This window comes from Cervus elaphus, chromosome 21 (assembly GCF_910594005.1).
Source record: "Cervus elaphus chromosome 21, mCerEla1.1, whole genome shotgun sequence".
Lineage (NCBI taxonomy): Eukaryota > Metazoa > Chordata > Mammalia > Artiodactyla > Cervidae > Cervus > Cervus elaphus.
The window spans coordinates 57,221,854-57,366,032 of NC_057835.1; positions in this window are offsets into that span (position 1 = coordinate 57,221,854).

Genomic DNA, 144,179 nt, shown 5'->3' on the forward strand with positions numbered 1-144,179 from the left:
AAGTTTCTTGTCTCTTGGACTCTTTCCTGTTTCCTGTGACCTAAAGAATACTGACAACTCAAATCACCTCAGAAACCACAACTATTCATATTTGAATTACTAAATGTTAGCAAAATAAACCATCTGATTTAGGCCATTATATTTTGAGGTCTTTGGGTTAGAGCAACTTATCCTAATTCTATTCTGTATTCTAATTATACACAGACCAGTTCTGAGCCTCAGATCTTTCTCTCCCATTATTCTCCAGGGTCTGACTTTCCAGGCTATAGTCTCCCTCTTCCTGGATCTGATGTTCCCATCTCATTCTCTCTCACTCCTTCTCATCATGCAGTTCAATTTAACTTTTTTCTATCCCCTTCAAACATCTGTCCCTAGGCATCATTTTTTTTTTTTCCCTTCTGTATACAAGGGACCCACCAGTCACCAGGGTGTATCTTTTTGGAAAGTATAAGAGGATTATAAATCACAAATGATATTTTTCCATATTATAAATGGAAAATCCACAAACAGAGACTGGCAGGTAACAGGTGCTTCCCATTTAGGCCTTTGCCTCCTCCAGGAGTTGACAGTGGTCCTGGGACAAACTAGGACGATTTAAAGACCTACTGTGGTGTTATAACCCTGCTACAGATTAAAATTGAGCCCTGGGAAAGATTCAGATCAGTGGTAACCTAAGCCATGTTAAGACATCTTAGGAATGTTTTGGGCCAAAGAGAACCTCTGTGAATCCTAAACCTGACTGATAATCTAAAGGTTAAAAAAATGTACAGATTCCAGGGTCCTACTACTGGAAAGTCTGATTCTACAGATTTGCTTTGGGGTCAGGAAATCGGTGTTGTAAGCATTCATATCAGGTAATTTTGATGCAGCTATTTAGCTGGTGCATGGACTAAAACGTTAGATATCATGAATATAGGACTTTGCAAAAATTAAGGTAGTTGAGGAGAGGCAAATATCAGGTAATGTTCATTTCCATTAATCTTTTCCCCCTAACTCTTAGCTTCCCTGATAACACCAGAAAAGATTAAAGTAATAATTCAGCCATAGGATAAGGAATCTGAAATGTTTCCAAAGACTTCAAATGATGGGTCAGATATAACTCTCAAGTTCAGCTACATATGGCAAAGGAGTACAATGTGTTTTGAGCACATCCAAGTAAGCATCACAATTTGGCCTGATACATAACAGAAAGTGCCAATGAAAGACAAAGGGAGAATAACAGGAAATGGGAACACATCTGTTTGGAGGCCCAGCTACCTATATGCTAGCTTTGGCAAACCTCGTATACTTTGTCTTGCCAATGAAGCTGCTGACAAGGAAAATTGAAACACTGACCTCATATGGCTGGGATCAGCCCCAGTAATGCCACTATATGTATTAGGCCTTCAAAATAGTTCTGGAGGTTGAGCTGGGGCTCAGCTTGGTAGCCCTGAGTCACAGAGATCATTACCTATAATGGAAATTATGCATGTTTATTTTTGAGATGACTTATTTTGAAAATGTTCATGACCTAGAGCTCTAGCACTTGGATACAGAAAATAAATTTAACATTTAACCTAAATGCATAACTTTCAAACAGAAAAATGTGTGGTAACATTTCAGAATCTAAACATTATGCAGCAGATGCTAAAGGCCAGAAGAATGTGTTAAAGGGAAAAATGCTGGGGATCAGGGAATTGGAGGCAAGAAAGAAGCCTTTGGAAGCCCTCTTTCCCACCCTTTGCAAGGAGAGGGGAGCCCTCTGAGTTGACTCCCACTGCTGACCCTCTCCCCCACAGTGAGGATAACAGGAGGAGGGGCCTGAGGCTGCAGAGACAATGTTGAGAGGGTCTTCACCACAAGACCAGGGACATGCGACTTCTGTCTCTTTGTACATTTAGTTTAAAGGAACATCAAGAGACATCATTTATAATGTAAAAGTCCAAGATTTAATTACATTTAACCTAATAGAAGCATTTATACAACCTTCTGATGCAACTTTTGGACGTAGTTGTACTGAACTGTTATGAGAACAAGAGCTATTATTCAAAAGGTTCATCCTCTAGATTAGCACATTGGACTATGCAATTTACTGAGATGTCCAGGCATGAATAAGAAATTACTTGCTCTTATTTTAACAGAAATACATTCCAGCACTTTGGATTATCTTCAGGGCCTCAAGTGTTTGGAGAATCCCAACATCTACCAAGAGACCTGTGCCAATTCAAAAGATCCTGTTAGCCCGTTTTTTTTTTGTGACAGAGTAGGTCTCAGGTTGCGAGCAGGGGGAGGGGAAAATGTTTTTGTGTTCTACATGTCTGAGGAACATTTCTTCCGGATAACCCTATCATATAGACTTTCTCATCTTTATCCTCTTCCTCTTATTTTCCTGCTCTCCCTCACCTGATATAATATTTCTTATTCCCTAGCATGTTTCCAGTAGTAAAGGCTTATTGAACCCCTACTTTGTATCAGGTTTTATACTTGGTAAGTCACACGCATACATTTAGTTAGTACTTCAAACACCTCTAACTAAGTGGTATTATCCCCATTTTACAAATGAAGAAATTGTTACTCAGAAAGGATATTGACTTGATTAAAATAATGGAATTAGTCAATGTCAGAGCTGGAACTTGAATTTCTGTATTCTAATTGCAATCTGGGGCTTCCCTTGTAGCTCAGCTGGTAAAGAATCCGTCTGCAACGTGGGAGACCCAAGTTCAATTCCTGGGTCAAGAGGATCCCCTGTAGAAGGGATAGGCTACCCACTCCAGTATTCTTGGGCTTCCTTTATAGTTCAGCTAGTAAAGAATCCACCTGCAATGCAGAAGTCCTGGGTTTGATCCCGGGGTTGGGAAGATCCCCTGGAGAAGGGAAAGGATACCCGCTCTAGTATTCTGGCCTGGAGAATTCCATGGACTGTGAAGTCCATGGGGTTGCAAAGAATCAGACACGACTGAGTGACTTTCACTTTGGATGTCCCTGGTGGCTCAGGCAGTAAGAAGTCTGCCTACAATGCAGGAGACCTGGGTTTGATCCCTGGGTTGGGAAGAGCCCCTGGAGAAGGAAATGGCAACCAATGCCAGTATTCTTACTTGGAAAATCCCATGGATAGAGGAGCCTGGCAGGTTACAGTCCATGAGGTTGCAAAAAGTTGGACACGACTGAACAACTTTCACTTACTCACTCAATTGCAATCCAGTGGTATTTCCATTATGTTATGCTGCTCCGCCAACATTGAAAGCAGACACTTGGAATTTAACCACTTGAATTTTTGAACTAAATGAATCCCAGAACATATCTGAACTCAACTCGATAAGATGTCATTTGGTGAAAGGATTGGGATACACAGACCGTAGATTATAGTACTAAATTGAAGTCTTTTTGTTTCATATCACTTAAAGAATTTTAAAAAGCAGAGACATTACTTTGCCAACAGAAGTCTGCATAGTCAAAGCTATGGTTTTTCCAGTAGTCATGTATGGATGTGAGAGTTGAACCATAAAGAAGGCTGAACACCAAAGAATTGATGCTCTCAAACTGTGGTGTTGGAGAAGACTCTTGAGAGTCCCTTGGACTGCAAGGAGATCAAACCAGTCCATCCTAAAGGAAATCAGCCCTGAATATTCATTGAAAGGACTGATGTTGAAGCTGAAGCTCCAATACTTTGGCCACCTGATGAGAAGGTCTGACTCATTTGAAAAAACCCTGATGCTGGGAAAGATTGAAGGCAGGAGTAGAAGGTGACGACAGAGGACAAGATGGTTGGGTGGCATCACTTACTCAATGGACATGAGTTTGAGCAAGCTCTGGGAGATGGTGATGGATAGGAAAGCCTGGCATGCTGCAGTCCATGAAGTAGCAAAGAGTTGGACATGACTGAGCGACTGAACAACAAAAAAGAGGGAAAAGAACTTCATTAAACAGAGCATGCTCAATTTCCCAGGGGACAATGACATGAAATAAAAACATTATCTTTACCAACTTGTAACCATGCTAATATGGTCTTAGAAATCCATGTTATGATGTAATCTCTCAATAGTATTACCACCAGTTATAAATTCATTTTGATGGGGAAAGAAATATTTAGTTGTAAAATCTACTACTGAGTTCTTGTTCTGACTCTTTAAAGCTATGTAGTTTTGGCAAATCTCAATATCTCGAAGCCATTGCTTAGAGTTACCTATAAAATGGGCATTTATAACGCTACCCAGGCCAATCCTCCTATCCATGTTCAGTGCTAGATTATACAGTCTTTGGATTCCGCTTCCCTGATAGCTCAGTTGGTAAAGAGTCTGCCTGTAATGCAGGAGACGCCAGTTTGATTCCAGGGTTGGGAAGATCTGTTGGAGAAGGGATAGGCTACCCACTCCAGTATTCTTGGGCTTCCCTTGTGGCTCAGCTGATGAGGAATCTGCCTCCAGTGTGGGAGACTTGGGTTCAGTTCCTGGGGGCTGTGTGTCTGCATGTCTACCAGAGTACTTGGCACCATAGAGAGACCCTTCTTCATTGAATTGATGAAGTTAAAGTATGTTAATGAATATGAAAATAACTTGCAAACTATAAAGGGAGTTAAAACTTTTTTTTAGTAAGATTTTATATTAGAACAGCTTTAGATTTACTTAAATAAAAACTGTGATGATAGTACATAGAGTTCCTATATACCTCCCTCCAGTTTCTTGTGTTATTAAATCTTACACTAGTGCAGTACATTTGTTACAATTAATGAACCAAGTGATGAACCAATACATTAAAACCAACTAAAGTCTGTATTTTATTAATATTTCCTTAGTTGTTTTGTTTTGTAATGTCCTTTTTCTTGTTCCGTGTTCTAGGATCTCACCCATGATACCATATAACATTTAGCCATTATGACTCTTTAGGCTCCTTTTGGCTGAGACAGTTTTCAGACTGCTTATTTCTGATGACCTTGACAGCTTTAGTTGGGTATTTTGCAGAATGTCCCTCAATTGGGACTTCTCATTAGATTGGGGTTGTGAGTTTTGGGGAGGAAGACTGAAGAGGTAAAGTACCATCTTCATCACATCATATCAAGGGTACATACTATCAACACAACTCATCCCTGTTGGTGTTAACCTCTGTCACCTGGCTGATGTAGTGTTTGTCAGGCTTTGCCGCCGTAAAAGTTACTCTTTTCATACTGTGTTCTTTGGAAGGAAGTCACTATGAGCAGCTGATACTTAAGTAGTTGGGCATTATGTTCCATGTCCTTGAGTGTAGATTACTGACAATTTATTTGAAGTTCTTCCTCATGGGCGGAGAAGGAAATAGCAACCCATTCCAACCCATTGCCTAGAGAATCCTGTGGACAGAGGAGTCTGGTGGGCTGCTGTCCATGGGTTTGCACAGTCAGACACGACTGAAGTGACTTAGCATGCATGAATTCATTGGAGAAGGAAATGGCAACCCACCCCAGTATTCTTGCCTGGATAATCCCAGGGACAGAGAAGCCTTGGGCTGCCGTCTATATGGTCATACAGAGTTGGACATGACTGAAGTGACAGCAGCAGCAGCAGCAGCTTCTTCTTGGGAGATTTGTCTACTTGCTCCCACTTATTTCTTTATTCAATCATTTATTTAAATCAGTATAGGCTATGGACATTTATATTTTAGGCCATGATACAGTACTAATTTATTGTGCTGTTCAAATGCAATTAACTTTACTATTAATATTATTATCAAGCAAAATCCATAGCGGACTAGTATCCTGCTGAATTTTAGTAGGTTGTCAGAGCGCTGATTGTGGAGCTCAAGATTTGCGCCTATTTTGTTCACTTCTGTACCTAGTGCATAGCTTATGTTATGTGCCTTATTAATACTTTTAGAATTAAAATCTAAAATATAGTACTGAGTTACAAGTTACTGTCATCAATTATAAAGACCATGGGTAAACAGATCTGTTGTTGCAGGATTATACCCAGGATCATAGATGTTTGGTAGCCATTGAAACAATTTGCAAATTTATCACTGGATCCCTGAATGTCCTTTCCTTGCCCACGCCACAGTCTCGCATAATCACAGCTGGAGAAGAAAACGCTACTCTTTAGTGAACTCCCACTGTGGGCACCATAGAGAAGCATCACGTGTAACACTGAGAAGGCTCATGCATTCCCTGACATTCTCTGTTAACATATGACCAGCATAGTTCTCCCCAGACAGGCTCTGAAGCAGAATGCAATCACATGGTTGATATAATGAGCAGTCTGTAGAAGGAAGCAAAGTCCCACTTCTTATCTGCCTGCAAAGCTCCCTCATCTATCACTTAAAACCAGTCAGTTTGAATTTGGAGCAGGCGCCTTCATCTGTGTACCCTGCCAAGCTCTGTTAGAGAATGAATCTTGAAGTTCCAACTGGTGCCAGCTAGAACAACACAGGCATCGAGCGAAGTGGACTACATCCCCCTGGTGGTGTTCCACAATGGACATTTGTCTGCAGCCAGGGACAAGTCCAAGTGTTGGCTTTAATTTATAGCGTCTGGCAGTTTCTACTCCCAGGATCTTAGCCAAAGCCAAGCTCTCTCCCTCTGTCTGTCTTTAGCCATCTCATTTCTCAGTTAATATTTTGAAGTATTCTTCATGAATCCCTAAATGTGCCTTTTGGAACTTGACTATAATCCTCCCAGCATCTGTTACACATTATTTCTAAATCATGATTTTGCCAAATTCTGGTTCTTTCTGGAGCAGAAAAATAAGGAGCTGAGTTCTAATTATGTCATTCACGGGCCAGTCGTTGAAACTCGTGAGCCAATTTCCTTATCTTTATGGGGGGAATAAAATAATACCTATTTGAACAAGATGGTTTTGTGAGGATCAGAACTGATTATCTAAAAGTATTAGCCCATAGTAGGGGCTAAGTAAGTGGTAAACATCTGTTTATTTGAAAGTGTACAGGGAACTCTTTTTATGGTATTAATGCAATAACACACTAGTAAGAAAGCCAAATGGGAAATATATATTAGAAAATGATTCATCAGGAATTATTCATATCCCTTGTTGATAGGTGGTTGAGCAGGTCATTGTACTGATTTGGCAAGTTTATATTTATTACTTGAAGGCCATTTCTCTGATGATGGTTGGGAATTTTCCAATTAATGAATTCTTTGGGACAGAGGAAAACTGAAGAAGTTGAACAGGAATGTGACTCACCCCAGATATGGGTCAATAGTGGGGATAACAGATTGGTTTTGGATTTCACCTTAAACCCTGAAATGAATGAAAGCAGGCAGTAGAGGCATCAGTGGATCTGTGCAAGGACAGACAGTGAGACAGCAAAGCAAACCTGAACTCAGGGATCCATAAGAGAATATAGAACACAAGGGAAGGAGCAAAGGGAAGCCAAGAACCTACTCCAGTGGAGGTGAAAACTGGCCAGGTAACCAAGAGGAGAACTGAGGTCTTGTTATAAAAAGGAGTAATTAAGGATTTGCTCCCATTCTAAACAGTTTCTAAAACATTTTTAGGGGTACATTTTATCAATTTCCTTTTTCCACACCACTGCATCTGCAAATCTACTCTATTGGCCTGTTTTTCTCCTGCTCCTGAATGAAATTTTAAATTGGTTCCATAGCTTCTGTGCTAGTTCTGAAGTGTGACATGAAGAGTGTTAATTCTTAAGATAAACTGTCCAATCTAACCTGATGTTAGAATTTTAAACCTTCCTTCAATTTAAAGCTTGTATACTCTACTCCAGTCCATCTGATGGGCTCAACTCTGGCCAGTGGCCTGCAGTGAGAAGGGGGCATGGTCAGCTGCTTCTCCTCCATTTCCCAAGACTACCTGGCTGTTTTCTGCTCTCATTCATAATTCTATGTCAAAGGCTGGAAGGGAAGAGGAGGGGCTGCAGGATGGAGGAGAAAAGGAGAGGGGGTGTTTGAGGGCATAGTCTCACCCATCACTTCTGCCTTCCAGGATGTCAGCTACCTAATCATTCTTTATTGATTGGTGCTTCTGTGGGTATTTGGTGTCCTCCTCCTTGTCCTCTGGGGGTCTCCATAGCAGTTCTCTTGATGTAGGCAATTCCTCCACAGGCTGACTGCTCTGCCTTGTAGGGGGTTCAACACACCAACCCCCACCTCATCCCTGCCTCTCGGCGTTACCAGGATATTCGAGCCCAGTTTCTGTCATAGGACTGTTCACATCAGGCTTCCTGTTTAGGAGGTGTAGACAGTGCTGAGGGAAGCCCATTTTACTGCAGCCTGGATACCCCTGGCCAGCCTTCCATCTTTAGGCTTTGATTTTTCTGGATACCTGGTGGCTAAATCTTGGAGTGACTCTTTTGAAATTACCCTCACATGGCTTGAGAAGGGCAGTGGCAATGAAGTTGGACAACAATCTCACAACTCTCCTCTAAAGAAATAATCTCCACAACTCTTTAAACCAACCTCATCACACCCATTCCTTCCATAACCCCTGGATATAAACAATGGGCTCAGTATCACAAAATTGGAGCCAGAGTCTCTTGGAAGGTCAGGCATAGATGGTCAGGTGCTTATTGCTCATGGTGTCTGGATGTTGACCAACACTCAAAAACCACAGGAAAGTCACATCTAATATCTGGTTACCCAGAAAATTCTAAAGAATTTTCCTGTTATGCTGCTGTCTTAGCTGCTATTCTTGCATTTCCCTGTGGGGATTTTAAAGGGGTTTGACAGCTTCTCATACACAATCTAAACTTCTAAGAATTCATTATAGCTTCATAGTTAAAAGTACATGGCTATTTTTCATGTCCAGTTAATAAACCCTACCTTTTATTTCTTAAGTTATCTAATACAAACCATTTAGATCTTTCTGTACCACGCTTTCAATGTTTTTTTTTTTGGCTATGCCATACAGCATGCAGGATCTTAGTTCCCTAACCAGGGATCAAACCCATGCCCCCTGCAGTGGAAGCATGGTGTCTTAACCACTGGACCACCAGGGAAGTTCTGCTTTCAACATTTTCGAATGGGCATAATACCTAACTCACTGGATTTTTGTGAAGATTAAATAAAATCCAGGTTGTAAAGTACTGACCACAGGGCTTTGAAAAATTTCACTTCATGAAATAGATCAGCCTGTTTAAAAGAGGGCTATTTTTGTGAAAATCTGGGGAGAATTAAAGCAGGGTTCATTTTATGTACAGGAGGTTTTGGCTCAAGAGTTCCCTTCTTTAACAGAATAGAAGCAAAGTCATCTTGATGTATGTATGGCTTAGATACTACGCTTTGGTGAAAAATCAAAATAAATCAGAGATATTTTGACAGATCAGTCTGCTCTATAGTGTTTGTGTGTTTATATATATTTAATGGGGATCTTCCCAGGTGGCACAGTGGTTAAGAATCCACCTTGCCAATGCAGGAGAGGAGTCTGGTGGGTTACAGTCCATGGGGTTGCAGAGTCAGACATGACTGAGCATGCACATATATTCAATAAGTGTGCTGTGCTATGCTTAGTTGCTCAGTCACGTCCAACTCTTTGCCACTCCAAGGACTGTAGCCCACCAGGCTCCTCTGTCCATAGGGATTCTCCAGGCAAGAATACTGGAGTGAGTTGCCATTCCCTCCTCTAGGGGTCTTCCTGACCCAGGAATCGAACCCAGGTCTTCCACATTGCAGGAAGATTCTTTACCGTCTGAGCCACAGGGAAGCCCAGTGTGTGTGTGTGGGGGAAGCTCATATGTGTGTGTATATGTATGTACACACATACATATATTAAAGTATATAATACAATTGTATAATATATATAATACTACAACCATATATGCAGTCCATGGGGTTGCAAAGAGTCGGATACAACTGAGCGACTGAACTGAACAATCATATATATGTGATATATATACATATATGTATATATACATATGGCTTTAAATGATCAACTCTTGTCTCTCTGCAGTTGATGAAGTGTTTGAAGCAATGATAATTAAATGCCGCAAGGCAGCCCCTCTGTGAACTAGTAGGAAATTATTTTGGGAAAACAAGGCCTGTGGTTAGATGCATCAGAGCTGAGAGCCTGAGGGAAAAGCTTCAGTGTTTACATTTTGATCACAGTTGCTATACCAACTGTGAAATTTTTCTTCAAATTCAGTCTTTATCTTTAAGAATATTCTATGAGATTTTGCTAAATAGACTGAAAAGTTTCACATACAATATTTCTAAAGAGGCCTCATCAATAAACCCTGTTGCCCTAACTTTAATAGTCATGAATGTAGCTTACTAAATTCTGTTTTAGGAAGGCTACATGCCCGGTAGTCCTCTGTACCTTGTCTCTGTCACCAGCAGGTATACCTAAAATAATCTAGGGTGGAATTTGAAGTTCTTTTTTAAGAATCCAATTCTCAGCATTCATTTTTTTAATCTCTAGTTTTTGAGGTACTAGTCTAAACATATAGAAACCAGCTGCATTTAAGAATGGCCTAAAATAATATTCATTAGACCTGAATTATAGGCACCCACTTGTGATTCAGTTGAGAAATTATAGAGCTAACAGGTTAAAAGAGAGTTAATGAGTTCAAGTCAGTTCTTTGAGTGGAAACAGTAACTACTGAGTTCAATTTGGTATATTATTGTAATCAGAAAAAAGCATTAACATAGTAAAATTGGTCCAAGATATGTTTTTACAGGCATATTTTGAGTTACCATGTTCCTTCAGGTGAACAGGATTTTAATGGGCAACACCAGCACTCTAAAAGGAACCCTTAAGGATAGGGACAATTGTGGGACTCAATTTACATGTGTATGATATTCAGGATTTCAACTAAATATTGCAACACTAGCTTATCTTGTAATATGGTTGAGTTCCAATCCTTGTGAGTTATTTAAAACCAAGTAGTTAAAACACTTCTTTTTTTTTCCAATATTTTCTTTTGACACCAGTTCTATTCTATGGGAGGTCCAGAGATAGTCCTCAGAGAAGGCAATGGCACCCCACTCCAGTACTCTTGCCTGGAAAATCCCATGGACGGAGGAGCCTGGTAGGCTGCAGTCCATGGGGTCGCTAAGAGTCGGACACGACTGAGAGATTTCACTTTCAATTTTCACTTTCATGCATTGGAGAAGGAAATGGTAACCCACTCCAGTGTTCTTGGCTGGAGAATCCCAGGGCCTGGGGAGGCTGGTGGGCTGCCGTCTATGGGGTCACACAGAGTCAGACATGACTGAATTGGAAAAACAAGGAAGAAATACAAAAACATGAAAGGTGAGAGAGGAGGAAATCAGAAGAGGAATTTTCATCACCTTGTCTGTGATGTGTACGTGGAAGGATGAGTAAGAGTGGATGGATGGATAGATCTGCCTTTCTCCACATCCCGAAGTCTATCCCAACAGGTCAGGTAACATTTAGGATGTGTCTTCTTATCAAAGAGGCTGGACACAACTGTCCTAATTAATCAGAGAAACAAAAGGAGCATGACTGTCCCTGGGGAAAAAAACAAAAGACCTGTTTGAGTTTAAAATCCTAGGCTATATGGGATTTGTGTGACTGTGAGAAAATTTATCAATATCTCTGAACTTCAATTGTATCCCATGTCGAGTGGGTAATTAATATTCATACTAAACATTGTTTTGATAGAATTCAACAAGAAAATATATACTAGAAATTTACAGATTAAGAGTGAATATTTGGACCCATCACGTATTATGTTCAGCAGTTCACAGGAGGCATCTTCAATATAGAAGATACAGTGTAAGGTTCAAAGACAGGGACACCCAGGGCCAATAATCATTAAACATTTTAGAAATGTGTGCAGGCTATGTATCTTCCATGCAAATTCGGCTGTGCCAAAAAAAAGTTCATCCAGCCCTGATGGCTACTGAGTAATCAAATACATTTATTCATTCAAAAATATGTATTGGATGGACTATTCTGTGCCAGAAACTATGCTAAGTTCTGTGTGTTTAATTAATGCCCCTATTCAGCCACTTCAGTCATGCCCAGGCCAAGGTAAACTTATGCACAGGATTTATTCTGTCACAATCGTTGAAATGATACCAATTAAGACAAGTAGTTCCAGAAGTAAAGCTTTGTTTGCACTTCCAGATTAAATATGTGATGCAGCCAGGTATTAAAAAACAAGGATTGGTGGGAACTGTGGCACACCAGAGAACTCAAATCAGACCTAAAGACAGTCAAGTTCAAATTAACTAGAAAGAAACTCTGCTTCCCAGATAATAAGATGGCAGCAGACTGAAGTGGTCTGATGATTCTAAGTTTATGGTTTTCTGTTGTATGGTCAGTTATAGACTGCGTTTATGGTAGAGAAGATTTTGCAAATTCTAACATGCTACTGCATTCCAGGTTTTCTGTTTTAAAATGTTCTAGCACTGATTGATGGCAGAGATGTCTAAAGATAAGAACTTTGTGAATCACCTCTTTTCAAGTTCCACTTCAAATCAGAGAAGAGAGAAGCCAGGAACAGGTTTGTCTCTAATTGAGGTTAGCAGGTAGAATTATACCCTTTTCGATAAAACTCATCAGAAACACAGTATGATGCCTGCTCTCAGCCACAGCATTCAGGCCTCTTGGCAGTGATATAAGGAAACAAATGATAAGTCACTTTTCTGGCCTGAATAATAGCAACATAGGATGGCCACCAGCAGTTACTAAGAACCCACACACTTGTGGGCTGTGCCAGTTCTCATGAAAAGCATGTCAAGCACTTTGGTGGACAAAACATCCATTTGGAACCGTTTCCTTAGAGAAAAAACAAATAGTATTTAATTTCTTATCAGGGAATACATTCTGTGCTAGTTGATAACAGCATAGACAGAGCTAGTAAAGGCAAACATGCATATACACATCAATTCAATTCAAGGGCTAAGTGTATGTAATGATCTGACCAGAGACAATATATATTTTTTTTGTTCAAGTAAAGTTTCCCACAAGAAGCAGGATGAGAGAATGTTAATAGCACAATAATGCCTGTCATGTTACTAAGATTCCAACTTTTTTGATATACATTGTGTTCCTGTGAAGAAATATTTAGGACTTTTATGACTCCCAGTGAGTTTTGAGAATTTCCACCTGAATGTCCTGAAGATATCTCAAACTTTATATTCTGTATCTCTCTCATTTCCTATTCTAGTTAATGTCATTTTTAAGTATCTTAATCTCCCAAGCTACAAACCTTAAATTTAGTCACAGTTCTTTCTCTTTCCCACATACATCTAATTGGTCATAAACATTTACTTCATTGTTACAATTATTCATCAGAAATGTATTCTGAGTCCCAACTGTGTGATCCATCCTCTTTACCACTTTCTTAGGTCAGATTCTCATCACTTCATATTTGGAAATTTTGGAAAGCTTTTCCTTTTATTCATAAGTACATATTGACAACTGGACTTTAAATATTGTGTAAACAGTTGCGATGGAATACTATAAATCACACAAAATGTCAGGTGATAAAGGGAAAAAGCTTCTGAGCTCTGAAGCTGACCTAGCCTATTCAGTGAGGTCTTAGTGTTGCAAGTGGTTGGCCTGGAGCTCACAATGACTGTGATGTTGTTGTTTTCTGTATCTACTGATTGACATTCTGTGTAGGGAAGGGCTTTCTTTTTTCTCCCATTGATTTTTTTTAATGGTTTCTTTCTTTTCAACAGTATGGGCTCATGGATTCTTATTTTATTCAATTCAAAATTAATTTTATCCAATTTATAAGCTGTTACTCTAATGAGGTATTTTGACTCTTCAAGCTGGCACCTGTGTCCTTTGACATGTCTCCATCATTCTTTGAGCTGACTGAAACTTGGAGGACAGGAGGGAGAGAAAAACGAGTATTCTTGTTTACCTCTTCTATTTTCTCTTGGCTGCTCAGTGGTGCTGGGAGTGACTAAGATTCTCCAAAATCAGTTTCCATCAACAGCCCCTCTTCAGTGATCCCAGCTCTCAACAGAGCTCTAACACCTTTTCCTTATTTGTCCCCTCAGGCCTATGAGCCGTAAGTGCTTCCAGATAGTGCCAGTTCCCACGTGCCTCAGAATCATGTGTGGTTCCCTTCACCCTGCCACACCTCAGTTAGAAAGCCTCGCCCCAGTTCCCAGCTGGGTGCACCATCTGTTTCCTGCTGGGACCCTGGCCGATGAAACGGTAGAGGGCAGGGAGTTAGTTTCCCAAGGTGACAGAGAACATCCTTACCCGACATAGAAGAAACACCTGTGGTCTCGAGACAACTGTGGTGGGGTGTTTTGTCTGCTAGGTTTTAGTGTCAAGGCTATGGCTAATTTAATAAAATTGTCTTAAAAGGTTTCCCATGCTTTTCTGAAAACTGAGTACTGTATGATTTTTATCATGATAAGCATTTGCTCTTTGGAAAAAATCATGATAAGTATTTGCTTTCAAGTATCTGGACTGAGTGTTTTTTCGAAGCAATTTTCAAAAAGGTTTTAAATATTTGTGTTTTTGTTATAGCCTCTTCCTCAATTTTGTTTTGAATCAAATTTTGTATATGTACTTTTCTTTCATAAATGTCCATTTAAATAGAAATATTCAAATATATAAGCATGGGCAATATATAGTTCTTTTTCAACACACTTCAACACATTGATTGGCTCCTCTATTTCAAATAATGATATTATCTATATTTTTCCTCTTTTCCCCCTCTATTTTTTGGCCATATTGCATGATATGCAGGATCTTGGTTCCCCAACCATGGATCGAACCCATGCCCCATGAAGTGGAAGCACAGTGTCTTAACCACTGGACAGCCAGAGAAGTCCCTTTCCTCTTTTCATTGGCTTTCTTGAATTTGTGTATTTGAGGAAGCTTTACATCTTCTGGTTTTACATTAAGTTATTTATCTGTTTTTATATTCCTTTATTCACATTTTATCTTTAAACTTTCCATAGTCTTGCTTTCTTCACTTTTTATTCCATTTCTTAATCTTCAAAATGACCATTATTTTCACTTACTTTTGCAAAATTGCAAAACCTATTTGTTTCCAAAATCTAAAAAAGCTGTCATATAAAATAAAATAAAAATAAGGCCAAAATCACATGTAATCTCAACAATGAAACCTAACATTTTAGTATATGTCCTTTTAGTATAATTTTTCTATATGAGTGTGTCAATATACTTTGATTTTTGGTTTGTTTTTTATTTTTACAAAATTCAGAAAAGGTTGTCCATGAATAGAATATTTACAACCTGCTCTCTTTCACTAATGGTAGAGTGGGAATAGAGGTCCGTACTATTAAATATTACTTCAAAACAATTTTCATGGGTATATATTTTCACACTTAATTCAATTTCTTATCCCTTACTATTAGTTATATGATTTTAAAAACTCAGATATTAAAAATAGCATTTCAGTAACTATCACTATCATATTTCACAGTTAGTATGTATTTTACACTTATTAACAAATTGCTCCAGTCTCAAAGAAGCCCAAAAGTCCATTCGGCCCAACCTCATGAAGATGTTATCCTTTTAAACTGATATAATTTTAAACTGAACACTATTTAATCAGTGGTAAAGTTGAACTTGATTTCAAGTTTAATATTCAGTTACAGTTCTCCATTGAACTGTGTTCATGTGTTGTGCCCATTTTCTCTTTTAATGTTGGTGCTCTATGGTTAGTGGAGGGTTAACTATTTGTTATATATGTTTCAAAAATTTTTCTCAAGGTATTGTTTTCCTCTTTTATTTTGTTATGTTGCTTCTGATGAAGTTTTACATTTTTAAATTTTCTCTTACTCTTCATTTTATTTTTTGCCTATATTGTGTACATTCTGTTTGTTCTGTTTCTATGGAGGACCCTGACAAATACGTGCATTAAAAGACATGAAGATGAGTTCTCCTCTGCATTACTTTTTAATTAAAACTTATTTTTATTGGGGGGATAATTGCTTTACAATGTTGTGTTGGTTTCTTCCATATGTCAACATGAATTAGCCATAGGCATACATACGTCCCCTCCCTCTTTAATCTTCCTTTCACCTTCCACCCCATCCCACCCCTTTACAGAGCATCGTGTTTGAGCTCCCTGCTTCATACAGCAAACTCCCACTGGCTATCTATTTTATATATGGCACGGTATGTGTTTTAATGCCACTCTCAATTCATCCCATCCACTTCCTTCCCCACTGTGTCCGTAAGTCTGTTCTCTAAGTCTGTGTCTCTACTGTTGCCCTGCAAATAGGTTCATCAGTTTGAACTAGATTCTAGATTCCATATACATGCATTAATATACAATATTTGTTTCTTTCTGTCTTACTTCATTTTGTATAACAGGCTCTAGTTTCATCCACTTACTAGAACTGACTCAAATATGTTCCTTTTTAAGGCTGAGTAATATTCCATTGTGTATATGTACCACAACTTCTTTATCCATTCATCTGTCGATGGACATCTAGGTTGCTTCCATGCCCTAGCTATTGTAAATAGTGCTGTGGTGAACATTGAAATACATGTGTCTTTCTCAATTATGGTTTTCTCAGGGTATATGCCCAGTAGTGGGATTGCTGGGTCATACGGTAAAAAAAAAACTCCTAATTTTTTAAAGAATCACCATACCATCTTCCCTAGTGGATGTATCAATTTACATTCCCACCAACAGTGCAAGAGGGTTCCCTTTTCTCCATACCCTCTCTAGCATTTATTGTTTCTAGATTTTTTGATGGTGGCCATTCTGACCAGTGTGAGGTGATACCTCACTGTAGCTTTGATTTGCATTTCTCTAATAATTAGTGATGTTCCTCATGTGTTTATCAGCCCTCTGTATGTCTTCTTTGGAGAAATGTCTGTTTAAGTCTTCTTTACACTTCGTGATTGGGTTGTTTGTTTTTCTGGTATTGAGCTGCATAAGGAGCTTGTATATTTTGGAGATTAACCCTCTGTGAATTGTTTCATTTGCTATTATTTTCTCCCAATCTGAGGGCTGTCTTTTCACCTTGTTTATAGTTGTGTTTGCTGTGCAATAAAGCTTTAAGTTTAATTAGGACCCACTTGTTAATTTTTGTTTTTATTTTCATTATTATAGGAAGTGGGTCATAGAGGATCTTGCTCTGATTTATGGCAAGGAGTATTCTATGTTTTCCTTTAAGAGTTTTATAGTTTCTGGTCTTACATATAGGTCTTTAATCCATTTAGAGTTTATCTTTGTGTATGGTGTTTAGTTCAGTTCAGTTCAGTTGCTCAGGCATGTCCGACTGTTTGTGACCCCATGAATCACAGCACGCCAGGCCTCCCTGTCTGTCACCAACTCCCAGAGTTTACCCAAACTCATGTCCATCGAGTCGGTGATGCCATCCAGCCATCTCATCCTCTGTCGTCCCCTTCTCCTCCTGCCACCAATCCCTCCCAAGATCAGGGTCTTTTCCAATGAGTCAACTCTTCGCATCAGGTGGCCAAAGTATTGGAGTTTCAGCTTCAGCATCAGTCCTTCCCATGAACACCCAGGACTGATTTCCTTTAGGATGGACTGGTTGGATCTCCTTGCAGTCCAGGGGACTCTCAAGAGTCTTCGCCAACACCACAGTTCAAAAGCATCAATTCTTCGGCGCTCAGCTTTCTTCACAGTCCAACTCTCACTTCCATACGTGACCACTGGAAAAACAATAGCCTTGACTAGATGAACCTTTGTTGGCAAAGTAATGTCTCTGCTTTTTAATATGCTATCTAGGTTGGTCATAACTTTCCTTCCAAGGAGTAAGTGTCTTTTAATTTCATGGTGTTAGAAGTATTCTAATTTCATTTTTTTACATGTAGCTGTCCAGTTTTCCCAGGACCACTTATTGAAGAGACTATCTTTTCTTCATTGTATATTCTTGCCTCTTTGTCAAAGATAAGGTGCCCAGTAGGTGTGTGGGTTTTTCTCTAGGCTTTCTATCTTTTCCACTGGTCTATATTTCTGTTTTTGTTCCTCTGCATTACTTCAAAAACTTTATTGTACAATCTTTCAGATTTAGATACACAATTAGTCTAGAAATGACTATTTTGTCTTTTAAAATTTCATATTAAATTAGTAAATATTCATATGATATAACAGATGGCATCTTTGTAGTGATTTGTAGTAAGTATCTAAAATGCTTCACTATTAAAAACTGGTTTTGTCTATTTGTTTGAAAGAACCATTTAAAAAATTCTGTTAAGAGAGTATTATTGGATTTTAAAATTACTGAATTGTTTTTGAGATACTGAACTTTATTAAATGATATTTTAGCCTGTATTGAAATATCAATAATCTTATGATTTTCACTTACTTCTATAATAAATTACATTAATAAAAATTTTCAAGTTACCATTACCATTTCTTGATTTATTATTTTCATCATAATTGTTCTGCTAGATTTAATGTTAAGACTCTGATTAGCCTTTATTCTTATGTGAGATTGCTTAGGGGAATTTTTGAAATTAAGGACATATTCTATTAATCACAAAATGAGGAAAAGTAAATGACTAAGTTCTAAATTAGTTTTTTTTCTTCTTTAATAATCTATGAATATAAAACCATAGATTTTATCCTGAATATTGCTTTGGACACATCCCATACTATTTTTTTTTGGAAGTGTCCATTAGTAACATATTCTAAATGATCTATAATATACTGATCCAAGAATAATTTGAAATAGTGTTTAAAAATTTTAACTATCTTTTATTTGGGCATTTATATTTCAAGCTTTAGTGCTTTGTGATTATAGAATGTACTTTGCACACATTTTGCTTTTGCAATTGAGGTTATCTTTATGACTTACTGTTAATTATTGTACTGTCATGTTTTTTTAGGAAAAATATATAGTCTTTGTGTTTTCAAAGTTAGACATTAGGTAAGTCAGTCATTATTTATAGTGTTCAAAATTACATTATTCATTTATCAACAGTTACTTGCCTACTTGATCAGTTAAAGTCTGAGGAAAATATGTTTTAATATTTTTGGTTGTGGAGAAAAGGGAACTCTCCTACACTGTTGGTGGGACTGTATGTTGGTCCAGTCACTATGGAGAACAGTATGAACGTTTCTCAAAAAAGTAGAGTTACCATATGATCCAGCAATCCCACTCCTGAGCACATATTTGGAAAAGATGAAAACTCTAAATAAAAAAGATACATACACCTCACTCTTCACAGAAGCACCATTTACAATAGCCAAGACATGGAAGCAAGCTAAGTGTTCATCAACAGATGAATGGATAAAGAAGCTCTGGCATATATATGCAATGGAATATTACTCAGCCAACAAAAAGAATGAAACAACACCATTTGCAGCAATATGGATGGACCTAGAGTTTATTATACTAAGAGAAGTCAGAAAAAGACAAATACCATATGATATTACTTAAATGTGGAATCTAAAATATGACATAAATGAACTTGGTTATGAAGCAAAAACAGACTCTTAACCTAACTCATGCTACTAAAGAGGAAAGAGGGTGAGAGAGGGATAAATTAGGAGTTTTGGATTAGCAGATATAGACTACTACATATAAAATATTATAGATAAGCAATAAGGTCCTATGTTTAGCACTGGGAACTATATTCAATATGCTGTAGTAAGAAAAAAATAATAATGGAAAAGAATAATGAAAGAATATAAATACTAAAACAATATGAATGTGTGTGTGTGTATATATATATATATATATATATGTTTAGCTGAACCACTTTTGCGATACACCAGAAACTAACACAACTTTGTAAACCAACTACACTTCAATAAAAGAGTTATCTTTTGTTTATACTGACATTTTCTATTTAAATTCAGAACCAGTTTCTCCTTAATCTCATCAATCTTACTAACAATCTCATCTATCTCATTTTGGGGGTGCAGAAATTTATGTCCTAATAGTTATTCACTTATTTTACCCCCAAATATACACACAAAAGCTTCAGAGCAATAATAATGACACCACCCCATGAATATGGCCACCAGAAAAAGCTTATTTTTTTTCTCAGTTGTATTTGTCCTTTGCTTATATTCTGCTAGGGATATACAGTTCAGTGTGTGACTTTCAAAATCATTTGGAATGGTTCATCTCTGTGTGCTTATGCTACCAAGTGGTTAGACAATTAGTTTCACTTGTTCAATTTCCTCTTTGTTTTTAGGGAAATTTATGTAATGTTAAAAATAATTATGCATACTATCAAATGATGTCAAGCTAAAATCAACATAACCAGCTAGCATCTTTCACTGTTGATGTTATTATCTTCCTTCTACAATAAACATTAATAAAAAGATTATCAGCTTTTTTCATTTTAAAAATAAATTTTCTGTGAATAGCATGTATATATATATGTGTATAAGATATATGTATATGTGTGTATATGTGTGTGCATATTATCTCCCCATCTTTTTAAGACAAATTGTACTCCGTATGCACTCTTCCTCACTTTGCTCTTGTCATGTAACATCACTTTTTGCATTTTTACTTCTATTGTGATCTCCTGTGTATGACTGACAGTGAATTTTATAAAACTAATTTTTATTTTTCAAATTCAGGCCTTTCTTCAACTTGGGAGAATTTTCTTTTAAGAAGTATTTGTATTTTTTTCTTATGGGGTTCTATTAGGTTTTTAAAAATATCTGTACTAGTATACATAGGAGGAATTTTCATTCTCTGCCTCTATCTCTCTCTCCTCATTTTTAAATCATGATTGAAAGAATTCTTTTCCTCTTCCTGGAAAGCATGAATCCCCAAAGATAGGTCTGCTTTTCCTTAGAGATATTTATGCCCTTTCCTGGAGTAAATTCTGATACTGCTACTGAGAGAAACCAGTTGAGTGACTCCTACATATTCAGCAAATGTGGAAATACTCACATAGACACAAGAAGGAAAAACTAAGACACAGATGTATAGCAAAAAACAAATAGTTCTCTTTTCTTACTTCTGGTGACAGTATAAGTCATCATAATTATTATCCATGAAGCAAAGACAAAGAGAAAATGGAAGACAGCCCAGGAACACAAACACACAGTTGTTTCCAAGACTGAAAACTGACACCGTCTACAAAAGACAGACTTATTGAATGGACATAGATGACTCACAAGAATCTTGTCTCCTGCCCAAGACTTTACTGCATAATGAGTGGAGGCAGTGCAACTGGTATTTGAAACTTAAGATGTATAAAATGGATAGGCAACAAGATATATTGTAGAGCCATTGGTTTGTAATGACTTTAAATGGAATATGATCTGTAAAAATATTGAATCATTATGTTGTACATCTGAAATCAATATTATATCGTAAATCAACTATCAGTTCAGTTTAGTTCAGTCGCTTAGTCGTGTCCAACTCTTTTTGACCCCATGGACTGCAGCACACCAGGCCTCCCTGTCCATCACTAGCTCCTGGAGTTTACTCAAACTCATGTCCATTGAGTCAGTGATGCCATCCAACCATTTCATCCTTTGTCGTCCCCTTCTCCTCCCACCCTCAATCTTTCCCAGCATTAGGGTCTTTTCAAATGAGTCAGCTCTTTGTATCAGGTGGCCAAAGTATTGAAGTTTCAGCTTCAACATCAGTCCTTGCAATGAATATTTAGGACTGATTTCCTTTAGGATGGACTGGTTGGATCTCCTTGCAGTCCAAGGGACTCTCAAGAGTCTTCTCCAGCACCACAGTTCAAAAACATCAATTCTTTGGCGCTCAGCTTTCTTTATAGTCCAACTCTCATATCCATACATGACTACTGGAAAAACCACAGCTTTGACTAGATGGACCTTTGTTGGCAAAGTAATGTCTCTGCTTTTTAATATGCTGTCTAGGTTTGTCATAACTTTTCTTCCAAGGAGTAAGTGTCTTTTTATTTCATGGCTGCAGTCACCATCTGCAGTGATTTTGGAGCCCCCCAAAATAAAGTCTGCCACTGTTTCCACTGTTTCCCCATCTATTTGCCATGAAGTGACGGGACTGGAGGCCATGATCAACTATACTTCAATTAAAAAAAAGAAATCTAAGGAATGCTTAGTATATATTAAACTTGTCACACATTTATTATCTATTAATTATTCAGTCAGAGAAGATTAAAAACACTTCTCTTTTTTCTTTCGTAGGTGCAGGAGGAAAGAAAGAAAGCTTGTATAACTTGGTCAAGGCCATAATGAAATCCTGTGACTTGGAGAATCTGAAATAGCATTTTTCTTGAGCCTCATCTTGTGCTTTAACCACAAAGTAACACTAGATTCTTTACAAACTACAACTACTGGCAGTTCCATAGGTAATCTCAGCAATATTTTGGCAGAAATGTAATTCTTTCTTAAGGAGCTATCACTCTGAGTTTTATTTGTTCTTTTCCTTGGTGGAACATTGGATCACATGTAGATAGCTGCATTGTAGCTTACTGATTTTAGTTTTCCTTGTCTAGATGCCGTCTCTTCTTTTTCCCTTTTCTTTAACATAAAGTTTAAATGAAACTTAACATTTCCAAGCATAAATATGTACAACACTGACTTCTAAATGCTGATTTGCTAAAATAACTCCTTTCTAAATTATACAATCATTATGTAATGGAGTAGATGTGGAGATAAATAAATAGTTTATTAAAGGCATTTAAGACATGTATCTTAGAGTTTATTTCACAGGATAACCTTATATATGAAATTATTACATCAGGACGACCCATTGGAACTGCATAACTCTTGATCAGGGAGTATAATGTAATCTTGGGGCTGATGAAACTTAAGAGAACCCATAATCCCCTAAAACTGACCATAAAACTTTTGCCCGTGTGTTGTTTTCTGGAGATAAGGTTCATGGAGCTCTTGAAAATTTTAAAGGGGCTTGTGGCCTCCTCCCTAACCTCCAGATGAGAATTAATCTATAGAAGAAAACTAAACATGTCATCAAAAATTTAAAATTTGCTATGGAAAAGTTGCTGTGTAGAGTCAAATATTTTTATTTGGTTGTCATAATCTAAGATGAGTATATTATTGTGAATTTCTATTTCTTATTTGAATGGTAATTGCCATTCTTTAAATGTCTATTGCTTTAAATATTTTATCTCCAAATCCTCATAGATTTCTCCAAGGTAGATATTATTCATCTCACTTTACAATTGGGAAATTAAGTCTCTAAAAGTCTAAGGAACTTATACAGTAGGTAACTGGTAGAAGTCTATTTGACTACAAAGCCTGCATATATTTTATTTTCTTTAATTCAAAAGGCAGTGACAGTCGATCCTTGTTGGTTTTCCATTTTAAATATAGCAGTGTGTATATGTATATCTCAAACTCCCTAACTATTCCTGACCTCTATCTTCCACCTTTTTTCACCTGTCTCAACAACCATAAGTTCTTTCTCTAAGTCTGTGAGTCTGTCTCTATTTTAAAAGTGTATAAGTTCATTTGTATCATTTCTTTTTAGATTATACAGATAAGGAACTACTGTATAGCACAAGGAATTCTGCTCAATGTTATGTGGCAGCCTGGATGGGAGGGGAGTGTGGGGCAGAATGGATACATATATAAGTATCACTGAATCCCTTTGCTGTCCACCTGAAATTACTACAAGATTGTTAAATGGCTATATTTCAATACAAAATACAAACTTTTTAAGAACAGGCAGTGACATCTCTTGTTTTATTGAGCAAGAGATGTCTTACTTGCTTTACTGTATCAGATCATAAGCTAAAAGCTTTTCAGTTGTTGGCTTTTAATTTTCATAAATAAGATGACAGTCTTACTTATTTCATTTGTAAGATGATAATCACTCTTCTTAGTTAAGAGATGACTGCACTGAAACTAGTGAGTTCCCAACAACTTGAAACAGGCAGACTGTGTTCAAATGTGAAAAACCGTAAACTGTTTATTTCCTTTTACATACTCAATGACATGAAGTGAAGTGAAGTGAAAGTTGCTCAGTTGTGTTGGACTCTTTGTGACCTGTGGACTGTACAGTCCATGGAATTCTTCAGGCCAGAATACTGGAGTGGGTAGCCATCCCCTTCTCTGGGGATCTTTCCAACCTAGAGATTGAGCCCAGGTCTCCCACATTGCAGGTGGATTCTTTACCAGCTGAGCCACCAGGGAAGCCCAAGAAGACTGGAGTGGGTAGCCTATTACTTCTTCAGGGGATCTTCCAGACCCAGGAATCAAACCAGGGTCTCCTGCATTGCAGGTGGATTCTTTACCAGCTGAGCTACCAGGGAAGCCCTATATACTCAATACCATCTTCAAACTGATTGCCTGGATGAGTTAGGAGTGTATTCAGATGCAAGTAACATAAACTTCCAGAGAGTATTTAAACAAATAAGGGGCTTCTCCTCTTGTAACAGGAAGTCTGGAGGACAGCGGCTTGGCGCTGATGCAGTGGCTAGAGGATATTCATCAATGAACTAGGCTCATTCATTCTTCTCGTTTTATCATAATTACTATGCAGCTTTCATTCAGGAAAGATGGTAGCTTTACCTCCAGGCTTACATTCTTACTCAGCCCAGAAGAAGGCGGAAATACAAAGAGAAAAGTGAAAAAAGGCTTTTCCTCAAGAGAATTAATTTGGGAAGAACACCCTAGGGAACATCTTAGTAACTAGAACCTAATGGCTAGTAATAGCTAGAAGCAAGGCTGGGAGATGATGCACTGTGAGTTAGGTACACACTGTTGCCCTGTACTAAGTCTGGATCTAGTTAGTAAAGAAGAGTAATGGAATTGGAAAGGAAACCAGGGAGTGTGCTACATGACTCTTTCCTTTTTCACCTTGTTGGTGAAATTTTGGTGACCTTATTCATTTCTATAGAGAAAACACTAACTTAGAAGACGCAGGGTCTGAATGATAAAAACTGAGTAATTACTAAACCACAGGATCTATTCTGGAATATTAGGATTCATCTATAAACAAGGGATTAATAGATATGGTTCCTGATTTCATACATTTTAAGGCTTTGTGAGAAAAATATTCAGAATGTACAGAAGCATAACGAGTACTGCCAAAACAGAAATATATTGTTGAAAATAAATGAATATTATGGGAACCTAACCTATTTTAAGTGGTAAAAAGATGAGACCTAAAAGATGAATAAGATTTTGTAAGTCTAGACCTAGGGGAAGACAAAAGGGTTTCAAGCAGAAGAAACAGTGTCTAAGAAACAGTTGTAGAAGAGGACAAAAATATAATACATTGAATGCATGGAGAAAATACAATGCACCAGAGCATTAAAAAGTTGAAGGAAGGAGTCACAAGAAAAGAGACAAGAGCTAGAGAGAAAGAAGTTAGATTATGACGGGCTTCTTGTGAGATGTTTAGGTTTCAGAGACTTAAACAAAGGTCAATGAGAAGTCAAGGAAATAATTTAAATATGAGTGATACATGACTGAATCTTTATTTTCATCAATCACTCTGCCTGCCAGTAGACAGTGGAGTGGAGGGAGATGACAAGCAAGCTGTTATTCAGTAATGAGAGTATGAAAGCTTTGATTAGTGTGGCAACAGTGGCATTGAAGAAAGCGGGTGGATTCCTGTGATATTATAGGTAGTAGGATCTACCTATTGGGGTCATGGATTGGATGTAGAAGCTGAGGAATCAGGAGACTCAGGTTTGTGGCTTAAGTAACTGGATGACAACTATAAATTGGTAAGAATGACAGGTTGGTAAGCTTGGAAGGGATCATTTAGTTCAACATCAATAATTTATAGATGAAAACTTGAAGCCAGAATGTGAGGAAACTTTCATAACAACTGTTTTTCAGTGATTGAATCAGATGAATTTTTTACTAAAATGTATTGAGCACTTATGATTTTTTTTTTAGCACTTATGATTTTTTTTTTCCCCCGGGCTTCCCTGGTAGCTTAGTCGGTAAAGAATCTGCCTGAGTGCAGGAGACCCAGGTTCGATCCCTGGGTCAAGAAGATCCTCTGGAGAAGGAAATGGCAAACCACTCCAATATCCTTGCCTGGAAAATCCCACGGACAGAGGAGTCTGCAGTCCATGGAGTCTCAAAGAGTTGGGCATGACTGAGCGAATAACACAATAATTTTTCAGACGCTTTGCTTAGAACCTGAGAGTTCAGACAGAACAATGAGATTTGGTTCCTGCTCAACCTCACACAGTTCAAGCCCAGGTTAATTTCAGCCCAAAGTGTTTTCCATGCCACTGCTTCTTCCTTCCTGAGCATTTATACAGAGTTATATCTACGGTATTTTATCCATCTTTAAATTAATATCTTTTGAGAAAAATTATTTTACCACTTTAAATCTGCATAACTCTGCATAATGTAACTTAAAATCTTACCAACACTTTTCCATATTGACTATGCAAATAGTCTTTTAAAACACACACCACCTTTCACTAATATTATTTTGATCTGCTAGTTGTATAGTTCTATCTGCTCTATTATAGTTTAAGAGTTATAAGCATAATTATGTCCAACTTCATTTGTATTCTCTCAGTGTTTAAGACAGTATAAATAATGCTGGTTGAGGATTTAATTTTTTAGGATTCAGAATATCAACTCCAAAGTTGTTATTTTGATTTTTGAATGCTTTATATGAAGGAGTTTAAAATTAAAACATTAAGTTTTTAAAATGTTTCATGAATATTTTAAAAACTAGATGTTCTAAAGTGTGGATTTTATTTCATACTTTGGTGCTTATTCTGTTTATCTCTCATGCAATGTATTTCACCAGAAAATCAGGGAAAGGTTTCCTTGACAACCATAAAAATAGATAAGCACTTTTAATCTTGAGGTATGTGTTACAACCAACAGTGAGGTTTTTTTTTTTTTTTGAGTGTTATAATTGATTTTATGCCATGAAAATTTGTGTGTCTTCAACAAGGGAGTTTTCCTGGAAAATAAGTCCACAGAGCCCTTGACTGTCATATTATTTTACATTATATGCTGTATCATTACAAGGGGTTAGTTTTTAAATGGCTTCAAAAACAAATAGTGGACACTAAACCTAATTAAATGAGTTGTGGATCAATAAAGAATGTGCAATTTCCTTTACTTTCAAATATAACTCATGTTTTCTTGCATTCTACTTCAGAGTACACTTTAAAGGACTGATCTTAAATTTTATTTATAGCTTACTTTTGAACTTTTAACCAAAAATCTCCAACAGTAAGATTATACAATGATAAAATCACTTGCCTCTGGAGGTACTGAGTTCCGATCATTACATAAATTGAATGACAAGATTGAATTATTACTATATAGTAATTATTAGTACATAGTAAATGCAGTAGTGTAGAATCCTGGTAAATAGTGCTCATAAAAAGTAATAGTAAAAGTGATGATGGTGATAGTAATAGTAATAGTAGTAATATATAGATGATAATACTTATCATCATTATTATAATTACCTGAGATGGTCTACTGTAGAGGAGGTTCTATTGTAGAGAGGTTCTCTAAGATTTATATCTTTTTTTTTTTTTTAAGATTTATATCTTTAAATTACATAAATGAGTGTTAAGAACTTCTCAATGAATAGTTTCTTCTTTCTAGATTACTTGACTAGGACTTTAAATCAACGTTAATATATGAAACACTTTAAATAAAATCTTGTATTCTAAACAGAGGAATTATCTTTTAGACTAATATTAGTAAATGCTATATACAGGATTAGTGCTGCAGTCATTCTGTAAGTTATACAAAGGCTGTCCCAGAGTTCAAGGCCCTGACCTATCTGAAGGGTGATGGTACAGATTATTTCCTGGTGCTGTTTACAGTTCTAGCAACAGGACAGAATTGGCTTTGTTCACTATACTATTTGAGTATATAGTCCCAGAATGGTATATAGAGATTAGATATTATATACACAAGAGATACACTGGTTAGAGTAGGCTGAACTGTTATAATAAAGTGTCCCCCAAGTTCAATAATTCAAACAACTTATGAGCTTAGCTCTCTGTCATGCAGTCATGCTAGGGAAGGATGGGCTGATCAACAGGTAACCAAGGACCACCCAATCACTCAGGGAAGAGTTTTCTTCTGTACTGTTTTTTCACCATCGTCTAGAGTAGTCATTGTGTGCACAGTCAAAATGGAGTTGCTGTCAAAACTACAATAAGGTATCACATCACACCAGTCAGAGTGGCCATCATCAAAAGCCTGCAAATAATAAAGTCTGGAGAGGATGTGGAGAAGAGGGAGCCCTACATTGCCGGTGGGAGTGTAAACTGGTGTAGCCACTATGAAGGATAGTATAGAGGTTCCTCAAAAAACTAAACATAGAGTTACCATATGATCCAGCAATCCCACATCTGGGCAGACATCTGGAAAAGATGAAAATTTTAATACAGAAAGATACATACACCCTCACTGTTCATAGCAGCCCTATTTACAATGGCCAAGACATGGAAGCAACCTAAACGTCCATCAACAGATGAATAGATGAAGATGCGGTATATATATCCAATGAAATGTTGCTCAGTCAAAAAAAAGAATGAAATAAGGCCATTTGCCACAAAAAGAGTGGAACTAAAGATTACCATACTAAGTCAGATAAAGAAGGACAAACATCATATAATATCACTTATATGTGGAATCTAAGAAAATGATACAAATGATCTTATTTACAAAACGGACTCACAGACTTAGAGAATGAACTTATGGTCAGTGGGGGCGGAGGGAAGGAAGAGAGCAGGAGGGAGGATAGTTAGGAGGTTTGGCATTGACCTGCACACACTGCTACATTTAAAATGGATAACCAGCAAGGACCTACTGTATAGCAAAGGGAACTCTGCTTAGTATTATGAAACAACATAAATGAGACAAGAATTAGAAAAAGGATAGATACATGTATATGTATAATTGAATCACTACTGTACACTTGAAACTAATACAACATTGTTAATCAACTATATTCTGATATAAAATAAAAAGTTTAAAAAAAGAAAGAAAAAAGTGACTCCACAGAGCTCGCTAGCCCTTGCCAACCAAATGAGGACACAATGAGAAATCTGTAACTCAGAAAAGGACCCTCACCAGACCCTGCACTCTGATCTGAGACTCCCAGCCTCCAGAATGGTGAGCAATAAATTTCTATTGTTTCCAAGCTCAAAACAAGACAAATGAAAAACAAAGAAAAAAAACAGAAACAGATTCACAAACACAGAAAACAAATGCATGGCTATCGAAAGAGGTGGGGAGGAATAAACTAGGAGTTTGGGATTAACAGATCCATGCTTCTATATATAAACTAGATAAACAACAAGGTCATACTGTATGGCACAAGGAACTACAATAAATATCTTGCAATAACCTATAATGACTAAGAATCTGAAAATGAATATATATATATGGATGTGTGTGTGTATGTATATATATAACTGAATTACTTTGCTGTATACGAGAAACAAACACAGCACTGTAAACCAACTATATTTCAATAAAAAACTGATAATAAAAAATGGAGTTGCTGATCCATCAGAGTTTCAGACAATGAGAAGGGCAAATAGAGCGTGTAGGAAGTACACTTACTTTTTAAAGACAACAGCCAGGAAATCACACTCATCACTTTCGCTTTTACTGAAGCTGGCTTAAGCACAAGTGAATCTGAGCAATACCCTGTTGTTGGGTGGCCACAGCCTGATGCTGCTATTACAGTGGAGGAAGGGAGATAGACTTTGGTGGTCTGGACTGCTAGCAGTCTCTTCACAGAGGTCAGGCTTCTCCGCCAGCTACGTGATAGGATGCCTAAAAGATGAACCACAATGGAGTCTCTATCACAGGTAGTCACCTCTTTATTTGAATATCAGAATAATGTCTATTGTGTACACTTGTGAGAAATGTTCTTTCAAGGATGCTGAAAGTGAAAGCATTCATCACTCTGTCATGTCCAACTCTTTGCGGCCCCATGGACTGTAGCCCACCAGGCCCCTCTGTCCTTGGAATTCTCCAGGCAGAATACTGGAGTGGGTTGCCATTCCCTTTTCCAGGGAATCTTCCTGACCCAGGGATTGAACCCAGGTCTCTCACATTGCAGGCAGATTCTTTACCATCTAAGCTACCAGAGAAGATGCTTGAAGGTGAAGGTATTGCTCAGACCTCTGGTCTCTCACACTGATATTTTCTTTGAAAAACAAGGTGAAATTTTGCTGAGGCCGAGTTGGGCTTTAGAGTCAGGAGGGACCCAGAGGTCTGTAAATATTTTCTTTTAAAGGTTTAGGTTATTTGTTTACATTCTTTCTAAGTTGATGTAAAAGCCACTAGCATAAAATAAACTGTGGCACATTAAGAAAGGAGCTTCTCAGCTCCAGCAATGCCTGGCTCTGACCTGACACTGTCAGCTGCTAAGGGAAGGTGTAGAAGAGATGCTGTATTTGCCCCTGCTTCTAAAGGACGCCACCTTGTTGCTAGTATGTCCTTTGGAAATTTTATTTTATTGGTAATTTTACATAAAGTGGGATGTGTATGTGGACTCTAGCCACAAATCAATCTATCAGCTCCCTACTACAAATATATTATTTTTAATTATAAACTCTATTTTATTCTTTTAAAAATATTATTCTGAGAAAGGGAATATAGGCTATGTCCAAGGTGATCTATGAAACAAAGCAAAAAGGAATCAAGAAACCTTGAAAGAGACAAAATTAATGAGGAAATGTATATGATTTAGCTTCAAATCAGCGCTTGCTTTCTTCTAATTATTAAATAGAATTTGCACTGAACTTTCAGAAATTTACTTGTATTGTTGCAATCTTTTCATATCTGTTGTAATTCCTGCTCCTAAAGTCCCACAGTATTACATTATTCTAGAACTGTTGGACTCAGTCTCCAGAAGAAGCAAAATTGTCTGAAGACTTTGAAATATTTAAATCCATAGAGATCTGCTACATGTATATTCTTTAAAATAATCAGGGAATTTTAAATTAATTTTTCATCTTAAAACAATAAAAAATAGCACAATATTTACTTCAAAATAGTACAATAAGAATAGAAGGCTCTTTGCTAGAGAGCATGAAATCAAAAGCATCACATTTTATATTAAAACTCCTAAAAATCCAGTCACTTCCAACAAAGATTTGCGGCAAATCTTTATTGCTTAATTATTCATTAAGGTGTTTCTTTAATAGATACATTTCTGAAACAGAAATTTAAAAATAATATTTAATAAGAAGAGTTAGAGTGAGAATTTCTGTTTTTATCATAAACTTTTATTTGACTTTTTATCTGCTAAATGTTTTCAACTGGAAAATACCATGATAAGCAATCAGTAGGAAAGCAGTTAGCTTTCCTACAGCTCAGAGTTGTAGGAAAGAGAGACACTTTGTAGTGTGCATCCTATAAAACATAGGATTTTGGTATTTAGTTTCTGCATTATGTTCTAGCTATTTCCTACTTTTAGTCTCCCCCTCTCCTTTCAGTTCAATCATGAGGCATCCCTAAACACACGGCAAGGTCTTCACTGATCTCACAACATGAGATTCTCCTTGCTTGTTGTAAATCCTGATTGCCTGGCTTACTGCTGCATATGGGCAGTTTAAGCGGCAGCTCTTATGGCAACTGTCAATCACATCGATGAGATGATGGAGGAACTGAACCTATCAGTTCAGTTCAGAGGAACTGTGTGCAGTCTGGGATGTGGCACATGTCAGTATTGGCTCATCGATATGTGGACTACTATTAGAATAACAATAGAAAATTCAGGAACTGAATGTCAAAAAAGGAACTGACAGAGAGAGACTGCTGCTGCATCAGCTGTTTTGTAAGCTAGATTTACACTATGAGAAAATGCACTGCATATATTTCTTTCCTGGTAGAAATGTTTCCAGCACTGATAAAAAAGCTTCTTAACTATCTTTTCATTTTTCACAGTTGACAATGTGATTTGAGAGAATCACCTAGAATTTGAATTGTGGGTCATAATGCTTGTGACTGGATTTCTATTAACTATTGTTGAAAGTAACTCTATTCTTTTAAAAAATCAATCAATACTGAAAACAGAATTGCCAGACATTACCCAGACTCATATTATGATTTTTATGAGCATATCATAGGTGGCCAAATTGTTCTAAAAAGTTATTTTTCTTTGCCCTAGTGGGCTAGAGAGTTTGAAATGTCTCTCATGAGTGATAAATCCATTTTGACCTTGTGGAAAGTTAGTGCCAAAGCATAAACTAAAGCTCCATATTTCAAAGTCTATACTTTGCTCAACAACACAACCACAAAATATATTGCAAATGATAAACTATATGAAATGAAAGTGTCAATAGTTATTTGGCCATTTTCATTCCAGTCTAGATGGTACAAAAACACTGAAATTCATTATTATTGCAGACAATTCAATTTTTTTCAGAAGACCTTCAGGGAACTGAGATTGTGGTAAGATTTAAATGGTGTGTATGTGTGTCATGGTTTCAGCTCATCTAAAAGATTTGTTTACACCACCTTAGTCAGAATATAGAAAATTAGAAACAAACAAATGTGCTTCATTTCCCTTTTTTTTAGGAATTACAACTAAGATCTAACACAAATAGTTGTTCGTTTAGTCTCAAACTTTCCCTCAGTAGAGAAACTCACTTTTATCAGCAATTATTTTGTTTAAATATATTGATTTATTAAGCTTTATCTTATTTAAGAATTAAAGTTATAATGAAGATGCCTGGGTGTTCATTGGAAGGACTGACGTTGAAGCTGAAGCTCCAATACTTTGGCCACCTGATGCGAAGAGCTGACTCATTTGAAAAGACCCTGATGCTGGGAAAGATTGAGGGCAGGAGGAGAAGGGGACAACAGAGGATGAGATGGTTGGATGGCATCACTGACTCAATGGACATGGGTTTGTGTAGACTCCGGCAGTTGGTGATGGACAGGGAGTCCTGGTGCGCTGCGGTTCATGGGGTCGCAAAGAGTCGGACACAACTGTGACTGAGTGACTTTACCGGACTGAACTGAAGATATTAGCAGGGTATAATTTGATTTTTGTATGCATATTTTGTCAGAGTTAATTGTATAAATTGATTTTGCACATAGAGTAAACAAGTACAAAAGAGAACCGTCCAGGGAAACTAAGCCTTAATGTTTCATGTTCCTCTTTAATACTGAACTTTGAAATCATATTTTGTTAAAATTAAACTATCTTCTTTTTCCTCAGAGTAGTGTGGGTAAAGTTCTAATTTTTGAAAAGTGATGAGATCATTTTTGTTTAGAAAATATATGTGAACTAAAAATAGCAAATCTGCAGCGACCTAAAAGCGAATATTTTACAAGTTCCTCATTAGATACATATGTACATTTTAAACTAGGATTTTAATAGCTTGAAGTCATGATGGGGGGGAAAAAGCAGTGAATTTCATTTAAAGACAAATTGTGTGTGGGTGTGTGTGTGTGTCTGTGTGTGTTTTCTTATGACCCTATGACCTTCTTCTGCTGACCGTAGGACATAATTTGTCTTGGTAGTCACTGTTCATTTTTGACTAGGTCTAGAATAAGAATATGTTGTGCATGATTGAGCAATGCTATTATCCTAAACCAATAAATAAGTTTCAATATGCTATAGTTTGTTTCTATAAGTCACATTAATAAAAGGCACAAGGATATTATGACATACTTTACCATGTAGAACTGCAAATTAAATGTCAAATTTTAATATTTAAAGTTGCTAAACTCTATTCATATATTTAGAACTTGGAACTTGCTTATACTTTAATAATTAAGTTAAATTTAGGACTAGCTGTAACTGAATTTTTCAAAAGCTCAGAGAAACATTTTTCAAAAGAAGTTAGTTTTAGTTTTGCTAGTGCTTTTATCACATCATTCAAGAAAGGCATGATGGGAGATCTGTTGGTTACTTCTCAGAAGACATCTTTGAGGTAGAAGGGGAGGTAAATACTATTGTTTTTTTTTTGTAAATGGAGAAATGTAGAGTGACTGAGTTTCCAAAGCTCCTTTGGGAGCAGAGGTGCACAAAGCACGAAGCACCCTGACTCATCTACCTTGTAAAACAGGACATCACCACGCTCACCAGTTTGCTCACCTTTCACATCAGCTAAACAGTAAGAACCTCAGGTTTCTCTAGACTGACAAAGGGCTGGCCAGATCTGCACTGCAGGGTCTCAGAAGTTACTAGGACAGTGACGCTTTCCCCCCATACTTGGTCCCTTGATTTGCTTACTCTTTTCTTTGCACTCTTACTATCTACTTTGGCAAGGGAGAGAAAACCTATTTGTAAAGGGATTTTATTACTTTAGGACTGATAGCTGTAGACAGTGATAGAGTTTCAGAATTATCCATTTCCTGCTTTCTTAGGATGGGTTTTCAACTAAGTATAAAACTTAGTCTGAGTAGGCTTACATCTATGTAGTCTGACAAATCCAACTCACTCTTTTACTGATGATGATTATTATTAATTATCCCAGAATAATTCTGTTGTTCCCCTTTTGCTCTCTCTGTATATAGCAAGTAAGAGTAAATGAGCTAAATGGGAGCTAAGGGTTCTTCCTCCCTGGGGACCAGATAGCAACCAAGCAAAGTGAAAGGTCCATGTATCTTCAGATTCTGTTTGAGTCAGGTATTTATGCCTCAGAGAATATGTACTTATGGTTCTTAATTTGTAACTTTTAAGGAAAGAATTCATTAAAATAATAACAGAAGGAAAACAAAGCAAATAAGTTGCTCATGGAATTTTGGTTTATGGTTCAATTAAAAATACACATTTAATTGCAGAGACCTTTAAAAATACTTATTTTGATTAGTTTATTCACTGGTCATTTCCCCCAAGATGGTTCTATTGTTCAGTTGTTTAGAGAGCTAGGTTCCTCCTCACACTATCTTAAAATCCTTTGGGGCTTAATTTGTTGTGTTCTCTCCATGGGTACCATTTTCCACTATTGATGCTGCCCTTACACTTGGTTATCATTTATTTGAGCATCTCTTGTTTGCGTTTTAGAAAAAAGCTTGTTAAATCTCTCTTTGAGTACCTTGCAAACCAGAGTCTATTACTAGCAGGATTTGTTGCACTTAGTAAAAATTCTAGTTATTTCCCAATTTTCTCTCTCAAAACCAAGCTACTGATGCTGTTTATCCCTTAAGTATCCTCCTCCCCTTTATATGACTGAGATGCCCTTGGACTAATTATCTCGGTTTTCTAGTCCTGGCTTGTTTTCTAACTCTGTTCCTGGTGGGAGGGCTTATTTATATTTCTCTCAATTGGGTAGTAATATTGGTTTACAGGTGGTATCCCCCTAGATGGAGAGATGGCCTTAGGAAACAAAGCAAAAGACCTCTTGATGGCACTTGAGGATTTTTCTGTAAGCTTTTGGGAAATGACTGTACATTCAAAAGTGCAATGACAGAAGTTCCATCCTTGCACCACAATCCACTACATTATATAGAATTTCAAAAATATTCAGCTATACCTAGAAGGTGAGAAATGTTACTCATTCTTTCAAAATGCAATCCATTTTCTGCCTGCGGCTAGCAAAACAGTCTGAGACCTATGTTTTTGTGGGATTTTATGTATGTATGCATGTATATGAGTTCCTTTTTCTCATGGTTACAACACCTTTAATTTTGCTTTGCTTTAATTTTGCTTTGAGGATCTTTCTTTCCTGACCACCGATAGTGTGGGTGAAACCACAGTCAAGGACTCTGGTGTCTCTGTGTGGCCAATGGGCTGGTAGAGCTTCAGGGAGAAAACAATTGACTTGGTTCTTCAAAGCTGGTGAGGATAGGTGATAGGATCTCAAGGAAAGGATTTCTCTCTCCAGGCTTCATGAGTTCAGAGCTCTCTTCAGGATTTTCTCCCTGAATCCATTCTCTCCTGTCTGCCCTTTGTCGGCAAGCCACTGCTTTGGATCTGGTTGTTGTCCTCTACTCGTCCTCTGAGTGTTCCTTGTGAGTAAGTTGTTGTTGTCTACAATTCACCTGCAGTCCCCATTTTCTTTCCGCTTCGCAGCTGAAAGTGTTACCTGCCAGTGCATCAGCTGGGCAACAGATCCTCTAGCCCCTTGCTCTTCCAGGATAGGCAGTCAGCACAGGTTAGAGTTGAAAAAGAGCTGGCTGGTTAGGAGTGAAGAGGGGGAACATTCTAGGTCTTGAAACTGATTCATCCTGTTGTATGAGTTTCATATGCTGAATCTCCTTTATTTCCATTTAAAATTCTCTCTGGACATGTGCTTCTCTTCTGGTATTATGGACTCTAAAGTAAGAACCACAGGGTCACACAGACCTGAGGAACTTTGCTCAGTTCTGTCCTACTCATGACTGTGCTGTCATTGCATTATCAGTCAAAGGTTGCCCAGTGAACGCTCCCTCCTACCAATCTTGGGTATAACACAATCTGACACATTAAATGTACTTCAAAGAAAAAGGTGTTCTTTGTTTTTATTGGTCTACCTATAATTTTTTGCACACTATCAAAGTCACCTTAATCATATCTTAATCAACAGCTATGTCTTTGATACATAACCTTTTAAAACATTTTCTAATTCATGTTATGTTTTATTTTTCCTTTGTATTAAAAGGATTTTTCAATGAATCACCCTATCCACTATTTGAAATAACACCTGTGGTAATTTATTTTGTCTTTTGAACTGTCCACCATTTCTTTGGGGAACCACTTTCTTCCTTTCTCAGTCCCTGGGATTCTGCCTGGGTTGACACCACCCTTAGCAGCTGGAGTCCAAAATGAGCCAGCTTTGGCCATCAGGGACTCAACTTTCTATTAGGTTCAGGGATAGGCATATGACAAAAACCTAGCAAATCACTGTAAATCTGAGGAATTTGGCTTGAAGGAAAGTAGCACTCTTCTCCAACTGGTGTTTTCTAAGCTGGCAGGCTATCAGCCTGAAGCTTCCAGTCATCATCTTAGCCATGCCATGTGGTAACCTGCAAAGAAAGCTCACATGTAGCAGAGCAGAGATGGAAGGCCTAGAGGAGAAGAAACTTAAGGACAAAATTTGTAGCCACAATTCAATTAAATTTTAAGGCTTATCACTTCTTCATCCCCTGACTTGTAGGCCAATATTTTTATTAAACTGGTAGACAAGAAGAAAATATTATTAACTTTATTAGAGAGGCAGTCTAAGAAACTAAGTAGGTATTGCTTTTCCCAAAGTAATACAGTGTGGGTTTTGGGGGTTTGTTTGTTTGTTGTTTTTCTATTTTTTATACTGTCTACAGACTTTTAATTTTTTTTTTTTTTAATTTTTTTATTAGTTGGAGGCTAATTACTTCACAACATTTCAGTGGGTTTTGTCATACATTGATATGAATCAGCCATAGATTTACACTTAATTTAATGGGAAATCACTATACCTTCTTTATACAGTATTTAGTGTTAGGTTTTCAAATATGTGAAATAGAAAAATACTATAATTCAAGACTGCCATCCTGCTTAACCTCATTTTTGTAACTTTTCTTTCAGATAATCACTTGTGTGTGAGATCTTCCTGATTGGAGCAAGAGAGTTTCCATCCTCATAAAGAGAGGAAATTTAGAAACAAAGGATGTTCCAGATCTGTTATAGGTTCATGAGACCTTGTTCTGCTGTGCTGTTTTAAGTCATATATTTATTAATGTACGCATATACCACAAGAGTCTTCTGTCATAATATCCATATATGTTCTGGGTTCATTTACTTTTCTATCATTTTAGGAGTATAATAAAGGTTGTTTGCTCAAATGTATGTCTACCCTTGCCAGCTCTGCCTCAGTATCTAATATTCCAACAAGAGAGGGTCATTCTAGTGGGTTGGAACTCTCTGTCTTCTGCTGTGTCCTAGGAAACATGCAAGGATCAGCTGTAATAAATGAACTCACTAATCAGCCATCAATATGACTTGGATTAATATACGAGATTATTTTTCTACTGTAGCCTACTTCTGTGGTGGCTCAGATTGTAAAGAAACTGCCTGCAATGCAGGAGACCTAGGTTTGTTCTCTCTGTTGGGAGGATCCCCTGGTAGAGACAACATGCTTTTGAGGGGGAGGTCAAAAGGCAGGTAAGTTTGGAAAGTATCAGAGCACCAGTTTTAAGTGGCATAATTGTGTTTTAATGAGCTCAGGATAGAACATCTTGAAAGAGGCAGCTCTTGGGGGGTAGAAGAACTGAAGTTGGATTTTAAAAATTTAGTTTTACATTTTTGATATGACTTACCACATACCCACTGTACGACCTGCCATATACCCAATGTATGTAACATTACTGAATCTCAGTTTCTTAATTTATAAAATGTAAATAACCATATGTTCACCAGACTTGTGTTATGAGGAATAAGTGGGGACACGGTACATTTGGTATATGTAAGCATTTAGGAATTATTGAGAAAAAAAGAAATAAAGCGAAATGGTATGTTAGAAAAAGTAAGGTTTATGGAGCTACGTAAAACAGAATTCATATCCGTCCCCTACTAGCTGAGTGACCTTAGATTTGTGCTTCAGTTTCCATATTTGACTAACAAAGAGTGATAAATAGTTATTACAATGATTAAAGGAGGTGATACGCATTCAGCATCTAGCACAGTGTCTACTTCTTGATATGACTCCCATTGAAGTTTCATCAACTTGAATTTCACTGGAAACCCAGAGCACAAGTGGCTTTTAAAAAAATCAAAATGTAAATTTCAACCAAGTCTTCCAGTAATACTGGTGAAGTGAAATTGTGTAGAAAGTAATCGACTCTGTGTCTGTCCCTGCGATCCCCTAACATTAATCAGTACATACTTAAATGTACAGAATTGAGTTTATTTGGTTGCCAGGCAACCTGCCTTACACAAGCTGTAATTCCAGACCACTTTTTCTTTTTGTGTTTTTGCTTCTTTGTTTTGTTTGATCTACTGTATTGTAATGCTAAATCATACCACTCAGAAGTCACTTTTAAGAGAAGAATATGCCTTAATTTCTGTTTAAGGTAATTCCAGTTGACACACAGACTTGTAAGGTGGTTTGGAATTCCAATGTCTATTCATTGAAACAATATTAGCCATGGTGATTAGGTCTCCAGGTCAGTCAGAAGTTTAAAAAAAAAAAAAAATCAATACAACCTACAAAGTCCCTGAGCTGTAGGATTAATAGTAGGAGTCTGAGGACTGCATTCTGGAGAGAAAATACCATGACCCCTTGGAGACAGGGTCATCTGAGGACACGTTTTAGAACAAGTGAAGTTCGTTTTTGGCCCTTTCACATTTTCCATTCACTCTCCTCAAAGATTGCTTAGTCTTTCATTTCCCAGGCCTCGTACTCATACTACCTTTTACTAAAATGCTCTATGTAATTCTACTAAATTTCCATTCCTCCCACTAAAGCCATCATGCTTTAGAATAATTCACCTTTCTTCCACCTCCAGTTCAAACTGTTGTTCCCTCAGTGCCACTATTCCCAACTAGGGAGAAGCAAGATGATCAAATTAATTTGTGTAAAGTAATTTATCTATAGTTTCATCACCTAACAGTTCTTTAAGAGGACTATGATTCTACCAAATTAACACCTAATTTGTGGAATTTCAGGACATATAATAGATAAAGTCAAAACAAAAGGCAAGCTGTGTGTCTCCATGTGCAAGGCTTCTACCTAAGGACGTTCAGGTTCAAGGTTGGAGGGACCAGAGAGAGTACAAGTTGGGGATAAAATCCAGTCTCAATTCTCTTGATCAAGACTTGCACCCAGGTGCTCAGTGACTTAGATGGGAGACACATTCTTCTAATTTCTATGAAGGTGTGATGAGGTCTCACAGTGGTCCTATGTCTAAGCAAGCTAATCTGGGACAAAGGATAGATCGTCCAGAGGCCAGCTCTGGACTGCAGAGCATAACCTGGGCATTCCACTTTTGCTTTATCCAGCTAGTTTCTGATTTATAAAATCTTTGAATGTTCCAATTTCTTTTTCTCTCTGGAATGTTCTCTTGCCTCAAGCATCTAGGTCTTTCCACCCTATTCCTTTTATTGGGACCTCTTTCACACATTGTTTTATCTGACTAAATTCTGTTCAGTCTTCAAATTAAATGTTATGCTGCCATGTCTGGATTGTCTTGTCCAGGTCCTTTAACTGTTATTAACTACACTCAGCCAAGACTGGGTTTGGGACTACCACCAGGAAATCTAAGAGCTTTATTACTTTTCATCCTAATTACTATTATTTGTTTTCCTAGAACAACCAGAAGCCTTGTGAGGGAGGGGCCCACTCTCTTCTCACAGCTATATCCCTAGCACCTACTGTATCAAAGGTGCCAATGAATACTTGTTGAATGAATATTCTTGTTATTGAAGTTATACTTTTAGATCTACAAGTCTGTGCAGGAACACCACCACCATCTGGATTTGAGGCAATGTATTAGTATCTAATCATGATTAGATAATGCTCTGATTCAGTCATGTTAGTGAAGGGCTATGCTTACTTCAAATCATTTAGTCCTGCATCTCCAAAATCATTTAATGTGAAAAACACATGAAAAGGTAAAAGAATTAAGGGTCATTTGGAGGTAGCAATTGACTTAGGCAGGGAAAAAAAAAAAAGGTAAGTCACCGGGTAAGGATTGGGGTGGGGCATGAAAGAGGAGAGTATCCCCCCTCCCTGCCCCCACACACTGGTGTCTTTGGTTTGTGACCAACACTTGGGGGTGAGCTGTTACCAAAGGCCTAATCTCACTTTCACTCTTTTATTTCTCTTCTCTGGTTACAACATACTTGGAAATAGCAAAGTTGTGGCAACCCAAAAGGCAGAAAGCCAGTCTGAGCTATTCAAAGCAAACTTTGAATGCCTTTATCCTAACAGGAAACCAGCAATTACAATGAGGATATTTATAGACGAGGCATATATCTGGAAGTCGAGGCATATATCTGGAAGTCTAATGTGTCTTTTAGCTGTGTTCGTCTTCCTTCTAAATGGAGAGGCCAGGATCACAGTGTTCAACCTTTTGGCTTTATAGTTCCAGAAAAGATAGATCCATGAAAGATAAATCATCCAATTTAATTCACTTGTTTTTTTACCCTAAGAAAAGAGGAATCTGTCCGAATAGCTTCTTCGGATTGTGAAGAACCCCCAGGATTCAGCAAGAAACACTGAGATTTCACTTAAAACCCCAGACTTTTCTTTCTTAAGGAGTCCAACTGCGAGGCACCACAAGACAGCTTATTTGTATGCTAGCACGGGCTGTGACTCGAGTCTCTAACTACAATCTTCATTACGTGCATTTCCGGTGGTTGCATCCCACTGGTGTTTTGTAGGGGGCAGTTATATGGTAATTTCCCATGTATTCATAGATGCTTTCACACCAGTACGCACTTTCCTGGGGCTGCAAGGCAGAGAGGGATTTTCTTTCAATGCCTAAGGACCTCCTGGCAGAGGAAACAAAATGAAAACAGAGCACTACCTGTTTTCCTTGGTGGCACCAATTTTAAAGCAACCTTATTTTAAAACAAAGAAACAGATGGAGCAGTTAAAAGAAAATGAATCCTACATTTGCTGTTTGAAAAGCACTTGCTGCGTAATTGCTGGGCTCTGAGTGATTTGAGGTGGGAAATGGGATGCAGATTTAATGAGATCCAGCCTAAGGCACCATTAGCAGAAGCCCAGAATGGCAATAGTAGAGGGTTATTTTCATGCCTTTGATTTCGCTTGCTTGGCCTCTGTGAAATGACTGGAATTTCTTTAGTCCAAGACTATGGGATACATCCTGTCCCATTACAACAGCATCCAGGGACACCAATTTGCAAGAACACAGAGGGAAATCAATGGCTGGGAACCTAATGCCTTCCTGGGACTAAAGGTCAGCCTGTTCCATTACAAATGGGTTGGCTGAGATGGCTGTAATGTTCCCCTCAGAGCAGCTAAACTTTACATAGATTTCTTCCTACCATAGCCCCCTGACCTTACTTTCCTTAGAGCATTTACTTTAGAAACTTGCAACTATAAATTCTTTCTGTGCCCTTTGAAGTATATGAAAGCCTTCCCCCAACCTCTTGCCAGGTTTAAACCCAGGAATGTCTTTCTCAAGGATCAGGAAATAACCTCTTTGAAAAGTGTTAATAAACACTGATAGACACGGTACCCCAGCTCCCAGCTCTGAGGCAGGGTAGGAACCTAACTTCAGTGGAGACCAATTAGTAAACACAGATGGCCTAAAAACAGAGACATTTGCAAACTCAAGAATAACCTATTGTGCTGATCCCACTGATAAACCTTCCTGCTGCTGCTAAGTCGCTTCAGTCGTGTCTGACTGTGTGTGATCCCATAGACAGCAGCCCACCAGACTCCACCATCCCTGGAATTCTCCAGGCAAGAATACTGGAGTGGGTTGCCATTTCCTTCTCCAATGCATGAAAGTGAAAGTGAAAAGTGAAAGTGAAGTCGCTCAGTCATGTCCCACTCTTAGTGACCCCATGGACTGCAGCCTACCAGGCTCCTCCGTCCATGGGATTTTCCAGGCAAGAGTATTGGAGTGGGGTGCCATTGCCTTCTCTGGATAAACCTTCCTAGTCCTACAGTAATTTTCCACTCACTCAACCAGGGCTTAAAAATTCTTTTGCCTTTTATTGAGGGAGTTGAGTTCAGTCTCTCTGCCCTGTGTCGGAGGTGTTTGTAATTTCCTCGGTTCTATCTTGCCACAGAAGTGATGGACAGACCAGTGCTACAGGTCTGTGTTACAGCACAGTTTTATTTGGCAAGCAAAGGAAAATACATCAGAGAGGCATGAGGGCAGGCTGATCCAAAAGACTCTAAGAGAAGAGAAGCCCCTGTGTCAATTTTGGCTCCTCTTTTTTGAAAAAAAATTATTTATTTTAATTGGAGGCTAATTACTTTACAGTATTGTAGTTGTTTTTGCCATATACTGACATGAATCAGTCATGGATGTACATGTGTTCAGCATCCTGAACCCCCCCTCCCACTTCCCTCCCCATCCCATCCCTCAGGGTCATCCTAGTGCACCAGCCCTGAGCACCCTGCCTCATGCATCGAACCTGGACTGGCAATCTATTTCACATATGATAATATACATGTTTCAATGCTATTCTCTCAAATCATCCCACCCTCACCTTCTCCCACAGAATCCAAAAATCTGTCCTTTACATCTGTGTCTCTTTTGCTGTCTCGCATATAGGGTCATCATTACCATCTTTCTAAACTCCATATATATGCATTAATATACTGTACTGGTGTTTTTCTTTCTGACTTACTTCACTCTGTATAATAAGCTCCTCTGGGAGTGAGCAGGGCAACTGTTACTTGTTTTTGTACCTTTGTGCTGCAGCCCCCAATAAAGTCTTGTGTGAATTTCTTATCTGGCCTCTTATCAATTTCTTGATTAAAGGGTCCAAGGACCCAGTTGGGAACAGTTTCTCCTGAAGACCTCTCTCCCTGTCTGTAGATGGCCTCCTCCCTATGTTTTCAGATGATCATCCCATGTGCTCGTGCATCACTTATGTTCCCTTGTGTGACAAATGTCCTTTTTGTAGAAGGATACCAGTCAACTTGGATTAGAAATGGCCTCATTTTAATTTAATCACATCTTAAAAGGCCTTAGATCTCCAAATACCATCACAGTTTGAAGTACTGGAGATTGGGGCTTCAGCATACAAATTTGTGAGGACGCAATTCAGCCCATAGCACTGGAACTCTATTTCTGTTGCTCCTTCTGAGAGGAAATGACATCTAAAAACTGCTTTTTTTCAATGGCTCCAATCATTTTGTAAAAACTTTTCCTCAGGATAATGACCATGCATTTCATATTAGTTTCCTATCCTCAGTACCAAAAGAACAGTAGGAGAATATTCAAGGCTTGGCAAATAAATAATATGGAGAGGGCAGTGGGGAGGGGAAGGCAGGACTACTCAGGGAACATGGTTTTGGAAGATGAAGATTCCTGTCACACAAGTTGAACTTCTGTTTCATTCCATTACACTTCACCTTCAAGTGCCAATCAGTGTATCACTTTTTAAAAATTCTCTAATTGTGTTGGAACTGACATATTACTTTTTTACTGCAAAGCAAATAAAACAAACATCAACATCAAATATAATGACAATTTTGATAACTCTCCTTTGGCACTTCTCTTTGAATAGGCCATCATCCACACACACATAAACTGCCTTCTAAAAGACCCCGCCTAAGGCCACCCAAACAGTTTTTTGAAAGTGTTCCAGAAGACAGAAAGTAAAGCTGAGAAGTTTCTTTTACAAGTCCACATAAAATCTCCAGTATTATCTCAAATCAAATTCCACTTTATATTAGGAAATTGCAGAAATAATCTGAACAGAATAATTCCATTAATACAAATATGTACTTGTGAAAGGTGTGCTATGTTCTGTGACATCTGACTGCTAATTTAAAAGATTGATAAGAAGATTGTGAGCCAATGTGTCTCATTAGTAGTCCCCTGTCTGCCAAAAATTCATCAGTATTCTCTAAAATAAAAATATAAAAACACAAAGGCATTTATCAATTGAGACTGAAAACTCCCTTCAGAATGAGAACATTGTCCTTGGGCAAGGCAATGTTAAAAGCCAATTTTTCAAGCTATTAGACTAGCAGGTAAGTAAGTGGCGTGTGTACTTGGCTAGTTACAGGGAAGTTTTGCTGTCCCAATAAATTTTTGAATAGCATGTATAAAGATGTATTTGTTTCCCATCTGAATTCATTCTTGTTGTGCACGATGTAAGTATGTATTTTTGTGAGATTTTTTTTGTTTTCTAACTTTACTGAGAGATGCATTTTTAGGCTAATTGAAAGTGATTTTACAGATAGGTTGTTTTCCCCCAGAATTCTACAACTGTGGCCACACATACTCATTACTTAACTTTCCTGACCCCAGAATGTACTGTACGGATTCTGTATATCCACACAATTCAGGTCACCAGACCCCTGCTTTTATTATTTTTTGTGTGATTTTTCTGAGGGTCTTCACTTCTTCCAAAATATTTCCAGTCTCTCAAATCCTGACACAGGTCATTATCTTTTGTTTCCCTCATTATTTTTAGCTTTTATCTCATTCTTTCTTCCTTCTCCACACATCCATGTTTTAGGGGGATTATTTCCCCACGTATCTACCAATTATAATAATAATGACAGTTCAATTTACTTGGTATATACTATGTACCAAGAATTAAGTACAATGTATGGACTGATTAATTTAGTCTTCACAACAACCTTATGAGGTCACTGCTATTGACTCATCACATTTTCAGTTTAGGACTCAGAGGCACAGAGAGGGTAAGTCACTTGCTTAAGAACACATAGCCAGGTAGTGGTAAAACCAGGATTTGAACCTAGGCAGTCTAGCTCCAGAGTCTGTGATAAGCATGAGCAGTAGAAATATAAGTAGAAATGATGTATGATAATCCCACAGAAACTAGCAATCTTCGTGTGTTTTTTTTTTTCTCTCTCAGTCTATCTCTGGGCAATGAAGATCCAGATTAAGACTGCATAGCCCCAGGACTTGCATGAAGCTGTTACACGAGTGAGATCTTAGGGGTGAGAGATGCTAAAAAAAACACAATGCCTTTAGCTGCCCAGCAAAAGAGTGAAACAGCTTGTTTAGAGTTCATTCAAGAAAGGACCCTAGATTTGAAATCATAAGCCTGTTTGGTGACAAATGGTACTGAGAAGAAAATTTGGATGGCCAGGCTGTTCTTTTAAAGTAAATACCTATCTTCAGAAATTTTTAGCCATATTTTCCTTTGAGACCAGGTTCTCAAAGTAGACCTACCTTAAGATCGTCTCAGGCAAACTCCTTTTTGGCACACAGATGCCACTGAATAAAAAGTAGGGGCTTCAGAGAGGGCTGGAACTGTTGTGCATTGAATTGTCTGCACACATTGGATCAGTTAGAATCATAAATGCAGGGAACTGCAAATAGGAAAGAGCAAATGCAGGGGAAACTAAGATCAGATTGTTAGCATCATGTATGCTTCAATCTAATTTTTAAAAAGATCTTTTGGCACTTTCATTGCTATACAAACTATGATTTTATAAGCTTATTTTAAATTAATTAAAAAATTCCTTATACATATACACACCTATGCAGTTTTACATAAATGCTTAAATGTGATCCTTACATATTCTTTCACTCTCTGCTTTGTTTTCTAAGTACCAGCATTTTTCTTCTCCACTTTGTCTCCATTATTTTTCCTGTCCTACTCAAAGTCTTACACTTCTAATTTCCTCCAAGATTTAAAAATAATATGCAAATACACACATTTGTATACATAGATAAATATACATATGCACATAATGATAAATCTACATATAAACTCACATGTAAATATATACACATATTATGCATATACAGTCAAATATATGTACATTTATCTATTTGTAAATAGATATATGTGCATAATTATCATTTATAGATGTATATATGTATATCATTTTCCTCCTGTCAAAGTCTACCTCTCAGGTCATCAGTGCTAATTCCATCATTCTCTTATATCCCTATTTGGGCTTCCCTGATATCTCAATTGGTAAAGAATCCACCTGCAATGCAGGAGACCCCGGTTTGATTCCTGGGTTGGGAAGATCCCCTGGAGAAGGGATAGGCTACCCACTGCAGTATTCTTGGGCTTCCCTTGTGGCTCAGCTGGTAAAGAATCCACCTGCATTGCAGGAGACCTGGGTTTGATCCCTGGGTTGGGAAGATCCTCTGGAGAAGGGAAAGGCTACCCACTCCAGTATTCTGGCCTAGAGAATTCCATGGACTATATAGCCCACGGGGTCACAAAGAGTCAGACATGACTGAGTGACTTTCACTTTCACTTATTCCTATTTAATGGGTAGCTACCCATTACCCAACAATTGCAAGTTTGTCTCAGGCTCTCAGCTCTGTAAGACTTCATATGTTCTCTGCAATTCTGTCCTCCCACTTCCCCTGTGCTCTCTGGAACTTAAAGTCCATAATCAACAAAGTCCACTCTCTCCCCTTTCTTCTTTGACTCTTTGCATCGCCTGTGTATCAGTTTCCTACGACTGCTGTAATAAAGTGCTACAGACTCAGTGACTGAAAAACAACAGACATTTTTTCTCTCAATTCTCAAGCCCAGAAATCTGAAATCAATATCACTGGGCTGAAATTAAAGGGTTAGCAGGACTGTGTCCACTCCAGAGGTTCTAGGGGAGAATCTACTCCTTGCATCTTACAGCTTCTGATGGCTGCTGGCACTCCCTGACTTGTCACATCAGTCCAGATTTCAAAGGAAGCACTTTCAACTCTCTTTGATCCATCACCATAGCACCCTCTCTTGGCATCTTCTATCTGTTAAATCTCCCTCTGCCTCTCGCTCTTATAAAGATACCTGTGATTGCAACTAGAGCCCACCTGGATAACTCCCCACCTCGAGATTCTTAATTATATTTGCAGAGACCTTATTTCCCCCCCAAATTAGGTAACATTTACAGGTTCCAGTGTTAGGAACTGATGTCTTTGGCAGCCATTGTTCAGTCAATTACCATCTGCTTGCTCTGTCTCAGACTAATTCTTCCCTAATGAAACTGCTTCTTCTGCAGCACCCTCAAAAGAAGCTGAGTTTTGTTATTTTAATCTTCCACAGCTCAGAAGTGAGGTAACTGAGGAACTCCTTGTTCCTCATCAACATCACTGTTCCTGTCTCTTTCCAAAGAAACGCGTCTTTAAAGCATATTCTATCATGTGAAACCATCCACTCCCCTTGAAAATACAAAGAACTGGAGGATGTTTTTCTTCCACACACACATCACCTCACCTGCCAACACCCAACATCCCTACCTATACTCTACTTTCCATTTTGTTTATGATACAGGAACCATTACACACCTTTTAAGACCATCCCCCTCCATGTACTAAAATCCATTTCCACATTTTATTTCTTAAAACATCAGTCTAGCAATTGCTTCCTCATTCTTCCATCAACAATTTTCCTCTAAGACATTGTTTTCATTAGCATACAACTGTTCTGAAATAATTACCATCTTAAAAACCAACACAAAACAAAGTACTCCCTTCCATCCAGCTACTGGTATATTACTGTCTTACCTTTCTTTTCTTAAATCAAAACTCTCTTGCAAGATTTGATCAAAAATGTCTCTGATATCCCCAGTTTTCCCATTCTGTCTTGAACCCTCTCCAATCAGGCTTCCATCCCCACTACAATAAAAAATCTTGAAAAGATTATAAATGCATGAAATATTTCCATGTTACTAAAGCTAATGTTTCCATTCTACTCTATCCAGCAGTAATTGTTGCCACTCCTCTTTTTGAACCACTTTCTTTATCTGGTTTCCTGGAAATTGCTCTCTTGTTTCTCTTCTTACTGCATTTACAATCATTCTTCCCCAGTCACCCTTGTTGACTGCTCCCCAACCCCTAAGGTTTGCCTTTGACTGTTTGGTCATGATTCTATGCACAATGCACAGAATCAGAGACAATGAAGATATATATATATATATATAGATGACATTTTTGTTTTTGTTCTATTAAAATAGGGCCATATCATTCACAATTTTCTATATATTGCTATTTTAGTGAAACAACACTTCATGGAAATCCCTCTAAGTCAGTTAGTAAAGCTCTAATTCATTCTTCTTAATGTGTGGATCATATTCTGTGGTGTAGATATGAAATAGCTTATTAAACCATTCCCATCTTTTGGGTACTTCTTTGTATGCAGCTCCCTTATATCTCATTTCTTCAACTTTAAAATGGGAATAATAATTATTTTTATCTCACTGGGAAGTTGTGAATATTAAATGAATTAGAAGAATGCCCAGTACAGAGTATGACTTGATAAGTATTATCTGTGTTCTTAATAGTTTTGGCAAATATTTGTTAAAATTTAGTTCTAAAGTCATTCTAAGAAGCTACCATCACTCTGATTCTAAAACCAGACAATGACACTACCGAAAAAGAAAATTACAGGCCAATATCTTTGATGAACATAGATGCAAAAATCCTCAACAATATATTAGCACACTGAATCCAACAACATATGAAAAAGACCATACACCATGGTCAAATTGGATTCATCCCAGAGTCACAAGGAGGGTTCAACATATACAAATCAATCAGTGTGATACCAATCATATCAACAAAAGGAAAGACAGAAACCATATGATCATCTCAATAGATGTAGAAAAAGCATCTGATAAAATTCAACATCCATTTATGATAAAAACTTTCATCAAAGTGGATATAAAGGGAACACATCTCAACATAATAAAAGTTGTTTATGACAAACCCACAGCCAACATAATACTCAACAGTGAAAAGCTAAAAAGCCTTCCTGCTAAATTCTGGAACAGGATAGGTTGTCCATTTCACAACTTCTATTCAACATGGTATTGGATGTCCTAGTCACATTAATCAGACAAGAAAAAGAAATAAAAGATATATAAATTGGAAGGGAAGAAGTAAAATTATCATCATATGCAGATGACATGATGCTATATATGTGCATGCTTAGTCACTCAGTCAGGTTCTACTCTTTGCAACTCTTTGGACTGTAGCCTGCCCAGGCTCTTCTGTCTATGGAATTTTTCAGGTAAGAATACTGGAGTGGGTTGCCATTTCCTACTCCAGGGGATCTTCTGGAACAAGGGATTGAACCCGTGTCTCTTCTGTCTCCTGCATTGCAGGCAGATTCTTTACCTGCTGAGTCATATATGTAGAAAACCCTAAAGACTCCACACAAAAATTATTAGAGCTAATGAGTGAATTCTGCAAGGTTGCAAAATGCAAGATTACCATACAGAAATTTCTTTACATGAACAATGAAACATCAGAAAGAGAAAGTTTAAAAAATATCCCTTTTAAATCATGTAAAAAAAATACCCAGGAATAAACCTGACCAAGGAAGTAAAAGACTTTTATGTCAAGGACTATAAAATACTGATTAAAAAAATTAAAGATGATTCAAAGAAAAGGAAAGATATCCCCCCAAGTTCTTGGATTGGAAGAATTAACATTGCTAAAATTGCCATATTACCCAAAGCAGTCTACAGAGTTAATATGACCACTATCAAATTACCCATGACATTTTTCATAGAACTAGAATAAATAATCCTAAGATTTATATGGAACCATGAAAGACCCAGAACTGCCAAAGCAATCCTGAGGAAAAACAACAAAGTTGGAGGCACCCACCCAGACTTTCACAATACCCCAGAGTTATAGTAGTCAAAACCATGTGGTATTGGCACAAAAACAGACATAGGGATCAATGGAATAGAATAGAGAACCCACACACCTATGGCCAATTAATTTTCATCAAAAGAGGCAAGAATACAATGGAGAAAAGACAGTCTCTTCAATAAGGTCACTGGGAAAACTGGATAACTACCTGTAAAAGAATTAAATTAAAATATACTCTAGTACTATACAAAAAAAAAAAAAAAACTTAAAATGGATTAAATGCCTAAATGTAAGTTGTTGTTCAATCATTGATCCCATGGACCATAGCACACCAGGCTCCTCTAAATATAAGACTGGATGCTATAAAACTCTTAGAGGAAAATATAAGCAGCACACTCTTTGATAAATTACAGCAATACTTTTTGGATCTGTCTCCTAGGGTAATGCAAACAAAAGTAAAAACAAACAAATGGGACCTAATTAAACCTAAAAGCTTTTGCATAGCAAAGGAAACCATAAACACAATGAAAGATAGGCTATGGACTGGGAGAAAATATTTGCAAATGATATGACTGACAAGGGACTAATTTTCAAAATACACAAAGAGCTTATATATCTCAATAAAAAAAAAACAATTTCCCCAAAGAAAATACACAGATGGCCAGTAGGCACAGGAAAAGATGCTCAATATCAGTTATTATTAGAGAAACACAAATCAAAACTACAATGAGGTATCATAACACACTGGCCAGAATGGACATAATCAAAGTCTACAAATAATATAGGTTGTCGAGGGTGTGGAGAAAAGAGAACCCTCCTACACTTTTGATGGTAATGTAAATTGGTAGAGCCACTATGGAGAACAGTATGGAGGTTTCTTAAAAAGCTAAAAACAGAGTTGCCATATGATCCAGCAATCCCACTCCTGGGCATATATCCAGAAAAGACAAAAACTCTAATTTGAAAAGATACATGCACCCCAATGTTCATAGCAGCCCTACTTACAATAGCCAAGACATGGAAGCAACCTAAATATCCATCAACAGATAAATGGCTAAAGAAGATGTGGCATTTATATATACATATATATCAAGAAATATATATATATATCAAGTAATATATATATTATATATCAAGTGGTAACAAGTAATATATATTTGATTATTTGATGCTGCTGCTGCTGCTGCTGCTAAGTCGCTTCAGTCGTGTCTGACTCTATGCGACCCCATAGACGGCAGCCCACCAGGCTCCCCCGTCGCTGCCATTTGCAGCAACATGAATAGACCTAGATATTATTATACTAAGTGAAGTATGTCAAAGACACATATCAAATATATCACTTATATGTAGAATCTAAAAAAATAACACAAATGAACTTACTTACAAATCAGAAATAAACTCACAGACACAGAAAACAAATTTATGGTTACCAAGGGGAAAGGGTAGGGGTGGAATAAATTAGGAATTTGGATTAGAATAGATAAAATAGATAAAATAAGGACCTTATGTACAGCATAGGGAACTATATTTAATATCTTGTAATAACCTATAATGGAAAAGAATCTGCACCACTTTGCTGTACACTTGAGACTAATATAACCTTGTCAATCAACTATACTTCAATTAAAAAAAGAAAGAAATTCTCATTATTTACATTTACTCCAAATGCAATTATGTTGTATTAAGGAAGAAAAATTAATGGAATGGTCTATTACATATATTTAACAAAGTAAAGTATCTGTTACATCTAAAGGGATTTATAAATGTGTAATTGTTTTGGTCATTTGCTATTGCTATAAAATTACTAAATATCTTTTTACTATGGTTTCTTAGTAATTCCAATGATGGCCAATGCAAATATGTTTCTGTTCCCAATGAAATCTTAATAATTTCTTCAAGGAATTGTTGTTGAAATATTTAACAACAGTAAATTAACTAACCATATTTTCCTTTCCTTTCTTTTAAGAAAAATAGCTAGCTGTCTTGTTAATTTTTTACTATTAGTCGAGAAAAGGCATAAAGTTTTGATCTTAAACTGTTTTCCCTATAAATCTACTGCTCTGTGTCAGCATTACTAGATGGAGTGTTAATTAGCCTCAAATATCTGAACTATTGGGGGCAGTATCAAGAACTGTGCATCAGTATTTCTTCTGGAGACACAACCTGCAAGCACAAAGGAAGGTCAACTGCATCTTAAGAAAGGGAAATTACAGAAATATGTTAATTTTTTTTTTTACCCTATCACTCTCATATTTGTTGTCATGGATCAGTATGATCTTGCTGAAAAAAAAACATTGGGAAATTTTCCTTTTATCTCTTCTAGAATTTACCCAGCAGTCATGACATTCATTTGCCCATCTCTTTAGTCATTCATTTATTTATTCAACAAGTATTTATGGAGTGCCCAGTGTGTTCTAGCCATTGTTCTAAGAACTGAGGAAAGAATATATGGAAAACAAACAAAAGCAGAAAACATTGCTAAAAACCAAAGTTCCTCTTTCCTCCCTTTGAGGAAGTGTATATCCTGGTGGGGATTTCAAACAATAAATAAGTAGGTAAATAAATCCATAACATAGTACCCAAAAGTCATAGCTTATCCAGAAAAAGCTATGCTGAGGAGGTACCTCATTTGGGCAGGGACTTAAAGGGAGTCAGGGAACCAGTGCTGTGAAGGCCTGGAGGAAGAGTTCAGAGTGCTGGCAGAGGACACTACATTATAAATGTACATGAGATGCCTGAAAACTAGCAAGAAGGCCAGAGAGGCTGCGCACAGAGCAGGGGGAGCTCTGGGAGAGGAAAGTTGGGAGGGGTGGCAGGCAGGTCTTGTGATATTGTGTAGTTCACAGTAAGAAGTTTGTATTTTACATATGAAAAGGCATTGGACAGTTGAGCATAGGTAGAGACATATATTTACATATTAAAAGGATATTATCTTCATTTTCCCCTTTACCAATGTCATTATTTTTTCCATCCCTCCATTTACCAGACCTCAACCAGAACTTGGGTAAAACTGAAAACTTGCTCCACTCCTAGTTGGGGTACTGTGATGGTGTTAAACATGTCCATCCATGGGGTGGAATTGGCTAGGTGCCTCTGGAGCCACTTATAAACCCCCATAAAAAAATACTAGCTGAGTCTTGTTGATTTCTTTCCAAGAAAATGAAAATTAGAACTCTGGCTTCAACTTGTGTGAACGTTTAGGCCACAATCATATGAAAGGCTTTATTCAATCTTTTCTTTTTTTGTTCAATAATTCCAAAAATGCACATTGAATGCCTGTCCTGTGCTATCACTATGCTAATCACTGGAGATAGAAACATACATGAGACTGTCAAGGTTTTATCCTCACAGAGCTTTCAGTTTACTGATTTACATATGACTAGGGCATGCTGTTCCAGGACAAAAGTAGTTAGACCACTCCTCTAGTTTCAGAGAGTATTATTTTACATCAAAGTATTACACTAACTGAACTCTCAAATAGTTATGCATTTGCTAGGCTTCTACACTTTTAACAATGAGACATTTGGATTTATAATTATTACTGAATAAATACTTCGTTGTGTGTTGTTGGTAGAAGTACCATGTTCAGGCAAAAGGCAATTTCAATTAATTTCACACTTCTAAGTGAAGGCCTTTGCACATTGGCTATTCACTTATTATGTCTTTAATAATCTAATACTTTAAAAATAACTTACTAAAATTGAGCAAAGACAAAAAGGCATTCATGTCTTATGAAGTGAAATATATACAATGGAACTAAAATCTCTCTCTTCTTAGGAGAGAGCCAATAGAGAAATAACTCAAGACTTGGAATGTAAAATCAATCATCTTCTCTCTACTTGAGGAAACTCTTTTAAAGGTTTATGAAAAGGCTAAAAAACATCTTTCATGGCTTTATGTAGGCATAAATGGATTCAGAATGTGACCAAATCATGTTATTCAGTAAATGAACTTCTTAATAAACCCACGAGCATTTGCTGAGAATCTACACAGAGAACTGACACTGCTCTGTGATTCTTTCCTAGGATGCCTGGAGCTCTGACTGGCTCTTGGCCAAGGAAAGGGCAGTGGGATTTATGATGTGCCTGAGGACGGCTAAGCTGGTTTGTTTATGGATGGCTTTCCCCTGTGTGATGGTAAACTTTACGTGTCAACTTGACTGGGCCAAGGGGTGCCCAGGTAAGCTAATAAAACATTATTTCTGGATTTGTCTATAAGGATGGAAGGGATTAGCATTTGGAGCAGTAGACTGAGTACAGATTTGCCCTCACCAATGCCAGCGGGCATCGTCTTTTATCATCTAATGCTTAGGGTCTGAGTAGAACAAGAAAGGAAAAGAGTATATTTGCTTTCTCTGCTTGAGCCAAAACGTCTGCTTTTTCCTGCCCTTGGACATTAGTGCTCCTGGTTGCCTGTTCTTTGGACTAAGACTGGGACTTATACCAACAGTCCCCAGACTCTCAGGCCTTCAAGCTCAGACTTAATTATACTCCTGGTATCCCTGATTCACCACCTTGTAGACAGCAGATCCACAAGATTTTTTAGGTATATATAAACTCTCCTCATATATATACAGTATATAATATATAGACATGTGTGTGTGCTAAGTCGCTTCAGTGGCGTCCAACTCTTTGCCACCCCATGGACTGTAGCGAGGAAGACTCCTTTGTCTATGGGAATCTCCAGGCAAGAATACTGGAGTGGGTTGCCAAGTCCTCCTCCAGGGAATCTTCCTGACCCAGGGATCAAACCCGGGTCTCCTACATTGCAGGCAGAAACTTTAGTGCTGAGCCACCTGGGAAGACATCCATATATAAAATATGTATATATATGTAATACATATATATAGACATACATGTTTACGTATACGAGGAGTTTAATTATATACTATCTATGTATATATATGAGGAGATTATTATAGGAATTGGCTCATGTGTATATAAACCGTTGTGTATGTGTGTTAGTTGCTTAGTCGTGTCCGACTCTTTGCAATCCCATGGACTGTAGCCTGCCAGGCTTCTCTATGTTTGTATATCCTATTGGTTCTGCTTCTCTTAAGAACTCTAACTTAATCAGTCGACAGCCAAGTTTGGCTATGTGACCAGCAGAACACAGGAAGGATAGGAATCCTTTCAAAAATCTTTGAATCTTTGCTGAATATTTATATAGTGAAAAGATTTAACAAGTTCAGATTTTTTAAAGGATTCATATCCTTCCTTGTGCTCTGACTCTTCAGAGTATACTCACATAAGGCTTTTATTTAAAGGCAAATACAAGTGGGAAAACTACAAATAATAAAGAAACGCACAAATCTTAATTTAGCTTGATGAATTTACATATGTACACACCCTTGAGATGGCTGGATGGCATCACTGATGCAATGGTCATGAACCTGGGCAAACTTTGGGAGATGGTGAGGGACAGAGAGGCCTGGCATGCTGCAGCCCATGAGTTGCAAAGAGTCAGACACAACTGGGTGACTGAACAACAGCAACACATCCGTATTACCACCACCCAAATCAAAATTGAAAATATTTTCAAGACTCCAGAATACTTACTCCAGAGGAAACCACTATGATTTCTATCAATATAGATTAGCTTCACTTCTTTAAGAACTTCAGAGAAAAAGAATCACTTGACATATGGTATTTTTTCTGTTTTCCTTCACTAAGCATAATATCACTGAAATTTATTCATGTTGTTATATGTACTAGCAGCTCTTCTTTTTCATTTATTTCATTGAAAGAATATATTGCAAATTATTTAACCATTCTTAAACTGATGAACATTTGGATTGTTTCCAATTGGGAGCTATTAAAGATAAAAATACTCTGAATTTTTTTATGTGAACATGAGCACTTGCCCCTCCTGGGTATACGTATACGTAGGACTATAACGGTTGGGTCATACATCATTTAACACTATTAGAAAATACCAAGTACTTTTCTAATGCCTATGTAACATTTTGTTCTGACATCAGCAACAATTTTTAATGCTCTACATCCTCATCAGCTCTCTTCAGCAAATCTTTTTTTTTTAAATTGAAGCATAGTTAATTTGGCAAATCTTTTAATTTCAGTAAATTTTGGGAGGTTTATAGTGATATCTCTTTGTAATATATTTTATAAGCCTCTTCTCCTGCCTGCATAGCATCTTCAGTTTGTGCAGTGTCTATTGTCCTGTTTTTGTGTTAAATACTTTTCTTTTGTAGTACCTAAGGTGGTCAGTCAGTCCATCCAGTGAATTTTTTATTTTAGTTATTATATTCTTTAGTACTAGACTCTCCACTCTATTCTTTTTTATAGCTGGAGTTTCTCAATTGAAATTCCCAATTTGTTCCCTCATTATATTCATGTTTTCCCTTACTGCTGTGAATATATTCATAATAGGAATTTAAGAGTCACTTCACTAGTTGCTAATTTGATCACGTCTGTCACTTTTTACTCCCTTTCTTTGATATTTCACATGTTAAGAGTTACATTTTCCTTTCCCTAGCAAATTTTATTGTGTGTTAGACATTATGTATTCTATGTTGAAGGTCTGAAATTTTGGGCTTTCTTTAATAGAGCATTAAGTTTTAGTTTCTAGTAGCTGGTTAACTTTTATACAGATTAGATCGATCCCTTTGAGTCCCATCTTTTTTTAGGGTAAATCTAGAACAGCCTTTAGTCAAAGACTAGTTAACTCTGCTCCCAAGGCCTGGACTTCATGAGTTTTCTATTAAAAATTATAGGGTTCAGTTAGGATTCCCCACACTATAACCCCAATATCTAATCTATCTAATACCCCCCAGCCCTATGCTGTATTACTTCTAGCAGTTGTTTGACTTACAGCTCTTTGGTAATTGTTCTTTCCCCAGTTATTCACTTTTTCTAGTGTTGTGCACACCTTGGGCATGCACAGTTCAATATTCAGGCAAAGACTCATGGGAATCCCTCTGCAGATTTGTGGATTTCCTTCTCAGTATCACTTGCTATCAATGGTAATCTGCTTTACAAATTCTAGCTTACTTAGTAGTGCCAAAATTCAAATTTCGTCTCCATGGTTCAGTGATATTGTTGTACTCAGTTAAGGCTTCTTTTCAGGGCCTCAATCTGAAAACTGCCTTGAAGCAGAAATCCAGGGTAATGGTAGGGTTCACCTTGTTAGTTCCTCTTCTCTCACAGACCTGTACTGTCATCTAATATACGAAGTGAAGTGAAGTGAAAGTCACTCAGTCATGTCTGACTCTTTGCAAACCCATGGACTATACAGTCCATGGAATTTTCCAGGCCAAAATACTGAACGGGTAGCCATTCCCTTCTCCAGGGGATTTTCCCAGTCCAGCGATCGAAACCAGGTCCCCATTTAAAATATATTTTGTCTAGTTTTAGAGTTGCTTGTAACAGAATAGTAGTTTAATACCAGTTACTCCCATATTACAGAATCAAGAATATCTCTGTGTTGAGCATCTTTTTATATGCTAACTGCTTACCTATATAACATTTTATTGACAGACCTGTTCAAGTATTTTTTTCTTCTTTTTCATATTTTTCTTACTGATTTTTAGGATCTTTACGTATTCTGGATATATAAAATTCTTCTGTCAATTAGATGTATTGTAATAATTTCCCCCCAGTCTGTGTTTTCCCTTTTAACTTTCTTAATTGCAAGTCAGCTTGTACCATCAGAAAATCTCAGGGTGGGTGATCAAAAGTCCAAGGCAAGTTGTCTCAAAAAACAGAGTGATTTTCTCATCCAGTTTCTAGATCTTAGGCAGGTTTTAACTTATAACTCATTGATTGAAAAAAGACTGGGTTCCTAGGAAGGAGGAACCACAGCAAATGTACAAGATAATGATTAACCTGGTTTTTCCCCAAAGGCACTTAGTGCCATTTACTCAGATGAGTATACAATAAAGAAAACATTTTGAAAACTGTTAGATCACATTGATACCAGAAGATTCAATGTATCATGTTCCCTTCCTACCCTCTGGTTACAGTGAGAACATAAAGTAGCCATGTGATAAATGAGGTTTTATCTAAGGTTTGTCTCACAGTCCACTGGCATCACAGGTGTACCTGGTGGTCATTTCTGCAGTTCCATAATATTTATTTAGTATGGAAATACTTGGTAGTTGGCATATTCCCTGTACTGAGTATTTGACCTGTGGATTATATCATAGTGGGTAAGGCCAAGGGAAGTATCTAAAGCTTTATCTCCTGTAACCAAGATAATAAATACTACATCAGGGGAGGAGAAGAATGGCATATGTTTGTTCCATCTCTTAGAGCTCCCTATCACATGTCCATTTAATTCTCCAGTCTGGCCCATGAAGAAACTAGATTAACTCTAGACTACTGAAATACCAACCAATGATAAAAACCTGCCCACAGCTGTGTGAGTTGTCATTTTGCTAGAGCAGATTAATATAGCCTGAGGCACTTGCATCATTCCTATCAAAGAAGAGGATCAGAAACAGCTGGTATTCTGATGGAACAGAAAACAGTGCACAGCTATAGTTCTGAAATTGCAATTTTCTGAACTGCAAAAATCTGAAATTTTCTGCTCTCTATCATAGGATAGGGCTTTTCTGGTGGCTTAGTCAGTAAGGAATCCACCTGCAATGTGGAAGACCTGGGTGTAATCTCTGGATTGGGAAGATCTCCTGGAGGAGGGCATGACAACCCACTACAGTATTCTTGCCTGGAGAATCTCCATAGACAGAGGAGCCTGGCAGGCTACAGTCCATGTGGTCAGAAAGAGTCGGACATGCTGAGTGACTAAGCCTAGCATCATAAGATAGTCTAAAGAGATCTGGATCATCTAGACATCCTACCAGAACATCCCATGTGTGGAACATGCTGCCACCAGAGTCTGAAGGACCCTATCAGGGTTTGTTAGGAAAGCACAGTACAAAATCTGTCCTTTGATTTGGATAGGATGAATCAGACCTAGTTATCGTGGTGGCTTCAATACAGTCAGGTCTGTATGGCACACATGGCAAGATTTCTTTCACCTCAGCCTGAACCTCCTGCAGAAACTTTCCCATAGGCTGCCAGTTTTGACTGGCAGCCATCCATGAGGATGTACTTAGCACATGACATCACCTTGATCAACTATATAGACAACGTTTTGCTTAGTCATGAGGTTGAGCAGGTCTAGAAACAATTAACTGTAAGATGGAAGTGATACATCCAGGATTGAACAGGAGTGGGATTAGAGGGCACAAAAAACGCGTATAAGCAGGTAGTGCAGACTCTCATGTTATTCAACACTGATACACTAGCAGCCTTCTTTCAACTCATACTTAAGGCCTTATGGAGTACCTTTAGTGACCAGCTAATGGAGGAAGAAAAGTCTGAGTTCTTGACAGATGAATCACTTTGGTATTTGGATGCAAGTCTAACAATATACAATGACTGTCCTCAAGGCTTAATCAGAGGTGACCCTGCAAGATATAGGAGAGGATGACCCTCTTGAAGGACCATGCATGGATATGTTATCAACTTTGTTGGACAGAGATCTTACCCAACATTAGGAGATTAACAGAAAGTGGATCCTGGACAGTGGAAATGTCATTGCTGGTTGATCACAAGTATGGAAAGAGAAAGATTGGAAATTTGAAGACAAGGAAGTCTGAGATAAAGGCATCTAGATGGTCATATGGGAATGGGCACAAAAGTGGATTGATTTATTTGTCACATGTTAATGCTCACCAGAAAGTAACCACCATGGAAAGTATACTAAATGACCAAATATACAAAATTACTTAGGCAGGGCTAAAACTAGCATAGAGCCTGTGAGGTACCTAGGATCCAAAAACACAAGGAGACACTTTTTTCTGTAACTCTGCACTGGCCAGTCCTTGAGTGCAAGCCTTCTTAAATTTTGTGCCCCAGGCACTTCACTTAATCCCCCTAGTCAATGGATGTAAGACTTTGCCACTGTCTGCATGAATGGATTAGTCACAGTAGCTAAAATGAACTTGACAACATAGGCTCCAATTTACCAAGGCTGATCTAACCACTGCTGCGGGTGTTTCTAGCCAGCTAGCCACAGAGACCAATAGTAAGTCTCTGGTATGGCATCATCCCTCAAGTCGACCAATGGGCCACTTGGTGGTGACTCTGTTGAGCTCCTTCCATCTTGGAAGAGCCAATGATTCATTTAAGCAGGGATCAGCACACATCATAGGTAGAGGTTTGCATTTTCAGCCTATAGAGCCTCAACCAACACGATTCTCTGAAGCTATATGACATGTCTAACCTACCAGCACAGGATCTCATGAGAATAGGAATTCATTTTAGAGAAAAAGAGGTATGGAAGTGGATCCATGACAATATAATCTACTGGTTATATAACATACTGCACTACCCAGAAGATGCTACCTGAGTGTTGGAAATGGTCTTACAGAGGCATAATTTAAGTTCTAGTTTAGAGGTGATACTCTTATTGGGATGGGATACCATCCTCCAGGTCACTGTATATACCTTAAGTTAAAGAACTTTATATGGAATGATGTCTTCCATAGGAAGAATATGATGGTTCAAGAATTAAGGTGTAGAAGCAGCAGTTGCTCTACTTATCATCATTCCCACATTCCCAATGACCAATGGTAGGAATTTATGCTTCTGTCCTGACAATTTTGCACCCTTTTAGGTTTATAATTCTGGTCCCTTAAGGGAGAATACTTTGGTGAGGAGGCAGGGAAAAGCTATGATTGATGTCTGGGCACTTCAGACTTCTTGGGTCCGAAGGTCATCAAACAAAAAGAGGGAGTCACCATCTTGGCAAGGGTGTTTGACTCTGATCATCAGCAGGAGGAAGGGCTGCTACTACACTTTGGAGGAATATTGTTGACACCTAGTAATCCATTTGGGCTCACTTGGTACTTCCTTGTCCAGTTTTGATGGAAAATGACAATTCTCAGGCAAACGCAGTCTGAAAAGTACATGGCAGCCAGCCAAGACTGCCAGATGTACTGAGGATAAGGGAAATTTGAGATGGGAAGTAAAAGAAAAAGACAATGAGTCTAGTTGAGACCCCTAGAGCAGCTGCAGCTGCAGGATTAATAGCCAGCACCATTGCTCTTCCTTTTCTAAGTTTTCCTGAGGAAGAGAGGACCACCAGAATCCAGGAGGAGCTACTGTCTGAACATGTACAAAGGAGTGGGTGAACATAACATGGTGATGCACTTCCTGGTTCCCTATTCAAGGAAGGACTTGTTCATTTAGCTACTGTAAGGACTGCTGGAAGATAGTTTAAAGTTGTCAGTCCCTTTGGGGATTGCTTCAGCTGCACAGAACTGTGTCCCAAGGATTACTGATTGAGGCAGTGGTACAAAGGGCCAGCCAATTTAGCCCAAGACAGAATAAATCTGAATAGGTGGTAAAAGCTATCTTTGGGCCAACATGACTTCATTTGCTCAATTTTGCTTCTTTCCCGTATCTGCCAAAGGAGTTGAGGAGTTGATCCCAAGGGCACTCCTTAGTAAGCCTTCCCACCACTGAAATTATCTATTTCTGACATTTATCTATTGCTCTAAATAGAACAATCAATTAATTACAATAACTAGTTGACTTTTTTTTATTGATTTCGTAAAATCAATGTTAAACTTTTGGAAGATCATTCTATCCTATTGTGAATGCTATTATAAATTCAGTTAAAGAGTTCACCATTAAAGTTATTTGTTTTGTGGGGAAAAATATGAATACAAATTTTGGTACAGCATAGCATCATTGTAGAAAATATTAATGCTCATTAAGAAACTCATAACACAGAAATATACTTGAAATTCATTGTATTATATGTTTAACTGAGTGGTTGGCAAATTTGTGTCTTGCAAAAATGCCAGATAGTAAACATTTTAGACTTCGTGGGCTACATAGTTTTTTAAACAGCTACTCAACTCTGTTATTTAGTGCAAAAGCAGCCATAGACAATCTATAAACAAAAGAGCATGGCTGCATTCCAATAAAATTACATTTATAAAAACAGGCGGAGTTCCAGATTTGTTCAGAGGGCTTTAGTTTGCCAGTCTCTGTCTTAATTCATTAGTATCCAAACAAGTTCTAAAATTTTATCAATCAAAATAGAACTTCTGCTTAAAATTTAAAAATGCGTTTATATAAACCAGTAAGAGTACTGAAGCTAAAAGTTTTATTTTAATGAAACTAAGATACCAAGGGAACATTTCATGCAAAAATGGGCTCAATAAAGGACAGAAATGGTATGGACCTAACTGAAGCAGAAGATATTAAGAAGAGGTGGCAAGAATACACAGAAGAACTGTACAAAAAAGATCTTCATGACCCAGATAATCACAATGGTGTGATCACTCACCTAGAGCCAGACATCCTGCAATGTGAAGTCAAGTGGGCCTTAGAAAGCATCACTACGAACAAAGCTAGTGGAGGTGATGGAATTCCAGTTGAGCTATTTCAAATCCTGAAAGATGATGTTGTGAAAGTGCTGTAGTCAATATGCCAGCAAATTTGGAAAACTCAGCAGTGGCCACAGGACTAGAAAAGGTTAGTTTTCATTCCAATCCCTAAGTAAGGCAATCCCAAAGAATGCTCAAACTACTGCACAGTTGCACTCATCTCACACACTAGTAAAGTAATGCTCAAAATTCTTCAAGCCAGGCTTCAGCAATACGTGAACCGAGAACTTCCAGATGTTCAAGCTGGTTTTAGAAAAGGCAGAGGAACAAAAGATCAAAATGCCAATATCCGCTGGATCATCGAAAAAGCAAGAGAGTTCCAAAAAAACATCTATTTCTGCTTTATTGACTACACCAAAGTCTTCAACTGTGTGGATCACAATAAACTGTGGAAAATTCTGAAGGTGATGGGAATACCAGACCACCTGACCTGCCTCTTGAGAAACCTGTATGCAGGTGAGGAAGCAACAGTTAGAACTGGACATGAACAACAGACTGGTTCCAAATAGGAAAAGGAGTATGTCAAGGCTGTATATTGTCACTCATTATTAGAGAAATGCAAATAAAAACTACAATGAGAAATCAGGTCACACCAGTCAGAATGGCCATAATCAAAAAATCCACAAACAACAAGTGCTGGAAAAGGTGTGGAGAAAAAGGAACCTTTTTGCACTGCTAGTGGGAATGTCTATTGATACAGTCAATATGGAAGACACTATGGAGATTCCTTAAAAAACTAGGAATTAAACCACTATACAACCCAGAAATGCCACTTCTAGGCAAATATACTGAGGCAACCAAAACTGAAAAAGACACATGTGCTCTAATGTTCATTGCAGCACTATTTATGATAGCTAGGACATGGAAGCCACCTAGATGGCCATTGACAGATCAATCGATAAAGAAGTTGTGGTACATATATACAATGGAATACTACTCAGCCATAAAAAGGAATGCATTTGAGTCATTTCTAATGAGATGAATGAACCTAGAGCTCTATTATACAGAGTGAAGTAAGTCAGAAAGAGAAAAAAGATTTTTTTTTTTCAGAAAAGGAAAAAAGATTCCATTTATATGGAATCTAGAAATATGATACCAATGAACCTATTCATTGGCCAGCAATGGATAGGCAGATATAGAGAACAGACTTGTGGACAAGGGCAAGGGAGAGGAAGGAGGAGGTGAGATAAATGGAGAGAGTTGCATGGAAGCATATACATTAACATACGTAAAACAGATAGTCAATGGAAATTTGTTGTATGACACAAGGAACTCAAACTGGGGCTCTGTAACAACCTAGAGGAGTGGGAAAGGGTGGGAGGTGGGAGAGAGGTTCAAGAAGGAGGTTCAAGAGGCAGGGGACATATGTACATCTATGGCTAATTCGTGGTGATGTATGACAGATATCAAACCAATACTGTAAAGCAATCATCAATCAAAAATAAATTTCAAAAATAATTAAAAAAAAATTCATTACTCAAAAAAGAGAAATAATGCTGAAAATTTGCCAAACCTGAGGAAGGATATGTATAGTCACATACATGAATTTATAGAACTTGGGCACAAATCAAAATCAAAACTGATTTTTCTGTATCATTTTTTAGATGAGTAATTATTATTATTATTATTATTATTATTATTATCTCTGGGGCCCTTTCTGGCCATCTAAGTCTACTTTTCACACTTGTCATTTTACTAATCATACTTACACATGAAGGAGACTTTGTTCTTCTAACTCTCTTAAGGTAGATGATTCATGATTCAGCTGCTGAACCTCACAATGAATTCATTGTATGTTTAGGGTCTGGATTTAACAGAATCACTCCATCAAAGCCCTCCCTAATCCTTACAGGCAGAAGCTAGCCCTCTGTTCCCTTTTCTGAACCATCTTGTATGTACTTCTTTTTTGTAATTATCAATTGACTTTACTTATTTTTTTCTATCCTTCTAAATTGTGAGATCCTGAAAAACAAGTAATCTTGTCTTGTTAATATGATCTCTGTGATCATAGTCTTATCCTAGTCCGAGTCATGTACATAGGCATCCAACATGTGTTTTTTCCATGAAGGATAAGAATAAGGGATGAATAAATGAATGAACAGTCTGCTCCACACAATTGCAAAGACTGTAACATCATGGGAACCTTTAAACATCTAACATCCAGTTAGAAGAGTCTCAAAAGACTGAATTTATTACTAAAATCATATACCATCATCACAGGCAAGGACCAAACAATATAGCTTTTAACAAAGAAATAAACAATGTAAACCTCCCTTTATAGTAACTTCGTGAGTAAACATTTAGTGATGCATAAATTACACACACACACACAGACATGCACAAACATATACACAGTGTGGAGAGAAAGAGAGAGAGTGAAGTTGCTCAGTCGTGTCCAACTCTGCGACCCCATGGACTGTAGTCTATCAGGCTCCTCCATCCATGGAATTTTCCAAGCACAAGTACTGGAGTGGGTTGCCATTTCCTTCTCCAGGGAATCTTTCCGACTCAGCGATCAAACCTGGGTCTCCCACATTGTGGGCAGACACTTTACCGTCTGAGCCACCAGGGAAGATACATAGTGTGTAAGGGATATTTGAATCCTTATTAGTGATTTCTTGGGAAACCTGACAGAGTGAGTAATTTTCCCTCTGACATGGGGTAAAGTGTGTGTGAAAGAGGAGTGAGTGAGATGGTGATAGAGGGGAGGAAACAGAGACAGACAAAGATAGAAACAGAGACATAGATAAGACTTATGTTTTTTCTTCTTGCACATGTGATTCTAATAAATCAATGGTTACTAAAACACATGTTTGTGGAGAAATCTTAAAAAAAAACCAAAACATATTTTCTATTTGCTCCAAACTAATAAAACAAACAGATGTGCAATTTTATTATTCTAAGAGGCAGATGTTATCTTCAAAACATCTCTCTTACTAATCATAATAGTCATTAAATTCCCATAATGATCTCCACTACTTGTACTGTTCTGCCTAAAAATGGATCATAAAATAAATATAATTTACAATGTAGGATAATAGGGTTGACTGTTCAGTTTAACAAGCATCAAGTTAATGAAATGAAGGGCATGAATGTCACCTCCTCACAAACCCAGGAGAATTGCTTCTTTTGATGGTTTGAAGCTGCTGTTCCTTGTGCTGTAGTCAAATCATATCTGCGTATATCAGACTCGTTTATTCCTTCCAGTATTAATCTCTCACATCCTCCTGCTCTTCTTCCTATCTCTCCATTTTCCTTTCCCTTTTCTCTATCACTTATTCTCTATTATAAACTAGGTACAGTTTTAGACCAAGGGCTTACAACAAAAAATAGAATACTTCTTGTTTTCAATATGCTCAGAGTCTAGCTAAGGAGAAGTTCACTAAACAATCATTACCATATAGGTTGAAATGCTCCTATAGTAATATATCCAGAGAAGTAAACAAAAAATTGACCTGAGGGTAGGATTAAGAAGGCCTCACAAAGGGAATTCTCCTTAATCTTTGTCTTAATAGAAGGGCTTTGAAGGAGTGATACTTCTCTAGATACTTCATTACTATCTTTCTAGAGTATATTACAGGGCCCTTAAATACACCTTACACACCAAAGAATTAAATGAATTAATTTTTATTTAGAGAATATGGTAAGTGCATAATGAGCCAAAAACGACAAAGAAAACATAAAAACGTTTGATTTTTAAAGACGATGAGATTATAAGTAATTTTCCTGTGGGCTTTTAAAAAAAATGATATTTATTGATTATTTCTGGGAGCAAAATATTTTGCTTTCTTTTTTTACAAGTCTTACCTGTTTATTAATTTTCATTCTATTTTTTCTTGTAGTTGTTTATCAAAAGTATTTTCCAAGTTGCTACAAAGTCTTCACAATTTTTTTTTTTTTTTACAAATGGATGTGTACTTTGGGTTCCTTCATCACTTACCTAACCATTATTTTTTATTTATCAGTATTATGACTGAAAAAGAAAAGTCATTATCAGTAGATTTCCATTTCTGGGATGGGAGGAGGAGAAGCAGTGCAGTTGTCCTCAATATCTGTGGGTTTCATATTAGCAAATTCAACCAATTATGGATTGAAAATAATTGAAATTACAGAAATTTTCAAAAAGCAAAACTTGAACTTGCCATATACCAATAACTATTTACATAATGTTTATCTTGTGTTTACAACTATTTATATAGCATTTACATTGATTGATAAGCAATCAAAATCACTGCGGATGGTGACTGCAGCCATGAAATTAAAAGATGCTTACTCCTTGAAAGGAAAGTTATGACCAACCTAGACAGCATATTAAAAAGCAGAGACATTACTTTGCCAACAAAGGTTTGTCTGGTCAAGGCTATGGTTTTTCCAGTGGTCATGTATGGATGTGAGAGTTGGACTGTGAAGAAAGCTGAACACCAAAAAATTGATGTTTTTGAACTGTCGTGTTGGAGAAGACTCTTGAGAGTCCCTTGGACTGCAAGGAGATCCAAGCAGTCCATCCTAAAGGGGATCAGTCCTGGGTGTTCATTGGAAGGACTGATGTTGAAGCTGAAACTCCAATACTTTGGCCACCTCATGCGAAGAGTTGACTCATTGGAAAAGACCCTGATGCTGGGAAGGATTGGGGGCAGGAGGAGAAAGGGACGACAGAGGATGAGATGGCAGGATGGCATCACCGACTTGATGGGCATGAGTTTGAGTAAACTCCGGGAGCTGGTGATGGACAGGGAGGCCTGGTGTGCTGCAATTCATGGGGTCGCAAGGAGTCGGACACGACTGAGTGACTGAACTGAACTGAATCTAGAGATGATTTAAAATATGCAGAATGATGTGCATAGGTTATATGTAAACACTATGCCATTTAATAAAGGGACTTGGGCATCCACACATTTCAGAATCCCTGGGAATCCTGAATCAATCCCCTGTGAATACCAAGGGATGACTGTATGTGTACAGTTCATTGTGGCTTCCACTTACACATGTCCAGGAAGCCATGTCTGATTTGCACCCTCTCAATTTTCTTGAGGGTCACTAAGTGCTATGAAAAGCTTTGGAAAAAAAAAAGATATTATGTACCTTGAATAATCTCCCCAACCCAAATCACATTTAGGTCAAGAGTTCTTTAATTAGGAGCAATAGTAGCACCATAATAACCATTGAAATTGTAAAAATTTCATGAATAGAAACATCAACTAAATAGAGTCAGGAGACCAGAAAAGGGAGCTCTCACACCTGGTGATGATAGCAGAGCCCAACAGGAAGAAAGAAGACTCCTCTTCTTTCCTGGAATAGACAGCAACTGAAAAGACATGGACTCTGCTTACTCTAACCCTCCCAATTTTTTCTCTTCTGTGAACGAGTTCTTTCTCCCTAGCTGTTTAGGGATTTGCATGTGGCTTCTGCTTCCCTGGTGGCTCAGATGGTAAAGAACCTGCCTGCAATGCAGGAGACCTTGGTTCCATCCCTGGATTTGGAGGATCCCCTGGAGAAGGAAATGGCAACCCGCTCCAGTTTCCTTGACTGGAGATTTCCATGGACAGAGGACTCTGGTGGGCTACAGAGGGTCTCAAAGAGTCAGACATGACTGAGCAACTAACACACTTTCACTCCACAGTTGCAGACCCCAAAATGAAATTTTTTTGCTGATCCTGAATAAACCCTTTTTTTTTTGCTGGAGAAATATCTGGCAGTCTATTTGTTTTAAGTCAACATTTTATTGGTCCATACAGGGATCCAGAGAAGACCCCTGATGGCTCCAGGGGTGGTGAATATATAAGTGTAGTATATAATATACTTATATATATAATATATAAGTGTAGTACCCACAGTGAGCTCATTGTTGCTCATTGCTTTTCTTGAAAACCCCTCAGTTTGAAGGTATGTCTTTCTCCTGGATTTGAGCTTCTGCTCTTTTTATATTTTTAAGCTCCCCAGGTTTTAATCAGAATCTATTTTAAGGTTTCACTCTTTCTGGTTAAAGCCTTGCTCTGTGTGGGACTATTCACTGGGCACTTCAGTCTAATTTGAAATTAGACTGTTCCAACTGGAACTGGTTCAGCCTTTGACCCATTCCTTTGAGAATAGGGGCTGTTTAATCAGAACCATGCCAATTTAGCCTTCAGTTTATTCCTCAGGAATAGGGGTTCTTCTATAGAAACTGAGCTGAGAAGCTTTTGGGTTGACTCCTCCAGGACTAAGCATTTTCTTAGAACTGCCTGATATTAGGCCTGCAGACTGGTTGAGCTATCTGAAGTGTTTAAGCTGTTTGAACTGCAAGCTATTTGAGCTGTTCAGGCTATCTGAGTTGAGCTGTAAGCTGTCTGAGCTGTTTAGGCTGTTAAAAATTATTCTTTTAATCTAGAGATAAAATTTTGAGAAATGGGATCCTATCTATCCAGATATTTTGAGGGCACCCCATCTACAGGGACTCCAACCATTTTATGTTTACAAACCACAGTTCTTTCTCATATATATTTCTTACTAAACAGGCTGACCTGATGAAAGGCAATTTGGCATATTAATGGCTATTATGGAGAACTTTTGAAATCCTCAAACTTACTTTTCTTAAAACCAAATTGGATCACCACAGCTCTAAAATTTCCAAAGCTGAATAAAATGCCTATTTTGATTGGTATTTTGAGCTTTCAATGCTCTTAGAAGCCTAGAATTGCCTCTCTGAAAAATAAGATTTTAAGATTAAGTGAGACAAACACATAATTAGAGAAATATAACAGGGCTTCTGAAGCCCCGTGCTCCTCTTCCTTGGCTTTTTGACTCAGGCCCAGCCTTGCGCCATCTCACTTTTTCCTTCTGTGCTGCCTATGCAGCTGCAGCCTCAGTTCCCCATACTCATTCTCACTGAGCAACTCTTTTTCTCTGAAACTCTCCTCACTCCCTTTTCATCTGAGCTTATCAAAACCTGTCTCTTTAAAATTAAGCCTTCTGAGGATCCAGAGGCTAAACCCTTAATTTCTTATAATCCCTGAACTGAAGAAAGCAATAGTCAAAATTGTACCAAGGTAACTGAAGATTCTCACTGATTTGCTGAGGAATTTAATATAATCATTCAAACTTATCAACCTGGTTTTTCTGACTTGTATCAGCTAGTTCTTATGTGTGTGAAGGCCAGGCCCAGCATTGGATGAAAACTAATCGGAAAAATCCTGAAAAATTTCTAGAATTAGAACTGGGAGACCAGCTCAGGATCTGCAATTGCTAAGTGACTTCATCAAGCAGTTCCCAGGGCTTTATCAAAATCTGTTGATTGAACAAAATTAATGCTTCAGTAAAAATCTGTTAAGCCTGTTCATGACTGTTATAACTGACTTCAGATTATTTTTAAAGAAGTTTCTGGTCTTCCTCTAGATGTTAAGGTAGCTCTTAACTCTTTGTTTATTAATGAGCTGAACCCGGACCTTTTCCTTACAGTAAAAAAGGATCATGATGGAATGGGAAACTATGTCTACTCCAGATTTAGTCAATCTGGCAAGCCAGCTCTCTTGCTTTCTGTTAATAGATGAGTCACCTGAAAGGAAAACTGCTAAGACTCTTAATGGTCAACTCCAGTTAATAAAGACCCTTAACAAACCAAAATCTTCCTAGTTTCTGCTATTATTGCAAAGAGCCAAGGCATTGGAAAGAGGTTGTTACAAATTTAAGCACTTCAGGCAGCTTCAGCCCTCTAACCAGTCTTTCTAATGTCCCCACAATTCCCAATCCTGGGGAGCTGAGGAATTATGGGGGGTCTTCCTAACCCCTCTCTTGATCAGCCTGGAGAAACATGCTCGTTTGGTATTAACTGATACCAAGGCTGCACTCAGTGCTCAGACCCACTACTGTAAGCAGCACCTGCCCTGGAGTACTAAAACAGTTTCGAGTGGGGATTTCTAATGAAACGCAAGGGGTTCCTGTCTCTGAACCTATTCACTTTTGTTTAGTCCATTTGAGACATGCACACCTTTTCCCCCCTTAGTTCTTTTGCCCCTATCCATTTATTAAGCCAAGACTTCTTAGAGTAGAATCATGCTGGAATTTTTCCCCAAAGAGGGAAATAATTCTAGAATTTAAACAACAGACATCAAAGTAACCAACCAGGTAAAATTAAATGACTCTTTGACATTTTTTATTTGTTTCATTTCTGACAGTACTAGAGATGATTTTGAAAACATTGATTGTTTTGTCCCTATTGAATCAGCCACTGCTGTCCTTAAAGGCAAAATCTCCAACTGATATTGGTAAAATTCATAGCATAACTCCCATTACATATCTAATAGATCCCTCAAAATCTCTTTCCAGAACTAATCAATACTTTATACATAAAGCAGACCCTAGAGGTATAATGCCCATGATAGAAGATTTCAAGGCTCAAGGCCTTATTATCCTTTGTAACAGTCCCTATTTCACCAGTCAGAAAACCTAATAGCTGAAAACAAAAGTTTATCTAGGACCTCTGAGCAATAAACACTGTCATCCCTTGACACCCTGTTCTTTCTAATTTTCATAAGTCACTAACACCCATTCCCACCGGCTCCAAATTTTTTACTGTAATTGACTTATGCAGTGCATTCTTTAATATTCCAGTTGATGAAGCTAGCCAATACTCTTTTGCTTTCACTGGGGGAATATAAACAATGCCCTGGACAGTAATGCCTCAGGGTCTTACCCAGAATCATTCTTAGGTATCACAAATCCTGCAAGTTGGTCTGGATGATATAAAGTTCCAGAGGGGTTCTACTTTGTTGCAATATGTGGGTGATTTGCTTCTTTGCACTTTTTTACAAGCCTCCTCACAGGAAGAGAGCACCTACTTGCTAAAGCTTTTAGCCTTAAAAGGGCATGAGGTTGCTAAGAAAAAATTGCAGTTTGATCTGATTATCAGAACAAGGGCTACACTTGGGTCCAGTCAGACTTCAGGGTGTCTTAAGTTTCCCAAAACCCAAAACTAAGCAACTACTGAGAAGTTTTCTTGGGCTAGTTAACTGCCAAAATGGATTTCAAATTTCTCTCTTATGGCCAAACCAATGTGTGTTTTACTAAAGAGTAACATCACTGACCCAGTTTTATGGGGTGAACTAAATGGCATAGCCTTCAAAGCCTCAAAGGAGAGTTTGATGAACCCATCTGCCCTTGGACATCCCAGTTATCAGATTCCTTTTTGTATATGAAAAGGAAGACGATGCTCTTGGGGTACTGTCTCAAAAACATGGGGACCACATTTGACCCATAGGTTATTATAGCCAGTAGTTGGACCCTGTGATATGAAGATACTCCTGTCTTAGAGATATTACTGCCACTGCCCTTTTGGTTAAGGACACTGAGAAAATCACTGTGGGTTCCCCTTGAGGCATTTTGTACTTCACACAAAAGTTCTGAATTCTCATCGCAAACCCTGTCTGGAACTTCACATCATCTGGAAATCTGAAAGTAAAGAGTTCCTAGAACTGAAGCAGATGACATCTGATGAGATAGACTAGGATATAAAGACCAGGCCTATTGAAAGTTTGTCATGGAACCTTTGATCAGGATATAATGTTTCCAATGATCGCCAATATCAATGATCTTGATAACGCATGGACTTTAGATAAAAGGCACTTGAGAGTTCTCTCTCCTACCCCTTCTAGTTACTTGAATATGATCTCAGAAGATTTCCAGTCTGTGTCCTTTCCCTCTGACAGGATGCACCACACCTAGGAAAGCTCTTTCCTATCATTTAGGAACAAAAAGTCCATGAAACTGGAAAAACCTGGTTTCTGTAATGCTTTCAGAGATAGATCTTGATCAAAAGGGAGAACTGTAACAAATTAACAAGTGAAAACCTAATTACTATACTTAATTGGAGTCTGGAGACCAGAATAGGGAGCTCTCATGCCTTGTGATGATAGCTGAGTCTAATAGGAAGAAAAACAGACTCCTTTCCTGGCAACAACTCAGCCAATGAAAAGCATGGAACATCTTATCTCATCTTCTCTTGTCTCCAAACTGGGGTTTCATTTCATTGGATTTCCTTGTTCCCAGGCATTTAGACTCAGATTGAATGGCAATGCAGACTCAGACATTGCAGATGGCAATGTAGGACTTCTCAGTCTCCTGCATTCATGTGAGTCAATTCCTATAGGTTTTGTTTCTCAGGAAAAAATTGACTTAGAGGCTTACAGGGAAGATAGTGATTTTGGGACAAAAATCGAGGGCTGGCAAACAAAAACTCTGGTGGGTACATGAGAGATTCTAGAAAATCTATGTGCAATAAGTGATGGAGGTCAATTAGTAGAAATTTAGTCAAATCAGATGCAGGGAAAAAGCAGAGAGAACAGAAAGAGCCCAGAGCTCTGATGGGGCAGAAGTAAGGGCAGACAGAAGGGAAGGGAAGGAAGGTGAAGGCTCTGTGGAACTGTAAGTGCTCTTATACAAACTGATTGCTTCAGTCACTATAGGTTTGAAAGAGGTTTATTTTTCTCTTAGTTACATAATGTAGAAAATGAAAATGATAACAAAGAAAATCTTATACTATCAGAGTCTCAGAACTTCTGAGTTGAGATTCATATCTAATAATATTCTGATTGGTGACCCAAGTTTTGAGCTGAGCAAAGGACTGTAGGTAGGTAAGTTAGGTGCTTTTCTCCATTTATAAAATGGCTCTACTGCTTCACAGTAATTTACTTGGGCAAGTCTTTGACATCTCTTTTGTTTGTTGGCTTTTGGAATGGGGAGTCACTTCCTCCATAAATCTCTCCTCTGTTCTCCTCTGATGGGTATTTCTCTCATATTTTCTCATCACAGCCCATATTTCAATTATAACAGTATTTATTACACTGTATTAGCTTACTTGTCTGTATTTCATCATCTTTTTATGGGTGCATTAGTTTCCTAGGGCTATGATAGCACAGTACATAAACTAGGTGGCTTAACAGAAAATTTATTATCTCATAGTTCTGTAGGCTAGAAGTTTAAATGTATTTATTTTACTTTTTGACCTCACCTCACAGCATGTGGGATCTTAGTTCCCCAACCAGGGATTGAAAACCTGTCCCCTGCAGTGAAAGTGTGGAGTCTTAACTGCTAGACCACTAGGAAAGTCCTGAGGTTTAAAATCAAGGTGTCAGCTGAGTTCTCTGAAACCTATATAGTGGTGAATCTTGCCTTGCCATTTGTAGCTTCTGATGTTTGCCAGAGATATGGACTTGTGGACACAGAGGGGGAAGGAGAGGGTGGGACGAATTGAAAGAGACATATATACTGACATATATACGCTACCGTGTGTTAAGTAGATAGCTAATGGGAAGCTGAGTCACGTATGGATGTGAGAGTTGAACCATAAGAAGGGTGAGCACTGAAGAACTGATGCTTTCAAACTGTGGTGCTGGATAAGACTCTTGAGTGTCCTGGGACAGCAAGGAGATCAAACTGGTCCATCCTAAAGGAAATCAGACCTGAAAATTCATTTGAAGGACTGATGCTGAAACTGAAGCTCCAGTACTTTGGCCATCTGCTGCGAAGAACTGACTCATTGGAAAAGACTCTGATGCTGGGAAAGACTAAGGGCAAGAGGAGAAGGGGGCAACACGATGAGATGGTTGGGTGGCACCACTGACTCAGCAGACATGAATTTGAGCAAGCTCTGGGAGATGGCGAAGGACAGAGAGGCCTGGCATGCTGCGGTTCAAGGGGTCACAAAGAGCCAGACATGACTTAGGCACTGAACAAAAACAACAGTGGGAAGCCGCTGTATAACACGGGGAGCCCATCCCAGAGCTCTGATCACCTGCGATGGCGACTGGGCGGGCGGCTCAAGGAGGAGGGGGAGATATATATACACACACACACACACATATATGTATATATATAAAGTGAAAGTCACTCAGTCGTGTTGAACTCTTTGCGACCCCATGGACGATATAGCACATGGAATATTCCAAACCAGAATACTGGAGTGGGTAGCCATTCCCTTCTCCAGGGGATCTTCCCAATCCAGGGATCAAGCCCAGGTCTCCCACATTGCTGGTGGATTCCTTACCAGCTGAGCCACCAGGGAAGGCCAAGAATACAGGAGTGGATAGCCTACCCCTTCTCCAGGGGATCTTCCTGACTCAGGAATCACACTGAGGTCTCAGGTGGATTTTTTACCAGCTGACATGCCATATACAGATATAGATATCTATATCTATCTCTATACACACATATACATACTGTGGCTGATTCACATTGCTGTACAGCAGAAACCAACACAACGCTGCAAAAAAAATACCCTCCAATTAAAAATAAAATAATTCATATCAATGTATGACAAAACCCACTGAAATGTTGTGAAGTAATTAGCCTCCAACTAATAAAAAAAAAAATAAAAAAATAAAATAATAACAAAGAAAGAAACCCTTTACATTCCATGACTGGAAGATGCATCATTCTAATCTCGTCTCCTGTTGCCACATAACCAACTTCTCCCTGTCTCTCTCCTTTTCTTATAAAAGGACACTAGTCATATCGCATTAAGCACACACCCTACTTCAGTATGACCTCATCTTCCTAATTGTTGCATCTGCAATGAGTCTATTTCCAAATAAGTTCACACTCTAAGGTACTGAGGGTCTACACCCCCCTTTCTTGGGGGGTGGAGAGGCACAATTCAACCCATAACAGACTACGAGGATTGTGTCTACTTTATCTTATTTACATTTGTATCCTTAGCAATTATCCCATTGTCAAGCATATAGAATATGTTCTATTAAAATTTTGATGCATAAATGAATGTATGAACAGGGAAATAAGTTTGTACTAAGAAATCACATTCCATTCTCAAAGAAATTTATGTAGAGAGGGTAGAAAATTCTAAGGCCCTTCAAACTTCACAGTTCTGTGATTCTTTAGTCTCAACACTGGTTTGGTTTCAGCTATTTAGAAAAGGTCTATAAATAGAAATTGTGAACCAATTACATATATGTAAATCTCAAATAGACAAGATGTATTTAAATACCAAAAGGATATCCTAGTACATAAATTTGTATGTCTATTATTTGAAATTTTAGGGGATTTCAGGGGTCTTTGCCCTGGGATCTTAAGTTGACTTGTTTTTAGGCTACTTAGGTGAGGGCCAAAGAATCAATTTGAGTTGTAAGACTGACATCTTCTGGCTAGCACTGGAGAGTGCAGAAAGGTTGAAACAGAAAGGGAAATAAATGGAGTCATTCTGGGTTTAACTGTTAAACATTGGAGAGGAAAAAAATTAATATGTGTATATATATATGGAAATAATAGAAAGATATTCATAGGTACACAAATGCATTTTTTTTAGAGAGAGAGAGTGAGCATATAGCTCATAATATATATTTTGTGGAGTTCACCAGAATTGATTTTGGTCTTAAAGAAGAAAGTGAGGGAAAAATATTACACAAATGAAGAGACCATTCAGGAGCTGAGCATGAGGAAATAGATTGAACACAAATATTCCTGATGAAAGACTAATGCTCTGGAGCTCTTATGGGAGATGTGGGAAAACTATGAGAGTCTCTTTGCCAATTGGACTCCTGTTTTGCTGTGGTCCCGAGGCAGAGCTGTGGTTGGATGTGAGAGGTCTTACTAGGAGTTCCCATTTGTACTTTCTGCCATGTATGACTGGATCCCTTGCCCTGATTTCAGGAATACCATTGGGATAATTAGTCTTTCCTTTTTGAGACATGTGTGTCCTTCCTTACCGTCGAACTTATTCCCCAGTTTGTTGTTCTCCGTCTCTCCACAGTTTCAATTTTTCTTTCATGATGCTGCAGTGCAGAGTGCATTTCAGAACACAGAGGTGTCCTGAGTGTCCCTGATGCCTCCGTGCTAGCCACATCACTCCCTGCTTCTCTCGAGTCTGAAAGGAGGACAGGAAGAGAAAGAGAGAGCATATAGAACTCATCAGTCATTTAAACTATTGAGAATCGTTCATAGGTTGGGGGTGAGAGATGGAGGGGTTACAAAGTGATCAGCATGATGGACTACGTTTATATCCTTGGAGCAGTGGAGACAGATTCAAGTGAAAAACTGGAAAGAATTAGCAATTAATTATCTAGTCATTATTGCGGTAAGTGCTTCTAAGGACATACAGGGTACTAGAAAAGTATATAATAGGGAGTTCTGATCTAATTTAAATGGAAAGAAATATTTTCTAGACAGAACATTTAAGCTGATATAAAATGAGTAAGTGTACTTTAGCTAAAGGAAAGGCAGCATAAAAACAGAGACAAAAGCAGGTATTGAAGCACTTATACAAGAATAGCAAACAAGAATCCTCTTACAGTTCTGTGTGCCAGGCACAAATTGATAATTTCATATATATTATTTGATCCTTATAACAACAAAAGTGTCAAGCGGGTACGTTATTACATCCATATTATACATGAGAAACTGAGTACTTTGTCTAAGATCACAGAGCTAGTAAACGGCCAATTGAGAAATGAGCATAGACAGTCCAGCTCAAGAATCTGGATGCATAAAGAATGGAGAAAGGTTGCAGTGGCTGGAACTTGAAGGAGAAGTAAGAAGGGACCAGGTCCTGTTGGGCCTTATGGCTATGTTAAAAGAGTTTGGCTTTTAATAGTGGTTGAACACTATTGACAGATAACTAAGTGGGGATGTAGCGAGGTGGATCTTGCTTTTTGCTAGTCAGTCTGGCTGCATTATGGACAGAGAACTTGACGGGCTCCCTCTGAGATTAGCAGGAGAAAAATACCTTTCCTAATTGTTTCCATGTTTGTTATACTCTGCAAAAACAGCATTGTTATTTAACAGTCAACACTATAGCATAAGAGAATAAAGTGTCTGCACATATTGCTGACACAGGAAAGGTTATCTAGTGTTTTTGTTGCAGGGCTGCACCCCACAGGCCTACAAGGCCTATACTTGCCTAGCTTCAAGACTGAAGAAAGGCTGGAGTTAGCTACAGAGACATCAGTGATTTAATGGGTGGGGGCGCTTACTTGTCTGAAGCAAGGTCCTGGAGCAACAGCCCACTGTGTGCGGCAGAGAGCAAGCAGAACATGGCGGCCGTCTTCTCTCTCTCCAGAGATTGCGGGGTTACAGGAGGAATTGACGCCAGGTGGGCTCATTAGCTACCAGGGAAACCACCAGAGGGGCATGCCCCTCCCCTCCCCTTTGATGAGAACAATCATCAGCTGGGGCCTGGGGGCAAGTGCTTAGCAAGGTCAGTCAGGAGCAGGGTGTAGGTGAAGCAGGCACTGGTCCGGCGGGAGATGTAGAGATAACAAGAGACAGCCATGTTGGGTGGCCTGACTATTCATTTGCGCAAAAGATATTGAATATTAGATATGAAAGAAACGGAAAAAAGTATGTCATCTGCATGCCCATGTGTACTATGCATGTGTGCTAAGTCGCTTCAGATGTGTCCAATTCTTTGTGACTCTACGGACTGTATGTAGCCCGCCAGGCTCCTCTGTTCATGGCATTCTCCAGGCAGGAATACTGGAGTAGGTTGCCATGCCCTCCTCCACGGTATCTTCCCAACCCAAGGATTGAACCTGTGTCCCTTGTGTCTCCTACATTGGCAGGCAGGGTCTTTACCACTAGTGCCACCTGGGTTGCCCTCAGAGCACAATATTGACACTTATGATGTAATAACACATGATAGGGTCACACTTTGCTGTTGTTGTTCAGCTGCAGTTCAGCATCCATCCTTCCAGTGAAAATTCAGGATTGATTTCCTTGAGGATTGACTGGTTTGATCTCTTTGTAGTCCAAGGGACTCTCAAGAGTCTTCTCCAACACTGCAATTCGGAACATAGGTTCTTTGGCACTCAGCCTTCTTTGTAGTCCAACTCTCACATCCCTACATGACTACTGGAAAAACCATAGATGACTAGATGGACCTCTGTCAGCAAAGTGATGTCCCTGCTTTTTAAGACATTGTCTAGGTTTGTCATAGCTTTCTCTCCAAGGAGCAAGTGTCTTTTTAACTTCATGGCTGCCAGTCATCGTCCACAGTGATTTTGGAGCCCAAGAAAATAAAATCTGTCACTGCTTCCACTTTCCCCCCTTCTATTTGCCATGAAGTGATGGACTGGATGTTATGATCTTAGTTTTTTGAATGTTGAGTTTCAAGCCAGCTTTTTCATTCTCCTTTCACCCTCATCAAGAGGCTCTTCAGTTCCTCTTCACTTTCTGCCATTAGAGTGGTGTCATATCTGAGGTTGTTGATATTTCTCCCAGCAATCTTGATTTTCCAGTTTGTGATTCATCCAACCTGGCATTTCGCATGATGTACTCTGCATAGAAGATAAACACTCAAGGTGACACTAGACAGCCTTGTCATATTCCTTTCTCAGTTTTGAACCAGTCCATTGTTCCTTGTCTGGTTCTAGCTGTTGCTTTTTGACCCGCATACAAGTTTCTTAGGGGACAGGTAAAGTGGTCTGGTATTTCCGTCTCTTAAAGAATTTTTCAGTTTGTTGTGATCCACACAGTCAAAGGCTTTAGGAGCAGAAGTAGATGTTTTTTTCTAGAATCCCCTTGTTTTCTCTATGATCCAAAGAATGTCAGTAATTTGATCTCTGATTCCTCTACCTTTTCTAAGCCTAGATTGTACATCTGGATGTTCTTGTTCATGGACTGCTGAAGCCTAACTTGAAGGATTTTGAGCATAACTTTACCAGCATACGAAATGAGCGTAATCATGTGGCAGTTTGAACATTCTTTGGCATTGCCCTTTTTTGGGATTGGAATTAAAATTGACCTTTTCTAGTCCTATGGCTGCTGCTGAGTTTTCCAAATTTACTGACACACTACACAATACATATAAGAAAAAAATTTATTTGTGATTGTAGATAGTTTCCTGATAATTCCTCTATGCAGATGTAAGGCAAACAACTTGAGATACGATTTGCAAGGAAAGATGGATGTCTCATATCCAAGGATTCAATGAACTTGATGATTTTGAACCTCATTTCCTCAATCTTGGAAGCTGATTCAATGTTACAGGTAACACTAGCCTACATACAAAGCTTTTTAAAAAAGTTTAGAAGCAGTAGAATCTCTGTAACAGCTCTTCAACTATCACTTAATTGAAGGTTTGGTTATGCAGTTATCCTAGCAGAAACACAAACTTCTTAAAAGTAGGTACCATGTCACATAACTCTTCTTTTCCATACTATCTGATTTAATACTTTTCCCTTGTACCTGAAAAAAAAAGTGTAAATGAATGAATGAGTGGTGAATTAACAAATGAATAAAGAATGTTGTCAAATGATTGAAGCTACACTTTATTTTCTTTAGGTATGCTCATAGATTTCTATGGATGTTCAGCAAACATAGCTTGAGCCTTGTTAGTCATCAGTTCACAGTGAATGCGAATCCCTGCTATATTTATAATCTGTTTCACAGAGGACTAGAGAGGTAAAAATACAAAACTCACTTTCTGCACAAAGAGGTCTGAATGCTGTAGTACATAAAGGATGTGCAAGAACAGAGTCTGCTGAGTGTTGAAAATCAGTAGGTAATTCCTAACAGGCGTTTCCAAAATTTTTTGAAAGTTGGATTTCGTCTGTCAAACATATTATTAAGGTTAAATTTAGTCAAAAGGAACCCACTGTGTATAGCTGGAAGACCAATGAAAACCAAGAGGATTACAGACCTGGCATCTTATAAGTAGCCCTAACACCTAACCAAGTAACTTTAAAAGGATATATACAGCAGCTTTAAGTTTCTTTTTGAAAATATCATTATGGAAAAGCTTCTATTTTATAATTATTTTGATAAAAAATCTTTATTCTTCAAAGTGTTAAAAAAAATAAGCTGCTGTTTGAGTCTTTAAAATAAACTTTGTTATGCATTGTAGCTGAGTTTGTTTCTTCTTTATTTTTCTTTTCAGCTTCACAAATTGGAAGGTTTTCATTTTTTAAAAATCATAGCTGTACAGATTTTTCAGCTTAAATTTTCTTGTGGCATCTAGAATGAAGTCTCATAAACAAGGTCACATATCACTAATAAAAAATGAGGATTATTTTGCTTACTACTCAGAAGGCATTAGTCTGTAAATCTCTACATGAAATTAAAAAGTAGCCCAATAGTAGAAAAGTTCAGGAGGGGGTCAGGGGTGGGTCCAGTGAAGAGAGAAAGTGACAGGTGTCGCCATGACTACACTCCACATTGACATATTTCTGGCCCTCCTTGTGCAGATTATGCAGTGATCTGGAACAACCCAAACTCTCAGCATAGGAATTCTCCACTTCCTGGAAACACGGAGCTACACTTGCCACCAACCACCTGCTCCCATGTTAAGTAAAATGAAAAGAAGTTGTGTAATGTTAAGACAGGAGAGAGCTGCTGTTACGGTTTTTACAAACATCAAATGTTTTTGTTTGGTGCTTTGCAGTCTGTGATGGTTAAATTTATGTGTCAAGTTTACTTGGCTAAGGGAAATGCAGATAACAGGTAAGACATAATTTCTGGGCATGTTTGGTGGGGAGTGTTTCCAGAAGAGATTAGCATTTGAACTGGTAAACAGAGTAGAGAAGATCTTTCCATTTCTAAAGTTATAATTAGTTACTGCATGCCAAAACCTATAGTAGATGAATATTGCATGCAAACATGGGCACAATAAAGGACAGAAATGGTATGGACCTAAGAGAAGCAGAAGATATTAAGAAGAGGTGGCAAGAATACACAGAAGAACTGTACAAAAAAGATCATCATGACCCAGATAATCACCATGGTCTGATCACTTACCTACAGCCAGGCATCCTGGAATGTGAAGTCAAGTGGGCCTTAGCATCACTATGAACAAAGATAGTGAAGGTGCTGGAATTCCAGTTGAGCTATTTCAAATCCTAAAAGATGATGCTGTGAAAGTGCTGCACTCAATACGCCAGTGAATTTGGAAAACTCAGCAGTGGCTACAGGACTGGAAAAGGTCAGTTTTATTCCAATCCCAAAGAAAGGCAATGCCAAAGAATGCTCACACTACCATACAATTGCACACATCTCACATGCTAGTAAAGTAACGCTCAAAATTCTCCAAGTGAGGCTGAAACAGTACATCAAGAGTGAACTTTCAGATGTTTAAGCTGGATTTAGAAAAGGCAGAGGAACCAGAGACCAAATTGCCAACATCTTCTGGGTCACTGAAAAAGCAAGAGAGTTCCAGGAAACATCTATTTCTGCTTTATTGACTATGCCAAAATCTTTGACTGTGTAGATCACAATAAACTGTGGAAAATTCTTCAAGAGATGGCAATACCAGACCACCTTACCTGTCTCCAGAGAAATCTGTATGCAGGTCAAGAAGCAACAGTTAGAACTGGACATGAAACAACAGACTGGTTCCAAATTAGGAAAGGAGTATGTCAAGGCTGTATATTATCACCCTGTTTGCTTAACTTATATGCAGAGTTCAGTTGAATTGAGTTCAGTTCAGTTGCTCAGTCATGTCTGACTCTTTGTGACCCCATGGACTGCAGCATGCCAGGCCTCCCTGTCCATCACCAATTCTTGGAGTCTACTCAAACTCACGTCCATTGAATCGGTGATGCCATCCAACCACCTCATCCTCTGTCATCCCAATCTTCTTCTGCCTTCAATCTTTCCCAGCATCAGGGTCGTTTCCAGTGTCAGTTCTTCACATCAGGTGGCCAAAGTATTGGAGTTTCAGCTTCAGCATCAGTCCTTCCAATGAATATTCAGGACTGATTTCCTCTAGGATGGAATGGTCGGATCTCCTTGCTGTCCAAGGGACCCTCAAGAGTCTTTTCTAACACCACAGTTCAAAAGCATCAATTCTTCAGTGCTCAGCTTTCTTTATAGTCCAACTCTCACATCCATACATACTACAGGAAAAACCACAGCCTTAACTGGACAGACCTTTGTTGACAAAGTAATGTCTCTGCTTTTTAATAAGCTGTCTAGGTTGGTCATAACTTTTCTTCCAAGGAGCAAGCATCTTTTAATCTCATGGCTGCAGTCACCATCTGCAGTGACTTTGGAGCCCCCCCAAATGCTTAGTTTTCTGAATGTTGAGCTTTAAAGTCAACTTTTTCACTTCCCTCTTTCACTTTCACCAGGAGGCTCTTTAGTTCTTCTTTGCTTTCTGCTGTAAGGGTGGTGTCATCTGCATATCTGAGGTTATTGATATTTCTCCTGGCAATCTTGATTCCAGCTTGTGCTTCTTCCAGCCCAGTGTTTCTCATGATGTACTCTGCATATAAGTTAAATAAGCAGGGTGACAATATACAGCCTTGACGTACTCCTTTTCCTATTTGGAACCAGTCTGTTGTTCCATGTCCAGTTCTAACTGTTGCTTCCTGACCTGCATACAGGTTTCTCAAGAGGCAGGTCAGGTGGTCTGGTATTCCCATCTCTTTCAGAATTTTCCAGTTTATTGTGATCCATACAGTCAAAGGCTTTGGCATAGTCAATAAAGCAGAAATAGGTGACCATCTAATCACATGGACCACAGCCTTGTCTAACTCAATGAAACTATGAGTTGTGTTGTGTAGGGCCACCCAAGACAGATGGGTCATGGTGGAGAGTTCTGACAAAATGTGGTCCACTGGAGAAGGGAATATGCAGAGCACATCATGTGAAATGCCAGGATGGATGGAGCACAAGTTGGAATCAAGATTGCTGGGAGAAATATCAATAACCTCATATACACAGATAACACCACCTTTATAGCAGAAAGTGAAGAAGAACTAAAGAACCTCTTGATGAAAGTGAAAGAGGACAGTGAAAAAGCTGGCTTAAAACTCAACATTAAAGAAACTAAGATCAAGGCATCCAGTCCTATCACTTCATGCATGGCAAATGGATGGGGAAACAATGAAAACCGTGAGAGAATTTATTTGGGGGGGGGGGGGTTCCAAAATCACAGCAGATGGAGAATGCAGCCAAGAAATTAAAAGACTCTTGGTCCTTGTAAGAAAAGCCATGACCAACCTAGATAGCATATTGAAAAGCAGAGACATTACTTTGCCAACAAATGTCTGTCTAGTCAAAGCTATGGTTTTTCCAGTAGTCATGTGTGGATGTGGGAGTTGGATTATAAAGAAAGCTGAGCACCAAACAATTGATGCTTTTGAACTTGGTGTTGGCAAAGACTCTTGAGAGTCCCTTTGACTGTGAGGAGATCAAACCAGTCAATCCCAAAGGAAATCAGTCTGAATATTGATTGAAAGGACTGATGCTAAAGCTGAAACTCCAATACTTTGGCCACCTGATGTGAAGAGCTGACTGATTGGAAAAGACCCTGATGCTGGGAAAGATTTAAGACAGGAGGAGAAGGGGATGACAGAGGATGAGATGTTTGGATGGCATCACTGACTCGATGGACATGAGTTTGAATAAACTCCGGGAGTTGGTGATGGACAGGGAAGCCTGGCGTGCTGCAGTCCATGGGTTTGCAAAGATTCAGACATGACTGAGTGACTGAACTGGTACTTGGTCTTTAAATTATGCATGAACCCTAAAAAAAAAAACACAGGAATCACAATTCACTTTTATTAGATGAAGCTCAGGCTCAGTGCATATGGGTTAGTCATCAAACACTGTTTTGGTTTGATTCAAAAGACCATGATTTTCTCTCTACAAAAGGAGATCTATGGCGCTCCGGGATGATTCTCTTCTCCCATGAAACTATCTGCTCATTCAGGACATGCATTTAGCCTAAGTCTTTTTGCTTATGATTGTATCCCCAGTGCCTACAACACTGTCTAGGTTATTAATTTTTTTCTCACTATTTGAATGATGATGAGGACAAGATGATGAACGTTCCTTAGAAAAAAGAAAAGTATCTCTAGCTGGACTGAAAATCATAATGAAATCTCTAATTTGTGATTGCCTCTATAGATCTACTCTCCACTTGACCCTTGGAGGTTGGTCTGGGAGGACTGTGTCAAGGATCTCCCTTGCCTTCCTGTTTGGGTTTGTGTCAGTCAATGGGAGGCTCTGGCAGGAGATCAGCAGCGGATGGGAAGAGAAGCCAGAGTAATTACTGTACTGGCTTCCTCCTTTAAGGACGTCTTTATTTGGCTGCATCTTTCCAACTTGATCATGGCTCCTATAAGGGAATCCATTATGTCCCCAATTCCAGCATCTGCTCCTTCCTCCCTCTCATTGGGCCTAGGGGTGGCAGTAGCTCCCCAGTGATGTCATTCCCTGTTTGCTTTTTATTCCACTTTCATATTTATAGGTAGCTATTTTATTAAACTCTTCAATTTCCTATTTGAGCATGGCATCTATTTTATCCCAGGAATCTGAATGATTTATTAAAGTCCATTTATCCACTTACATGGGCTTCCCAGGTGATGCTAGTGGTACCTAAAGAACCTATCTGTCAATGCAGGAGAACTAAGAGATACTGGTTTGATCCCTGGGTTGGAAACATCCCCTGGAAGAACTTTCCTGGAGAATTCCATGGACAAAAGAGCCTGGCAGGCTACAGTTCATATGGTTGCAGAGTCAAACATGACCAAAATAACTTAGCATGCACACACATCCACTTATAAATTTATTGAAGTCCAATTATATATGTGTTATATGTGTTGTTGGGGGGAAGTGGTTCTCAGAAAGCTAATTTATCTCTTCTAGTTAGGCTGCTGAATTGGATTGTGTAGCTCTGCAGCCTTAACAGAGCATTCTCTGTCATCTGTTTTGTTCAAGATTCTGCCCTTACTGTCTTTATCTGTTTACACACTCCCTGCATCAGAGAGGCAAAGAATTAGCTACATTGATGATTCCAAATATTATATCTCTAGCTAGAATGTTTATGGGTACTATATAGTAAATATAACTCAAAGTAGTCTCCCACTGTATGCAAGAAAGTGGCTTCTGCAATCTACAGATTTAGCTCAAGACTTACCCATGACATTTTTCACAGAATTACGCCAAGTAATCCTAAAATTTATATGGAACCACAAAAGACCCAGAATTGCAAAGGGAATTCTGGGGGAAAAGAGCAAAGCTAGAGACATAACCTTCCCAGACTTCAGACAATTCTACAAAGCTACAGTAACCAAAACAGCATGGTATTGGCACAAAAACAGGCATATGGAACAATGGACATGAATAGAGAACCCAGAAACAAACCCCACACACCCATAGCCAGTGAATCTTGGATAAGAAAGGCAAGAATATACAAAAGAGAAAACACAGTTTCTTCAATTAGTGGTCTTGGGAAAATTAGCTAGCTACATGTAAAAGGGTGAAATTAGAACATCTCTAACACTGTTAACTCAAAATAACTCAAACTCAAACTCAAAATAACATAACTCAAAATATGTTAAAGACTAAATGTAAGACCAGATGCTATAAAACTCCTAGAGGAAAACACAGGAAGAACATCCTGATACAAATCATAGTGATTTTTTGTCTCTATCTCCTAGAGTAATGGAAATAAAAGCAGAAATAAACAAATGGGACTTAATCAAACTTAAAGGCTTTTGCACAGCAAAGGAAACCATAAATGAAGTGAAAATACAACCTACAGAATGAGAGAAAATATTTTCAAATGATGTGACTGACAAGGGATTAATTTCCAAAACACAGAAACAGCTTATATAGCTCAGTATTAAAAAATAAATAACCTAATCAAAGAATGAACAGAAGACTTACATAGATTTTTCTCCAAGGAAGACATGCAGATGGCAAACTGGCACATGAAAAGATGCTTCATGTTGCTAATTATTGCAGAAGTGCAAATCAGAACTATAATAAGGTATCGCCTCACTCTGGTCAGAATGCCCATCATCAAAATGTCTACAAATAGCAAGTGCTAGAAGGGTCTGGAGAAAAAAAAAACAAAAACATTTCTACACTGTTGGTGGGAATGTAAATTAGTGCAGCCACTATGGAGAACAGTATGGAGGTTCCTTAAAAAACTAACAATGGAGTTACCATATGATCCAGCAATCCTATTCCTGGACATGTATCTGAAAAAAATATATTTTATAAACTTTAATTTAAAAAGATACATGTACTCCAATGTTCCTAGCAGCAATATTTACAATAGCCAAGATATGGAAGCAACCTAAATATCCACTGACAGATGAATGGATAAAGAAGATGTGGTATATATCAACTATGGAATATTACTCAACCATAAAAATGAAATAATGCCATTTGCAGCAACATGGATGGACCTAGAGATTATAATACTAAATTAACATACAGTGAGACAAATATCATATGATATCACTTATTTGTGGATCAAATAAGTTCACTTGTATCATTTTTTAGATTATTACAAAACAGAAATAAACTCAGAGACATAGGAAACAAGCTTATGGTTACCAAAAGGGAAGGCGGTAAAAGAAAGAAGAAAAGAAAGTGGCTTCCTATTCATTTTATCATCTTTAGTATTGACATAGTATCCAGTCACCAAGGCTTAAGAGTTTAGATTCTCCCATATCCTCTTTGTATTCAACCAATTGTTTCCTTATCCCATGACTGTGTTTCTAGAAAAAGATCCTCCTTGTACAATTGACCCTTGAACAACCTGAGTTTGAACTGCACAAGTCCAGTTATAAGTAGGCACTTTTAATAGCAAATATTATAGCACTACAAGACACCATTTGTGGCTTGTTGAATCTGAGGGTGTAGAGAAATTGAAGATGGAGGGCCAACTCTAAACTATATTCGAATTAACCCTGTAGTTGTTTAAGGGTCAATGGTATTTCTATTTTGGACCCTTTGAGGATGGTGTTATTTAATACATTTAGTTTTTTAAGGTACAATCCTGACCTACTTATACATTCTTAGTAATATTCTAAGGATCTATATTTCTTTAGATTCTAAGGACCTAAAGGAAAATAGAAATGTTTTAGTTTGGAATTCAAGGTGCTTTACAATATTGTTTCTATATCTCCTTTCTTACCTCCTAGTACTTTCTTGTGTGTGATCTGTGTGAACCTGTGAAAACAAAGTCATGTTGCCTGAACATTCTTTGCAGTTTTTCTCCCTTATGTCTTTTTACTATTTAATTCTCTACTTAGAATCCTTTGCCACCTGGCTCAATCTTGCCCACTCTCCTAGGCCTAGTACAAAAGACACTCTTGTATCAACTGTCCACATACTTTTTGTCTTTTCTCTTAGAAGAAAAAGCTGAATGTGTTCTCTCCCTCCTTGGAATACACAATTGACCTTGTTTTACCTCTCTTATAGTGCTGGCTGACTTTTGCCTTGTAGTGTATTTATTGTAGTATATTACTCCTTCCCTTCTTCTAGTTTGTAAGTTTCTTTGCCATGTTACACATGGCAAACCATGGAGATAGACATGGTCATTCAGACTGCGGGTTTTGGAGAGCAAAGGGGTTCAAGTTGGCACCTTGAAATACAACATTTGAGGATTAGGTGAAGAATGGGAGTCAAGAATTCTTAGTTATGGAATAAATAATTGTCTTCCTTCTGCAAGCCTCTTCAAATCTAAGCACATTTGGCATTCCTCCAGTGTGCTATTAGTTTAACTAAATCACTTTTAGTTTTTTGTTTGTTAGATGCTAGGACAAGAATGTCTAATATAGCTTTACCTTGCTGTGGCATATACATATTGCTAGATAATATGTTTTAATTACTTTTATCATTTGGGAGACGCATCTGGTCAGAGCAATCAGCAGTATGGCACAAAGACCTTGGGTCTGGGAATTTGGGTTAATTCAGGTCTTCTACTTACTAACCGGATGACGTGGGAAAAATTGTTAAACTCCTATGAAATGGCATCCTGTTTCTCAAATGAGAGAAAATACATTTGCTTTTATGAGAAGTATGTGGAACAGAGAATATATAGAACATGACCACTGTGGGGCTACAATTATTAATAGCTTGACCAGAGCCAGATGTGGCTAATTCAGATCTATTCATCTCCGCTTCTCCTGTACCTGGCATTTAGAAGGTACCCAGAGCTGCCAAATCAATGAAGGAATAAAGCGAGGGAAACTCTCAAATCTTCTTGAAGAAAGAGGGATTTGAGTATGCCTTCTCACAAGGCACCTTCTTGGAGGTGGTGTCTTCATAGGAGTAGGGGAACTTGACGATAACAATATAATGATAAATAAGGGAACAAGGGGAAAAAGAAGAAAGTATGGAAAGTGGAAGGAGATGGGAAAAGGTCAGAAAGGGGAAGCATGGCATACTTAATATTTCTAAGCTGGGAAAATTGTGTTGGAGTGTGTGTGTGTGTGTTTGTGTGTGTGCATACAAGCATCTTGGTTATGTGCACAAGAGAACTGTCAGTGCACTGCTACTTACCGAGGAGTCCTCTTCCTTTCATTTTACATCTGTCTGGAAGGTGTGCATGGTTAGATTGGTGCACACAAATAAGCCAAGGTTATCCCCTAGAATTGTACACTGAGACAAACCAAGTAAAATTAGAGTGGGTTTCTGGAGTTCTTTCTAGAAACTAGTTTATTAAAAAAAAAAAAAAAAACCCTCTTGATAATGACGATTGTTTTATTCTTTTGTGTTATGTTTTATGTTTTCAAATCAATTTTTAATGGGTCTCTTACTTGCTATGTAAAATATATTTAAAAACTGATAAAGTGAATTTTGCTATATTCCTGGCAAATATTTCTGGTAGTAAAGGGAGGTATTTGGTAGAGGCAGACTTTGAATCTACTGATAAATTAGAAAGTGATAAAGGAAGAATGCAATTTATTTTGCAGCCAAAGGCTAATGAAATACTTTTGCAAATCAGTTGTTAAATGAATGATTCTTTTAAAAATAAAACTCTAGAAATACAACATTTGGTCTGTACACAATGTGTAATCTTTTCAGGACATCTTTATACAATCTTATGGTTAAGGCTTCTTAGAAGGAAAAATATGTTTAGTGGAAAAGATAAGTACTTTTTAAACTACAGTGTTTAGGATGTGTAATTTAACTTAAATAGAAAATGTTTAAATGCATCTAATGATATCTTTTAACAATTGTACATTTGCAATATAATTATCCTTCCTATTTGTATAAGATAAAAGAAAATGAAATTCAATATTAAATTATTTAAGGAATACAGTTATAGTGGGAGGTCATGATGTTAAATTCTAATAATAAGTAAACCATGAAATTCTGTACATCTACCAAATACAGAATGTAATTAAATTTACACCTGTATGTGTAGTTAATGGAAATTTATTTTTAGCTTGAGAAATGAAATATGCAGATAGAATAGAGTCCCTTAACACCTACTTTATTTGAATAAATCTTCCTGAAAAATGTAATCCATGCTGAGAAGAAATATCAAAAACAAAAATACAGAGGAAAATCAGATGACATTCAATCAGTAGGAGTAGTTAAATGGGGAAAAACAAAAGTTTCACATGTATTGAATGCCAACTGGGAGCTGATACTGTGATGATTGTTTTGCATATACTCTTATATTTACCTTCAGAACAATCCACTGAAGTAAGTATTGTCGTAAACATTTACAGACAAGATCATATGGCTGGTATGTAACACTTCTGGGATTCAAACTGGAATATCTCACTCCAAAGCCTGGAAATGTTATATAGACTTAGAGATGCACAAGGTGATTAAAATTATGTGAAGAATTTTTTGAGGATGAGATGAAATTATATGAAGAATACTTTGAGGAGTTACAAAAATTTTCCAAGTCAATAAAGCAAGAGACATATTTTACTATTAGTTTCTTATAGCCCTATAACAACTCCAATTACATGTGTAATTATATCTATGTATATTAATTAACACATTTGTTCATGCTATGGTCAGTGTTTACAGAATGCACACTGTGTTTGACACTGTATTAGTAACCAGCAAGGGATACATCAAAGAACCTTCAGGGCGCATAAGTGCTAGTAGGGGAAACAAACAATAGCAGATTTTGGTAATTAGTAGGTAGAACCACACAAAATTGCCATATTGGTTGAATATTGGAATTTCATGTGGCTCAACCTAAAAATCGAAATATTTAAGTACATTTCAGAAGTGTGTCTACCTTGGGTTTAGCTTTCTAGTAAACTCTCAGGAGATATTTGGCAACATCTGGAGACATTTTTTTTTGGAGGGGGGGGGGGATTCCCTGGTGGCTCAGATGGTAAAGAATCTGCCTGCAATTCGGGAGACCTGGGTTTGATCCCTGGGTTGGGAAGATCCCGTGGAGAAGGGAATGGCAACCCACTCCAGTATTCTTGCCTAGAGAATTCCTGGACAGAGGAGCCTAGCAGGGTTGACATTTTTGGTTGTAACATCTAGGGAAATAGTGCTGAGTAGATCCCTAAGTAGAGACCAGGGTGCTGTTAAAATTCTAAAATGTCCAGGATGGGATCTTGGTTCCCAGATCAGGGATTGAACTCACATCTCCTGAACTGAAAGGCAGATTTTCAATCACTGGACTACCAGGGAAATCCCTAAACAAATTTATTTTGAAAGAAAGTGTCAAAAGGTTGGTGGGGTGGGGGGATAAATTAGGAGGCTGGGATTAATATTTACACACTGCTATAAAGGAAATAGATAATCAACAAGGACCTACTGTATAGGATGGGGAGTGCTACTCAATATTCTGTAATAACTTATATGGGAAAAGCATCTGAAAAAGAATGGGTATATGTATTGTCTTTGTGTTAGTTGCCCAGTTGTGTCTGACTTTATGTGACCATATGTGTTTGGTGTTTGCCCATGTGTGACCACATAAACTCAGGCCCACCAGGCTCCTCTATCCATGGAATTCTCCAGGCAATAATACTGGAGTGGAAATCATCCCTTCTCCTGGGGATCTTCCTGACCCAGGGATTGAACCTAGGTCTCCTGCATTGTAGGCAGACTCTTTGCTGTCCGAGCCAGCAGGGAAGCCTGAGTATATGTAAATGTGTAACTAAATCACTTTGCTGTACCCCTGAAACTAATACAACATTGTTAATCAATTTCACTCAAATATAAAGTTTTATTTTTAAAGTGAAAAAAAAAATGTCTAAGATAGCCACTCCCCACCCCCATGCCCCACATACACACAAGAGTTATCCAGACAAAAACGGCAATAGAATTTCTTGAGAAATTCTTCTCTGAACACAAGGAGGAACAGGGCAAAGGTAACTGGGAGAAAACTATACAATTATGTTTCCCAAATCTTGAAGATTAACTTTCCCAAAACGGTCATTGTAGATGCGTAAGATACTCAAAACTTAATGATGAAAATTATGGACAGGAATGAAAGTTGTAATGAATCTTAAGAGAAAAAGCTCTAAGTTGACTAGCATAGAATACTACACACAACACACCAAACAAACTTATTATCAACGACTTCTCACAAAACACAAGTTAATAATAATGGATTCTGTAAGTAATTTCTATTCATCTTCCTTGCTCATTGGATAACCCATCCCTGAGATTTCCATCAGATGATTATAAATTTATGTACATGGAAGTATTTTATCTTCTGTATCTGGTCTTCTGTTTCCATGGCTGCTGTTGGGAGGGCCTTGGATATGTAATGGATTAATCACAGTTATTGCAAACTGTTATTGATTTATGCCAGCTCTTACTTAATGTTTTATTTTCAATATTTGTCCCCATCTCCTATCTTAACTGTTCTTGCTTTACCACTTAGGCCAACTTTGATACACATGTATCAAAAAAAATATACAGTATTTTTATATGTTTTTAATTTATAGAAATTGAATTGTATTATACTTCTTTCTGCTTCTTCATGTTTAGAATCAGAGTTATGTTTTAGACATCTAGTCTTAGTGATGTATGTAGAATTCATTCATTCTCTTGACTGCTGGCTGCATTTTTGACATTTTATCTACCCATTGCCCAATTTATGGCCACATTTCTAATGTGGAAACAATGCAGGGATGCAGATTCCTGCCTATGTCTTTCTGCATTTGTGTAAAAGATTCTTTGGAGTACATTGCCAAGAATGTAGTAGCTGTTTCATTTAATGTTGCCAGAATAGCTGCATTTTTTACACTTTCAGCAATGCAAGAAGATTCTCATTTGCTTTGACATTTCTTTCTTTTTTTGTGTGTGTGTATGACAAGTTTATTTTTTTTATTTTTATTTTTTTAGATGTCTCTTATTATTTTTATTTTTTTTCCATTTATTTTTATTAGTTGGAGGCTAATTACTTCACAACATTGCAGTGGGTTTTGTCATACATTGACATGAATCAGCCATGGAGTTACATGTATTCACCATCCTGATCCCCCCTCCCACCTCCCTCTCCACCCGATTCCTCTGGGTCTTCCCAGTGCACCAGGCCCGAGCACTTGTCTCATGCATCCCACCTGGGCTGGGGATCTGTTTCACTATAGATAATATTCATGCTGTTCTCTTGAAACATCCCACCCTTGCCTTCTCCCTCAGAGTCCAAAAGTCTGTTCTGTACATCTGCGTCTCTTTTTCTGTTTTGCATATAGGGTTATCATTACCATCTTTCTAAATTCCATATATATGTGTTAGTATGTTGTAATGTTCTTTATCTTTCTGGCTTACTTCACTCTGTATAATGGGCTCCAGTTTCATCCATCTCATTAGAACTGGTTCAAATGAATTCTTTTTAACGACTGAGTAATATTCCATGGTGTATATGTACCACAGCTTCCTTATCCATTCATCTGCTGATGGGCATCTAGGTTGCTTCCATGTCCTGGCTATTATAAACAGTGCTGCAATGAACATTGGGGTGCACGTGTCTCTTTCAGATCTGGTTTCCTCAGTGTGTATGCCCAGAAGTGGGATTGCTGGGTCATATGGCAGTTCTATTTCCAGTTTTTTAAGAAATCTCCACACTGTTTTCCATAGCGGCTGTACTAGTTTGCATTCCCACCAACAGTGTAAGAGGGTTCCCTTTTCTCCACACCCTCTCCAGCATTTATTGCTTGTAGACTTCTGGATAGCAGCCATCCTGACTGGCGTGTAATGGTACCTCATTGTGTTTTGATTTGCATTTCTCTGATAATGAGTGATGTGGAGCATCTTTTCATGTGTTTGTTAGCCATCTGTATGTCTTCTTTGGAGAAATGTCTGTTTAGTTCTTTGGCCCATTTTTTGATTGGGTCATTTATTTTTCTGGAATTGAGCTGCAGGAGTTGCTTGTATATTTTTGAGATTAATCCTTTGTCTGTTGCTTCATTTGCTATTATTTTCTCCCAATCTGAGGGCTGTCTTTTCACCTTACTTATAGTTTCCTTTGTAGTGCAAAAGCTTTTAAGTTTCATTAGGTCCCGTTTGTTTATTTTTGCTTTTATTTCCAATATTCTTGGAGGTGGGTCATAGAGGATCCTGCTGTGATTCATGTCGGAGAGTGTTTTGCCTATGTTCTCCTCTAAAAGCTATATATGACAAACCCACAGCAAGCATCACCCTCAATGGTGAAAAATTGAAAGCATTTCCCCTGAAATCAGGAACAAGACAAGGGTGCCCACTCTCACCACTACTATTCAACATAGTTTTGGAAGTTTTGGCCAGAGCAATCAGGGCAGAAAAAGAAGTAAAAGGAATCCAGATAGGAAAAGAAGAAGTGAAACTCTCGCTGTTTGCAGATGACATGATCCTCTACATAGAAAACCCTAAAGACTCTACCAGAAAATTACTAGAGCTAATCAATGAATATAGTAAAGTTGCAGGATATAAAATTAACACACAGAAATCCCTTGCATTCCTATACACTAACAATGAGAAAACAGAAAGAGAAATTAAGGAAACAATACCATTCACCATTGCAACAAAAAGAATAAAATACTTAGGAGTATATCTACCTAAAGAAACAAAAGACCTATACATAGAAAACTATAAAACACTGATGAAAGAAATCAAAGAGGACACAAACAGATGGAGAAACGTACCGTGTTCATGGATTGGAAGAATCAATATTGTCAAAATGGCTATTCTACCCAAAGCAATCTATAGATTTAATGCAATCCCTATCAAGCTACCAACGATATTTTTCACAGAACTAGAACAAATAATTTCACAATTTGTATGGAAATACAGAAAACCTCGAATAGCCAAAGTAATCTTGAGAAAGAAGAATGGAACTGGAGGAATCAACCTGCCTGACTTCAGACTCTACTACAAAGCCACAGTCATCAAGACAGTATGGTACTTGCACAAAGACAGAAATATAGATCAATGGAACAGAATAGAAAGCCCAGAGATAAATCCACGCACCTATGGACAACTTATCTTTGACAAAGGAGGCAAGGATATACATTGGAAAAAAGACAACCTCTTTAACAAGTGGTGCTGGGAAAACTGGTCAACCACTTGTAAAAGAATGAAACTAGAACACTTTCTAACACCATACACAAAAATAAACTCAAAATGGATTAAAGATCTAAATGTAAGACCAGAAAATTGACATTTCTTTAATTGTTCACTTTCCCACCATCTAAACAGCAACTTTACACCTTTTTTCTCTCCTCAAATCTCCAACTTCCTGCAAGCTGCAAAACCCTACCTGTGAGCTGAGAACATGCACTGGAGATAAAGTGGCTGGCGTGAAGAGGGAGAGATGGGCAGTGACAGGCAATGAGGTCAGAGAGGTCCCAGGTACCACAGCCTCTGGGGCCCTGTGGGTCAGTGTAGTAGGTACTCTGTGGCTTGCTCTAAGCCTCCCTAACAGGCACATGCAGTGCTATGAGGGCTCAGCTGAAGGAGCCACATGTGGTGGGAAGTCGACCCCTCTGCACACAGACAATGGACAGTGTGTTGACAGCTATGAGTATTTCCAAAGCTGATCTCCTTGCCTTAAGAGGGATTCACTCTGTGATCCATTTGGACCCCAGAGTCCTGTTGCTTTGGCTCAGGTCAAGGTGGACTTTGCCTGAAGTTATATCCTTTCTCAGCTCTTTCTCTTTCTCCATTATGCGTCACTCTCATCCAGACTGCACCAGGAATTAGACTTTCAGCACATCACTTTTACAGGAATCTTCTCAGGCTCTGCCTTCAGAGAACCCAAACCATTGACAAGTCAGTCCCTGTAAGGACTTTGGCTTTTAGTCTGTTAGTGAAATGGGAGCCATTACAGTGTTTGAGAAGTGACCTCAAACAAGAAGTCTGGCTTGTATTTAGAAGCTCTTTTCTCTCACTAGTATTGAGATGAGACTATGAGACAGAAAAGGGAGAAAAACAGAGTAAAGGAGGCTTTTAGAGCAATTCATGTAAGAGATGATGGTGGCTTGGTAGCAATAAAGGCAGTGAGAGGCAACTGGTGGATAATAATCTTGGATAATCTGAAGCAATATCACATAGAATGTCATGTAAAATATGGGTATTAACTGTATAGCATAATAATGCACTCAGAGGGCCAGTTGATTAAGTGGTCTGTTTTCTGAAGAACAGTCTTTGAACTTCATTCTCCATAGAAACTGTACTTAATTAGCCATCTGTTTGATTCAGATTCACTGTCTCTTCACTATAAAGTTATGGCAACTTTAAAAAGAGTTACACTGGGATCAATTTCCTTTTATTGAGATCAGCTACAAAATACTTGTCAATTCTAAAAACCTGTACTAAGTAATCTAAAGACCCAGTTACAGATCACTGAAAGGAAATATCTTGCCAACCAGTCTATCTAAACCACTGATGTTTTCTACACTTGTTTGGCAATAGATTTGCACCTCAGTGGGTATTTTACCTTCCATGTGCTTTATCCCCCAAATATATTTCCCTGAAGAGTTATTTTCTGCTCTTGTCCAGACCCCATGGCTTCTACTATAGATCTAGTTGGACATGAAGGTTCTTGAGTCAGATAACCTTCAGTTACAAACAATTGGGAGAACTGTGTGGGTTTAGATTCGATCAAAGAAAATACTAGTAACCTGAATGTTTAATTTCCTGCATTGTATAGCTGGTGGCTCAGATGGTAAAGAATCTGCCTCCAATGTAGGAGACCTGGGTTCGATCCCTGGGTTGGGAAGATCCCCTGGAGGAGGGCATGACAACCCACACTAGCATTCTTGCCTGGAGAATCCCCATGGGCAGAGGAGCCTGGCGGGCTACAGCCATGGGGTTGCAAAGAGTCAGACATGACTGAGTGACTAAGCACAGCACATAGAGAGGAGAGTTAGGCACAAATCCTGCCTGCATCTATGAACAGAGAATTTCTGTTATTCTGTCAAGGTCTAAGGTGGACAACAAATCACTTCTCAACTAGTAAGACCATTCTCACTTTTAGCTTGATTTCTTCCTTGGCTCTGCATTCAACACTTCATTACCCTACTGAATGTGAGAAATCAAGATTTAGGATGAATTTTTATCCTTCTAAAAGTATAACAACTTATTAATAACATCAGGTCCCCATCTGTCTTTTAAAGGGAGTAAAGAAACACAGTTAACTCAAACAATATCACATAAGGGAAAGGAATATATATTTTTCTTGCTCACATGTTTCCAGGTAAGTTGAGAAGATGAAACCTTTGCAATTGAACTCTCAGAAGCTTTCATTTCCTTAGGATTATACACCTTCTATTTTGGAACCTGTTTCACCAAAATAATCAAACTTAAGTTCTAAGGAAGAATCTCATATTGACATATTTAAATTTTGTTATTTTCACAGAGTTAGTGTAATTTAATTTCAGTAACTGAATTGCCATAGCCAGGTCAATAAAGTATGTTTACTATTCAAATAATAAATTTTAGTGTATATCCTTAGAATTTTACTGAGATCTCTGGAGGAACTATTAATCAAATTTAAAAATTCAATGAATGCTGCATTTCAAATCCCTATCTTGTTTATTAAGTGCATACATAATAACCAATACTTCATGACTCACAAGTAGGCACCGAATAAATATTTTTAAAATGGTGATACGTTTTGAGGAAATTCAGATTATTCTAGTAACAATTATTCTCTTTTACCTCCCGTGTGTGCTAAGTCGCTTCAGTGATGTCCGACTCTTTGTGACCCCATGGACCGTAGCCTGCCAGGCTCCTCTGACCATGGGATTCTCCAGGCAAGAATACTGCAGTGGGTTGCCATGACCTTCTCCAGGGGATCTTCCCAACCAAGGCATCAAATCCATGTCTCACACATCTCCTACGTTGGCTGCTGCTGCTGCTAAGCTGCATTAGTCGTGTCTGACTCTGTGCGACCCCATAGACGGCAGCCCGCCAGGCTACCCCATCCCTGGGATTCTCCAGGCCAAGAATACTGGAGTGGGTTGCCTTTTCCTTCTCCAATGCATGAAAGTGAAAAGTGAAAGTGAATTCTCTCAGTTGTGTCCCACTCGTAGTCCTTAGTGAGAATAAAATAAGAACAAAGGAAGTTAAACAAAATATGTGACTACCGAAAGGCACTAGGATCTTCTGTTATGTTTCTACAGTGATAGACCTGTTGGGTGGACCTGACTGAGCACCTTGATCCATAAATGAGTCAGGCCAGTTTCTGTATCTTTCACCCGTTTTATACTTTCATTGGTGTCTGGTTTGAGTCCTTTTGGTTGACTTCTTCTAGATTGAGCCCTTCTTTCTTTAGATTTCAGTCAAAACCTGCTAACATGATTATTTTTACCCTCATAGATGGGCTTATTTATGGTTAAGTCTGAAGGGGCAATCTTATGTGCTTCTCCAAGTCACTTGTCTCCTTACCTTCCTTTCACCTATACAACTCACTGTTAGTCATCTGCTTCATTTTAATCACAGTTACAAACATATACAAACATTTTGTATACAGACAGTATACAAAACTTGCTACCTCTCCGTTATGATTAACACCTTCATCTGTCTCTTTGCTTCCCATCCCTGCTTTCACTTGCAGAACCCTGATCATTTTCTGTTGTCTGTCCTCTCTTCTGCAGTTTCACTCTCAACTTCACCAACTTGTAAACATGATCAAAATTTTAACCATAAAAAAAGGCCTCAATTCCATGTTCCCTTTAAAAATGAGCAGGGAGCTCTCCTTCCATCCCATGACTTCTTTAAATACTGTCAAACCTCCTCTAATGCACAGCCAACCTCCTTGACAGATCTGCATCCACTATTTCCACTTTCTTACTTCTGTGATTTGCCAGTTCACAGCAATCTGGCTTTGGCTCCCACTGCTTCAATAAATTTACTTTGGCACACATCCCCTGTAGAATTCCACTTGTCAAATTCAGTGATTTCTTTTTTTTTTTTTTTTTACATTACATCTTACTTGACCTCATCAATATTTGGCATTCATAAATACTTCCTTTGTGAAGCCCTCATCTCTGTTGCCCCATGACACCACATCTCCAAGTATTCTTTCTACGTTTTCTTCCTAGTTTATTTTTTTATTATTGAATCTACTTATTCTATTCTAATTTCATCACTTATCCCAAGAATGTCCTTTATAGCAGAAGAAAATTTAGGCTAATGCATTAGTCTTCTCTAAGCTGGAATAGTTCCTGAGCTATCTTTTGTATTTCATGACATTGCTGACAGTGCTACTTATAGAGTACAGAACTTTTTTTTTTTTTTTTTTTTTTAAGGAAGTCCTTCAGTTTGGATTTGTCTGTTTCCTCATGATCAGACTCAGGTTCTGAACTTTTGGCAAGAATGCCATGGAAATGCTATAGTGATCTTAACGCAGCATATTAGGAGGCTCAGTGTGTGTGTCCAGTCCCATTCTATGATGTTAACTTTGAACATTTGGTGAAGGTGCCACCTGTCTGTCATTTTTCTCCAAACATCACTGGTTCTTTTCCTCTCCATTACAAGGAGACTTTTTCTTTCATGCTCATTCTGAAGAGCACTACACAACAACGTGTTATCTTCCTAGTTTATTTGGTGTGCTCTTTTTTCTTTGTCTCCCTCTTAAATATGTGTGTTCATCAAGGCTTCATCATTGGCCCTTTGCAGTTCACTACATATGTATTCTTCTTCTGTGAGTTTTTCCATTTCTGTGGCTTCAACCACCAATCATATCTCTCAACACAGATTCTCTGTTGGGTTCCAAATGCATATACTGAACTATATATGGACATATTCACTAAAAGGCATCTCAATATTCCACTTACTCTTCTTGTTCACCATATCATTTGTCCAACCAAATTAGAGACCTGTGAATAATACTAAACTTTTCTTCTATATCCCCTCTCCTCATTAAATCAGTGGCAACAGTCAATCCTTTTAATTCTATTGCTATACTTTGCTAGGTTTGACATTCTATTAGTCATAGGCAGAGAGGGAAGTCCTGTAAGTTTTTGTTTTTATCTTATCACATGTCCTCTCATGTTGTTACAAAAGATTTTTATATTTTATAAAAATCTCATAAAAGAGGTTTTTAATATTTAATAGTATATTTTGTCCACAGACTTACTCTACTGACAGAAACTATCTTCCCTATCTTCTTTCGTTGGGAATGGGTATACTTCTTAGGTAGAATCTAGAGGAAATAGTGGGTAGAACCAGGCAGAACTAACTACAGTCATTTCTTTCTCTTTTTAAAAAAAAATATTTATTTACTTATTTGGCTGTGCCAGGCCTTAGTTGTGGCAAGTGGGATCTTCAATCTTCATTGAGGCATGCAAACCCTTAGTTGTGAAGCCCATATTTCTAGAGAAAAATGTAGGCATATCTATGGAGTAAGGATTAAAAACAATTTTGTGGTCACAACTCTATTAAGACTTTTGAACTTTTTCATTGACATAGTGTTGCCTGAGTCTGGTTCTTCAATTGGATAATTTAGTCCCAAAATCTCTTCTCTCAAAAATATAATTCCAATTTAAGCAGTATCCACATTGTCCTCTCAGCTATCACTCTAAGAGCTATCATGATTGATTCTGGAGCCACTTTTACCATTAGCCCAAAATTTGTACAGTCTTATTAAAATTGCATTGTAGGATCAGATGTAATAAACTACTATTAATCTATACTAAACCGGGCTGTGTGCAGGAAAGCTCAAATTCTGAACAAGTCCCCCACTCACTTTTCCTTCCCAAAATTTGTGCTTGAAAGTTGTGACAACCAAGCGAATTAGGGCTAATGTTTACTTAGGTGTCTCAAACATTTATGAAAATCCAAGCCAGTGATTCATTAAATCTAATTAAAATAATTGATCCTTTTCCTCTTCTTTACATTCTTGAATACTTTCCTACCTTACCTTCCCAGAGTGATTTTCTCTACTATCACAGTCCCAAATCTCCACTATATTAGTACTTCTCATCTCTGTTTTTCTACTGTTTGAACTGTGCCTTTCTTCTCAGCTCCCACAGCACAACCTTGGGAGAAGAGCTCTTATTTTACTGTGATTGCTTTTCCTCATGAAAGGAAATAAGGAGAGATTTAGTCCTTGCTTGCTTCAGACATCAGGAGATGAAGATGAAGCTGTGTGTGTGTGTGTGTGTGTGTGTATACCCACACCCTCAATCCTGTCTGACTCTTTGTGACCCCTTGGACTGTAGCCCACCAGGCTTCTCTGTCCATGGAATTCTCCAGGCAAGAATACTAGAGTAGGTAGCCATTCCCTTCTCCAGGGGGTCTTCTTGATCCAGGGATAGAACCTGGGTCTCCTGCCTTGAGGGCAGATGCTTCACTGTCTGAGCCACCAGGGAAGTGGAGTGGGTGATGTCCAAATGTTCCACTGGTATTTGTAGGGGAGGCTGAGAAGTGCTGCAAGTTAAAATGTTCTATCTTCAGTCAGCTTCTTATCCTGGCTTTCCAGTAAGTGTTAATGGAATCACAAGTATGAATTTTCAGGAAAATGGAAGGGATCTAGGCTGGGAGAACTCTGTGGGGTCTTGCAGGGCTGATGAAAGATATTTACTGAGAGATTATGAGTTAAAGAGAATCTAGGTCTTATTATTCATGTCTCAGCATAGCAATGATCTGAGGAACTAGAGATCTAGAATCAGCCAAAGCTCAGGAGATGAAGGTCCAGGATAAGGAACACATTCCGTCTATGACAGGAAGGAAGAAACCAAGTGGTCTCCAAAATGGAACTTTGATTATGAACTGGGGCAAAGGTTCTATTTATTTATCTTGTTAATTAGTTAGCTAGTTAACACTAAATATAGACTAGGTACCTTAATGAGAGTTTGACGTAATTTCTCATCTACTCAATACAGCACTCTGTGTATTCCTATTATGTACTAAGGCTCAGAGAGAATTAGTATCTTAAATTGAGTATCACAGCAAGAAAATAGCATCACAGGGATTTGAACTTATGTCTATCTGATTGCAAAACCAAGCTAAACCTTGTCTACCTGAGCATACGTTATTTCATCCTTGCCCCACCTCAGATGCTTTCTTGCCTATTAGGATGGAGTAAGGGGGCGAAAACCTAATTTAGATACACTCTTTCATTTCTCTGTCATCAGAATTTCTGGTATAACATTTATTTATTTTTAAAAATTTTTTGGTAAATCTTTTTCAATTTTTGGGTTTCCCTTGTGGCTCAGCTGGTAAAGAATCCGCCTGCAATGCGAGAGACCCGGGTTCGATCCCTGGGTTAGTTGGGAAGACCCCATGGAGAAGGAAAGGCTACCCACTCCAGTTTTCTGGCTTGGAGAATTCCAGGGACTGTATAGTCCATGGGATTGCAAAGAGTTGGACATGACTGAGTGACTTTCACTTTCACTCACTTTCAATTTTTAGATCATGAGAAAATAAAAACGATATAAATTTGAGGACAAAGTAAAATTTTTAAAGTATTGAGATTTATAAGGTTGGAATATATTTATAAGTTTATAATAAATATATTTATAAGGTTGGAATATATATATTTATAAGGTTGTATATGACATACAAGAGAAAAAAGTGAATCAAAATCTCTAAATAATGTCTAATATTAATATGTCATAGTGAATTGATGAAAGGACATAAAAGATAATTCAATTTATGTCTAATTTTTCAAAATAATTTTGCAAGCTTAAGTCATAATAAAATAAATAGCATCAGATACTGATACATTTTGATTCCTCATTGGATTTAACTAAGATTGAAGAAAATCCTAGAAAATTCTAGATACTTGAATCATAGAATGTTCAAGTAGGCATAGCTACATGATATCTAACTTACTATAAAATACTAGATGTAGTTTGCTAAGAGCCTGCTCTAGAACCTGACATCAGGTTGGGACACTGAACATGTATTGATAATAATAATCTGTTAAGGAGGGTATTATTATCCTCATTTTTCAAATGAGGAAATAGGAACTCAAGTTACTTATTTTACTTAGATGATGCAGCTAAAAAGTGGCTGGGCTGTTAAGTTATGATTGCTTGACTCCAAAGCTTTCCTTTGTGTGTGTGTGTATGCGTGCGTGTGTGCGTGTGCTCAGTTGTGTCCGACTCTTTGTGACCCCATGAACTATACCCTCCCAGGTTCCTCTGTCCGTGGGATTTCCCAGGCAAAAATACCAGAGCGGGTTGCCATGGCCTCTTCCAGCGGATCTTCCAACCCAGAGATTGAACCTGGGTCTCTTGTGTCTCCTGCATTGCAGGCATGTTCTTTCCCAGTAATGCCATATTCTTTCTAGGCCAACCCTGTTGTAATATAGAGGAAGACATCTACTCAGTTATCTCTAGAGCTGTTACTTATTACATCTAACAGATCTCTATAAACAGATCAACACAGCTTTTATTAACATGCATCATAGATATCTTTTAAACATTTTAACATTAAATTCAGGACTAGTTCTAATTATGAATATCTTGATCAGAATTCTTGGAAACCGTATTACAATGTTGAGTAGTCAAAGCATCAAAGTTAGAGAAAATCAAGAAGACAAATTATTTAAAATGACTGTTCTTTTTGAGGCTGAAAATTCTGGTTCCTTTATAAGAACAGTTAGTAGCTCCTGACACCAAGTGGTCACTCTATGTACTGCTCTTAGCATTTTTGCCAAGCAGGAGACAAATTGCCCTATCAGGAGAAAGGAAAAACAAAACCATAAAATAAATGTGTTTTGTGAGATGCCTAATTTCATTTATCACCATTAAACTATTTAAGAACCGGAAATTGTGGTTAGAGATACCAGTGGGTGATAATCAAATTCTTTATTTCTACTTTAAACCTTTATTCCCAATTGGTTGCTGGGAATAAAGTTCCCAGTTAGTTGCTGGGAAACCTTTATTCCCAGGGTTGACATGTGTTCAGATTCTTGATGGTAAGCCAAGGGTTTGTACCATCCTTATCAAGCAAGCTAACCAGCACGATAACATGGATAGCTTGGTGATTAAGAAAGTTGGCTCAGATGAGCTTGGGCCCATCCATCTTCTTCAGCCTCCAACAACTGGACTGATGAGATCTATTCTAGCCACAGTCCAGCACTTACAGCGGCATCTACAGGACATCACCGGTGTCATCTCAGCCACTTGCTGATGCTCCCACAGCTAGGCACTGTCAATGCCTCTACAACCACAGCTAATGCCTTGAAACCTTCCTAGTGCCAAGAAACACCCTGTTCTTGAACTACAGATGCAGCAGAAGCTATGCTTTCTTACCCACAAAAGCTGGAAGCATGTTCTTGTGTTTTAGGCAATGCTCAGTCTCTAACTTGCCAACAAAGGTCCATCTAGTCAAAGCTGTGGTTTTTCCAGTAGTCATGTATGGATGTGAGAGTTGGACTATAAAGAAAGCTGAGCGCCGAAGAACTGATGCTTTTGAACTGTGGTGCTGGAGAAGACTCCTGAGAGTCCCTTGGACAGCAAGGAGATCCAACCAGTCCATCCTAAAGGAAATCAGTCCTGAATATTCATTGGAAGGACTGATGTTGAAGCTGAAACTCCAATACTTTGGCCACCTCATGCGAAGAGTTGACCCATTGGAAAAGACCCTGATTCTGGGAATGATTGAAGGCGGGAGGAGAAGGGGATGACAGAGGATGAGATGGTTGGGTGGCATCACTGACTCAATGGACATGAGTTTGAGTAAACTCCAGGAGTTAGTGATGGACAGGGAGGCCTGGCGTGCTGCAGTCCGTGGGGTCACAAAGAGTTGGACATGACTGAGCAAATGAACTGAACTGAACTGTCTCACAAACACCAGAGTGCTGCCTTCTACCCTAGTGTCTAGCAGAATTTTGGATAAAATAGGCTCTTGAAGTCCATCACCAGACATGCCGACATTCCAGCAGTAAATATCACTTAGCTGTAAGTTATGCCTCTTTTATACTCTTAACCTATACTCCAGGTTTCAAAACTTAGTCATTTGCTGTTGTAGTTTGTAATTACACAACTATTCTACAGATATAAGACGTGGGCTATATACTTGTCTGGGAGCTAATCAAAATGTAAGGCAAAGCTCCTTACACTATTATTATGAGTCTAATATTATGAATCTAAATGTAATATTTCAATTATTTGACCTCATTTCTTATCAGGTGTGAGTCAAGTCTGCAAACATTCTCTTTAGCATTAGAGGTTCAGGAAGCACACAAATACAACTTATGTGAACATGGTTGACAAACCTTGAATTAGATGACCATTAAGGAAGGGAAGAGATATAAACATCTTCATTTAAAAAATCATGTCAATGTATGACAAAAACCACTACAATATTGTAAAGTAATTAGCCTCCAACTAATAAAAATAAATGAAAAAAAATAAAAAATAAAAATTATGTCACAGATAATGTTTTATTGCATACACATTTTTTTTTCAATGACAAGAGTAAGCTTTGGAGTTACATATAGTTTTAAATGAAACTATGCTTTTATACTTTTTCCTCTGAAGCAAATCAGAACTCAACATATATATTTCAGATATATTTCTTTTTGCTAAAACTTCAAAAATGTCACATAAATATATTACAATGCCTTTCTGTATAAAAGGAGGGTATTTCTGAGTGCTTTCTTTATTGATTAATGTCATAAAGACTATTCATATAAGTGAGCTTTTATAAGTTCTAGGAAATCTAGTCAATTAATGACAAGAGTAACTCAAATGCATTACAACCATGAGTCATGATATTGATGTAAATGTTCTATATGGAACAGTCAGCATGGGGTTGAGTTATATTTTAATATTTCAAAAATATTTGTTGAAAAGATGACCTTGGATTATGTTACATTCCAGGAAGAAATTCAAATAAGTTTGAATTTCCCTTTTCCTGGAAGAAGGTGCTACATGTTACAGGATTATAAAAAAAAAAAGTAAGAAAATAAAAGCTTATTAGAAAACTTGAGATTTTTAAGATAAAAATGCATTCATGGTAGAGTATGGAAATGGAAAAATAGTAACTTTCCAGTGGAAAAACCTGGCAGACACCACTTTAACCAAATGATGAAGAGTAACATTAACATCATGTTACATGGATATCACGGTCTCCCCTGCTAATACATAAGAGAGGCTTCTCACCTCTGTGGCACTTTTTTCCAAAAGCCAAAGCCCTGGTAAGAAAAATATCAGACAAACCTAAATTGAGGGACATGGCTGACTACTTCCTCAAAGCTGTCAAGGTTGTGAAAGATAGGGAAAGGTTGAGAAATTGTCATAGAAGAGAGCATGGGTTTATGACAACTAAATGCAAAGTGGTACCTTGGATTAGATCCTGGAACAGAAACAGGGAAACTATTGAAAATCAAATAAATCTGGAATTCAGTGAGTAGTTTAAAAAAAAAAACAAAAACAAAGCCTGAGCCACAAAACAAGTGAACAGCATGCTTGAAGTGGCTTTTCAATGGTGATAGGTTATACCGCATTATTCACACTATCTATGAAAACTGTGCAGAAAACTGTGACAATGTTGCTCAAATCAAAGGAGTTTCTTGGAGTAGATAATTAGACCTTCTCTGTTATAATCTTAACTCCTCTGCGACTGTCCATTAATATGAGTGCTAGAATAAGGACACTGTCACACATTTGAGAATTCCTGAGAAGCAGTAAGAGCTTTCAGTTCTGTGTAACTGAATAGTAGACCATTATGATATAAAGGTGAGGGTGCTGGTATAACTTGGTAAGGAAAATAGTGCATTTAGCTTTTGGACATAATGAGGCTTAGGGTCCGAGGCCTGGAGCTGTCAAGAGGTATAGATGACCGATTTGGGAGTCATCAGCCAGGAGTGTAGGTGGGTCTCTTAGGGCAAGTGAGGGCAGGGAGAAGATAACAGAGAATTCCTTTCAGTCTACCTGTTTCTCTCATCAATGTCATGTGCACACGCTCACAAAACTCAGCTCAGTAAGTTAGCTGACATCATTTTTCCAGCCTAGGTGTCTACGAAAATTTCACCTTCAAGGGGCACTCTGCACAGAATTGATACCTGTAGTCACATAGAAATTTTAAGTAATCATACACACTCCTAACTCTTTCAGCAAGCTAGAGATATTCCAGTCTAAATTTTAAGTCACTCTTTGGCTGCAGTGCTCAATTTGACATGTGTTGCTACAAGTGGAATTAAAAAGAAAAAAAAAAAAATCCACAGACACATATAGGCTTTGAAATTGACCTGAGAGGGCCAAAACGAGAGAAGTTGTTTTGGCATCTATATCTGGAAGAAATCCTACTTTCTTTTTTTTAACTGCTTGGTAATTGTTAAATTGTAAATTGTTAAAATTTTGTATAAAATGCACTCTTATGTTCCAATACATCCTAAAGAAGAAAGAAGATCCTTGAAGTCACAAGTGTTTGTTTGTCCACGTAAATTTTCCAGGTGTTCTAAAAAGACTTTCCTGTAAATCACTTTAGATTTTTACAGGGACCTGGAGACTTTAAATAAAACTTAATGGTGCCTTTTTAAAAGTCAAGATATGGGTTTTGGTGTTTACAGGGCACTCTTTTCTATGATCTCATTTTGTTTACATCCACCAAGGTTCCTGTAAGAGCTCTTTGAGGTGGCTCTGTGTTGTCCAGCTTGGAGGCCAGAGTGATCGGTCAATTGCTAGGAAGCTGGACATTTGCCAAGAGTGTTTAGGTCGGGAATTGCTATAATTTCCCACCATATACAATTTCCTAAAGGTGAATTTGATATCAGGAAATGGAAGAGGTACAGAGAAAGATATGGAAGAGAGATGGCATACCTGAAAAAAATGCTCCTCTTGATGAGATTACAAGAGCGAAAAGGAAATTCTGTAGCTGATTGGCACTTCCCACTTCCAATTTGTGTTGGGCTCTCAAATCTAATAATCATTACTGAAGTGTTGAAAAGAGCATCTAGAAAAATATTGCCTTGGGCATTTGGGAAAGAGATATCTAGGAAAAGAAGATATTTTAGGAGAGGTCCAGTGTGATGGAATAAGCTGACCTGGAAAATAATCCAGGCACTGGCATTTGACTTAAGATGAGGGAAAGGATGACCTTAGAGGACAAACATGGTCCCCAGAAGCTTCTCTAATCCTCCCTGCAGTCCATCACCACTCTACTCCTCCTGCTTAGGGCCCAGAGTCTACCACTTTAGGGATCTTACCTTCCCCCAGTCCTCACAGTAATAACTGTTGTTATTGCTTTCTCTATATCATATGACAAATACCTATTTCTGTGGTTAGTTCCCATATTGGATTATGAGTTTTTCTCATCCTAGTGCTGTCCATTCTTACAGCATTTATTAACCCTCACAGTGACTCTAGGAAGTGGCTAAAATTATCTTTTTATTTGTTTACATGTTACCTCTGTTCACATAATTGTAGGTACCACTAGTGTCAAGATCATATCTCTTTGGTTCACGACTGTATTCCCAGGGCATAGCATAGTTTGGCATGCACTAAGTGCCCAGGAAACATTGATTAAATGAAGAAAGGACATAGAGTCATTAACCCCACTTCTTTTATGATCTTATGGCACATAATTGGCAAAGGAAGATTTGAACCTAGTTCTGCCTGACTCCAAAGGTCATCCGTGCTTAACTTCTGTATTGATTAACGACCAAAACTCACTATCCCAAAGTCATCAACTAATCAATCAATATCAATCAACCTCATAGAACACACAGGCACGTAGGCAGAGAAGAAGTTGGAAATGGTACAGCACACATTGCCGTAACTTCCATATCTCCACCCCAACAAATCCCAAGATCTGAAATGCTCAGAGCACTTAGGGCCTCCTCTTAATAGCCAATATTTCTTGAATGTTTAATAGGTACCAGTATTATTTTTATAATTCTTACTACAAAGTCTGAGCAAAATATTATTATTGATGATGCATCTGAACACAGAGAGTTTAAATAATTATACTACCTCACATACTGAGAGGGATATAGCTAAGATCTGAACCCACACATGTCTCATGCTCATGCCCTTAACCATGATATACTGCCTTCCTAAGAACTGGACATATTGATAGGGTCAGGGAGAATGGTTAGCAAATTAGCTAGCTGTGTCTTTGCAGGCACTAGCTTTTATTTTCAGTGCCCAAAACAATCCTGGAATTGTACTGCTTGTTAAATATTCATGGAATTAGTGGATGAGTAAATCTGATTAGCTAATACCTTCTAAGGGCTTCCCAGGTGGCACTAGTGGTAAAGAACCCACCTGCCAGAGAAGGAGATGTAGGAGACAGGTCCAGTCCCTGAGTTGGGAAGATCGCCTGGAGGAGGGTATGGCAACCCTTGCCAGTATTCTAGCCTGGAGAATCCCATGGACAGAGGAGCCTGGCAGGCTACAGTCAACAGGGCTGCAAAGAGTTGGACACGACTGAAGTGCTTAGCATGCAATGCCTTCAAAGATCACTAACCTAAGAGGGTGGGATTCAGTGGAAATGCTGGAAGTCTTGAGCTGTGAACAATACTCAAGATAGTGAGAGCTAAAGGGAGGCATTTAGAAGAGAGAGTGCTCAGCAGGCAGGAGAGGATGAGGGAGGCTCTTCAAAAGGGTAAATGGTAAATAAAGGAGTTCAGAAGGATGACTACAATATCCAGCTTCACTAATGATGTCCCTGTGATGAACATTTATAAATTCTTCTAAGACCAGCCTGCTGGTCTTAGAACATGACCAGTGAATCCAACTTTCTTTTGTTTTTCTGTCCCTGACGGTTGTGACAACTGACCTCCTTCAAGGCAACTTCCCATGACAACATTGTTCATTGGCTATACTGCAGTATAAAATAAAAAGTTTCCTTGTGGAAAAAAAGGATGCTGAGCACATAATTTACTGTTCACACATGACATGTAGTCATCCTTTGAGTGTCTATGAGTCACTCTGTTAGGCATATATAGCAATAGACCTGGCTTTAGAAGATGCATACCTTCAATTTGGCTGTTAATTGGAGAAAAGAAAGGAAAGGATGGTTGTGGGAAATATTAGGAATAAAATCTCCTCAACAGAACTTGTGAAGAAGGAAATGGCAACCCACTCCAGTGTTCTTGCCTGGAGAATCCTGTGGACAGAGGAGCCTGGTGGGCTGCTGTCCATGGGGTCGCACAGAGTTGGACATGACTGAAGCGACTTAGCAGAAGTAGAACCTGATGGGAGACAAGATATAAGCTGAGGGAAAAGGAAGTCAATGAATTAGAATTAGCTCAAAACAGGATGGTTAAAGTTTGTAAAAAGTCAAAAAGGAGATCTGGCTGAGTGAAGGGTAGTGGTGAGAAAAAATGAACAACTCAGTTTTTTTTTTTTTTTATTGCCAAGTCTTGCCTTTATTTTATTTATTTTTTTTTAATTTATTTTTTTTTTTTGGTCATACATTGATATGAATCAGCCATAGATTTACACGTATTCCCCATCCCGATCCCCCCTCCCACCTCCCTCTCCACCCGATTCCTCTGGGTCTTCCCAGTGCACCAGGCCCGAGCACTTGTCTCACGCATCCCACTATACTATCTATGGTGAACAACTCAGTTTTTAAAATATTAGATGTTTGGAGATGAAATGACATTCAGAAGTATCTAAATACTACTTAAAATATTGTAGAGTCCTTTCCATGGAAGTGATTAGGGAAAATTTGAGAGATTTCATTCATCTAATCCTTTTTTATGGATCCAATGTTCCTTGTGCTAGGCTAGGAGCTAAAGAAGAAGGATTAGATTTTCACTTCTCCAAGGAAAGCCCTGATAAACCCAAGCAACTGTAGAAAAAGACTTGGAAAAAGATTAGGGCACAATAAAGAAATTAATGTTCTAAGCTCAATGGAAGAAGAAGAAAGAAGTTTCAGAAATGTGATGAATTAACATGACCATCGAAGAATGGAAATAAGTCATTGTGTTAAGACAAATGTGCCAGACTAGAGGTAAATTCAGAGAGAAGATGATGGCAAAATTGCAGTGGTAATCAACTTCACCTAGGGAAAGCAGGAGAGTCTCTGGTAATGCTATGTTAGAGAAAAAAATAATTAAAGCTTTATTCACAGACGTTTTTCTATTTTGTTCATTGCAGTATTCCCAGTAATGTTATGCAAACATATAAATTGAATCTTTATGTGTTGACCTGAAAATATTACCATAATTTTAAATTGAAAAAGCAAGGGATAGAATGTGTCAAGAACCATTATCAAATTCTTTGAATGATGGATAAGAGGCTTTGTTGGTCATTTGCCATGTTACAAAGTTCTTCATCTGAAAAGATATGGACTTGCTAAACTGTCACTAAAAGAACATGATATAGTACGATACATGTTGTTCCACTTCCAAATGGTATTTATGTGTAATATAACAAGGGGAATGAAATAGAACACAGGAGCTTCTCTAGCCTATATATCTATCTTGCATTAAGTCATGAGGTGTTTGTACATGGTTGCTGCTTAATACTATCTCTATTACATATTAAAGGGAAACCTACTGCTCAATTCTCCCACAAGAAAGTTTGTGACTGGCCAACATCACTTCAGTTATCTGGAAATAAAAAGGGAGTCGGTCACCTCTAAAGAGAGAACAGGTTTGATCCATATGTTTAATTATAGCAAACTTATTTCTTCTTGTATCATAGACTTTGGGGGTTGGACAATAAAGGGTGATCTTCAAATCATTCATTATGATTTTGAGATGCTGATTCTAAAATCTTTATGAAGGCCAGAAGGCCAAGAAAAGCCAAGACCCTCTTATGGAAAAGGACCATTCAAGGAGGGGGATTTTCTCTTAGATATTGTTTGCATAAACTTGTAATAACTAGGAGAGTGCAATATTCAGCACAGAAATAAGAGGATTCTATTACCAAAGTAATAGAATAGAGAGCTTAGAAACAGACCAATGTCTGTGGAAACTTGATAAATGCAGAGGTAGTATGTAGCCTCTGAGAAAAGCAGGATCTACTTAAATAATGGAAAAACATATTATCCATGAGGATTACTATATTTTTAATTTTACACACAATATAAAACTTAATTATTCCTCTAAAAATATAACAGAACTGAAATTTCCTTTGACCCTTCTATCCCCAGTGTTAGCCCTTATGCCCGCTATCCTTGGGTGATAAAAAGAACTAACATTTGTTTAATTTGAAATGGAAGTTTGGCTAAGATATCATGAGACAAAAGGACATGTCAAAGGAGGTGCTCAACCATATGCAAAATTTATAAACATAGTATTAAGAAATAAGTTACATGACTCATCCCTTCATTCATGTCAATGGCATAATAGTATTCAGAGTTAGAATGGGGAGCTTTCTTTGGAGAATGCTGTGTATTGAGTTTTAAGGAAGAAGATTTGAAGGACACTGTCCCCTGAAGCCCAAGAAAAGGGAACTGAGAAGCTCAATATATGTCACATGCAATGCAAAGACCACAGTGGATAGGAATCTGAGGGACACTTGGAAAATCTAACAGCAACAGCTATCTTGCTGCTTTGACAATGTAAGGAGAAGAGGTCGGACAGGACTCCTAGAATTTTCTGGGTGTAGGAAGTACATGTTTTTAAGGACCCAGTATGTGTCACATGTAAGAGAGAGCTGTTCTGAAGTCATTATCTTCATTCCTATCAGGTTAACATGTACTTGTTCAGTCGTTTCTGTCTTATTGCAACCCCATCGATTGTAGCCCACCAGGCTCCTCTGTCCATGGGATTTCTCAGGCAAGTATATTGGCGTGGGTTAGCCATTTCCTCCTCCAAGGGATCTTCCCCACCCAGGGATCAAACCCAAGTCTCTTGCATCTCCTGCATTGACAGGCAGATTCTTTACCACTGTGCCAGTCGGGAAGCCCATCAGGTTAACAGACCTTATACAAAGAAGCAAGCAATATCTTTGGGCTGAAAAAAGAGTGAGCAACCAACAAGAGTAGGGGTGTTTTTGTTCTCATCAAACGGGGATCTTTTAGGAGATTCCCAGCAAGGGTGTTCTCTGGAGAACAAATGTAAATACCAAAAAGAAAAAGATTCAGCTGTAAACACCTGCCAAGTCCAGCATGCCAAGACCAGACTAATGTGACAATACCGTCCAAGTAGGAACTTCTCTGCACCTGGTTCATCTTCTCCCTTCCTCCACTGCTATTAGCAAGAAGAGATTAAAGTAGCAGGTTAATTGAGGGAAAAAAAATTTAAAATTGACCACATGGTTACTTCCTCAAACACAGGCTTCTTTCCTGCCACAGAATTGAGCTCAGAAAGGGAAGAGAGGGAGATATTTTAACTTTAAAGCAAGATTGAAATTTTGGCTATCACGTGGACTGACTGTGTTGATACAAGCCTGAGACTGCATTTTATTGTTACGGAACTGTTTGTGTTACTTAAACATTACTAGAAAAATTATGGTATCTGCTCTAATTTCCATGCTGAGACAGAAGAAAACTAGACCCAGAGAATACATGGTAATGGGATGATGGGAGAGACAAACAGCATGACTGCAGGTTTGTCCTACAATTGATACTATTAAATGTAATGCTTAGAACTGATTTAACTGTAAAAGTAATCCTATTGGAGAGGTTCTATTATTGTTCTCACTTAACAGCAGAGGAGTCAGACTCAGATTAGATAACTTTTTACAGTAGATCCAAGAGGTAAATAATAGAACAGGATTGCTTCTTTATTCTTACAACAGGGGATGAAAGTGGCTTCAGGATGGAGAGGGAGTCAAAAGAAAGTTTGGAGAGTACGTGATGAAGGAGCATTTCCTGTCTTGAAGTAAGGTGGTTTACGTTAAAGTAGATAGAAGGCAGTCTCTTCAGAGCATGAGAAAATACCTCCACTCTGAGTAACCTATAAAATCAAGACAAGCACAAAGAGGTTTATTTACTATTTCCTTGAGGTCAGAATTAGCCAAAAATGCAAGGAGAGGCATATATGCATGGTTCTTTATCATGTCTTTCTTATGTGTTCCATTGACTTAGTCATCTATTCCTACATTATATCATGCTTTTAATTACCATTGCTTGAGAATAGGTTTTCTGATTGGGTTGGGCAATTTCAGTCTCTTTGATCTCCTTTTTCTAAGTTGGTATCGTTGTTTTTATACATTTATTTTTCCATGTAAATTTTAGAATGAATTTGCCATATACCATTAAAAATCCTGGTGGGATTTTAATTGTGATTAATGTATAGTCTGAGAGTGAATTTATATTTTAGAGTATTAATTCTACCTAACCATGAGCAGATATCATTTCTGTTAGTACCTCTTGATTGGTATTCAGTAAAGTCTTACAGTTTTTCCCATAAAGGTCTTGAAAATTTCTTGATCAACTGATTACTAGGTTTTTACAGTTTTAGTTATAGTTTTAGGGCTTTCTTGGTGGCTCAGTCGGTAAAGAATCTGCCTGCAATGGAGGAGACCTGGTTCAATCCCTGGGTAGGAAGATCCCCTAGTAAAGGAAATGGTAACCCTTTTCAGTATTCTTGCCTGGAGAATTCTATTGACAGAGGAGACTGGTGGGCTACAGTCGAAGGGCTCACAAAGAGTCAGACATGATTGAACGACTGACACACTTAGTTAATACCTTCTTCTAATACATCTTCCAGTACATTGTGTTGATAATGGAGGAACTACTGATTTTCATTTGATATTACAGTCTATATTTTATTCAGTATTTTATATCTTATTTGGTTATCTAAATGATTATCTTGTTAGTACTAATGGTCTGTCACAACTCTATCTACAGAGGCAGGTATTCATTGGTGAAAAGGAGAGAAATGTGAACATAGCTTTTTGTCATGGCAAAGATGTGCAGATTTTCAGATTGGCAAATTCTAAATACTGAATCAGTATTTTAATATTATATTAATATTTTTACTATTTTCTAATTAGTTTTATCTACTGGTTATATGTGGGAAATGTGAAATAGGTATTTGCTAAGTTTTTGGCATTACCCACTTGCTGGGCTAGATATGATGTATTCATGAGCTTGAAATTTTCATATTAATGCCCCCAGTGAAGAATCATTAACCACATTTTACAGCTGTAGAAAGTGAGTTTCAAACAATTTACTTAATATGACCTATTGATTTGGTATAAACTGAACTGACTGACATTCTTTATTTTTACTGCAATGAAAAAAATGAAATTAAAAAATTTTATATTAAAAACAAATTTAACATATGAATTGCATTTTTCAAAAGATTTGAAACATGCTTTATTAACCCAAAGAACCCATTTAGACATAGAGACCACACCGAGTGAATAAAATAGGTGGTACTCTGGTTCAGCAGAAAAAAAATTTTTAATAAGGCTGGATCAATGTTCCCTAGAAGCTTGTCTTCTAGACCATTAACGGAATTAAGTTGGCTTAGAAGACTGTATCAGCTGCCATATGAACACATGCCCGCCCAGGTTCTAGAGGAGAGTTGAGAACCGCACACTGTGGTGGAGACTGCTAGAGGCCTACTTGGTTTTCTCCTTCCTGATAGAACTCTGTGGAAGGTTCCCTGCGGACGAAGGACGTTTCCCAGCATCCTAGCACACAGGAGAATTAAAGGAAAATCCTTGGGTGGGGCTTATATGCAGTTTAAATTGCCCTCCCTCTTTCTCTTTCTCCTAGTCTGTATCTGATTTGCGATGGTTGGAGTTCAAGCAGAAATCTAGGTCAATGAGGAAAATTAAAAATGGAAATACAGGCTAAGATTGCCAGAACAGGTAAAATAGGGGGCCCCGGTGACTGTGGAGTTGCCATACAACCCCAGACCACCCACCTCTGAACTTCTTCTACACAAGAGAAAATGAACTTCTATCATGTATATGTCACTGTTTTTCTGAATTTCTGATATAGCAGCTGAATACAAATCCTGACAAAAACATTCTTAAAAAAAGATGCTTTGAGACAAATGTCAAATATATGTATATGTACACATATACACACAGTGTATATCTCACATATGTATACATATGTGCATTTATACACATGTATATTATATTGTACACATATAAATGGGCATTTGTACATACAGTGTGTATATTCAGTATATATATTTTATGTACACACACACACACACACATCCAATTCTGTATGTCCCTTGAAATTGTTACATTGAACAAAATTAACTTAGTTATTCTATCATGACTACTGTGGATATTTGCTGTGCTGATTTGACAAGAGCAGCCATAGTTGTCAGTCATGCCACCAGCAATGCTCATAAAAAAAGAAAAAGGAAGACACAAAGAAATCGATTTTATTTTCCATGTTGTACAGCATGGTTGGTGGGAATGGGGAATTACTAACATTTACTCAGTGGAAAACTGAAGATTGCTATTCCTTTCTTTCTGTTTTTAAATAAATGAATTAGAGATTTCAAGTTACAATTTTTATAGAAGTGTAAACTAAGGGGAAAAAAATCAGCATGTAAATAAGGACTAATGGTAAACCAAGTCTTTGGCTGGTAACACTTTATTTGTAAGGGTAGTATTATAACTACCATCCCTTCTTCTTCCATCTGTCAGGCTATATTTTACTTGGATTATATCAATACAATTGTATCTTTAACAAAAAGCTCCTTCAAAGAAAATTTCATTTAATTAGAAAAGAAGTGAAGGAGGCATGTCACATTTGGTGATATAAGGCCACTTCTGTCATCAGAGTGTGAAAATCATTTCTCCAGATGGCAGCTTCTTGCTTAGATGAGCTCACTATTCCCAACAGTTGGGTTGTTTTTTATTTTTCCTTTCTGAAGCATATTTACTTTCATGTATATGTGTATGGTTAACTTCTAATTATATAACTTTTTGACAAAAACAAATTCAAACACCAATATACACCTATTTCCAAGGTATTTTTCAAATCAAAATGTCATGTTCTTGAACTTCACCTCTTTTTAGGATGATAAGTGATGATTAGCTACATTAAAAATGTAACTAAAAAAAAAAAAACCCACATAGTTCCATGTAATACAATTTGCCAGTTTAGCAAGACTTAAAGGTTGGTAGAAATGATATACTAGGTCTGCTAAGTATTAATAAGCAATTTTCTTAGGTTAGTAGGCAATAGATACCTTATATGCAGGTAGGATAAACAAATAACATACTGGTAGTTAAAAAGTATTGCTTTATTATTAGCCTTTAAAAATAACCTCTGTGTGGCAGGAATTAGGCTGTTTGTTAAGGTAGCAATGTTGAACAAAAGAGAGAGATTCCTCCCCTCAAACGGATAAGACAGTCATATGGTCATATATTTATAGTCCCATTACTCTTTGAAATAAGGCAGATGGTCATAAGAGCATGTGTTAGAAAGACCTGATATATTCCAAGGGGTCAGAGAAGTCTTCATCTGAGGAGTAATACTGAAATAAGATCTCAAGAATGACTGGAAGTTAACGGGGCAAAACTGTGGAAAAACAAAAAGGAAATCAATGTGTCTGAAAGTCAGGAAGCAAAAGAGGAAAAGATCCAGGATGTCTGGAGATGTCCCTTAGGGACGGCCTTTTAGATCTTGCTTAGGATTTGGTCTTTATTCTAGAAATGCAAGAAAGTTTTTAACAATTTTAAGCAGGAGAGTGATATAATCAGATTTTGTATTTTAAATTATCACCATAGCTATAGTATAGACCCCACACTGTAAAAGAAATGAGTAGAAGTGGTTAAAGGTAGACCTAGTGAAAACATTGAGAAGGAACATTGATGTGAATTAAAGGAAATTAATCCCCAGTATTACATTTTATTCAGACAGACTTCCTGTCTCCTTAGATGCAAAAACAAAGCTGTGTATATATGTAGACACATTATGGTATAGACAGAGAGGATAAAATCAAAGGAAATAGAGGAAAACAATATCAATAAAGAATGATAATTAGACTTCACAACAGACTTCTCATCACAACACAGAGGTGTGAAGATAATGGAATATTTTTAAACTGTGGAACCAAAATAGTGATTACTATAGAATTCTATGGGATGTTGAACTGTTACTCAAGAATTAGTGTAAAATAAAGATATTTTCAGATACACTATGAGAGATTCTACTACTAGCATGCACTTAGTGAAAGAGATACAAAACAAGATACATTTCAGGAAGAAATAATGAGCCAAGAATGAAGAAGTTGGATGCGAAAAGCAATGGCAAGTAAAGTAATTGAGAAAGATATTAGTAAATTCAAATAGCATAAAAAATAAGTAATATTTAGAAATTTAAAAACAAAACAATAATAGTTTTTAAGACAGAGAGAAGGTGATCATATTTACATATTCACAGCATTTTAAGCTCTCTTTAAAGGAGGAAGGTAGAATTGTAGATAAAATTAAGACATAATTTGGTGAAGTTACTGTGTTAAAATTCTAAGGATCATCACTAAAATAATACAAATAATATGGGTAACTTCCCAAATGTTGTTAAGGCAAAAGGAAGAAACACAAACCTTGATAAATGTAACATAAAGTAGAAAAGAAGATTAAAACATTTTTAGCAAATAGGAAACACAATACAAAACAAAAAATTAAATATATAAATAATCACAAAACATATAAATAGAAATGATATACAGATTATTGACATCTTTTCTCACTGGGTCTCCAGCACTTCCACCTTAACTCACATGATAGCTTTACCATCAGAATGAGTGGTTTTAGTGGGAAGCCTGGCTCCACTTTGTGGAGCTGGCACTTCATTTTTTCAGATAGTGAATTTAGGAAGACTTGGATATGCCTCTAGTTAAAAGGCTTTTATATTTCACTGGCAAAGAGTGAAATGTATATTTTTTTTTTATAGTTTAGATTTAAATGAGATTATACCAGTTTCCTATAATTTCCTGCAGAGTAAAGCGTTTTTTAAAACATATGGGCATAATTTCACAGTTGCTTATCCTCAGTGAGACTTCTTTGCAGAACAGAGATAATTGACCTGATCTTACAGTCTTTTTAAATATATCAGAGTGGAGTCAGCATGCAAGCCTTTCACATTCCCTGAGGATCTACATCTGTTACAAGAGGCTCCTGTAGCAGATGGGTGAGTGTGCAGAGATCCTCAGTGGCTTCATGGTACTTTTGTTTATGAACTTCTTATTCATGTGCAATCTAATCAGTCAGAAATCTAATCAACCCCAAAGTATCTGCTCATTTACACTGCTCCATTTTGAAGTAAGAGATCCCAAAATTCTATTTCAGCTCATATGCTATGATGGGGCCTACAGGTCAGTTGAAATCAAACTTGCCTCTCAAGCTGTAGTTGATTGGCCAGATTTTGGTACATTATCTGAAAAGTATCTTCCTGACCAAACACAAGAGGTCAGGCACCTCTGAGACTCAAGTTAGGTGGCAACAACCTGGCATAATTATATCATCTCTTTTTGTTAGTGTAAAGTTCATAGAAAAAAGAATTAAGAGGAGGAAAAAGAGTAGCTGTTTTGAACAATGCCTGGTTATGTTCTGGTACTCATGATGGTGGCTGTAGATCTCAGTCTTGCATGCCCTGGATACCATGTAACTTTTCACTGTCCTTGCTACTCTGTGGGGAGAACTCCTACCATAAACCATCAGCGCTGAAGGTAATCTGTGCATAGTCTGTCTCTGTGTTCCCGAAAATTGCAGTCAGGAAAGAATCCCAGGGTAGGGATATCAGTCAGGAGATTCCAGGAAGGAGGACTTGAATATTGTAAACTCAAGTTAAAGCAGATTTTAAAATGCCAGGTGCTACAGCAGGTGTCTCCAGGTCATCAGCATCAGCCCAAGACGACCTAACCTCTCTCTCCTGCCTCCAACCAAGATGGAGCTAGGGAAACCTCAAAATGGGCTTGTTTCAGGAACAATGGAGTTTGGAAGTAAAGCTAATGTAGCATATATCCAGAATATTCTTTCAGATGTGGTTTTCTCTAATGCTCTACAGAGAGAATTTCCATATTCTTCTACATTACTTTGCCTCTTTTCATAGCACTGACACAGTTTCTAAACAAGTTTTTTCCTCCAAATTGTTAGAAATGAGTCATAAAATAAATGACTTCTGTTTGACTTTCAAGTATTTCTAGCACCAAGCATTAGCACTAAATGAAATCCTTCTAATATTTCCTATGGGTGGGAATGTGTCAGATGCCTCTGGCTTTTAGATTAAACTAGAGTCAATTTCAATTTGATATGTTTCATCACACATACAGCGAATTTATTCAGAAACTATCCAGCATGTGTCAAGGTGTTATCTGACAGAAAATTCACCCTGTGCTTTAGAAATAAATACAGGTGAATCACTTCCCTCCTCTATCTCTTCAAAACAAATTTATTTTGTTGAATGTCTTGGGAATTCATCCCAGAATGAGAGAACACAGAATGTTATAACTGAAAAAAAGAGAAAAAAAAAAAAAAGCCTGAAGAGATCAACTAGCCTAATTCTTTAGCTTTACAAGGGCGGAAAAAAGACCTAGATGGTAAGTTTCTCTTTGGGTCACAAAAAAACGGGTAGCTTAAAATACTGATTTCCTGACAACCATTCTAGTGGTGTTTAAGCCATAAAATGATCCTCCTGCTGTCAATAGCATTAAAAATTTTCTCTCTACTCACACTGAGGATGTATATTCCCCATAAAAAGAGAATTGCTGTGATGTTTTCTTTGCTTCAGAAATGTTTTCCAGGTTTCTTCTCCCACTCATCCCTTCATATCACATTTCCTTCTATGGATTTTTAGAAGTCTGTCTGGTTGACTCAGTTGGATGGCTTGTCCTGGCTTTGGGTTAGGTCTCTCCCTAAAGGCTACCTTCCCCTTGGACTCTCCCATCTCAGTCTTAGCCGTTTCAGCACTGACAACACACACCCGATACTGCACATTCTCAGGAACTTGCATTTGGTGCCTGCTCTTAGACTCAGATCAGCATAAAGTCCCAGGATAATCTGGGAAGCCTTAGCCATCTTCCCTGCATTTGATGGGCCATCTAAAGCCAATATTCTTTCCCTAGTGGAATAGTAATATAAGTTCTCTGTAGTAAATTTAGAATATGAAGAATTTCAAAATGAAGCAAAAACCATCCATATTTTTCATCACCCACTCACAAATATTTTTGGTTTATTTATTGATTCATTTACACATGTATTCATTCATATATTTATTGATTCAATATGTCTTCACTAAGCACTCATTATATGATGGGACCTGTTCTAAAGCTTCAAAATAGAGCAAAGAAAGAAGAGTCCCTGCTTGTGGAATTTACACTCTAGAGATCTTGAGAGTGAACAAGAAATCACAATACAGGGTAGTGAGTAACAGGGGAAGAAGAGTGCTATAAGATTACCTAAGAATAGTACCTATTTCCAGGTAGCACTAGTGGTAAATAACTTGCCTGTCAATGCAAGAGACGTAAGAGATGCAGGTTCAATCCCTGGGTTAGGAAGATCCCCTGGAGAAGGAAATGGCAACCCACTCAGAATTCTTGCCTGGAGAATCTTGATGACAGAGGAATCTGGTGGGCTACGCAGAGAATCAAGCACGACTGAAGTGACTTAGCACACACACAGAGTACCTACCCAACTTGGAGGATTCAAGGAAGGCTCCCCCAATGAAATCATGTCATAGGTGAGCCTGAAGGAAGTAAATGATTTAATCAAATAAAAGAGGGGCAGGATGGATGGAGGACTGTTTCAGGCAGAAGATACAGCCTTGACAAAGACTACAAAGTGAAAGAGAAGAGTATGTGTGAATAACTAAAGGAAATTCAATACGGTGGAAGTCTAGAATAGGAGGCAGTTAGTGGAAAAGGCCTAGATGGGTGAAAAACACTGGCACAAATTCGTGCAGAGCCTTAGAAACCCAGAGTGGAATTTGGCCTTAGTTCCAAGAATGAAGGTATGCTCTTGAAGTTTTGAGCAGGGGAGTGAAATGATCCAATCTGTTCCAAAAGAGTAATTTTGGCTACACTGTGGAGGATGGATGAGATGGGGAGAAATCCAGAAGCAGAGATGCCATTTTAGAGATGTTTGCATAATTTAGGCAAAAGATAACCGTGGTCTAGAAAGGAAGTCAGATTTGTGAGGATGGAAAGCAAAGCACAGACTTAAGAAATGTTTAGGCAGTAAAAACAGCTTCACTCTGTATTTCAACCCAGGGACCAATTTTCTCTTCCGTGTCACACTGCCTTTCTCATTGCTGAAAACTTCAGGTCTCAACTTAATGTCATCTTCTCAGAGAGGATATTCCTGACCATCTGATTTAAAATGTCTCCCATCATCATTATGTCAGAGTATCAATTCTATTCCTTCACAAAATTATGAAAATATTTAACAATTTTATTTCTTTTCAATGACATAATTAGTATCTCTTTCCCACTAGACAAGGAGCAGCTACATGGATGCAGGTACTATTTCAGTTTTAGATCCATAAAGTGCCCTTTGGACCTTCCACTTAGATGATAGGGTCTGAGTTCAAATATACGTCAGCATATTTTTTCTCCATCCTGTAAGTTCTCAATTTTTAAATAGGACCAACTTGAGATAATTGTACATTCTCCTATAACAGGATCCCACTTTATCTTCCCCTTATATCAGGTTAACGGATAGGGTTTGTGTATCATGTTTGTCTGATCTACTTCTGCTAGATATAGAAGAGGATATAAACTGAGATGTGAAGTTGAGTATAATCTATGTGAAAATATGTTCAGGTTTATGGACAGATGCTATACATCATAAGATACCAATAGCTCTCCAAAAGCTAAAATAATATCTGCAAAGTTAAATTGGGTATAACAGTTTCCCTGGCAGTCTCTTTAAGTTCATCTTCTTGGACCATGGGTTGCTGTGATGATGCTTATACATAAAAATAGTATTCACTTTTTCAATGGGAAAAGTGTACGTGTGCTTGTGTGTGAGTGTGTGCGTGCACACACATGCATGTTTAAAGAAGCCCTGCTCAAAGCTTGTATTCTTTGGAGTTAGACTTGAGGGAGCCATGGCTTTTTTCTTATTATCAAGGCAGGCGTGAGTTCAATAAAGTTTTACAAGGTTCTTAAACCAATCTGGTCTCTCTGCTCTTATATGACACTTAGGACTCAAAAAAAGTAGGGCAACAAAGTAAAGGGGACTCATGATACATTTAAAATGTTTCTTCCAAGTTACTGTATTATTGCCAGGTTTTTCATTCACTCTGATTTCTGAAAGAACTAGAGATGTACAAAAATTTTGCATATAAAGGTCAGTATGAGCGTAAGTGAATCTTTGAGATCATCAGAACCTGGAAGCAATGTGGGAGTGAAATGGAGTCCAATAACAAGCCACCTCCCAACCCAGAGCATTGCTGCCACCCTCCCTAACAGTTGGAATGAAGCTGTGACACCAGCTGCCTCATTTGGGAAGGGAAAGAGGAGAATTTTGAATTCTCTGTGGTGAAACTGAAAGCTTTCATGCTAAAATCCTTTTCTCCTCCCACTTCTTCCCTTTTTTAGGAATCTTGTGGCTGACCACCTGGTGTTCTGAATCATTAATTCATGGATGACATTCTATCAGGAATAACATGGAATAGACACCCTGGCAACTGCCATTGAAACCCTTCCAACTCCCCTTTTACTTTAATTCACTTCAGTAATTATTAATTGTACCCCTACAATCATACCCAACCTAGTGATAGGCAACGAGGCTTTCAAATAAAGAAAGCATAGAATTCTTACCCTGGAGATTTAAAATTTTTATTTAATGCTGGATTCATTTTAGGAAGAGCTGATAAAATATTATATGAAACAGAAAATTTTCCAAAATTTACATAAGTTTTTCAAAGCACTATAGGAGTAAAAAAAAAATGAGGAAAAAATAGCTTCAGTGCTTAAGTATTTTACTAAGCAGGAGGTGCTATGCATGTGTAGATGCTGGGTGCTTTTCACATGTCATCTCACTGAATTCTCAAAGCTACCTTAAGAGAAAGGAAAATTCCCACATGAGACAAGTGAAAATAGAGGTCTTAAAACTGGTTAACTAATCTTCTCACAATAGTTGATCCTTCAGTCAAGGAATTAGGAGTCCAAAGTCTATTAGGATAGGTGTAAATGTCCACATAACTGTAATAGGTAAGGCAATCGAGAGGTTTAGAGAAACCATGAGGGACTCCAGGTAGAACAGACTGTCAGTTGTATGAGTCTGAAGCATGTGTCAAGAGTGGCAAGAAAAATGAAGAATATCGAAAGGCAGGTGAGATGGGTATAGAAAACCAAGAGACAAAAAGGTGCAGGTGTACATAATCTGAAACTCAGATTAAATGATTAAAAATACAGATTCTATGGGAACTGAGGGAACACAATGACAATGAATGTAAAGCAAATCACCACCAAGAGGACTTTCCCTACAACCTAGTTCTGGGTTTTGATGGTTCCTAGGTGGTAGAAACCTATTCCAGGCAATTGGGGACAGATGAGTCAGAGATGGGGCTTCTAGAATTAGGAATATTAACATCTTTGATGAACCATTATTTTCCAATTTGAAATTTCTGTAACTATAAGAATTTTCTTTTAGCTTATATTTTCTTAAAGAAGCCTTGAAATAAAGAATTTTCATTATTCTCAATTATATGTGTGTGTGTGTTAGTCATACAGCCGTGTCTGACTCTTTGTGACCCCATGGACTATAACCTGCCAGGCTCCTCTGTCCATGGAATTCTCCAGGCAAGAATACTGGATGAGTGGCCATTTCCTTCTCCAAGGGATCTTCCGGACCCAGGGATCGAACCTGGGTCTTTCAATTATAAAGTTCAGGTAATTGGCAAAAAAGCAACTGATATTCTCCTCAGATTATCATAACTAAATATTTTGTATTTTCACTTTGTGCAGACATCCTGGGACTAAACTTGTTTTTCAAAATGTCATGGTTACCAAACAAGAAAATCGGCAGCACAATTGCTTAGCTCCACAGAGAACTATATGATTAGGAATTTCCTCCTTACATATGTAAGGATATCCTTACATAATATCTTCTACAGAATACATTTGAGGTTTTATGGTTATTCTAATATAATTTTCTCTGTGTTCTTGCGTGCATTTAGAACAGAAGCTTCAATCTGGCAAAGATCTTACCATCAAAAAGAGATGTCTCTCTAATTAAGGTCATCATATTCTGTTTAGTAATTAGAATCAGAAGAACAAGATGTACTGAGAGTTCTTGAAAGATTGCTGCAAGTACTGTGAAGTATTGTACTCTCTGCCAGTCACTGGAGGGCTCAGTGTACTAGGTCACTGTGTAGGAAACCAAAATGGATCCAAGTGTGTTGCTACTTGACTGAAGTATATAGCTGATTTCTAAACACATAACAATTAGTTGGCCATGAAAATAATCACAGACAACCTTAAACACATTTGAGACTGTTATGCCCTTAGATAACTGTGCTGATTTTTCCTGGAAAGAAGTAAACATTTATCCATTTTTTGTTTGAGATTGCTTTTTATTTGGAACTAATCAGAACATGTTTTTTAATTCCAGGAAGGCAATTATGTAAAGCAACAATACTGAGGGTAAGGATTTGAATTGCCTCTAATTTTATATTTTACAGAACCTTTTCATAATTCTTTAATATATCCTGCTATAATAGTTGCAGTACAATTGCCTTTTTCTCCTAACTGATTCTGTACTGATGATTAAGAAATATCTAAGTCACTGATTCTCAAGTTATAGAGCAAAACAAGAATCACCCAAATAACTAATTTAAAATGTAAATTCTCCTAGTTATTCTGATGTAGGTAGGCCACAAAATACGTATTGAGGTCTTTTATTAATATTAAAAAATTTGTGTTTTGCTCAAAGCAATGTCAAATTTTTCATCCCCTTCATGAGAAGTGTTATGGTATGGTAGAAACAGTGCTGTGTTCAGACCCAAACCAAGGTTCCATCTACTTCATCATCGAGTTAAATGACTCAGGAGACACTTATTTCACCTTTAAAATGAAGTTGCCTTATATACCATTTTATCTCTATAAAGTCTACAGTATAATTGATTATATAGCCCCTATCTTTCTTTTTCACCCCAAAGACTATTAACTATATGCTAGTATTTGCACAAATATTGATATTATTAACAATTTATTGAAAAATGTAGTGTTTAAAAAGTTAACATGTATATAAATAAAATACTGAAGTATGTGAGAGAACTAGACCAATTTCATTGTAATTTTGCTTATAAGTGAGAATAAAACATTAATAATAATAAAATATTAAGTTACCAAAGCAACAATCTATTTTCTGAGAGTAAATGAGATAATAGCTGTAAACCGCCTATTGCCCATGACATGAAACGTACTCAAATGCTTGATTTCTTTTCTTTTTTTTTTTTTCTTGACATCTCAGCACAAAATGTAACCAGGTGAGCTGGGTTGTCTCTTATCAACTCAGCGCCATCATCACTCTTTCCAAGCCTGGGAACTACCTCTCTGTAAGCTGTTTCCCTGTGTGGTTCTAGCTTCAGTCCAGTTTAGTCACTCAGTTGTGTCCAACTCTGCAACCCCATGGACTGCAGCACACCAGGCTTCCCTGTCTTTTACCAACTCCGGGAGCTTTCTCAAACTCGCGTCCATCGAGTCGGTGATGCCATCCAATGGTTCTAGCTTAGAGGCTGCTAATGAGGGAAACTGAGATTTGGAAGGCAAAAGGAAAGGGGAAGACATGGTAGCTTTCTACAAGTATCTCTGGCTGCCTCTTCTGGGTCATGGGGACCACAAGCAATGGTTTCTCAGACTCCTGTGTGAGCTCCAGCTTCTCCACCCTCTCTGGTGTTTAAGACTGAAGTCATCAGTGACTGTTTCCCAGTCCTCCAGTCTGCCACATTTGTGTAAACCTAATTCCTCTATTAATTTTCTTATTCCAGTGATACTTAGAGTGTATCTCTAAGTACACTATAAATAAGTGATACTTATTTCTCTACCCAAACTGATTGATATACCTAAATACCCTGACACATACTCTAATGTTATACTTTGCAACTAATATGTTTGCTAACAAATATTTATTTGATATAGGATACCCCCAATGTACATTCCAGTTCTCTTTAAGTATTCCCAGGGAAACGCATCTATTTTGGAAAAGCCTGGTTGTGTTTCATGTTTAACATGTAGGTCTCCAGCATTACATTTCATGAAAGCTAAGTGTTGGATGTGCCAGATTATTGCCCTCTGGCCATACTAAAAGTGCAGTCTAAGCCAGAACAAGCTTAAGGAGACTTCTGACCTAAAAATGTAAGTGAAGTTATTCAAAGAACAATTAACATAGACATTTAAACTAACTATTGGATGAATGAAACTATCATTTCAATCAAATTTTACATCAGTTTCTTATTTGCCAGACAGTATAGGACTTTGTTTTCAAGACTAGCTTTAAAATACAACCTAAATAAATCCAAACTTTATTTCCCGGATGGTGAATTCTTTGTCTTATAAAAACTCCCTGAAGGTAGGCTGAGTGAGGCTTCTGTCTACTAGCTGGAGAGATTAGTTTCACTCTTGTCAAGGCTAGATCTGACTGTAAGAGACATGACTCATTTCAAATCATAAAAATGCTATTCTTTGTCAAACAGAAGTTATGATATGACCTATGGTCAGACTGTGTAAAAGAACTTTATTATCCAGTAACAACCATCATAGACACAAGATTGATAGCTCTTTTTACTGCTATTCTGCTTTTGGTGTTTGCTTATTTAATTTGTTTTTATTTTAGCCTAGGAGACACCTAATTTATAGAATACCTATTATTAGCCAGGAACATTATAAGATTAATCACTTGAGTTAGATATTTTTATCCTCATGTCATAGAAGAGCAAACTGAAGCTGAGAAAGATTAATAAACTTATTCAGGGTAATTAGCTAGGAAGTAGCAGAACTAGTACCCAATATTTGATCTGTTTGATTCCATAATGGGTGTGCTTCTTACTCTTCCAGTCTGCTTCACACTATAGATATTATTATTTTCAAAAAAAAGTTATCCAGAAAGAAGCATTTCTTGTGAGCCACCAAGCTGAATAAAGAATAAAATTTAGTGTTCAGTTGCTGCCCTCTTTTATCTCCTTAGGAGATTTTATTGAAATTGAAGACCTATGTGACCAGGACCCTTGCTTCTATGCACATCTTGCACAGCAGAGTCACAATAATTATTTTTTCTGCCAATCTACAGAAAGTTTGAACACTGCATGCCAGCGGGCACTCTTTGTAAGTGAGGCATCAGATGATTTCTGATACCACTGTGACATTTGTCTATGTTTCAGCTAGACCATACTCATTTCACAGAGTTCTCCATGCCTTAGTTTTGCGCCCCTATAAATATTAAAATATCATTAAAAACTCTCCATAAATTTCCAAGTTTACCTTATGCTATGGTTTGAATAGACCATCCAGAGAGCTGTAATCCAGTACCTATGAATGAATACATTTGTAGGAATGGTCTTATGATCATATGTGTGCATATGTGCTTAGCTGTTCAGTCATGTCTGGCTCTCTGTGACCCCATGGATTGTAGCCAGGCTCCTCTGTCCATGGGATTTTTCTCTCTCCATAGGATTCTCCAGATGAGAATACAGGAATGGGTAGCCATTCCCTTCTTCAGGGGATCTTCCCAACCCAGGGATCAAACCCAGGTCTTCTGCATTGCAGGTGGGTTATTTTCCATCTGAGCCACCAGGGACCATATGGGATGTGACAAGCTCTCTGTCCCACCTCTACTCTGTTCCAGTAGAGAAATGGAAAATTGGGGGTGGGGGGTAGTAATGGGTCAAGGTCAATACAACACTTGGGAGGTAGAAATTCAATATGAGGAGCCCTTTTCTCACTTGAGGATCATAATCTTTGGCCCATTTATGAAGGGCTTCCTACTATGTGTCATACCGTAAGATAGGTCAGGGACTGGCTCTTCCTTGTAGTCTTGGAAAGCCTCGGGGTGGGGGTGGGCAACTGAGTATGGTTATGATATGCCTCTTGCCTCCTGAGTGGCATAATCTCAAAGGCTTAGATAAAGGGGAGATTTGGGTAAAGGGCCCTAACAGTCCAGAATTTACTCTAAGTCAGAGCTCCCAACTCTGTTCCACTGCATTTTTATGTAGATATTAATGGGAATTTCAGAGTTAAGAGTGTCTAGAATAGAAGTGAGCATAACATAATCAGTTTTTAATATTTACAATATATAGCAGCATCTTAATGCTTTTGGAAAATCTTAAGGAAGTCTTCTTACCTTTGTTCAATAGTTTCTCAAGTTTATTTGAGCACTGAACATTATTTTAATGTTTTTTTTTTAAATTTTCTTGTGTAATAGTGTTCCATGGGACACTCAGTTTGGGAAGCTGTGGCCTAGGTGTTAGACTAAAAGGACAACAGGGGTCTCGAAACATATGCTAGGACCACAGATCCACATGGAGATCTGGGTCCAATATCCTGCTGTAATGTGCGTGCATGGGCACGTGTGCGCGCGCACACACACACACACACACACACACACACAGTGGATCAGTTTATACTCCTTTTCTCACAAAACTGATAATACTTACAGATCTTTCACTACAAAAGAGCAAATTCTTTCCATTTGTATTGGCAAATTGGCATCCTGGGTTGTGTAGGCTTGCCTAATGCCAGAGGAATACAATAAAAGTGGTACATCTATCTTCCAGCTGCTGATTCTGTTTTGAAGATAAATCAATTTTAACTGTGTTGAATCTATTTTATGCTTTCAATTTTGTTCATTTGTTGCCTTTTGTTATATTCATTCACATCTTGGAAAAACATTGATTTTTTTTTCTGCCTAGCTTTCTTGTCTCCTGCAATATGAGTCTAAAAATTTTTTTGAGGGGCAGGGACTAGAGAGTATTTTCTCTTGGAATAGTCCCCATCTCAAGCAGGCAGTGTTTGAATTGTCCTTCAATGCATGAAGTGTTCATCCTGGGTATAATTGACGGATCTTTTCTGACAACTAGTGGCATAGCTTTGTTAGACTGAGAATGTTCTATTACAGATAAAGATGAACATTTGATTAAAAATCATACACAGGTATTAGATGCCTGGGTAAGCCCTTATTAAAAAGTTTTTTTCTAAAAAAATGGAGATAAATCTTCTTTGAAAATACAGAAATATAGTTATTTAAACAGATAAGTGAGTTTTTTCTATTTTATGGAAAACAAATAATGTGTCTAAGTCTTGGTAAGAGTTCAGTCCAATTATGCCTGTTACATTTTGGAATAGACAGTAAAGTGCATTTTCTTGCATGAAGAGAGAAAAACAGCAAATAAATATTGGTGTCCTAAAATGCAATATCTTCAGAACTGAGAGAAAAACACTGTGTCCTCTGCAAGCTTAACTAGTGAAGCACATGCACAATCTAAATGACCTGACAATGGTGGGAGCTGAAGAAATAGGCGATACTAAAGTCTCTTGGCACCAGATCTGCATGTCAGCCTTTGTAGCCACAGGGAACTGCAACCTATTCAGATACATGAAGCACAATGCTAGACTAATCACAGTCAGTTGTTTATTTTCATATTGAAACAACATAAATTCAAGTACATGTGGTTTTATGTATGAATAGATGCTATACATTGATATACTAAGAAGATGAGGGTCTTGAAAAGAAGAAACAAAAACCAATCTCCATGCAGGCAAAGGGTCTTGATTGTGAACTGAAGCACTCTATCTCCTTGACAAGTTGTCCCTATAGTGGGAAGGAGTGCTTCATGTTACCTTAGCTCTGAGAGACCCTTAAAGATCACCTAAATCCCTGTGTTGTGTTTCTATTTTGGCCAGGCAAAACTTTGATTTTACACTGGCTACCCACATGGCTTACCTACAGTAAGAGTGCACATATTTGCAGACAGGAACATTCCTGCCGATTTTGAATGAGCTGTCTCTCTTGTGGCAAGTCATCCTTGGGTAAAAGGAAAAAAGTCTACTTCCTGTATTTGCAAAATGGAAGCCTCCATCCCTCAAACATGCTAAATTCAGTCTAGTATTGTTTCTAAAACCACTAAGTGAGTAGGTGTTAGAACTTCATAGAGCTACCATACGTTTTGAAAAATTATCTTTTTCAATCTCAATATTTTTCATTTTTCCTTCCAAAAAGTGGACAATAATAATTTTCTTTACAAAATAGCTGTTTTCTAACAGTTTAATATACTAATCATTGCCATTAGATCTGATTATCAAACACAATTCCTTCTCCATAGGCAATATTACCCTATATTAGTAAAATTCTTCACAATAATACCCTTTACTGAAATTAATTATAAGCCAAGGCCTCCAAATTACTTTATTTATTCCCAGAATTTTCTCTGTCCTATAATTAATAATTTTCACAAGTAATTGAAATTATATGTCACAATCCATGTTAATAATTATACATATATATGTGTAGAGAAATATATTTTCCTAATTCTTGCACTATTAAAGAAGCAAAATAAAAAATAATTTTGGTAACTTGGAAGTGATTAATGAGAGGGAGGAAAGAAAATGCTTTGGTACAAGATAAACAATGTTAAGTTCTGTTAGACAATCTCTATTGTTCTTCCATTTGGCTTAAAATGCATCAATATGAAACAAAGCAACATGAATACAAAAAAGAAAGATATGTCAAAAACAAGCTATGTAGAGATGAGAGTACAACACTGACACTATTAATCATTGTTTAAAACATTTCAAGCAAAGCAGTAAAATAAAAATAATAGGTAAGTATATCCATCAATAATCCCCCTCACCATTGCCACCAATTCTAATACCATTCCCTTCACACACACAACTCTTTGGATGGGGACGCATATCAAGAGAAATTATACTTATGAGATCCTGAATAGAGGGCATGATAGTGGGATGGGGTAAACAAGACAAGTCAGAGAGATTTTAGAAAATAGACTAGATAAGACTTGGTGAAGAACTGGATACAGGGGGAGGAGTCTGGAATAACTTTCAGGATACTCAATGCCTTTAGAGACAGTCTTGAAGAAAAAAGAACAAGCAGACCTCAGTGGAAATGATTGATTCATTTTTAAAAACAGATTTATTGAGATATAATTCATCTACCATACAATTCCTATATTTCAAGTGTAAAATCTGTGGTATTTAATATACTCAGAGATATGTGCAAACATTAATACAGTCAATTTTAGAATATTTTATCAAAAAAAGAACCTTCATACATTTTATCTATCCCTCCCTTATATACCTTTCTTTTCTCTATGACCCAAAACAACAACTAACCTTTCTATCTCTATAGATCTAGACTTTCATATGAATAGAACCACATAGTGTTTGGTCTTTTGTGAGTAGCTTCTTTCACTTAATATAATGTTATCAAGGTTCACCCACATTGTAGCATGAATCAGTACTTCATTCTTTTTTATGGCCAAATAATAGTCCATTAAATGGATATACCACATTTGGTTATCCATTTGTTCCTTGGTAAAAATTTGGTTGGTTTCCACCTTTGATTATGATGAACATAAACATAAGTGGCTATAAATATTTGTGTACACATAAAGAGCCTCTTGATGAGGCTGAAAGAAGAGAGTGAAAACACTGGCTTGGCACTCAACATTCAAAAAAATAATACCATGGCAACCAGTCCCATCATTTCATAACAAGTAGAAAGGGAAAAAGTGGAAGAAGTAACAGATTTTATTTTCTTTGGCTCCAAAATCACTATGGATGGTGACTGTAGCCATGAAACTAAAAGACGCTTGCTTTTTGAAAGGAAAGCTAGGACTAACCTAGACAGCATATTCAAAACCAGAGACATCATTTTGCTGACAAAGTCCATCTAGTCAAAGCTATGGTTTTTCGAGTTGTCATGTACTGATGTGAGAGTTGGTCTATAAAGAAGGCTGAGTGCCAAAGAACTGATGCTTTTGAATTGTGGTGCTGGAGAAGACTCTTGAGAGTTCCTTGGACTGCAAGGATATCAAACCAGTCAATACTAAGGGAATTCAACCCTGAATATTCATTGGAAGGACTGATGCTGAATCTGGAACTCCAATACTTTGGTCACTTGATGCAAAGAGCCTACTCATTGGAAAAGACCCTGATGCTGGGAAAGATTGAAGGCAAAAGGAGAAGGGGGTGGGAGAGGATGAGATGGTTAGATGGCATCACTGAGTCAATTGACACAGATTTTAGCAAACTCCAGGAGATAGTGAAGGATAGGGGAGCTCGGTGTGTTGCAGTCCATGGGGTTGGAAAGAGTCAGCCACAACTTAGTGACTGAGCAGCAACAACAAGAAGTTTCTGTGTTGATATATGGTTTTATTTCTTTGGGGTATATACTTAGGAGTCAAGAGGCTTTATGTGGTTCTATTTAAATTTTACTTTTCCCCACTTTCATTGTGGAACAGATTAGAAGAGCTCCTCATGCTGTCATGGTGGAATGATTGATTTAATTTTGAATATGCAGTTTGGGATGCTTATTATTTATCTAGGTGGAGAGCTTGACCAAGCAAAAGAAACATGGAACTGGTAGTCAAGGAACAGACTTAAGAGGATATGTAGATTTGAAGGTTGACCTTCAAATAGTGGTAAAAGTAATGGTAGAATGATAGAATGGTAGAGTAACAGAATTAGAAAAGGTTCAAGATCAGAACCTAAAAGAGTGTTAACACTTAAAGGACTTAGTGAAGGAATCTGAGAGGAACTGGTTTAGAGAAGTAAAGGCAAACCTAAGAAAGTGTTTTCTAAGGAAGAAAAGACTCAGTAAAGGATTTCAAATAGAAAATTGTCAGAAGTACCAGAACAAAGAAAAATAAAATCAGAGCTAAAATGTCTCAAGATGTAAAAACCATTACACTTTACTTCTAAAAATTTAAGATTTTCAAGTGTGAAATGTGTTACAAGATTGACACATGCTATTGAATTTGACAACTAGAAAGACACTGGTGAATTGTGCCAGAGTGGCTGGGGTGTCCTGTGGGTGGTGAAACCAGATTGCAGAGGGTGGATTTACAAGGAGGTGTCACTGAAGGGTGTAAACTGTTAGGAGTTTGATTGAGGCTGATGTCCTAAACCTGTCGTTTATCTGTGACTCTCCAAGATTCTGGCCATCACTCTATGGCTAGGCACAAAGACCAGGCGTCAAGATGATGACGGTGTAGGCTTCATTCATCTGATTTGTTAACACTTTGAGAGTAGGAATGAGAGGAGTCTCAGGCCTTCTTAAATGTCCATGAGAACTACAGTGAGAAATACAATGAAGTCAGCTGCCTTTTTTGGGAACACAACAATTACATGCATAATTAACGTGGATCAAAGCAAACCAGATTTGGTACTTTACTAGGGAGAAGTGAGGAGAAGGTGAAGGCTAAAGTGAAGGTGTCAAGGAAGAGGCAGATTCTGAAAATTCAAACAACGACAATAATAATAAGAGGCCTAAGCTCCTGCAGAAGATGGGTAAGGATTTAGATAATTTGTATATAAGGAATCAGGGCTTCCCTGGTGGCTCAGTGGTAAAGAATTCACCTGCCGATGCAGGAGACACAGGTTAGATCCCTGGTCTGGGAAGATCCCCTGGAGAAGGAAATGGCTACCCACTCCAGTATTCTTGCCTGGAAAATCCCATGGTGGACAGAGGAGCCTGGCATACTGCAGTCCATGGGGTTGCAAAGAGTTGGACATGATTGAGCAACTGAACAACAGCAACAACAAATACATCGAATCAGGAGACTTATGGCCTCAGTTTTCTCAAGATAGAGGAACTAAGGTTGAATGCTGGGAGGAAGAGTGTAGAGGTGTGCTGGCAGCTGGAAGAGGGTGAAAAATGGGATTGCCTGTGAAGTTCAACACATGCACAGGAGACTGGCAAGACAAGCTAAGCCTTGCCTCATGTTCCTTGGTGCCCCTGACAGGATAGAATTTGGGGCTGTAAAGATCATTGGCTTGATCAGAATAAGAGCTTCACATATTTATGTTCACTTTCGTTTTCCTACTATACCTTTGAGAAGAGGTTTTCAAATACATATGTGTTTGTGGAACAGTTTATGTAATGTTCAACAGTCTAATAGAATGAATAAAGACAGTGTGATTGATATTTTATAGAACTCTTCAAATTAAAGAATGTGTCCTATTTTAAAACTGTCCTTCCTACTTTTTGAGGACAAAATGTCCATTCTTTACTAAAACTAGGAAACTGGATGATTATTTAAAAAATTTTGTCCTTATTTAGCAATAAAGCAGAAAAACATATATTCTCTAACATTTAATTTTTTTAGTCTGTAAAATCCCCAAATTTGATCATCAGTGCCCTTGAGAATGTTTTCTGAACTGTGAGCATAATTAGGCAAATGAAAGAGGAGAATAAAAAATTATTTAGAACTTGAATATTAGGTCCTAAATAGGAAATAGGACCTAAGGAATTAAATAAAGAAAACCTCATTCTCAGGGGCACATGCACGTTAAGGTTCAGACGAGGGGTCATTTAGGGGTCCATAATGACAATATCTCATGTGGAACACTGCAGTGTAACTCTCAAATAGCTGCCATGGCAGAGACCATAGCTTATGATGTCATAGTCTATGTTGCCAAGGTAACAACACAGCCAGCAACAGAGGCTGACATTTTGAAACACACATGTGATTTCATTATTTACAAGTTATAGAGAGGAGAGCAGAGCCACTGTGGTGGCTTAGAAACATCTGTTCTAATACTGCCTACTTACTTTTAGAAAACAGTGCATTATCACAGGTACCCACACTCATAAAGAGGTATATGTAGACTCATTCATTCATTCAACAAGCATTTACCTACTGAGCATCTGCTATGTCCCTAACACTGGAAATGGGAAATAGTCTTTGCTATTTTTGCTATATGCCTGACATATGATATAATGAAACTATCACAGAGATCAATGTACAAGGTCTTAATCTGAGAGGGAAAGGTAATGCTCAAACAAGCAAGAGGCTGTGATTCTTTCTCCCCCCATCTGTCGTCATGAACATTTGGATGGTGATAATCTCTGCTACTATTTTCATTCTTCCCTCAAATAGTGATTCTAGTGGGGCATTTATCCTTCAAGATATTTTGTGAAAGGGGAACTCCTAATTAAATAATTTTGAAAAATGCAACAGAGCATATCTTGTTGCTACAGATTCACAGGAACATTTCTTGGTAGGGTGTCTCTCTAGAACTCTGTCATGCAGTATTAGTCTTCCAATGGATGTACTTTGGGAAAAGCTTTCTCAGTGTCTATTATAAATTAAGATGATGGTGATAACACTGGCAATAAGTGCATTAGCCATGGGCAATTGAAAGGCAGTAAGCAACATACATACCACAGCATCAACCAAAGGCTGCATTCATAATTTATGAATCCCAAAGATGTTATTCAACCTTTTATTATATCTTCCCGTCAGAAACAGGCAGCAGGCACCCTGCAATATGAAAATGTTTCTCACAACATGCCTCGTTTATATGTCATTTATGTACCTGCCTGATGAGCTCGAATTTAGTCATCTGAAAGTCAATCCTACTGGTTGTACTTAGGAGCATATTTAAATGGGTGAATGCAACACTCTGACTGAAGGCACTTATTTATTAAAGCATAGGCGCAAATCTAAATATGGGGTAGGATGGCAATGGTACAGATTTGCAGGGGGACAAGGGAGGCATGGCTCAGCTGCTAACAGATCCCCCCTAAGATGGCTGTTAGCTAGTGATGTCTGCTCTGTGCCACTCCTGGCTTGAGATTTAGTGAGCAGCACCATGTTGCTGGCATGGCACTCAGGCTCATGCCCGGTTGAGTTATTGCTTTTGAAATAAAACCTCTCACTCTCGAATACTGTGGAGGACACTGGAATTCTTCTGTCTGCTTTTGTCATCAGTTTTATTCAGCTGGCACTGCCCCGTCGCTACCTGGTCGTACAATTTAATTTGTGAGGGGAAGATAAATCATAGCTCTTATTCCCTACGGAGGGCAAGACGACCGAAGGAGCCACGCTGAGCCCCTTGCTGTGGAGAGGTTGCAAAGGTGTTATTAGATGGAGACAGTGCATAATTCTGATGCTCTTTGCAGCATCAGTGAGCAAATTGTATTCGTGGGCAGGTGCTCCTGAATAGCAGCATTGCCACGACTGTGTGTGGAGGATGAGGTCTGCGGGGAGGTTTGGCTCAAAGCCTTTCTCTGAGACAGCTTGGTGCAGGCACAGATGTCCCAAGTAGTAATGCGACAGAGCAGCCCTCATGCTGAGAAACACTGTATTGTCTGACTCTTTTCAACACTCTCTGCATATGTTCTTGTATTTTTATATCCATTTAGCTCTCACACTTCACTGATCTTTTAAATTTGTAAATTAACAAAAGAGACGTCTGTTTTGAGAGAACCTAAACTGGATTACATACTAAAAAAGAGAAGGCTTCTATCTAAAGGGTGCCTGTGTGGGAAGAAGACCACCAGTTTTATCTGGGCTTCAGTTAAAATGCCAAATGGAGATTTTTTAAAATGCACATGAATATTCTTTTCTATGATATTAGAAAGTTGAAATCTAGTAGTTAGCAGAAAGCAAAAAGCAAATGTTTGGGGGCCTTCTGTTTCTGAAATGAGGGCTTTCCGAATAGCTTCAGTCATTCTAGTTTCATTCATTCCTTCTTTGCTACTCTGCATCAGATCTTTTGATATATGCTAAGATTACATTTTTAAAAGGACAAGACTAGATTACAGTACATGGCATCTGATATAACTGGGTTTGAAACAGGCTTTAAGTGTGAGAGCAATATGCAATTTCTTACCATTTCTAAATACCAGTTTCCTCAACAGGGTAATGGGGATCATAGTAGAACCTTCCAAAGTAAGAATACTGTAAACATAAGAATGTTGTGAAGAAAAAGCACTATATGTAAATACTTTATATAGTGTTTGGCATAGTACATGCTTCTCAAATAATATTTATTATTATCTTTCTCTAAAAACGAATAATCTGTCAAAAACTTAAAAAGGTGAAGTACTGACCTTATTCTCTTGTGTGTGCACTTGGGTCCTTGTATCTATATGTTCTGTTTTTCAACTGAAAGCAAAGATATGTAGTGGAAATCTTCATACTTGTTTGAGCTACAATTTCTGCCCCTTGTGTGATGAGAGATGATTTAGAATAAATGTAAACTTGGTTTTCAAGAGTATTTGGATGCCACTAAAATGGTATGGAAAACAGTGAGGAAGAATTCTAGATTTATAATTTTACTTTTGTCACCAAGCTACTCTGAAGTGAGAGTATTTGAAATAATGCAGATTTTTAGAGAGCAATCAGAAAGTGCAAGTGACCTAGAAGCTTGGTGTGTAGAGGCATTCATATTTATTCATTCATATATTCACTCACTTAATAAATATTAATATCACATCTATCATGTTGCCTATGAGAGTTATTAGTTGTGAAAAATAGATGGATAAGAGATAAAAATCCTTGCCCTTAAGGAACTTGTCACCTTAAAGGAGAGACAAACAAGCAAAGAAATAACATCAATGTAATATGCAAAGAATCATAATAAGCACAAATTCAGCTATTTGATTTGCACAGCAAGTTAACATCTCTCCTCTATTGAAAGGAACTGGAGGTCTTAATTCATAAATATATAGCACCACCTTTGAAATTCTTGAATAATTTTATTTCAACTACTTTTACTTTTGCTTCATATATATACTCTCTCTTGAAAATGCTCAAGATGGAATATTTCTTTAAGCTTTTGTTAGCTTTTCATATTTTTTCTTTTAGAACAATTTACAGTTCAGTTATGGCAGAAAGTGAAGAGGAACTAAAAAGCCTCTTGATGAAAGTGAAAGAGGAGAGTGAAAAAATTGGCTTAAAGCTCGACATTCAGAAAACTAAGATCATGGCATCTGGTCCCATCACTTCATGGAAAATAGATGGGAAAACAGTGGAAACAGTGTCAGACTTTATTTTTGGGGGCTCCAAAATCACTGCAGATGGTGATTGCAGCCATGAAATTAAAAGACGCTTACTCCTTGGAAGGAAAGTTATGACCAACCTAGATAGCATATTAAAAAGCAGAGACATTACTTTGCCAACAAAGGCCTGTCTGGTCAAGGCTATGGTTTTTCCAGTGGTCATGTATGGATGTGAGAGTTGGACTGTGAAGAAAGCTGAGCGCCAAAAAATGGATGCTTTTGAACTGTGGTGTTGGAGAAGACTCTTGAGAGTCCCTTGGAGTGCAAGGAGATCCAACCAGTCCATCCTAAAGGAGATGAGTCCTGAGTGTTCATTGGAAGGACTGATGCTGAAGCTGAAACTCCAGTACTTTGGCCACCTCATGCGAAGAGTTGACTCATTGGATAAGACCCTGATGCTGGGAAGGATTGGGGGCAGGAGGAGAAGAGGATGACAGAGGATGAGATGGCTGGATGGCATCACCAACTTGATGGACATGTGTTTGAGTAAACTCCAGGAGTTTGTGATGGACAGGGAGGCCTGGTGTGCTGCGATTCATGGGGTCGCAAAGAGTCGGGCACGACTGAGCGACTGAACTGCTTGACTGACTGACTGACAGTTAAGTTTATTAAGTGCCATGACACACATAGGAGAGAATACATAGAATTTAAAAGTAAAATAAACATAATTCATTTTAAAGAAGTTATCATCAAATGCTTATTTTCTATCAGTATATGATATTAAGTAAAAGTAAATATTATGTTTTATTGGTTTGATATAAAAAATTGATTTGAGGGCATCAGCCTCAAATGTTGTTGTGTTGATCAAGACAATTTTCTTTCTATCTTCTCCCTTATTTATCCATCTCTCATTTCCTTTATTTTTCTTTCATTGTCTCTGCTCCCTTTACACTCCTCTCTCTCTCTTCATGTCAGTTTTTTTTCCCTAAACTTGCTTGACTAATCAAATTTATAAAAATAGTCAAGTATTTCTATTCTCTGAAGCAACAAATAGTCTTACATAAAATTAAGACCTAAGCTTGGAAGTATCACTCATTTATTAATTGGCTTTAAAACTAAAACAAACAAACCCTATAAACATTTTCAGACAGAAGTTATTTCCAAAAATTACATGGAGGAAGAGCCACATGTGAGTAGAAAGGACACTGGTGCCTGGCTCTCCCTCTAAAATGTTATTTTTCTCAGGGAAGTTTCTTTATATCATGGGTTTCTACAATTATTATTGGTAAAATGAGGCGGTACATTGACTGTCTCATAATTTTGAGTATCAAAATACTTTTTTTTTTCAAGTGAAAGCTTACAAGTTATACCATCACATGAAACAGTGAAGAAATATAATTGGGTTAGCCAAAGTGAAGGTGAGCTGCTGAATGGGTAGGTCCTTGGTGCATCTGAGGAACCTAGGGCAGCAAAGAAAGTAGTTTGAAAACTTCTGAGCTAGAAAATCTCTAAGGGCCTTTCTAGTGCTAACAGTGCATGACTACAGGTACTAAATAATTCACACTGAATTACACTTTAAAATCAATGGATGCCTCCCATTTTCAAGGAAGAAATAATCAACGTTCTTTCTGCTTATGACATGTACTGCCTTTTTATCAACAAGACTCAGTAACCTAGAACTAATCTGCCTGAAAATTATCCATGACAAGAAAGAAATTTAGGCATAAAATAGACTGCTATTATTAGATCAGTAGATGAGGGCTACTGAAAACAATGTATTTTTACATACCATGAAAAGAGACCTTTAAATATAATAATCTAATTTAGTAGTTCTTTTACTTGATTACACTATGATTTCCCTTCAGACAACCTCTATTGACCCTCAGTGCAGTTGGCTGTACCATTAGCTACATTTTTCTACGTATATACAATGTGCTGTGCTGTCAGTTGCTCAGTCACGTCCAACTCTTTGAGACCCTATTGACTGTAATCCCCTAGGATTTCTCTGTCCATGGGGATTCTCCAGGCAAGAATACTGGAGTGGGTTGACATGCCCTCCTCCAGGGGATCTTCAGGGACTGAACCCAGCTTTCCCATATTGCTGGTAGATTTCCTACTGTCTGATCTACCAGGGAAGCCCCCCTATATACAGTAATTAATATCTATTCACCAGAAAGGATATGTAACATTAGAAAGTTAATGAGTCAATGTTTGATCTTATAAATTTCTTTTATAAGGGAAGCTTCACACATTTATTTTACTAATATCATCTATTACCATCAATTACTCACTTTGTACACATTTTATTCATCTATTCACCTTAATTTCTTGGGCTCCAAAATCACTGCAGATGGTGACTGCAGCCATGAAATTAAAAAGACGCTTGCTCCTTGGAAGAAAAGCTATGACCAACCTAGACAGCATTTTAAAAAGCAGAGGCCTTACCTTGCCAACAAGAGTCCGTCTAGTCAAAGCTATGGTTTTTCCAGTAGTCATGTATGGATGTTAGAGTTGGAGTATAAAGAAAACTGAAAGTGAAATTCACTCAGTTGTGTCGACTCTTTGTGACCTCATGGACTATACAGTCCATAGAAAGAAAGCTGAGTGTCGAAGAATTGATGCTCTTGAAATGTGGTGTTGGAGAATACTCTTGAGAGTCCCTTGGACAGCACAGAGATCCAACCAGTCCATCCTAAAGGAAATCAGTTCTGAATTTTCATTAGAAGGACTGATGCTGAAGCTGAAACTCCAATACTTTGACCACCTGATGAGAAGAACTGACTAATTTGAAAAGACACTGATGCTGGGAAAGATTGAAGGCATGAGGAGAAGGAGACGACAGAGGATAAGATGGTTGGATGACATTACAGACTCAATGGACATGAGTTTGAGTAAGCTCCGGGAGCTGGTGATGGACAGGGAAGCCTAGCGTGCTGCAGTCCACAGGGTCGCAAAGAGTTGGACATGACTGAGCAACTGAACTGAACTGACTGACTGATGAGTCACATTAAAGATAGAAAGAGAATCCCATTTAAAGTTTTTCATAGGATATGTTTTCCTCTTTATATCTCTCCCATAAGACCAGAGCTGCTTCTTTCTTCAGTGGCAGCTGAATTACAGGTATTAGGGATGGGAGGTGGATAACCTGGGAGATTGTCATTTCATGGAGGAGTTCCTCTCACAGTATTATCAGATGAAAAATGTTAAGTTGATGTAAGGAGGATTACATCATGTTTTTACTTTTGTTATAATTGTAGGTGGAGTTTTTCTTTACCAAGAATTGAAAGCTAGGATTTGGAGGGTGTGTGTGGAAATATTCTCCACACAAGTACACTGTGTCATGCCTGCCTTCTTTGTATTAATGAAATGGTAGGAATATTAAGGCTCGGTAGGCTCATACATCTATTATTGTTATGGGTCTTGTCTTGTCATTAGGGTAAAGAATCTTCCTTTACCTTCCTGTATTCCTTATATTAGGCTTCCCTGGTGGCTCAGCAATAAAGATCCCACTTGCAGTGTAGCAGATGCTGGTTCGATCTCCGGGTCGGGAAGATCTCCTGGAGGAGGGCATGGCAATCCATTCCAGTATTCTTGTGTGGAGAATCCCTGGACAGAGGAGCCTGGTGGGCCACGGCCCATAGGGTTGCACAGAGCTGGACATGACTGAAGCAACTCAGCACGCACAAACACACTCCATATATCAATACATTTTATGCCATGTGATAAAATTTACCTTCTCATGGTTCTTAGATATCTTGAAAGTTTTGAAAGTTTAGTCGCTCAGTTGTGTCCGACTCTTTGTGATCCCATGGATTGTAGACTACCAAGCTCCTCCCTCCACGGGATTTTTCCAGGCAAGAGTACTGGAGTGGGTTGCCATTTCCTTCTCCAGAGGATCTTCCCGACCCAGAGATTGAACCCAGGTCTCCCACATTGTAGGCAGACACTTTACCATCTGAGCCACCAGGGAAGTCCCTTAGGTATCTTAGTCACATTGGAAATGTCACTCTACTTTCACACATTATTTGTGTTTAGTGTTGAATATAGTGAGCAAATTCTACCTTGTGTCCCAAGAGTAGCCTGAAGAAGTTATGAAATCTGTGGTCCATTCAGGATGAGTGAGAAAAGCTAAATATTTTTTATTCTCAACCAAAAGTCACTTTTGGCATGCATGTTTTCTCATCCTGGTGGTTAACACACACACAAAAAATAATCAATAGTATTCAACACATTTTTAGTTTCTAATTCTTTTCAGAGTCTTGAGTATTGTGTTAGGAAATTCAGAGGCTGCCTCCAACACCAAAATGAAAGAATGCCATAATCAATAGGAATGTCTGCCAGAGGTATAGGCGGAAGCAGTGACATATTCAATAAATCTGTCGTATTTGTATTATTAGAAAATGTTGTTTAATGTGTTAATTTATTTAGTTATTTGAGAATACTCAGGCATCTTATCTTGCTCAAAGTTTATCAGGATGGAGTTTTGCTCAAAATTTGCCATTATTTTGATTGCTCTAAACAGTTTGGGTAAGTGCTGATCTCAAGTAATTTTTTGGTAACAGTTAATTTTTTTCCTGCTCCAATAAGTTGGCATTTAAGCAGATTTTTAGGCATTTTTAACAACTCCAAACTGCTATTTTTAAATTTCTAGCATTTTAGATATATCTTTGGCATTAATGAAACACTAATACATGAAGCAGCCTCATGGAATACCTCTGTAACTTTTATTATAACTTTGTTATTAGGAACCCCATTTGTTATATTTTCAATGTCTCATTTGTAAAATAAGCAAATGTTGATACAATTTCTCCTAGAGTCCAGCATGTGGAACACATTTATATCTTCAGTTCAACTGGTTTGCTACCTACCATTAAGAGCCATGTTTACATTTTTGCCCTGGCTTCTAGGAAACCTAGTAGAAATTTGATTTAAATGTCTTCTCATTTACAAAGTAGTTCTGTCTTTTTGATTGTATTAATGCTTTTTGGTTTGTTACCCCATTCCATTTTCATCAACTGTCTTAAATTCTGTCTCAAATTGGATAAATTTTAAAGTAAAGGAAAAAATCTACACCTTTTCTATCTTATTCACACTTTCTTTTTCCAAATTTTATGCTTTTGTGTGAGTCTGAAATGCTCTTGAAAGCAGTAACTGGGGCAGGGCTTTCGTGCAGATGGTGTTAGGGAAGTTAGAAGAGAGAAAAGGAAGGAAAGACTAGAGACAGTGAAACAAAAAGAGGGGCAGTCAATCCTCTGGTAATGTGCCACCATGGTTTCTGTGAGGCACCACGGAAGCTCTCTCCAGCCAAGACTTTCTGAAGTGTCATAGAGAACATACCTCAGGAATGTCTTCTTTAGTGAAAGAAAGGATCAGATTCCTTCTACCCTCCCCATCAGTCAAAATGAGCCTCCTAGACAGTTACTAAGTGCTCACACCCACCCCATGATGTGGCATCCAAGAATCTCCAAGCCAAAAAAATGACTGATACATCGTGCTGTCAGGTTACACTGGTGAAAACTCATTGCTGTAGCACTGCTCAGAAAAAAAAGTGACTCAAATGGATGTGAAGCAGTGGACAAGAAATGTCCTATATGCTTTTCAACTCCAGGTAGTACACCCTGGGGGCATTGCCTGAGTTTTCCCTCTAAGACCTGACCCCACTGTATGCTACAGATCAGCATGAGGGCGGCATATACCATGCCCCTTCCTTAATGGTCAGAGAACAGGGCCACACCATTTTGTTTATTGAGTGGGTCTTTTTTGGGGAGAAGAAATTCACTTAGTGAAAGATGAAAGGGATATAATCAAAGAGCCTTAAAGGATGTCCCAGAGGTGGAGACTTGGGAATTACTCCAGTAGTTTTACTGAGATTTCTGGGATGGTGAAAATGATTCTTTTTCTGACCTGACATCTGTCAGATACAGCTGGGTCTGTGTGACTAGGAATTAGTTTGTCATAGGGTTTGAATTATAGGAGCTGCCAATTAAGCAGAAAGGAGAATGCAGAATCTTGGTTATTGTTTACTCTATTTTCCTTTGCTTATCTTTGCC